Source organism: Orcinus orca, chromosome 5 (genome assembly GCF_937001465.1).
Source record: "Orcinus orca chromosome 5, mOrcOrc1.1, whole genome shotgun sequence".
Lineage (NCBI taxonomy): Eukaryota > Metazoa > Chordata > Mammalia > Artiodactyla > Delphinidae > Orcinus > Orcinus orca.
In genome coordinates this window covers 75,207,587-75,351,765 of record NC_064563.1, presented here as the reverse complement: position 1 = coordinate 75,351,765, position 144,179 = coordinate 75,207,587, and the positions used below count along the sequence as shown (strand labels likewise).

The 144,179-nt window shown below is 39.3% G+C and overlaps 2 protein-coding genes across 7 annotated transcripts; both read left to right on the top strand.

Annotated features, from left to right (window-relative positions):
• Positions 1-52,732: 52,732 nt before the first annotated feature.
• ATP13A3 (ATPase 13A3) lies at positions 52,733-133,798 on the top strand. 6 transcript variants are annotated; one of them, XM_033403729.2, is made up of 34 exons: positions 52,733-52,812; positions 53,588-53,631; positions 76,697-76,795; positions 77,237-77,410; positions 78,059-78,241; positions 78,544-78,614; positions 80,576-80,656; positions 81,811-81,880; positions 83,859-83,993; positions 84,471-84,543; positions 86,872-87,003; positions 88,302-88,481; positions 88,627-88,784; positions 89,519-89,707; positions 91,303-91,364; positions 94,875-95,025; positions 97,638-97,754; positions 98,364-98,381; positions 98,527-98,680; positions 98,777-98,897; positions 102,483-102,607; positions 104,296-104,471; positions 104,991-105,113; positions 105,192-105,271; positions 106,019-106,061; positions 106,150-106,259; positions 106,569-106,665; positions 107,545-107,617; positions 109,255-109,432; positions 110,082-110,278; positions 115,989-116,077; positions 121,878-121,958; positions 123,567-123,656; positions 130,335-133,798. In XM_033403729.2, the coding sequence occupies exons 3-34, from the start codon at positions 76,745-76,747 to the stop codon at positions 130,527-130,529; spliced, it is 3,777 nt and encodes a 1,258-aa protein (XP_033259620.2). In that variant the 5' UTR covers positions 52,733-52,812; positions 53,588-53,631; positions 76,697-76,744; the 3' UTR covers positions 130,530-133,798. The 6 variants fall into 6 exon arrangements, with proteins under 6 accessions (XP_033259620.2, XP_049566418.1, XP_049566413.1 ...); XM_049710456.1 differs by lacking the exon at positions 52,733-52,812 and adding an exon at positions 70,318-70,380 and having other exon boundaries at positions 53,611-53,631; XM_049710458.1 differs by lacking the exons at positions 52,733-52,812; positions 80,576-80,656 and adding an exon at positions 70,318-70,380 and having other exon boundaries at positions 53,611-53,631.
• A 4,902-nt stretch (positions 133,799-138,700) lies between these two features.
• GP5 (glycoprotein V platelet) lies at positions 138,701-141,359 on the top strand. The gene has a single exon (XM_033403700.2). It carries the CDS (start codon positions 138,723-138,725, stop codon positions 140,430-140,432), a length of 1,710 nt encoding a protein of 569 aa, XP_033259591.1. The 5' UTR covers positions 138,701-138,722; the 3' UTR covers positions 140,433-141,359.
• Positions 141,360-144,179: the final 2,820 nt, after the last annotated feature.

Below are 144,179 nucleotides of genomic sequence, written 5' to 3'. Positions count from 1 at the left end.
TGTTGGGTGTGAACGTAGGCTGCACTCTTTGCCGTGGACCGCGGTGTGTACAGTTGGCTGGGTATCGGGGCACTTGGGCACTTGTTTCAGCACAGCTTTTAATCTTCCAAGTGGCCTCCTCTAGGCAGTTGTCCTCTCTGGTGTTGGTATCCTTATGTGTAAAGTGATACATTTGGACAGAATGAACCCTAAGGGCCTTTCCATCCCCCAGTTTAACACGTATCTATTGAATACCTACTAAGTGCCAAGCACTGGGTATTTAGCAGCAAAAAGCTTGCGCTCACTGAGTTTATATTTTGGTGGGGGGTTGCCCAGTAATAAACAAACAAATGAACAGATAAAACACTAGTGAGTGGTGATAAGTGCAATAAAGAAAAACAAAGCAAGATAAGGGAGCTTATAGAACAATGAAGGGAGGGGATGCCATGTGGGCAGGTGAGGCCTCTCTGATAAGGTGATATTTCAGTTGAGACATTAAGAAAGAAAGTGAACGAATCAAATCACACAGATATATGGGAGAAGAGTAGATCCTGCCAAGACTGAAAAGTGCTTTTGCCTTGTTGGAGGAAGAGGCCAGAGTGGCTGGAACAGAGCGAGCCAGGGATCGGGGCAGCGGAGCATCACAGGGAGGGGGACCGGACCAGTGGAAACGAAGCCTGGAGAGGGTTGACCTGATCGGACTCATATTGTAAAAGGTTCCCTGTAAATTGTAAGAGGCTTCTAGAATACTCCAGAAGCAAGATAATAATGTTTTGCTCTAGGGTGGTAGAGAGAAGAGGTGAGAGGGATTCTGAATATATTTTGGAGGTAAAGTGAGTAAGATTTGCTGATGGTTTACATATGATGTGAGGGATAAAGAGGAATACAGGATGAATTCAAGGTTTGAGGCCTGAGCGGCTGGAGTTTTGATTTACAGAGATAAGGATGAGCATGAGAGAAGAGGCTTTGGGGAAGGGAGGGTGAGGTAGGAGATGCTTATGGGATGTTGGAAATCTAAATCTGGAGAGAGGCATTCATCAGCACGTGGTGATACAGAAAGCCATAGGTGACCCCTGGGAGGACGGACACAGAGATTAGAAGAGGGCCAATCCCTGGCCCCTCCCACATAGAGACCCAGTGGATGAGAAAGAACCAGCAAACATGATTTGACTCTGTGACTCTTTCCAGAAGAGGCTGCTGAATGAGAAAAGGAAAACTTGGAAAATGTAGGTTTTGTTTTGAAATCATGAGCATGACTTTCCTATCAATCATTGCTAAACCCATCATTCCTGACCGCAAGGATCACATCTTGCACCAAACTAAGTAGAGGTTTGCTGGCAGGGTAAATAGAAAAACATATATTGATTGACTCAGGGTTTCCTCCGGCTTGTTGGTGTTGTGAAAAAATGGGGTGAATTAGAGCTTATTTACTTTCAGCACATGATTCCAACTGAAAGAAATTGATTTCCAGGGTTTCCCCAGAAGCCCCTGAGCTCTAAAGGGAGGCTGCAGAGTGGATCTCTCCAAATTTGCCCCCGTCAATGCCATCTCCATGTCAAAATATAATTGCAGTGCCAAGTCCTGAGCTCTCCGGGGAATTTCTCTCTCTCAGCAAAGGCAAGAGAGACCAGCCTTGTGAGGAAGTCCTCAGCACATGCTTTGCTGGTGCTTTCTCAGGCTTCAGGACTAACTCTCCCACAGGAGCAGAAAAAATTTGAAGTTGCGGGGAATTCAATGTACGCTTCACCTCATGAAGACATGTCCTCTTGAAAAAGGATTCCAAACTGCCGTGTTCATCAAACTGTGTGGAGCTGCCGGGTGTGTCTTTCTGTTAGTGCTGGATTTCGACGGCCATTTGGATGCAGCCACAGTTGGAAGGTCGTGGTGGCCACACTGAGATTAGAGGGGAGAGCAGAGGACTGCTATATTAGGAGCAGCCGCAAAAGGAACTAGCAATTTTTGCCCCCCAGGAAAACTTCCGAAACTGCCCCTCCTACCCACCCCACCATTGTCCTCTGCCTCTTGGTCCTCCTTCCCTCCCGTAGCAACAAATTCTCTGATTCTATTGTGACTTCTCTGGACACCCAAGCCGTGCATCCCAGAAACTGTACCCTGGGCCTTCACCCTCCCTCTCTTCACCCTCTTTGCCCTTAGAGCCCTGAACTCCTAAAATAACTATGTCTGGCCTGCGAGACAGGTTGACAGATTTGGAGGCTCAGCATGGTTAGATACTGCCTGAATCAAAAGTGAAGGCCCGCTGAACGTTCTCCAACCTTCTGGGAGTGTACTTGTCAGGCTGAGGGAATGGACTGGCAGCTCTGCCCCCTGATCAGCAGCAGGGACAGAGAACAATGTTGGGACCAATCTATAGCCCAACAGAGAGTCTGTTTTTGGTCTTGGCTGTCCTTCTCTGCCCAGGCTGCGCATTATTTTTTAAAGCCCTTCCCTAGTTTCCTGTCGCCTGTTGTACAGAGGCTAACCTTAGTGGACTCTCATTCAAAAGCTCACACCATTTAGGCTTCCCACAATAGTAAACCATATCCTCTCAAATACCCTCCCCAAGCACGCGCGCGCGCGCACACACTCACACACACTCTCTAACATTCTATTCACGACAGACACAAGGTCTTTACCCACAATGTCTTCCCACATTTCTGGACCTTGGTCCAAGTCTTTTCCTTGTGCCTTGGCTCTCAAATCCACCTTCTCAGACCCGAAATTACCCTGTTCGTGGTTAGGGCACTTTATACTATGGCTTGCGGCAGTCTGCATGGCACTCAAGCTAGCTGTGTGGGCTCCCGCCCACACTTGCCCCCTCCCCAATGTCCAAGCACACAGGAGACTCTGAGCTCTAATTGAGGACAAATTAGCAGTGGCGACAGTCACATGTCAGGGGCTATGGCACTGTCACAGAATCAAAGTAAAGAAGACTTTGCTAATTCAAAATGGTACCAGGCGAACAGCTCCCATCTAATTTCTGTTAATTTCCTGTTTAAAGACTCCAAAAAAAAAGAAACTTGACATCTTCAAAAACAAAGAAAACCTGGCGCATGACTTGGGACTTGGGCACATTAAACGCCCTCCAACTGTGGTTCCAAACAGATTGTGGTCAGACACTTGATCAAGGCAGCTACCTGAGCACAGGCTTAGAAAGGTAGCCGCTCCTCCCCGCTTTGACTCAGCAGTTCTCTTGCTAGGAATTTATCCTAAGGAATAATTATGTATGTCGATAAAGACTTAACCACAAGGGAAAATCAAAACAAATTACATGCCTAACAGAAAGGATAGGCTCAAAAATCGGGGTATATCTGTGTGAAAGTGTACTGTACATCCAATAAAAATTATGTTCTAAAGATATGTTTACTGACATGGAAAATTGTCCATGATTTATTGTTGGTGAAAAAAATGCAGGTTACAAAACAGAATATATCATTCAATTTTTATAATAAAAACCTACCATAGGTATATGCAGAGGATAAAGCCTGGAAGAATATACTTCAGAATGTGGACAGTTGTAATCTCTGGATAATGGAATTATGGCTAATGTTTACTTGCTTCTTTTATATAGCCTGTTTATTTTGGCAATGGATAAGTGTTTCTCCATTAATATATAGAGAGTATTCAGACAAAACCATAATTCAAAAAGACACATGCACCCCAGTGTTCACTGCAGCACTATTTACAATAGCAAGGTCATGGAAGCAACCTAAATATCCATCGACAGATGAATGGATAAAGAAGATGTGGTACATGTGCTCAGTGGAATATTACTCAGCCATAAAAAAGGAACGAATTTGGGTCATTTATAGAGACGTGGATGGACCTACAGACTGTCACACACAGTGAAGTAAGTCAGAAAGAGAAAAACAAATATCATATATTAATGCATGTATGTGGAATCTAGAAAAATGGTACAGATGAACTGGTTTGCAAGGCAGAAATAGAGACACAGGCATAGAGAACAAACGTATGGACACCAAGGAGGGAAAGTGGGTGGGATGAATTGGAAGACTGGGATTGACATATATACACTAATATGTATAAAATAGATAACTAATTAGAACCTGCTGTATAGCACAGGGAACTCTACTTCACTTTGCTGTACAGTAGAAACTAACACAACATTGTAAAACAAGTATACCCCGATTAAAAAATGTATATATTTAGAGAGAGGGTATTAATAATAAATAGAGAAGCAACAGAGAGCCATGGATCAGAGCATAAGTTCATCAGCAGACAACCTGAGTTGGATTTCATCTGCCAATAACTTGCTTTTGGATCCTGGAGAAAGTTCCTTAACTTTTCTTCTTCTGTAAAGTGTGCATAAAAATAATGTGTAAGGCGATTCTATGGAGAAAAGAGAGACTTTTAAACACAGGGCGTTGGAACCACTGGACACCCACAAACAAAAATATGAACCTAGACAGAGACCTTACAACCTTCACAAAAATTAACTCAAAATGGATCACAGACCTAAATGTAAAATACAAAACTATAACTCCTAGAAGATAACATAAGAGAAAATCTAGATAAGCTTGGGTGTGGCCATAACTTTTCAGATACAACACCAAAAGCCCAATCCATGAAAGAAAGAATTGATAAGCTATATTTCATTAAAATTAAAAACTCCTGCTCTGTGAAAGACACTGTCAACAGAATAAGACAAGCCACAGAGTAGAAGAAAATATTTGCAAAAGACACATCTGATAAAGGACTATTAACCAAAATAAATAAAGAACTCCCCAAACTCAACAATAAGAAAACAACCTGATTAAGAAATAAACACCTCACTGAATAAGATAGGCACATATGGAGGAGGCTGCGAGCATGTGGGTCAAGGAGGTTATGGGTACTCTCTTCATTTTCCTCTCATCATTGTTGTGAACCCCAAACTGCTCTAAAAAAATAAAGTCTATTAAAAAAAAATAGTTTCTATCTCATTGGGGTTGTCGTGAGAGTTAAATACGTCACTCCTGCAGAGCTGTTAGAATAGCTCTTTGGCAAAGAGTAAGCACTCAATACATTTTAGCTAAAATGAAGTAAAATCAACACATACACATAAACAAGAAGAGATTTTTTTAATGCAAATGAGAAAAACATTTCCTATCTGACTGGAAAAGTCCAGGGACTTCATACGCCAAACTCACAGAACCTGGCATATTCTAGATGCTCAATAAATGCTTGTGAACAGGTAAGTAAGGGACTAATCTCTGATTTAAACCCGAGAATAAATGAGATTGCTTAGGGTGAGATGAGCATGGGCCCAGGATTAGGTCTTATGCCCTCTAAATTTAATGATCAGCTAGAGCGGAAGAAACAGGTAAAGGAAACTAAGAAATGGCCAGATAGGAATCAGGAGTGTTTGGTGTCTGAAAACCAAGAAAACTGAGCGTTTCAGGAAAGAGGAAGTGCCCGGCTGGGCTGGGTGCTCTGCCGAGAGGCCAAGACCAAGGAAGTATGAGCATGTCGCTCAGGTAACAAAGGTCCTGTTGATGGTGGTAAATGCAGCTGCACTGGAAGGGGGTGGGGGGGAGCTAGACAGGAGAGGGGCTGAAGAATGACTGACAAGTAAGGAAATAAGACAGGGAGTGGAGACACCTTTCAGGAACCTTGAGAAGGGAGCAAAGAAAGACATTAGCAACCAGAGGGGAATTTGGGACAGAAGAGAGTTTATATTTGTTTGTTCTGCTTCTAGGCTGGAATGACTGGAGCAGGTTTAATAAAATACTGATGAGAAAGGATGCTTCATCCATGTCCATGAGGGATGACGGGAAAAGCATGATGCAGATGCAGTGGTGGGAAGGTGAAACAGTCCCCATCAGAGATTTCTCTTTTCTTTGTGCAGTAGGGAGCCAGGTCATTTGCAAAGAGTGAGGAGAATCGGAAGATATGGGTAGATCTGAGCAGAGAGGAAGGTCTGACACGGTCTCTGTAGGGAGCAGCGCAGTCATAGATGGCAAACTCTGGAGGGATTGTGGGGTCCTTATCCATGCCCTGTTCCTTCTGCAAGTTCTTCCCACCTCTAATTCCATAGTCACAGATACCAAGACCCAGAGGGAGGAAGCCATTTGCTCAAAGTCACGTAGCACGTTAGGGGCAAAGCTTTGATTGGAGTCAGGTGTTTGGGTCTCCAGTTGAGGGCACGTCCAGCCCATGGCAGCAGTCACCTTCTCATGGGTCTGCTCTTCACCATGTGCCGTTGTGTCAGGCTCTGCAAAGGATAGACTCCTTGGTCTTACGAGATGTTGTGTCGCCCCTTCCCCCTCATGCAAAGCCTTGCACATAGAGGGGACGGAAGGAATATTTTCTCAGCTAATGAATGATTAGAAATCAGGCTGCCCTTCTGTCTCACTCCTCGTTTTTAAAAAATTAAATTAAATTTTATTTATTTATTTTTTTAGCCGCGTCTCTTGGCTTGCGGGATCTTAGTTCCCCAACCAGGGATCCACCCGGGCCTCTGGCAGTGAGAGCACGAAGTCCTAACCACTGGACTACCAGGGAATTCCCTGTTTCACTTTTCTTAAAGGGAAGCCCTCCCTTATGTATAATAATTCCCTTCTTGCTCACTCACCCCCATTTCAGAAAAAGCCAAGGGGAGAACAGAACGAGCATCTCTTTGTCATTTAGGGTAACAGACACCAAAACAGACACCAATATCTGCTTTCCTACACTGGGACATGGATAACGTATTTACTTATGTACACTTCACCTTGTTCTGGAAAAGATTTGATGCTCCTAGGGTGTATCGGTTGCTAAAAAAATAATAAGTCCTTCTTTTTATTGTGGATGTCCCAAATCCCAATGTGGATTTGGCTATTAACAGATTCTACTAATTAATTCATGGTATTTCCCTGGGGGCTTAGGAACTCATTTATGTAAATGAATGCAAAAGAGATGACACATTAGAATTCCCACCCCAAAATACTTGTCACGTTATAAAGATAGAATCAGGAAGGAGTAATTACTATTTACCCACTCAACAGGCTAGTTGAGCTTTTTTTTTTTTTTTTCAGTTACGTAGAGGTAACCCTATACAAATGTCAATAGAAGACTCATACCCTGGCTCTGGTGGGTGGCAGGCCCCTGACCGTGGAACACTCAGATGATGGAATCAGAGGTTCAGAGAGAGTAATAGAGAGAACGGTAAGCACGCAGCCGTTAGGAGACCTCTGCTCTAGGCTTGGTTCCATCATTTATTCTGGGCCTCCGTTTCTTGATGGACCAGATAAAGTGAAGCATTATTGCTGCCCTGACACAGTGAGAACTTTTGGAATGTAAACTATTTCTGGCTGTGGTCCAGGCCTCACAGGGCTTTGATGTCCCCTCAGGCACAGCAACCTGCCGCTTGTCTCCATGCAGTCCGTATTAGTGAATAGGAGCTTGGTCCCAGTGGTTAAATAGCTCCCCTGCAACTTGCAGGGGCTCTGGGTCTGGTCCTGGCTACGTGTTCCAGGGCCTGAAGCTCTGCAGCGTTGTAATGCAGGGTAAACTGATAAGTGTATTTAGCTCAGTGGCGGTAAATATTCCCTATCACTTTTTTTTTTATTGGAGTATAATTGCTTTACAATGGTGTGTTACTTTCTGCTTTATAACAAGGTGAATCAGTTATACATATACATATGTTCCCATATCTCTTCCCTCTTGCGTCTCCCTCCCTCCCACCCTCCCTAACCCACCCCTCTAGGTGGTCACAAAGCACCGAGCTGATCTCCCTGTGCTATGCGGCTGCTTCCCACTAGTTATCTACCTTATGTTTGGTAGTGTATATATGTCCATGCCTCTCTCTCGCTTTGTCACAGCTCACCCTTCCCCCTCCCCTTATCCACAAGTCCGTTCTCTAGTAGGTCTGTGTCTTTATTCCTGTCTTACCCCTAGGTTCTTCATGACATTTTTTTTTCTTAAATTCCATATATATGTGTTAGCATAAGAGAAAGACAAATCCCTATCACTTTTTAACAGCTGAGCAGGTATGACTGAACAATGTTTCTAAGAAACTTCACATTTGAACCTCTTTATAGGTTCGGCTAGGGGATTATATATGTGAAGATATGGCAAATATCAAAAAGTAACCTGACTGGGAAAAAAAGTCTTGTCTGTGCATCTGTTTGCATTTCCTGAGCCCCTGAGCCTTTACCATGAGCAAGGGACTATACCAGGGCTGGGAAGGCAGGCCCAGGCCAGGGTGGATGAGAGCGCGAGGAGCTTGCAGAAAGGTGGGTGATTTCTATCCTCAGCTGAGGGGCCCCCAGTCTCCAGGCTAACCCACAGGGTCAGGCTACCAGATCCAGGGAAGGGAGCTATTCTTCCAGAGTAGGAATGAGTATTCTATCTGGAACACACGAGTATCTAGGTTGCTAGTGCTGACTGAAAAAAAAAAAGCACAACCTAAAAGTTGAGAGTTACGTTTTATTAGGCGTACATTCTTAGGACTTCAAGCCGGGAGACAGCCTCTCAGATAAACGCTGAGAAAACTGTTCCGTAGAGGAAGGGGGGGAAGCCAGGAGATATAGGAGTTTTTGCAACACCACCAGGTAGTCAGAACAAAAGGCTACTGTTAATAAAAGAAAACCAAATATCTCAAGTTAAGGAATTTAGCGCTTTCCTATATATGGGAAGATGCAAGAGTCTGGGCTCACTGAAATCCTTCTTTTGATATGCACCTCAGCTATCTGGGGCCAGCATCGTGTGTTTTCTCATCCTGAGTTTCCTCAGGATGCACCGTTGCAGGTAGCTGCAGTCTGATGGCTGCTAGATGGCAGGCATTCCTTTTTTCCATCCTGAACTCCCTTAGGGCTCACCGTTGGGACATCCATTGTTTGCTGATATGTCAGGCGATTTTTTATTTCTCACCAGGAAAGTCTATCAGTTCTGCTGTTGAAGGCAGGAGTTTGCCAGGCACAGGGAATTTAGAGGTGGATAAAACATGATCCATGTCCACAAGGAGCTCACAGGTGTCTGGTCCTTAACAGAAGCTCTCTCTAAGCCTGGGAAGCCCCAAGAGAGCATCCAAAATCACGTTTCTGGATATGCAAAACTGAGGACCAGATCCTTAACACACTTGGCCCCAGCTAGATGCTGTTGTGCCAGAAAGGCCTGGAAAGCCAGCTGGATTTAGCCCCTTCTCTGCGCAGTCAGTGGATTTTACTGCAAGAACCACTTTCCTCTCTAACCAGGCACAGATATATTAGAATGTTAGAAATGTATTGTTTCCTTTTGTCTTTAACTTGCTATTGACGATGACTCTGTACGTATTCACTCATTGTCTCTGGTTTCCAATGAAGGAAGGAAACAATGTCCTTTAGGCACCTCCCCTGCCACCTCCCCTGCCCTTTAAAATTATGAAATGTTCCACATTCACAGACGAGTGTATGTACAGTTTAAAGATAAATAATAAGAGAAACACCTGTTACCCAGCTGGGCCTGAATCCCAGCTGTGTGGCTCTGTCCAGTCCCTGCTTCCCCTGACTGCTCCCACCGCCCTACGTAACCAATGTACTGACTTTTATGTTAATCATTCCAGTTTTCTTTACAGTTTTACTCCCCATATTACATGTCCCTAAGAAATCTACTGCTTGGATTTGAATAACACAAATTAAAAAACAAACAAACAAAAAGCTGTGTAAAGAAAGAGCACTATTGCCATCATCAGACGGGATTTCCCAGAAAAACAAGCTGACTTGTTTTCAAGGGGTACAGTATGGTTTCAGCTTTCCCGAGTTTTCAAAAGCCTCTTCTGGGGAAGTCAGAGGGCAAAACCGTAAGTAGAGGCACATCTAGGATTTGTGGGGCCTGAAGATTATATAATTTGGGGGACTCTTTAAGAAGAGTGTGAGTTCAAAATTACAAATGTTGAGTTAGCTGCAGGGCTTTGCGAGGGACAAGTATGAGTAAGAGGCTTAAGTTTCATTGGCTTCAGGTAAATAAGTCTCTAGCCATGAGGGCTCACCTGCATCCAGGCATCTGGTAGATCTGCAGTATGGGTGAGGCACTGAACACCCTGTAAAAATAGGGTCAGAGGGAAAGGGCTGCTTTGTATTTTCTGCTTCTAAGCTCATCATAGCCTATCTCCGTCTCTCAAGAACAGGTCAAAGAAGAACACTTCAGAAATGGAGATGTTTTGTGACATGAGGGTTCTCAGCTGATTCTAGAAGCGGGGCATAGAGAGATGAGCAGGAAATTCCTTAATAGATGAGGAAGCCATGACAGACACAGATAAACCTGTCCTCAAAATTAAATGAGGGTATAATGTCAGTGGGGATTTTGGTGATGACAGTTTTCATCATATCTGTTTCTCTTTTTTTTTTTTGCCTCACCATGTGGCTTATGGGATCTTAGTTCCCAGAACAGGGATTGAACCTGTGCCCTCGGCAGTGAAAGTGTGGAGTCCTAACCACTGGAAGGCCAAGGAATTCCCTCATATCTGTTTCTTGAGTCCCACTTTTCCAAGTGGAGCTGGTTAATCTCTACGTCTGGTACACGGCTATTATTATGGGATTTCCCTTCACCATCCTCCTAGGGAATCTTTGTCTCTCTCCTGTTTTAGATCCTCCTCCTTGATTTACTCTATCTTTGAGTGAGGTATATTCTTCAGTAGCTTTCTAAAGATGCATGATACTTGCATACTTGAAAAAAAATTTTATTCCACTTTCATACTCAGTTGGTAGTATGGCTGGGTATAGAATTCTAGATTGGAAATGACAATCTTCAGAATTTTAAAAGCTTCATGGTATTTTAGCTTCTAGTGTTGCTGATGGGAAGTCAGAAGCCCTTCTGATCCCTAAACTTTGTATTTGACTCACTTTATTTTTCCTTAATGGAAGCAGTAAAATCTCCTGGTCCCTCAAATCGTACCAGCCACTTATTGGCTCTTCAATCTGGCAGTTCATTCTGTTCTTGAATTACACCGTTGATTGTTCCTCCCCTTTTTTTCTCTTGCTCTCTTTCTGGAAACACTGCTATTCAGATGTAAGGCCTCCTGAACTTGTACTCTAATTTCTTACTTCTTCTCTCTTATTTTCTATCGCTTTGCCTTTTTGCTCTATTTGCTGGGGAATTGACCCAATGTTATATTCCAACTACTGTGTTGAATTTTTTATTTTTACGTAGGCAGATAATTTTCCTTTCATATATTCTTATCATATTTCCTAACTACAAAATATTATATGTACATCATTTAACAATTATTACAAAAATACTTTACATAGAAAATAAAAGGTTGCTATGGTTCCATCTAGTAGATCATGAAACAGAATAGAGTCCAGAAGTAGACTCATGCATAATAGCCTAAACCTTTGTAGATGAACCACATTTTATATTTATTTTCAACCAAGATGCTGTATAGTAAGAAATGTGGCCTCCAAAGAGAGGTCTGGGTTTGTGTCAGCACCTGGGAAGCAACCTCTAAACCTTAGGAATTTCCTGAGCAATAGGAATGTCTTTCTTTTTTATGGTGGGCCCCTGGGACTACACCTGGTATTGTATGCTGATGAGATGACTTAGGCTGGGGGCTGGTCATGTAAGAAAGACCAAGCACGAGATTAGAGGTTTGGGGCTTTGGGTCAGATGGTATCAGTCCAACTTCCAGGGAGGAGAGGGCTAGAGATTGAATTCAACCATGTGGACAGTGTTTCAATCAATCATGCCTATGTAATGAAATCTCAGTAAAATCTCTGGACGCTAAAGCTCAGGTGAGTTTCCCTGGTTGGCAATACTCTGTGCATATTACCACACATCAATGTCAGTAGGGTAACACATCACTGATGATGAGAGAAGCATTGTATTTAAACACTCCCAGACTTTGCCCATACATTTTTTTCCTTTGGCTGGTTTTAGTTTGTATGCTTTTGTTATAATAAAACTGTAATTGTAAGTATAGGGCTTTCCTGAGTTCTGTGAGTCATTCTAGCAAAGTATCGAATCTGAAGGTGGTTTTGGGAAAACCCCAAACTTGCAGCTGTTGTCTGAAGTAAGGGCAGTCGTATAGGGACTGTTCCCTCTGAGTGTTCAGTTTGGAAAACCCCTTAGAGATGCCAAGGCAATTCAGTGAGAAAATGGAACTCTTTCCACAAGTGGTACTGTAATCATTGATATCCATATGTAAACAAGTGAACCTCAATAACTTACCTCAGGGAATTCCCTGGCAGTCCAGTGGTTAGGACACTGTACTCTCACTACTGAGTGCCCAGGTTCAATCCCTGGTTGGAAAACTAATATCCCGCAAGCTATGCAGCATGGCCAAAAAAAGAAAAAAAAAAAGGTAAAAAGAAAGAGGTTGAAATAAATTAAAACAAAATTTTTACCACATACTATATACAAAAATTAACTTGGAATGGATCATAGGTATAAATGTAAGAACTAGAAATATAACATTTTTAAAATAAAAAATAAGTGAAAATCTTTGTGACTTTGGGTTGGGATATATTAATATATTAAATAGACCACAAAAAGCAGGAAAAAATGATGAACTGGACTTCATCAAAATTAAAACATTTTGCTCTTCAAAAGACACTGTTAAGAAGATGAAAATACAAACCACAAGCTGGGATAAAATACAGCTTACCCTTGAGCAATATGGAGGTTAAGGACACCAATCCCTGTGCAGTTGAAAATCCACATAAAACTTAGTATTTGTATCCAAACTTAACTGCTAATAGCCTACTGTTGACTGGAAACCTTAATAATAACATAAACAATTGATTAACACCTATTTTGTATGTATTGTATTCTTACATTAAAGTAAGTTAGAGAAAAGAAAATGTTGTTAAGAAAATCATAAAGAAGAGAAAGTACATTTACAGTATTGTACTGTATTTATTGATACCATAAGTTTACATTGTCTGTTTACAAGATGAATCGTCTGTCTGTCAGTACCTACATCAGTATCGTCTTATGTGATGCAAAACACTGTAGATGTTACACATATTACTAATATTCGACATAAAAAATGAAAGACAATGTGAAAAAGAATTTCATATTTATTTACAGGTGTAACAACTGATGCATTGATAATGAAGAAACAGCAATATAATTGCTTCATGGTAGCCTAGCCTACACACTAACAAATGAATCGTTATAAAATTTTTTTAAAGTTATTTTTATTTATTTAATTTTTGGCTGCATTGGGTCTTCATTGCTGTGGCTTTCTCTAGTTGCAGCCAGTGGGGGCTACTCTTCATTGCGGTGAGCGGGGGCTACTCTTTGTTGTGGTGTGTGCACTTCTCATTGTGGTGGCTTCTCCTGTTGCAGAGCACGGGCTCTAGAGTGCAGGCTCAGTAGTTATGGCTCATGGGCTTAGTTGCTCTGAGGCATGTGGGATCTTCCCAGACCAGGACTCAAACCCATGTCCTCTGCATTGGCAGGCAGATTCTTAACCACTGTGACACCAGGGAAGTCCCTCGTTATAAAATTTTTATGGCATACAGTATTACTGTCATATTCATAATACAGTATTGGAACTTTGTTACATTTTGTGAAAAAAAATACTTTCCTGTGATGATAGGCTGAAGCACAGTTTCTCCAAGTAGGGGAGAGAGAGAGGCGTACTTTACAGTAATGTAATTCATTGAAAGCAAAGCTATAAAATAGTAAGAAACGAACACATTCTTAATTTCATATTAAGTATCACTCACCTTATGCCAACGTAAGGATAGGCTTCCACTTCAATACAAGTCTTGTACATGGTGTTCTACATGATGAATACTTAGGTAACGGTGATGACGCTGACACAAAAATGTCTCATACAGTTTTTGCCATGCACTTACTAGATTTTCAATATTTACTATTCATTAGGTAAAGTAGATCGTCATAAAAGTCTTCACCCTCATCGTCTTCACATCGAGTCGGCTGAGGAGGAGGAAGAGGAGGGGTGGGTCTTGCTCGCTCAGGGGTGGCAGAGGCAGAAGAGGCGGAGGTGGAAGGAGAGGCAGGCACACTCAGTCTAATTTTACAGAAATACCTTGTAAATTCTGACTTTTTTGTGTTTTCATTTCTCTAAAAAGGCTTCTATGTGGTACCAATCCTCCTTCTACCTTTTGCTTTAGTTTCAGTGCCTGAATGATAGAAGTGTCTATGTTGTAAAAGTCAACAGCAGTCTTGAATAAGCAGAACCCGTCTGCCAGATTGTCTAATGTCCGCTTGTTTCCTAGCACTGCTTCTTCTACATCGTCTTCCGCATCGTCTGGCAGTGGTTTAGAAGCACTCCTCTCTGTCAAGTCCTCTTCAGTTAACTACTCTGGTGTGGTGTCTATTAGCTCTTGAATTTCTCCAAGATCCATATCTTTTATATGTGTGTGTGTGTGTGTGTGTGTGTGTGTGTGTGTATATATATATACATATATATATATTTATTTATTTATTTATTTGGTTGTCCAGCTCCTTAGTTGTGGCACATGGGCTCCTTAGTTGTCACATGTGAACTGTTAGTGGCAGCATGCGTGTGGGATCTATTTCCCTGACCAGGATTGAACCCGGGCCCCCTGCATTGGAGTGTGAAGTCTCAAGATCCATATCTTGAAACCCTTCACCACCACCACCCACCTTTTTTTCATATCCACAATCTCTTTCATGATTTCCTTGATTGGCTCTGTCATAAATCCTGTGAAGTCATGCACAACATCTGGATAGTTTTCTCCTGCAGGAATTTATTGTTTTGGGCTTGATGGCTTTCACAGCTTTTTCTATAACAATGATGGCATCTTCAATGGTGTAATCTTTCCAGACTTTCACGATGTTCTGTCTGTCGGGGTTCTCTTCCGTCACACTGACAGTCTTTTCCAGAGAGTACCACGTGTAATGAGCCCTAAAGATCCTTATGACCCCCTGGTGTAGAGGCTAAATTAGAGACATTGTGTATGGGGGCAAGTAGACCACTTTGCCAGCTTCAGTGTTGAACTCATGGGGTTCTGCGGGGACCAGAGGAATTGTCCAATATTAAAAGAACTTTAAAAGGCAGTCGCTTACTGGCAGGGTACTTCCTGACTTCAGGGACAAAGCATTGATGGAACCAATCCAAAAAGAGGGTTTTGTTGTCCGGACCTTCTCGTTGTACAGCCAAAAGACTGGCAGCTGGTGTTTATCTTTTCCCTTCAAAGCTCGGGTGTTAGCAGCTTTGTAGATTAGGGCAATCCAGATCATAGACCTGACTGCATTTACACAAAACAGAAGAGTTAGACTATCCTCTCTTGCCTTAAATCCCAGTACTCATTGCTCTTCCATACTAATAAATGTCCTTCGTGACATTTTTTTTTTCCCCCAGAATAAGACACTTTCATCTGCATTAAAAACCTGTTCAGGCAGGTATCCTTTCCCCTCAGTGATTTTCTTAATGGCACCTAGTAACTCATCTGCTGCCTCTGGGTCAGCAGAAGCTGCTTCTCCTATTATCTTGATACTTTTTAAGTCAAATCTGTTTCTAAAATGATCAAACCATCCTTTACTGACATTGATTTCTCCAGCTTCATATCCTTCACCTTCATTTTGCTTTAGGCTGTCGTATAATGACTTTGTTTTCTCTTAAATCGTATTGAAGTCTATGGGTATGCCTTCCCTATAGCAATTCTGCACCCACATAAAAGCTGCATTTTCAATACAAGATAAAAAGTTATTTCACAAAAAGTGCAATGTTTTCACACCTGCTGGTGTAGCTGCAGTTAAGCTTTCATGAAATTCTTTTTCTTTTTTCATAGTGGTCCTTACATTGGGACAACACAATAAATGAAATTACAAATGCTCTAGAAGGAATCAAGAGCAGAATAACTGAAGCAGAAAAACAGATAAGTGACCTGGAAGGTAAAATAGTGGAAATAACTACCACAGAGCAAGATAAAGAAAAAAGAATGAAAAGAATTGAGGACAGTCTCAGCGACCTCCGGGACAACATAAAACACACCAACATTTGAATTAAAGGGGTTCCAGAAGAAGAAGAGAAAAAGAAAGGGACTGAGAAAATATTTGGAGAGATTATAGTTGAAAACTTCCTTAACATGGGAAAGGAAATAGTCAATCAAGTCCAGGAAGCACAGAGAGGCCCATACAGGATAAATCCAAGGAGAAACATGCCAAGACACATATTAATCAAACTATCAAAAATTAAATACAAAGAAAAAATATTAAAAGCAGCAAGACAAAAGCAACAAATAACATACAAGGGAATCCCCATAAGGTTAACAGCTGATCTTTCAGCAAAAACTCTACAAGCCAGGAGGGAGTGGCAGGACATACTTAAAGTGATGAAAGGAAAAAACCTGCAAATAAGATTACTCTACCCAGCAAGGATCTCATTCAGATTCGAGGGAGAAACTAAAACCTTTACAGACAAGCAAAAGTTAAGAGAATTCAGCACCACCAAACCAGCTTTACAACAACTGCTAAAGGAACTTCTCTAGGCAGAATACACAAGAGAAGGAAAAGACCTACACAAGTAAACCCAAAACAATTAAGAAAATGGTAACAGGAACATACGTATCGATAATTACCTTAAATGTAAATGGATTAAATGTTTCAACCAAAAGGCATAGGCTGGCTGAATGGATACAAAAACAAGACCAATATATTGCTGTCTACAAGAGACCCACTTCAGACCTAGGGACACATACAGAAAAAGTGAGGGGAATGGAAAAAGATATTCAATGCAAATGGAAATCAAAAGAAAGGTGGAGTAGCAATTCTCATATCAGACAAAATATACTTTAAAATAAAGACTATTACAAGAGACAAAGAAGGACACTACATAAGAATCAAGGGATCAATCCAAGAAGAAGATATAACAATTGTAAATATGTATGAACCCAACATAGGAGCACCTCAGTACATAAGGTAAATGCTAACAGCCATAAAAGGGGAAATCAACAGTAACACAGTCATACTAGAGGACTTTAACACCCCACTTTCACCAATGGATAGATCATCCAAAATGAAAATAAATAAGGAAACACAAGCTTTAAATGACATACTAAACAAGATGGACTTAATTGTTATTTATAGGACAATCCATCCAAAAAGAACAGAATACACTTTCTTCTCAAGTGCTCATGGAATATTCTCCAGGATAGGTCATATCTTGGGTCACAAATCAAGACTTGGTAATTTAAGAAAATTGAAATCAAGTATCTTTTCTGACAACAACACTATGAGCCTAGATACCAATTACAGGAACAATACTGTAAAAAATACAAATACATGGAGGCTACACAATACACTACTAAGTAACCAAGAAATCACTGAAGAAATCAAAGAGGAAATTTAAAAATACCTAGAAACAAATGACAATGGAAACACAACGATCCAAAACCTATGGGATGCAGCAAAAGCAATTCTAAGCAGGAATTATACAGCAATACAATCCTACCTCAAGAAACAAGAAAAATCTCAAATAAACAACCTAAACTTACACCTAAAGCAATTAAAGAAAGAAGAACCAAAAAACCCCAAAGTTAGCAGAAGGAAAGAAATCATAAAGATCAGATCAGAAATAAATGAAAAAGAAGTGAAGGAAATGATAGCAAAGATCAATAAAACTAAAAGCTGGTTCTTTGAGAAGATAAACAAAATTGATTAACCATTAGCTAGACTTATCAAGAAAAAAAGGGAGAAGACTCAAATCAACAGAATTAGAAATGAAAAAGGAGAAGTAACAACTGACACTGAAGAAATATAAAAGATCATGAGAGATTACTACAAGCAACTCTATGCCAATAAAATGGACAACCTGGAAGAAATGGACAAATTCTTAGAAAAGCACAACCTTCCGAGACTGAACCAGGAAGAAACAGAAAATATAAACAGACCAATCACAAGCGCTGAAACTGAAACTGTGATTAAAAATCTTCCAACAAACAAAAGCCCAGAACCAGATGCCTTCACAGGAGAATTCTATCAAACATTTAGAGAAGAGCTAACACCTATCCTTCTCAAACTCTTCCAAAATATAGCAGAGGGAGGAACACTCCCATACTCATTCTACGAGGCCACCATCACCCTGATACCAAAACCAGACAAAGATGTCACAAAAAAAGAAAACTACAGGCCAATATCACTGATGAACATAGATGCAAAAATCCTCAACAAAATACTAGCAAACAGAATCCAACAGCACATTAAAAGGATCATACACCATGATCAAGTGGGGTTTATCCCAGGAATGCAAGGATTCTTCAATATATGCAAATCAAGCAATGTGACAAGCCATATTAACAAATTGAAGGATAAAAACCATATGATAGTCTCAATAGATGCAGAAAAAGCTTTCAACAAAATTCAACATCCATTAATGACAAAAACTTTCCAGAAAGTAGGCATAGTGGAAACTTACCTCAACATAATAAACAGCATATATGACAAACCCACAGCCAGCATCATTCTCAATGGTGAAAAACTGAAACCATTTCCACTAAGATCAGGAACAAGACAAGGTTGCCCACTCTCACCACTATTATTCAACATAGTTTTGGAAGTTTTAGCCACAGCAATCAGAGAAGGAAAAAAAATAAAAGGAACCCAAATTGGAAGAAAAGAAGTAAAACTGTCATTGTTTGCAGATGACAGGATACTATACATAGAGAATCCTAAAGATGCTACCAGGAAACTGCTAGAGCTAATCAATGAATTTGGTAAAGGAGCAGGATACAGAATTAATGCACAGAAATCACTTGCATTCCTATACACTGATGATGAAAAATCTGAAAGAGAAATTAAGGAAACACTCTCATTTACCATTGCAACAAAAAGAATAAAATACCTAGGAATAAACCTGCCTAAGGAAAAAAAAGACCTGTATGCAGAAAACTATAAGACACTGATGAAAGAGATTGAAGATGATACAAATAGATGGAGAGATATACCATGTTCTTGGATTGGAAGAATCAACATTGTGAAAATGACTATACCCAAAGCAATCTACAGGTTCAATGCAATCCTTACCAAACTACCAATGGCATTTTTCACAGAACTAGAACAATAAATTTCACAACTTGTATGGAAACACAAAAGACCCCAAATAGCCAAAGCAACCTTGAGAAAGAAATACGGAGCTGGAGGAATCAGACTTCCTGACTTCAGACTATACTACAAAGCTACAGTAATCAAGACAGTATAGTACTGGCACAAAAACAGAAATATAGATCAATGGAACAGGATAGAATGCCCAGAGATAAACTCACACATATATGGGCACCTAATTTACGACAAAGGAGGCAATACAGTGGAGAAAAGACAGTGGTGCTGTCAATAAGTGGTGCTCGGAAACCTGGATAGCTACATGTAAAAGAATGAAATTAGAACACTCCCTAACACCATACACAAAAATAAACTCAAAATGGATTAAAGACCTAAATGTAAGGCCAGACACTGTAAAACTCTTAGAGGAAAACATAGGCAGAACACTCTATGACATAAATCACAGCAAGATCCTTTTTGACCCACCTCCTCGAGAATGGAGATAAAAACAAAAATGAACAAATGGGACCTAATGAAACTTAAAAGCTTTTGCACAGTAAAGGAAACCATAAACAATACGAAAAGACAACCCTCAGAATGGGAGAAAATATTTGCAAATGAAGCAACTGACAAAGGATTAATCTCCAAAATGTACAAGCAGCTCATGCAGTTCAATATCTGAAAAACAAACAACCCAATCCAAAAATGGGCAGAAGACATAAGTAGACATTTATCCAAAAAAGGCATACAGATTGCCAACAAACACATGAAGGATGCTCAACATCATTAATCATTAGAGAAATGCAAATCAAAACTACAATGAGGTGTCATCTCACACCGGTCAGAATGGCCATCACCAAAAAATCTACAAACAATAAATGCCGGCGAGGGTGTGGAGAAAAGGGAACCCTCTTGCACTGTTGGTGGGAATGTAAATTGTTACAGCCACTATGGAGAACAGTATGGAGTGTCCTTAAAAAGCTAAATATAGAACTACCATATGCCCCAGCAATCCCACTACTGGGCATATACCCTGAGAAAACCATAATTCAAAAAGAGTCATGTACCACAATGTTCATTGCAGCACTATTTATGATAGCCAGGACATGGAAGCAACCTAAGTGTTCATCGACAGATGAATGGATAAAGAAGATGTGGCACATATATACAATGGAATATTACTCAGCCATAAAAAGAAACGAAATTGAGTTATTTGTAGTAAAGTGGATGGACCTAGAGTCTGTCATACAGAGTGAAGTAAGTCAGAAAGAGAAAAACAAATACTGTATGCTAACACATATATATGGAATCTAAAAAAAAAAAAAAAAAGGTTCTGATGAACCTAGGGGCAGGACAGGAATAAAGACGCAGGCGTAGAGAATGGACTTGAGGACACAGGGAGGGGGAAGGGTAAGCTGGGACAAGGTGAGAGTGTGGCATGGACATACATACACTACCAAATGTAAAATGGATAGCTAGTGGGAAGCAGCCACATAGCACAGGGAGATCAGCTCGGTGCTTTGTGACCACCTAGAGGGGTGGGATAGGGAGGTTGGGAGGGAGACGCAAGAGGGAGGAGATATGGGGATATATGTATATGTATAGCTGACTCACTTTGTTATACAGAAGAAACTAATACAACATTGTAAAACATTTATAGTCCAATAAAGGTGTTAAAAAAATAAAGGAACAAAACCAAGACTCCACTGGCAAATGAACTAAAGCTGAATTAGAAAAATCCAATTAGAAAATGGGCAAAGGACATGAGCAGACGTTCTGAAGAGGATATACAAATGGTAAATAAGCACATGAAAAAAAGTTCACTATCTGTGGCCACGAGGGAAATATAATTAAAGCAAATGAGCTATCACTACACACCTAGCAAATTGCTACAATAAAAAAATGGCAACACCCAATGCTCACTAGAGTGCAGAGAAACTGGATCACTTACAAACTGCTGGTGAGAACGTAAAGTGGAACAGCCACTGTGGAAACCAATTTGTCTGTTTCTTAAAAAACTAAACATGTAGCTACCATACAACTCAGCAATTGCTCTGCTGGGCATTTATCCCAGATAAAAGAAAACACATGCTCCCGCTAAAGAACTGTAGAGAAATGTTCAAAGAAACTTTATTCAAAATAGCCAAAGACTGAAGACAAAACAGATGTCTTTCCACCAGTGAATGGTTAAGCAAACTGTGTACATCCACACCGTGGTACACTACTCAGCAATAAAAAGGAGCAAACTGTTGATATATTCAATGACTTAGATGAATCTCCAGGGAAGTATGTTTCATGAAAAAGTCAATTCCCCCCAAATTACATATTGTATGATTCCATTATAATAAATCCTTTAAATGGCAAAACTATGGATACAGAGAAGAGATTAGTGGTTGCCAGGGTCTGGGGAGGGGAAAACAGAGGTGAATGGGGCTATAAGAGGGCAGCATAAGAGGCCCCTTTGATGATAAGACTCTTCTGTATCTTGACCATATCATTGTCAATACCCTGGTTGTGATATTCTATTATACTTCTATAAAGTTTTACCATTGGGGGAAATTGGATAGAAGGATCTCTGTGTTATTTCTAACAACTGCATGTCAATCTACAACTATCTCAAAATAAAGAGTTTAATTAAATGAAACTGCACATGAATGTTTATAGTGTATTTATTCATAATCATCAAAAACTGGAAACAAACTAAATGTCCATCAATTGTTAAATAGTAAATAAATTGTGGTACCACCTTACAATGGAATACTAATCAGCATAAGAAAGAATGTTCTATTGATAGGCAGCAATATGAATAAATGTCAAAAGCATTATGCTAAGTGGAAGGAGCCAGACTTAGGAGTATATACTTTACGATTCCATTTATATGAAATTCTAGAAAAGTAAGAAACCATAATGATAAAGAGCAGATCAGTGGTTGCCAGGGCCCAGAGGGTGAAGATACAGAATGACTGAATATGGTTTCCAGCTAACTTTTGGGGGTGATGGAGTTGTTCTATCAATATAATGACTGCAGTAGTGGTTTTATGACATTATATATTTGTTAAAACTCATCTAATTGTGCACTTAATATTGATGAATTTTATTGTATTTAAATTATACCTTCATAAAGCCGACCCCCAAAATGGGGCTAATACATTTAGATGAATTTACAAATTTTTCACTTACCTGTGTATTATGGACTCTAGCTTCAGGACATATAACCTTACCTTCTTTCCACAACAGTTGCATAGTATTCCAGTGTATGGAGCCCCATAATACCAGAGTTAATTTAGTTAATTTAATTGTCCCCTTTTGATGAGCATTTGGGATGTTTCCAATATTTTACTTTACAAATAAAGTTGTAATAGTCAACTTTATCATATATCTTTGCATACTTGAGTGTTTTTATTGAATGGATTCCTAAAAGTGATTTCTTGGTCAAAGGTTATATACAATTAAAAGTTTAGTAGTAAGTATCAGATTGCCCTACAGAATAGGGTGGTGTCAAGTTGCATTCTTGTCAGTGGTGAGTAAGAGTCCTGTGGTTGTTTCTAAGGGATTATTTTTTTTTAACTCATGCTTTCAGAGTTTATTTCATCTATTTACGTTCCATCTAAGGGATTCTTTTTAAGCTCATTTACTTGTTCCTTTTCCCACAGCTTTTTCATGCAGTTAATATTTTCCTTTTCACAGCTCCCATAGGATTTCTCTAGCTCTGAGTTTTGACTGTTTTTTTTTTGTTTGTTTGTTTGTTTTTGTATAAATTTATTTATTTATTTATTTTTGGCATGTTGGTTCTTTGTTGCTATGCACGGGCTTTCTCTAGTTACAGCGAGCAGGGGCTACTCTTCGTTGTGGTGTGCGGGCTCCTCATTGCGGTGGCTTCTCTGTGTTGTGGAGCACAGGCTCTAGGCGTGCAGGCTTCAGTAGTTGTGGCTCGGGGGCTCAGTAGCTCTGGCGCATGGGCTTAGTTGTTCTGCAGCATGTGGTGTCTTCCTGGACCAGGGCTCGAACCTGTGTCCCCTGCATTGGTAGGCAGATTCTTAACCACTGCACCACCAGGGAAGTCCTCTGAGTTTTGACTGTTGATGCTTTGCTAGGGCTTGTAGAATGACCTAGTTATTTGTTGACCAATCAACAAGGAGCTCATATGATAGTGGGGAGATAGACACAAAAAGCAATACTATATAGCATGTTAAATAACATGATACTTGTGTATGTGTCATACACTGATAATAATGATGAGAGAGAAGATGATGATAATGGTAATAATAATAGCTAAAAATTATTGAGCCCTTACTATGTACCAGGAAGTAATCTAAGATATATATATATATACTTATTAAATCCTCCCAACAGTGCTCTGAGGTAGAAACTATTTCTACTGTTCCCATTTTATAGACTCCTTTGCTGGGCGTTGAATGATGAATTAACTAGGTTAACTAGGTGAAGAAAGGTTGTGGATTAAATGGAATCAGTCAGAATGAAAAGTGTGTATAAAGGTACCGGGGAAGAAAGAAAAGTCAGTTCATCAGTCCTGTGAGTAATTTCAGGTGGCTGGCACCCAAAGGGCACAGGAAAAGAAGAAGCTGGAGAGAGTTCATGAGAGGGTGGATGGAAATGTTTCTCATTCCCTCTTGCTAAACACACACACACACCCTACATTTGGCTGCCCCCACCTTATTAACCTATGGTTTCTAGTGGAGGCTGGGGGAAGACTTCTCATTAGCAAGTAATGCCTGGGGACTTCTCTGGTGGTCCAGTGGTTGAGAATCCGCCTTCCAATGCAGGGGATGCAGGTTCAATCCCTGGTTGGGAAACTGAGATCCCACATGCCGGGAGGCAACTAAGCCCATGCACCGCAACTAGAGAGAAGGCTTTGTGCCGTAGCAAAGAGCCTGCACGCTGCAAAGAAAGATCCTGTGTGCCACAAGGAAAGACCCGACACAGCCAAAAATTAATTAATTAGTTAATTTAAAAAGGAAGCAATGCCTGGAATTAGACCCAAAGGTTGAGTAAGAGTCAACCAAACAAAGAAGAGGAACTGAGTGTTCAGGCAGAGAATGTGACACAAGGTATCATGACTGGAGCACTTAAGAAACTGACTGGAACTGGAGATGGCTAGTTATGAAGTGTTAAGGGAGAAGAGCCATTAGCGAGGCCAAAGAGGGTGGCAGAGCCCAACTCATGCAGAGGCTGTAGGTTGCATTAAGGAGTTCTCAAAACTCATGGTGACTCCAAAATCAATCAATGAAAAAGAAATGATCCAATATCTACTCTAGGTAGGCCCTGTCCTGGGGGCCAAGGGAGATGCAATGATGTGGACTGCCTTTAAGAAGCTCCCAGACTAGCTAAGAAGGTAAGACATGAGCAAATATAAGGGAGCCAATCAAAGATAAAGAGCCACATATAACAAGGAATAAATGTGAAATGTTGGGATTTATGGGAGGGAAAGACGATTGGCTGGGGAGGTGGGATAGTGAGGCGTCAGGGGACGGAATGGAGTCTTGAAGGGTGGGTGCCATTTGGAAGGGGATAGGGAGTTAGCCTTCTGTATAGGACATTCCAAGAATAAACAAATGGAATATATCCTATATATATATATATTTGGAAGAGACTGAGTAAGGCTGCTGGGCCAAAGGGTGGGTGTGTGCAGGGAACATGAGAGAACCTTAGAAAAGGTGCATAAGGTCAAATTAGGAAGGGTCCTACATGCAAGGCTAAGGAATTTGAATTTAAATCTTTGTGGACAAAAAAGGGCCATTCTGTCTTTTTCAGTGTTGAGCAACTTGAATAAGGTGATTTTGTTTGATGATTAATCTGGAACAAAAGAGATAACCAAGTCAGGGAGACAACTTAGGAGGTTAGCGCTTACGTCACAGTTCTGTACAAGGTTCGCCAAAATAAGGCAGAAACGAGAAACCAGAGGGAAGAATGTGCCTCGTTATTTATGCCTTTTTGCAGAAAAGTTATTTTCTTCCTTACCATGACATACATTCTCTTTTCATGGTAATCTGCCTTCAGAACCTTGAAGATGGATGTATTTAGAGTTCTAGAAGCCAAGTCGATGGCATAGTATGATGTCTTTTAGGAATATGTACTCAAGTTTCTTCACTGGCGTCTATCACTATGTTTCATGCTCACTCTCCTGTCTGCTGGGTCTCCTTTTTCCACAGGAGGTTCATTATTGAAGCATTCTTGATACAATAATAAAAAACATTAAAATTATTTTAAAAGATGTTTCCTTCTCTTGGGGTGTTTTTACTCACAACACTTCTGTGGGTTTTCCCATGCCAACAACCAGTTCTCCAACTCTCCAGACACCAACTGGGTGTCCTACAATTCAATTCTATTCTGACACTAACTACCCTGAGTTAGCACAGGCTCCACAGTTTTTAAGGGTTCAGTCCCACAAGACTGTCCCACTTCTGATGCCAGCTGAAAGTATTGGGTCCCCCAGGTACCCACGCTTTTGTCCAATTTGGCTGCAGAGTCAGAGTTCCCAAACTCCCCCACCAACTTCACGTTCCATCATTTGCTAGAATGGCTCACAGAATTAAGGAAAACACTTTACTTTCTACCATTGGTTTATTATAGAGGATACAAATGAACAGCCAGATGAAGAGGTATATAGGGTGAGGTCCAGAAGGGTCCTGAGCACAGAGCTTCTGTCCCTGTCGAGTTAAGTTGTGCCACCTTCCCAGAACAGAGCTGTGTTTGCCAACATGGAAGCTCTTCCAGCCCTAGGTTTTTATGGAAGTTTCACTACACATGTGTGATTGAGTAAATCACTGGCCAGCAGTGATTAACTCAATCTTCAGCACCTCTCCTCTCCCCAGAGTTGGGAGTTCTGAAATTCCAAACCTCAAATCACAGGGTTGGTTCCCATTGCAACCAGCCCCCACGAAGTTACCTAGGGGCCCACCAACCACCTCATTAGCATAAACTCAGGTAAGGTTGAAAGGGGCTTATTATGAATAACAAAAGACACTTCTATCACTCAGGAAATTTCAGGGGTTTTAGAAGCTCTTATACCAAGGAACCAGAGATGAAGACCAAATATAAATGTATTTATTATATCATAATATCACACCTTCCTCTTATTTGCTGAACAGAAGTGAATATGGCCTGTGCCATCTTTTAAAAATAGAGCATTTTCAGGGGCTTCCCTGGTGGCTCAGTGGTTGAGAGTCCGCCTGCCGATGCAGGGGACACGGGTTCGTGCCCCAGTCTGGGAAGATCCCACATGCCGCGGAGCGGCTGGGCCCGTGAGCCATGGCCGCTGAGCCTGCGCGTCTGGAGCCTGTGCTTCGCAATGGGAGAGGCCACAGCAGTGAGAAGCCCGCGTACCACAAAAAAACAAACAAACAAACAAAAATAGAGAGTTTTCAGTGAACACTTAGCATTTTTCATTATTTTGCTCTCCATTGTAAAGTCAGGGACCCATATGAGAACCCGCTTAAAAACCAGGGGGCATCACCCCACCCAAAAATGCACTATGTACACACACACACACACACACACACACACACATGCACACGTGTAAAATTTTGCCTGCAATCTGAGGGGTTCACTGACAGCTGAAAATTGTAGCCTCCAGGTTAAGAATCCCTGTCCCTCTGTATCCAGGAGACAAGTGCTGTCTGAAGGCCACAGAGAATTGAGACAAAATTCTATTACCTCTACAGTATTAAGGAAAAGGGAGAGAAGGTATGGAATGCATTCCAATGAGGAATTTTATTGGATTCTTGAAAGGTTTAAATGGTAAGATTAATAATAACAACTAAAAGGCTTTGTATATATACACCATAAAATGCTATACCTGTATAAATTTAAGGGATTCAGTCTCCATTTGTGTATACAATATGGTAGAGAGCTTAAAGTGGAGGAGAAACGTAAGCTCTCCTCATTCTCCCCTCCACCCCCCCCCATATAACTGGCCCTTGTTGGACTTGTTTTCAAAGCAGTAAGCAGTTTTCGAGGGCCCTGCAATGTGCCAGAGGCTATGCTCAGCACCTAGGAGGGAAAAGAAAGACTGTGAAGACTCTTGCCTTCTAGGGAAGTTTATAGCCCAGCGGGAAGAAACAGATGTATATTAAAACAACACACTAATAAAAGGAATCAATGATGTGTTAAAATAGACTTGTGGAAATGCTGTGGAGAAAGGAGGCGGTACTAATTTTGCCTGGAGGTGAATTTGAAAGCTCTGCAGAATGGGAAGGATGTTCAGGTGAAGTTTTGTTTTGTTTTTTTCCCTTTTAGCACAGGAAGAGAGAATTCCAGGGTCCCTGTACCCTGGACTTATCACCTGGACTCTGTGTACCAGCTACTCCAAAAAGAGAAATGGCCAAGGGCATTCACCCTGCTCTTCAGTAATGAATGAAGTAGCTAATGTGTGCCAGGAACGCTGCCCGGCATTCTCCAGCTGTTATCTCTAATTCTGATAACAACAAAATGGTGGAGTGTTAGCCCCGTTTTCCTGAGGAAACTGGGTTCTGAGCTAGGACTCATCATGGTCACACCGCTAGAAAGTGGCTGAGCCAGGTCTGGAGCTGACTCTAACTTCAAAATCACTATCTTTCTTCTATGCTACATGGCTGCTTTGGGCCTGTGTGTTAAGGCCTTGTGATGCTGTGGTGTACCCAAGCACACACATAGCAGACATTTGATACTTGTGTGGTCAATACATGGATAAATGAAGAAAAGAATGAAGGACTAAACTTCCCAGTAGGGGCAGCTCCTAGGAAGCCTGTTCCTGCATCCTGCAGAATGAATTTATCTTTCTTGCTATTGCCATATCATCAGTCAGACCCTGTTGTGCAGAGGGACTCCCCTCAGCAGGGTGTGCTGACCTCTGCTGCAGGCACTGTCTGGGGAGGTGTAGATTTGCCCAGCCAGAAGCCATGCTTGTGCCTGAAAAGTCATAGCACCACTTCTCATCCACTCTGCCAGATTTTGCCACCATCTGCCCTGGATTGTAACCACATGTGCAGAGACCTTGCTTTGCCTGCGAGGCTGAGAGTCCCATCTGCCTCACCGTTAGCAAAATGAACTCGGGTTTGCTGGTCTGATATGCAGCAAAGCCAGTCTCCTGACACCAGGTGGTGGTGAAGGAAAGTGCAGCTTTTATTGCAAGGCACCAAGCAAGGAGAATGGACAGCTCATGCGTAAAAGACCTGAAATCCCCAATGGCTTTCAGGGAAGTGTCTTTAAAGGTAACCTTTAGGGGTGAGGGTCACAGGGTGTGTGATCAGCTCCTGGACATTCTTCTGATTGGTTGGTGGTGAGGTAACAGGGTGGTATTTTGGGATCTTAATCATCAACCTTCTGGTTCTAATCAGTCTGGGGTCTATATGCTTGCAGTCAGCATGTAGTCACCATCCTAGTGGTGGTGACCCTGGGGGGGGGGTGGTCAGTTTCTGCAGAACAATATAAAATTATGCATCAGATTGTAATCTGTATCCCTTCAGGAAGAGCTAGGAGTTTTGTGACTCTATCATTCTAATCATAAACTGCTTCAGTTTGTTCTTTGGAAACTTGGGGAAGGCCAAACAAGAAGTAGGGGACACAGAGGAGCTTTTGTACCCCAGAGGCTCTCTTTTTCTTTAAGACTCCTCAATCCTGAGGGGGAACAGGGGCAGGACAAGATAAGGAATACAGTTTTGGATAGAGAGGTTAATTATCAACTTAGCAGGGGAACTCAGTTTTAGGGGGACTTGGTTTCATCACCACCCTGCTCCCCGTGGTCCCTGAGACTGACACGCAACAGCTGGGGAAACCAGAGCAGCTCTGAAATGGGAACCACCATCCACCAATTTTGTAAAGATTACAGAGGCATAGTTGTCACTTGAAGACCTTTAAATTATACTGTCAAATACAATTTTTGTTATTATTAGAGTTAGCACTTGACAAAAGTTTAGCAAATGATTAGACAAATGATGATGTGAAAAAAAGTATGATGGGAAAAAGTGTTCTAGGAATTCAGATTACTGTAGGGTGGGGGGGGTGCACTGAGGAAGGGAGACTGGAGGAAGGGAAGATTTGGCTATTTTGGAAAATGGAAATGACAGTGGCCGTGGGGAAAATAACCAGAAGGGGAAAACTGCACCAGCATTCAGTTCAGCAACAAGCACTATTTATTTGCAGCAACATTCTGGTCCGAGGAGTCCTCTAAGGAAGTTGTATGTAAAGGTAACTCAGCAATAGCTAGCATTGATCAAGAGTCACTTCGTGTTGGGCACTCAGCTAAGTGCTTTACATGGGTGACCTCCTTTAATCCTCACAACAGCCCAATGAGGTGATTACTGTTATAATCATCCTCAACTAATAGATCAGGACTTTGAGATGCAGAGAAGTTAATTAACTTACCTGAAGTCTAGTGCAAGCCAAACCATGCAGTGATTTGAATGCCAAACTAGGACTTTGAACTCCCACAGTGGCAGAGGAGAGTTGCTGAAGCAGTAAAATGGGTGCTTCAGGAAAAAAGCAGTATGGTGCAATACTTAGGAGTTGGGACTTTGGCACCAAACTACCTGTTTTTCTAAAATCCCAGCTCTGCCACTTGCTAGCTGTGCCATCTTAGATGTATTATTTAACTGCTCTGTGCCTCAGTTTCCTCATCTATAAAATGGGGGTAACAAAAGCATCCCACTTTTAGGGTCTTATGAGGAGTAAATGAGATAATAAATGTAGAGCACTTAGAAACAGTGATGGCACATACCTGTATGACAACTGTTAGCTACTATCAATATGTTAGCTATTTGCTAGATGCACTGGAGAGAAGTCAGAGGCAGGGGGCCAGCAGGAGGCAAGGACTGAAGCAGCACTGCCTAGGGTGATGGCAACTGGAATAAAGAGTAAGATATTTTAAAGTAAGATTCAATAAGGTTCATTAACTAGAAATGTGGGATAAAGAAGAATAGTCAATAATGATTCCTGGTGTCATTAACTGGGAGGAAAAGGGTTTCTAATAGCAACAGGAACACTAGGAGAGGAGGTAGTTCTTGGGGGCCAAGACCACACTTAGGGAAGGCATGGGGGGCACGTCAAGAAGACTCTGGGTTCTATCGCTAGCTCTGCCACCAGCTTGGCAAAAGCCTCCTTCCTCCTCTGGGTTTTCCCATCAGCAAAATGAAGCTTTTACACTTGAGATCTCAAACTTCTCTCCCAGCTCAGGTATTTTCCTATCTCACCTGGGAGTGCCCTAAAGGGAGACTGATGCCAATGGCCTGGCTCAGGCTTTTCGAAGTTCAAGGGTAGGTGATAAGAGGAAGGCAATAACAGAAGAAGGGGACTCCCCCCTTCTTCTTTTTTTTCAAATTGAATTATAATTGACATGTAACACTATATTAGTTTCAGCTGTATGACATAACGATTTGATATTTCTGTATATTATGAAATGATCACCACGATAAGTCTAGTTATCATCTGTCACCATACAAAGTTGAGACAATATTATTGACTATATTCTCTATGCTGTACATTTCATCCCCGTGACTCACTTATTTTGTTACTGGAAGTTTGTGCCTCTTAATCCCCATCACTTATTTTACTTCTCCCCTCTGGCAACCACATTTTTGTTCTCTGTATCTATGAGTCTGCTTCTGTTTTGTTTTGTTTTTTAAATTCCACATATAAGTGAAATCAAACAGTATTTGTCTTTCTCTGTCTAGTTACTTTACTGAGCATAATACCTCTACATCCATCTATGTCACTGCAAATGGCAAGGTTTCATTCTTTTTATGGCTGAGTAATATTCCATATATATATATCACCTCTTCTTTATCCATTCATCTATCAGTGGGCACTTAGGTTGCTTCCATATCTTGGCAATTGTAAATAATGCTGCAGTGAATATAGGGGTGCATATGTCTTTTCAAATTAGTGTTTTTGGTTTCTTTGGAAAAATACCCAGAAGTGGAATTGTTGGATCATATGGTAGTTCTATTTCTAATTTTTTTGAAAAACCTTCACACCATTTTCCATAGTGGCTGCACCAATTTACAATCTCAGCAGCAGTGTATGAGGGTTCCCTTCTCTCCACATATTTGCTGTCTTTCTGATAATAGCCATCCATTCTGACAGGTGTGAGGTGGTGCTCCCTTATTTTTCTTCATTCCCCCTTAAATATTGCACCTCCGATCCTGCAAAGGCCCCCTCTCTTGAGATCCCAGGGATCTCTGGGACAGGCTCTCCAAAACAGCCTGTCCCAGAGATCCCTGCACCTCTCAAGAGATTCTGGGGAGCAGTGTTGGAGAAAGTCAAGGTCAGTGTTTGATTTAGATGCACCGTCTTCCACTTGACTGGTTCCTGACTCAGGCTTTGTTTTGCTACCAGATTAGAGAAGAAAGGAGAGGTTGTTTTTAAAAGTTCACTGTCCTTAGCACTGACATCAGAAACACAGCGACAGTGAAAATGGAACCCTTGGTGGTGGCAGCAGCCCAGGAGAGCTTGTGTTTACCCACATGGCACACCTGAGGGGGAGGAGCGTTACCTGCCCAGGTGCACCCGGAACCGGCCCTAGGCTGGTGCGTGCAGCGGGCCTTCCATTCAGAAGGGTTGTGGGAGAATGGGCAGGTGCTTTTCTGAGAAGAGCTGCAGTTTGAAACGGAGTTTCACATAAAGTAAAATAGAATGACAAAACCTAGGCTGAATAATGAACATGTTGAACGCATGCCAATCAACTTAGAAACAAACACCGGGAGAAAAATGTTTTTTCAAATAAAGTACTACTTCCTCAACGTAGTGGCATAGTACTACACAGAGGAGGTGTCTTCTCCTTTTTTAGAGTTGACAACTGTGCTTAGACCATTTTCCTCAGATTGGACAATATTTAGGAATTAAAATTAATTCTTACATATAGTGATTGGGAGTCATTTACAAAACCTTAATTGGCTCTCAGAGTTAATGATTAGAGGGAACTTTGACATTAAGTAGGCTCTTTTCAGTTCACACAGAGTCATCACTGTTACTCATGTCAGCAAATGTTTATTGGGCATTTTTGTATTAAATAAAATCCTACTTGGCAAAAGTATTTTAAACACTTTAAAGCACTGTGCAAAAATGTTCATGTGCTTAGCAGATTCATAGATTTCAAAAACCTTATGCCCCACATTTTACAGATAGAGAAACTGAGGTTCTGGGAAGCAAAAAGTCTTACCGATGATCATTCCCTATTTTAAATATAGTGCCAGGCTGTGAGGATTTAAGGAGATGAGACATGCAAGTAATTGATAATCTAGCTCAAGAGAGATAGCACTAAGAAATGGAACCCATGGTGTTTAATTCCTTGCTTGTGCCCAATAGAATGCCCAATGCTTCTGAGGGTGAACTGGAGACCTAGGAGGCTGCATCTTCCATGCAAGTTTGGAGAGACCATAGTGAAACCTAAAAGAGAAGAGGACACAGAAGTGACTAGAAGTATATCCATGGCCCCCTGGAGAGATGGCAGGCTGCTGAAGACTGCTGGTGACCACCCTGAGACAAGTGCCTGATCTCTAGGGAGAGGCCTGGCAGGGGGGTGGGTGGGGGGGCACTCTGTTTTTAAGCAGCACCCGCAGGAGACTTCAATTATTGGCTAAGTATCAACAGAGAAACCATGGGGAAAGTAGGGCATGGTGTGGCGAGAACCCATCCTTTGGCTAAGTCATTCCACTTGAGTCAATCTCAGTGAAATAATCACTGTTAAATAGTCTCAGTGAAATATGGACAAAGCTTTATACACTCCAGAATTATTTATAATTGCCTCTGTTCTCCTTATTTCTCTCTCCACTCCCTGCACCAGTCATACTGAAATACTTGTAGTTCCTCTGAACTTGCTGCATTTTTTTTCACATCCCTACTTTATATATATAAAATATTTCTATCTCCTTTCACTTTTTATTCTTTATCATGCTTCTAGAATGAGCTAAGGGTCACCTCCTTCCAGCATTTTCTTGTTGCTAAATTTTTGGGGCTAAATTGTGTCTCTTTAAAATTCCTGGGTTAAGGCCCTGACCCCACTCAAAGCCTCAGTCTGTGACTGTGTTTGGAGATAGGGCCTTTAAAAAGGTGATTCAGTTAAAACGAGACTGTATGGGTATGATGACTCAATCTGACCGGTGTCCTTATAAGAAGAGGAAATTTGGACATACAGACACCAGGGGTGCACACACACAGAGGAAAGGTCACATGAGGACACAGTGAGAAGGCCACCAAATGCAAGGTAAGGAGAGGCCGCAGAAGGAACCAAAGCTACTGACACCTTCATCTTGGATATTTAGCCTCCAGAACTGTGAGAAAATACATTTCTGTTGTTTGAGCCACCCAGTCTGTTGTACTTGTAGGTCCTTTCCCCTTTGGGTTAATGGCACTCCTCGTGCCTCCTCTTGTCATCTTATTTTAATTGTATATGTCTGCTTCCCAGTCATTTTTCTTCCACATTTTGAGTTCCTGGAAGTCTAGACTTACTCACTTTTATATCTTCAAACCAAGCCCAGTGCTTGACTCCTGAATGCCAAGGGTTCAATAAATGCAGAATGAATTAATTACTCTGAATGAAAGCAATATGCAATGTAAATGAGGAACAATGAGGAACAGGATACGCAAATGATATTCATACGACTAAAACAATGCTTACAACCAATTTTTAATAATGTGGGAGAAATGCTTATGTTCTTATAGTAAGTGAAAAAAAGGTAGGATAAGAGATTCTACCTTCAGGATGGGCACAACTATATTAAAATGAATCAAAGGCAACTCAAAGGAATTATGCAAAATATTCCTAGTGCCTCACCCGGGTAGTGGCGTTATGGATATTTGCCTTAGTTCTTGCTTCCTATTTTGGAAATTTGCACTCCTGGTATTTCCTATTGAAAGTCAATCTGTACTTACCTCCTTTGTTGCAACTCTCCTGTATTTCAGTTTTCTGGTTTCTTATTCCACCGTTTTACTAGTCAAGATTATATACTCCTTGCAACCGGAGCAGCGTTTTTGTACTAAGGTTTCTCTGGTGTTTGGCATATCGTATTAAACACTAAACATTTAGTCATTCACTAAATAATTCTTCAATGCATGATGGCAGTAACAACCACAAAAATGAAAGTTTTTTGTTGTTGTTTTTAAGGAAACTCTCATTAAACTTCTTTTTCTTATGTCTGGCAATCCAGAAATATGTGAGCAGAGATGACAGTTTTCACTATGAATGGAGGCCAGTAATGATTCAAGTAACCTTGCATCCAAAAAAGGGATAAAATGGGTCCACAGAGCAGAGAAGGGTTTTGTGATTTGGGAAAACTTTCTGAAAGGCCCAGATGTGCGACATGCTGAGGGTGGAGAAAGAAAACCTGACTATATTTTGTCAGATTTCTTCAAAATCCCTTACCAGTCAGTCACTTTGTTCATCTAAAACTTGAAGTCATGGTAAGATAACACAGGAGTGTTTACAATGAAAAGTTACTAGCAAAACACATGGAGTGTCTAGTTGCCACAGCTAACACTTTTTGCTCTCTGAAGTTTAGCCTCAGTTTCTGGTGAAATTTAATAATGAATATCTACATCCACACTTGTAGATGGGAGTGGACCTCTCTCATAAATACTAGGTCAAGGTTTCCTTCTGAAGCTTAAAAACAGCAGAGTGACTATTTGTGGCACTTACCGTAGAGCCCCACTGTGAGCTCAGCACTCTGGGTTCATCTTAGCTTCACTCACACACTCAAAACAGGAGAAAACTCAGTGGGCCCGAAGCAAAGGTGGGATCTTAGAAAAACACAGCTGCCAGTGTTAGCATGTGTGTAAATGTTTCTCTCTGTCGTGCCCATGCTGCTTTCTTATTTGCTTGGCTCTGAAAGCTAAGCTTTGGGGCTTTAAACTTAATCCCGTCAGACCTGAATTGATGCTTCTTAATTATGCCTGTGATGTAGTAAATCAACACCCTATTAGGAAGTCATTCAAGCATTAAATATTTAGGAACTTATTACAAGAGAATTGCAACATGTAAACCCTCAGGCAGGAAAAGATGTTGCTAATCTGTTCCACGTACGGAGCAGTGCTAACTGACATTGTGCAAACCAGGACAGGGCTTCTGGTCATATGTCCGTTCATATATTTCATCAAATCTCACCTTTCAAATAACAAAAACATCCGGTATAACCTCCCTCCTTCACCTTTCCTACTTATTTCCTTCTTTGTGGTTCCCTTTAAGCTGAAATTAAGTCCTAGTTGTGGCACATGAGCCTAGTTGCTCTGTGGCATGTGGGATCTTCCCCAATCAGGGCTTGAACCCATGTCCCCTGCATTGGTAGGCAGATTCTTAACCGCTGAGCCACCAGGGAAGCCCATGTTGGAAGATTTTTAATCACAGTTCTATTTCAGTGCTTGTGATTGGTCTGTTTATGTTTTCTACTTCTTCCTGATTCAGTCTCGGAAGGTCGTGCTTTTCTAAGAATTTGTCCGTTTCTTCCAGGTTGTCCATTTTATTGGCATATAGTTTCCTGTAGTAATCTCTCACGATCCTTTGTATTTCTGCATGTCAGTTGTTACTTCTCCTTTTTCATTTCTAATTCTGTTGATTTGAGTCTTCTCCCTTTTTTTCTTGATGAGTCTGGCTAAGGGTTTATCAATTTTGTTTCTCTTCTCAAAGAACCAGCTTTTAGTTTTATTGATCTTTGCTACTGTTTTCTTCGTTTCTATTTCATTCATTTCTGCTTGATCTTTATGATTTCTTTCCTTCTACTGACTTTGGGTTTTCTTTGTTCTTCTTTCTCTAGTTGCTTTAGGCGTAGGGTTAGATTGTTTATTTGAGATTTTTCTTGTTTCTTGAGGTGAGATTGAATTGCTGTAAACTTCCCTCTTAGAACTGCTTTTGCTGTGTCCCATAGGTTTTGGGTCATGTTTTCATTGTCATTTGTTTCTATGTATGTTTTGATTTCTTCTTTGATTTCTTCAGTGACCTCTTGGTTATTTAGTAGCGCACTATTTAGCCTCCATGTACTTGTGTTTTTTACAGGTTTTTTTTCCTGTAATTGATTTCCAATCTCATAGCATTGTGGTCAGAAAAGATGCTTGATATGATTTCAATGTTGTTAAATTTTCTGAGGCTTGATTTGTGACCCATGATGTGATCTATCCTGGAGAATGTTCTGTGTGCAGTTGAGAAGAAAGTGTATTCTGCCACTTTTGGGTGGAATGTTCTATAAATACCAATTAAATCTATCTGGTCTATTGTGTCATTTAAAGCTTGTGTTTCCTTATTTATTTTCTGTTTGGATGATCTGTCCATTGGTGTAAGTGGGGTGTTAAAGTCTCCTACTATTATTGTGTTACTGTCAATTTCCCCTTTCATGTTTGTTAGCATTTGCCTTATGTATTAAGGTGCTCCTATGTTGGGTGCATAAACATTTATAATTGTTATATCTTCTTCTTGGATTGATCCCTTGATCATTATGTTGTGTCCTTCCTTAGCTCTTGTAACAGTATTTATTTTAAAGTTTATTTTATCTGATATGAGTATTGCTACTCCAGCTTTCTTTTTTTTTTTTTTTTGCGGTACGCGGGCCTCTCACTGCTGTGGCCTCTCCCGTTGTGGAGCACAGGCTCCAGATGTGCAGGCTCAGTGGCCATGGCTCACGGGCCCAGCCGCTCCACGGCATGTGGGATGCTCCCGGACTGGGGCACGAACCCGTATCCCCTGCATTGGCAGGCGGACTCTCAACCACTGCACCACCAGGGAAGCCCTCCAGCTTTCTTTTGATTTCCATTTGCATGGAATATCTTTTTCCACCTCTTCAATTTCAGTCTGTATGTGTCCCTAGTCTGAAGTGGGTCTCTTGTAGACAGCATATATATGGGTCCTGTTTTTGTATCCATTCAGCCAGTCTGTGTCTTTTGGTTGGGGCATTTATCTATACATATTATTGATATGTATGTTCCTATTAACATTTTCTTAATTGTTTTGGGCTTGTTTTTTTTTTTTTCCTTTTTTTGCGGTACATGGGCCTTTCAATGCTGTGGCCTCTTCTGTTGCGGAGCACAGGCTCTGGAGGCGCAGGCTCAGCAGCCATGGCTCACGGGGCCCAGCCGCTCCGCGGCATGTGAGATCTTCCCGGACCAGGGCACGAACCCGTGTCCCCTGCATCGGCAGGCGGACTCTCAACCACTGCGCCACCAGGGAAGCCCCTGGGCTTGTTTTCGTGAGTCTTTTTCTTCTCTTGTGTTTCCCGCCTGGAGAAGTTTCTTTAGCATTTGTTGTAAAGCTGGTTTGGTGGTGCTGAATTCTCTTAACTTTTGCTTGTCTGAAAAGCTTTTGATTTCTCCATTGAATCTGAATGAGATCCTTGCTGGGTAGAGTAATCTTGGTTTTAGGTTTTTCCCTTTCATCACTTTAAGTATATCCTGCTACTCCCTTCTGGCCTGCAGAGTTTCTGCTGAAAAATCAGCTGATAACCTCATGGGGTTCCTTTGTATTTTATTTTTTGTTTTTCGCTTGCTGCTTTTAATATTTTTTCTTTGACTTTAATTTTTGTTAGTTTGATTAATATGTGTCTTGGTGTGTTTCTCCTTGGATTTATCCTGTTTGGGACTCTCTGTGCTTCCTGGACTTGATTGACTATTTCCTTTCCCATGTTAGGGAAGTTTTCCACTATAATCTCTTCAAATATTGTCTCAGCCCCTTTCTTTTTCTCTTCTCCTTCTGGGACCCCTATAATTCAAATGTTGGTACATTTAGTGTAGTTCCAGAGGTCTCCAAGATTGTCTTCAATTCTTTTCATTCCTTTTCTTTGTTCTGCTCCTCAGCAGTTTATTTCCACCATTCTGTCTTCCAGCTCACTTATTCGTCCTTCTGCCTCAGTTATTATGTTATTGATTCCTTCTAGTGTATTTTTCATTTCAGTTATTGTGTTGTTCATCTCTGTTTGTTTGTTCTTTAGTTCTTCTAGATCTTTTTTAAACATTTCTTGTATTTTCTCTATCCATGCCTCCATTCTATTTCCGAGATTCTGGGTCATCTTTACTATCATTACTCTGAATTCTTTTTCAGGTAGCTTGCCTATTCCCTCTTCATTTGTTTGGTCTTGTAGGATTTTACCTTGCTCCTTCTTCTGTGACATATTTTTTTGCTGTCTCATTATTATTATTTATTTTTTGGTGAGTGGTATTGTGTTCCTGTCTTACTGGTTGTTTGGCCTGAGGCTTCCAATGCTGGGGTTTGTAGGCAGTTTGCTTGGGGGTTCCTTCCATCTTCTTGGGCATCAAGGGTCCCCACCAGCATCTGGCATGTGCCCTAGTTGTGGGGAGACATGAACGTTGCGTCTTCCCACACTGCCATCTTGACTCCACCTTCTAAACTTTTAAAAATGTTAATATTTTACTATATTTATTTTATCTATCTATCTGTATATATATTTATCTTTGTTGTTTTGTTGTTGTCAACCCATTTGAAAGATGCAGACATCATGGCACTTTATCCTCAAAAATAATCTCCTATTATATCACATCTCAGAAAACTAAAACTGATGAAATCTAAATTCAAAATTCCCTTCTTTCTAAGAATCCTTTTACATACTACCAGGATTCCAATCAAGGTTCATACATTGCATTTGATTGTTATGATGTGCTGGTCTGTTTTATTCTAAAATAGTCTATCCATGGTTTTGTTTTCTGATTGTTTATTTTCAAGACATTGACATTTTGGAAGAGTTCAGACCAGTTGTCTTACAGAATGTTCCCACTTTTGGATTTGATTGATTGTTTCCTACTAGTGTCTAACTCATTCCTCTATCCCCTGCATTCCCTGTAAACTAGAAGTTAGATCTAATGGAAATTTGTGAGTTTTAATTAGATGAAAGTACAGTGTAATCTGGGAAGTGGTGATCCATTTTCTGGGTATTGACTGGATTAAACACCATTTGGGGGACTTCCCTCATAGTCCAGTGGTAAAGAGTCCGCCTTCCAATGAAGGGGATGTGGGTTCGGTCCCTGGTGGGAGAACTAAGAGCCCACATGCTGCGGGTCAACTAAGCCCCTGAGCCACAATTAAGACCCAATGCAGCCAAAAATGATAAACATTAAACACCATTTTAAGTTGCTGGTACTTTAAAAGATCATCTTTAGCCTTATAGGACTCATTCCTATCCTTTACCCACCTAGGGAGGGATGCATGGTTATATACGGACAGAGAGGGAGAGAGAGAGGAAGATTTCCCTGGCAGTAAGAGGAAGAGCACTGAATTTGGAGTTTAGCCCTGAAGTTGATCATATCCCTTTCTCAGTTTTCTCATCTAAAATTTAGAATAAGTTTCTTTTTAATGGATTGTTGGTTTCAAATGAAAGATCAGAAAAGTCTTTTTTTAGTGAAATAAGAAGATCTATGTGGAAGCAGCTCTGCTTCAGGGACTGACATCCAGTTCACAGACATCCTTGATTCATCTCAAGTAAGTGAGCAAAGTATGAATCAATCAATCTATCATCTATCTATTATCTATCTATATCTATCTATCTATCTATCTATCTCTATCTGTCTATCATCATCTATCTACCTACCTACCTACCTACCTACCCACCTATCCATCTAGAGTAATAAATTTTTGATATTTCTCAAGAGTGACTAGAAAGTGTGGTGGGGGTCAGTTTTTCAAGATGATTTAAGACAGTGGTTCTTAATCAGGGGAAATGTTGCCCTCCAGGGGATATTTGGCAATGTCTGAATACACTTTTGGTTGTTTAACTGGGGAGCAGTTACTGGTGTTTAGTGGGTGGAGGCCAAGATGCTGCTGAATATCCTACAATAAACAGGACTGTCCCCCTCACCCCCCAGCCAAAGAATTATCCTGCTCAAAATGTCAATAGTGCCAATATAGAGAAACCTTGATTTCATATAAGGCACAATTAAATATTGAACCTTAGTCCAAAATCCTAGACCAATCCTTCAAATAAGTATTGGGAATTTGAAATTCCATGCCATGAAATAGCGAATTATGAACAGAAGAAGAAAAACAGAAAGAAAAAAATGGAGATGCAAATATGTTAATCATTTCAGTTAACATAATTGCTACAGTTCAACTGAGCTTCCTCCAAGACTAAAAAGAAATCACAATCAGTTGTATAATTTTGATTATTAAAAAGGGTAACTCCTAAAGGACATTGATTTTCCTAAAATAAATTATAAAATATAATTTTCAAAAAGTGTTTTATAATACAGGGAGCAATGAGTGACCTGATGATGGGATGGGCAATAGTCTCAGTACTCATGCAAAAAATGCAGAAGTAAGTTCCATATGGCTATTTATTTTAACGACTTAGATAAAAGCTATAGGGAAAATATTCAGATGAAATGCCTTTAGGGCGATTCTGTGAGGCACTGGATTAATATGATTCCATTTGGAGCCTTCTGATGGTCTAATTTGATTAAAGAATTGGATTATGGTACCTGGAGGAATATAAGGTTTAAGTAAAGGCACAACTGAACCATGGCCTGGAGCCCTTATTATGTTTTTAAAAACACTTTGTAAATATACTATTTTAAAAAATAACTTTATTGAGATATTATTCACGTACCATAAAAATCACCTTTTTAAAGCATAGAAGTCAGTGTCTTATGGCATTTTCACTGAGTTGTACAACCATCACTGCTGTCTAATTTCAGAATATTTTCATTAGCCCAAAAGGAAACACTGTACTCATTAGCAGTTACTCCCTCTTCATCCCCCTGAACCTCCTTCCCCCATCCCTGGCAAACACTAGTCTACTTTCTGTCTCTGTGGATTTGCTTATTCTGGACATTTCATATAAATGGAATCATACAAGATGTGGCCTTTTGTGACTGCCTTCTTTTACTTAGCATAATGTTTTCAAGGTTCATCCATGTTGTCACATGTGTTGATATTTCATTCTTTGTATTGCCAATCAATATTCCATGATATGGATACACTTATTCACTTTTTGGTTATTATGAATAATGCTGCTATGAACTTTGGCATGAATGTTTTTTATCCTGAAAAGATATTGAATTTTGTCAAATACTTCTGCATCTATTGAGACGATCATGTGGTTTTTGTTCTTTATTCTTTTAACATAGTGTATTGCATTTATTGATTTTCATATGTGAGATCAACCTTTACATTCCTGGGATAAATCCCACTTGGTTATGGTATAAAACACTTTTTACATGTTACTGGACTTGGTTTTCTAGTTTGTTAAGGATACTTGTGTCTATAGTTATAAGGGATATTGGTCTGTAGTTTTTTTGCATTGTCTTTGTCTAGTTTTGATTATCAGGTTCATACTGGCCTCATAGACTGAGTTGGGAAATATTCCCTTCTATTTTATTTTTTGGAAGAATTTGTGAAGAATTGGTACTCTTCTTTAAATGTTTGTAGAGTTCATCGGTGAAGTCATCTATCTGGTCCTAGGCTTTTCTTTGAGGGAACTTTTAAAAATTACTAACTCAATTTCTTTACTTGTTATAGGTCTATATAGATTTCTATTTCTGCTTGAGTCAGTTTTGATACTTTGCATCTTTCTGGAAATGTATCCATTTTGTCTAGGTATCTAATGTGTTGGCATACAATTATTCATAGTATTCCTTTATAAATCTTTTAATTTCTGTAATGTAGGTAATGGTGTCCTCTCTTTTATTCTTGACTTTGGTAATTTGAGTCTTCCCTCTTTTATTCTTGATTATCTGGATAAAGATTTGTCAACGTTGTCAAAATTTTCCAAGAATCAAGTTTTGGGACATCAGTTTTCTGTAATGCTTTCTTATTCTCTTTTCAATTTATTGTCACTCTAATCTTTATTATTTTCTCCTTGGTAAATATACTATTAAATGTTTGCATAATGTGTTATAAACTACATTCTCATTTTGCTGACCATCTTTGGGCTTTAAGTTTTTTCTTCCTCCCTTTTCCCCCATTATAAATGATATCTGAGTGACCATTTCTGTGTAAGCATTTTCTCTGTTTCAAATACTTATATACATTAATAGAGGAGAAATGGCTTTGGAGGGGCATGCTGGTCCTTTAATTTACCCAGCTATTTGACATTGAACAATTTACTCAAGTTTAGGTTTCTTTAGAGATTAACATCCCTTTAGGATGTTAATCCTTTCTTGGCACCTAGGTAATGTTATTAGGTTTCTATGATTGAGATATCTTGGGCAGAGGATGTGAACATTTCTTAAAAAACTTGATACATAAAGGAATACTTTTTTGTTGTTCTTTCTTATATGAAATAAGAAAAGGAAATAAATATAGATATGGAAGGAGCCACTTCCAAAGTTCCAAGATAGGTATCTGAGGGATGTGATGGTCTTTTCTATGTGTCAACTTGGCTAGACCAGTTATTCAGTCAAACACTGATCTAGCTGTTGCTGTGAAGGTATTTTGTAGATATGATTAAAGTCCTTAATCAGTTGACTTTAAATAAGGGAGATTATCCTAGACAATCAATTGGTTCAATCAGCTGACAGGTCTTAAGAGCAGGGCTGACTCTTTCCTGGAGAAGAAGAAACCCACCTGAGTGTTCCAGCCGACCTTTCCTGATGGTCTGCCCTATGGATTTCAGCCTTGCCTAGTCAGCCTCCACAATCGTGTAGGCCAGTTCTTTGAACTAAACCTCTTAATAGATATATCCTGCTGATCCTGCTTCTCTGATTGATCACTGACTCTTACAAGGAGGACCAAATTTAATGGAAAAAAGTTAAAAATTCTAAACCTCCTTATACTACATTTATTAAGGCTGTAGACTAATTTATTCAAAATTTATTGAGTGGTTACTACCTAATGTTTATTGTTCTAGTTGCTGGGACTATAGGAATGAATAAAATAGAGAAAATGCCTGTCTTCGTGGAGGTTACATAGCAACTGTAACAATATTGACCACCTGCTACAGCATCCACATGTGGAGGATAAAAAGGTGAACTATACCTTCTCTCTTGGACCTTGTAATTAGTCCATGAATATTTGAATTGGTATGAAGGAGCGTGGCACTGAGCATGAATTTTAATTGTAGGAACGCATAATTTCTAATGAAGAGATAAAATCAGGTATTTCAGAGGAGCTATGAGGTACCTCTTGAAGGGATATTTGAGATCTTTAGGGTCCTGAGACTTCTTTAACAAATAAAATTATATTTTAAAAATGAAACTAAGTTCATAAGTGTATTTAGATGTACCCTAAAAAAATCACATAAGCTTAAAAAAATTATAAAGGGAATTTTTAGTAAAGCCCCAAGAGGTTTCACTTTGGCTTTCTTTGTGAGCAATATGAACTATTTAAGTGTATTTGAAGAGTCCAGTGACAAAGAACAATGTGCAAATAGTGAGACGTTTCTGTTGTTCTCCACTTGAACACCTGGTTCTATTTCATTTTGTGCCTGCAGCTGTTGTGGAATTTGCAGAACCTTGAGCTGTTTGGACTCTGCTTTCTAGACTGGATTAGATTACAGGTAACCTCATGGTGGAGGTGTATTTTGGATCAACTTACTTTTGAAACGTTTCTGAAAGAAATTCTTTGGTAATGGGACTTCCATACAGTAGCTCAATCAGTATTGCCTTAATTTGCCAATTTTGGTGAGGCATTTTTTCCTTTGACAAAAACAAAACAAGAAGAACAAATGGGTTCTTTTTCTTTATTACTATAAAGAAGCAACAGCCTTCAGCAAACAGACGATAACAAACAACCTTCTGGAGATCTTGAGATATGGACCTGTAGTTTATAGTGGGATGAACATCTGTCGACTTGAATGAGACAATCATACCCACCTACTGGCCTGCAATCCTTTCACCATTACCGAGCAATTCTTTTTTGTTGCCGGGAGCCTAAAGGAAACAATCACCTATAGCTGGGCTTGTTCCTTGTTTGCTCTAGAAGCCAGAACTGCCAGCACTGAAAATAGGTCACAAGTGACTAGCAGTCCCTGAGAGGCTCACAGGAAGTAGCTGCAAAGGTCAGGGGAGGTTTTTAAAGATTATCTAAGAGGCCAGTGAATGACAGGCCTACAGGTGTTTCTCTGCTTGGCATCTGGAACAGCCACGTGGAGGAGCTGCCTCGGAGACAGACTGACAGGTGTGGAGATGTGAGCCTGGTGCCTAAGCCCCATGAAGGAGGTGCCTTTGCTCTGTTGTACAAAAAGCCTATGACTATATACAGTATAGGGAAATCATCTTTCAGGACTCAAAGGATGATCAGGAAGGATTTACGGCATTAACTGCTGAAACCCAACACAATAGCCCCAAGTGGAGAGTCAAGGTTGCGATGAACAATCTCTGAATTAATTCCAACCCTGAGATGTTGGGATCCCATGACATCAGGTATATGTTTCTACTAATACTTGTTTTCATGGATCATTTGTTACTGAAGTTTATACCTTAATGCTGTTTCACTGAGAAAATTGTTATAGTACAAATGTCAGGGTACAGTTACAATCTTGACATTACTTTTCACTTGTCTTATTGGCCAAGAACACAATTTCAGAACCAGCTTGACCCTGGGAACTACTAGGCTCAATAATAACCATTGCCTCTCCCCGAATAAAGAGGCAGGATACCATAGAGCAGGGATCAGCCAACTTTTTCTGTAAAGGGCCAGATATTATAAATATCTGGGGCTTTGTGGGTCATATGGTCTCTGTCACAACTACTCAACTCTGCTGTTGTAACACAAAAGCAGCCATAGACAATATGTAAATGAATGAGTATGGCTGTGTTCCAATAAAACTCTATTTTTAAAATCAGGCAGCTGGCTTTGACTTGGGGCCCTAAAGGGTAAAAGTACAGACTTTGGAGTCAGGTTCAAATCCTGGCACTATTACTTGCTAGCTGTGTGACCTTAAAGAACTTAATTAACCTCTCTGTGCTTTGCTCTTTTCGCATCTCTAAATTGATAATAGTACTTACACCACAGTGTTGTTATAAAGATTAAATAAGTAAATGTGTAAAGTACTTAAACAGTGCCTAGCAGATAGTAAGTGTTATACAAGTGTTTGTTAGATAATTAACCATCCTGTGAAGTAGGTAATATTATTCCTATTAAAACTGAAACTTGAAGAAATAAGTATGTTACTTGTAAGAAGGCTAAGACTGGAACCTCGTTTTCCCATCTCCAGTATAATTGTTCTTTTCTCATCAGAGGTGAAATCATTACCTCTAAACACAGAGAAATCCTGGGAACAGCCTAAGGGGGCAGGCTTTGTCCCTAAAACCGTCATTTAAAGAGCTGCTTGTATTTCTCCTCTCCCTGTCCACAGGAGGAGGCCCTATAAGCAGTAGTGTGCTGGAGCTGATTTGTGTTGGCTCATTAGAGCAGATTGCTAAATTTTCAGGAATCTGTGAGCTGTGTAAACTGTTGGTAGCTTGAAAATGGCCGTGGTGGGAGTATTTACACCATGAAACTGGCAGGTGCTCCAAATCAGGGCTTTTTTCCTCCAGGAGGCCTGGATCACTAGCACATGAGTGGCTACATGCCAGCAGTGAGCACCCCTCCAAGCAGGGGTCCTATGATCTAAGCGAGTTTGTAAACAATATTCAGCGACATGTGACCCACCATATCCTAGTGTACCATGGCCTGAGAAGAATGCGCATCCCTGGCTTTCTGTCTCGTGGCAGAGACAGAAAAGATTACATGCTTTGTTTAGCAACAGAAACGAGTCAGTGGTGGCCCGTGGACTCTGATTTCTATACATCTGATTCACAGCTCTCTTCTTATTCCTGTTCCAACACACTCGTGTGCATGCACGCACACACACACACACACACACACACACACACACACACAGGCCTGTGTGGTTCAAGCTAAATAGGGACAAAACGACTTAAGAGGGGCTAAGGGAAAGAGAGAGCTTGTTAGGCAAACATCATAAAGTACTTTTAATGGTCACTTTTTATAGGAAAGTCAGTGAGTGCTGTGGCATTTTGTTTTTAGTCTTCTAAATTTTTTGTTTTACTTTTTATTTTTGGCTGTGTTGGGTCTTTGTTGCTGTGCACGGGTTTTCTTCTAGTTGTGGTGAGCGGGGGCTGCTCTTCATTGCGGTGTGCAGGTGTCTCATCGTGGCGGCTTCTCTTGCTGCAGAGCACAGGCTCTAGGCGCGCAGGCTTCAGTAGTTGCAGCGCATGGGCTCGGTAGTTACGGTTTGCGGGCTCTAGAGCCCAGGCTCAGTAGCTCCGCGGCATGTGGGATATTCCCAGACCAGAGCTCGAACCCGTGTCCCCTGCATTGGCAGGCAGATTCTTAACCACTGCGTCACCAGGGAAGCCCCTTTTCTAGTCTTTTCCAAGGTGAAGTCTTCCTGAACACTGTCCTCTAAACTGTGGGAGCAGCGGAAGAAATACAAAAGAGGGCTGGAGTCAGTCAGGAGGACAGTAAGACAAATCACTTCCTCTTATGAAGTTGTGAATCTCATTTTTCTTCTCTATAAAATGGGAAGCTTAATCATGCCATTGTTAGTTTGACATGGTGGTTGTGAAAATCAATGACAGTTTGTTATTCATTTAGTCGACATACTTGTTACTGAGGACCATCATTAGCCAGGTCCTCCACTAAGTGGTAAGGATCTAGAGATGGGTGAGTTGGGTCCCTGTTCATGAGAAAGTCAGAATCTGGGTGTTTAAACAGATAATCCAAAGACTTTGGATCCCAGAGGCTGGATCCCTGTGGCTTCATTTGGTCGTACTGATGAAGAGTTTGACCCTGGAGCCAAGTTGCCTGTGTTGAATCCTGGCTGTGTGTTGTTTATTAGCTCTGTGACTTTGAGTGAGTTATTTAGTATCTTTTCCTATTCTGTAAAGGGGAATTTTAAGCTCTCCTCAGTTTCATCTTTAAACATTGAGATGATAATAGTACCTACTTCCCGGATTATTCCAAAGATTAAATGAGATAATACATGTAAAGCTTCCTCAGTTTAAAAAATACAGATAATAAAATCTATTAAAAAATACAGATAATACAAATAAAAATCTCTTTAAAAATACAGATAATAGTAACTACTGCTGCTTTTAGTATTGGCATTGTTGTAATGATCAAATAACACACAAAAGTACTTAGAACTGTAGAAACAAAAACACAAATTCAATATAGACTAATGGAAGACACAGACGCTAAACAGGTACTTGTTCAAGGTTGCAAATGCAGTAAAAAGATGCACAGAATAGGGATGCTTAGCCTGACAGTCAGGAAAGGCATTTAACAGAGATGATGTTTGGGAATGTAAGTTCATTCATTCATTCATTCATTTGACAACAAACATTTGAGAGTCTACCATATGCCAGGCTTCATCTAGTGCTTGATATATAGTGATAAACCAAACCGATTCAGTCTTTGCCAGTAGCTGCACCAAAAGATGGCTTCTGGGGAAGGCAGGGGAAGTGCTTCCTGTGTCCCTTCCCCTTAATTCCAAAACTCCTTTCCCCATTTACAAACATGGACAACTGATCCTTTTTCAGTTTTACATAAAGTGTCATGGAAGCATAGCCGCAAGACAAACCCTCATTTCTTCGTCCAAAAAGACCACTACTTTTAAGCCCCTTCTAGAAAAATTCTTGAGTTGTAATCAGTCCTCATCTTCACAGAATTGAAATCAGGTGGGAGAGACAGGTGTTAAATACGTACATAAACTCACAGGTAATTAAAATTGTGGTAATGGTTATAAAGAAAATAAATGGAGGTCATCAGAAAATAAAGGAAAGAATAAATAGCCAGGGAAGGCCTTTTTCAAGAACTGAGGTACACATATTTAAGGCATGAGCTGAACTTGTACGAGTTAGCCAGGCAAGGAAACAAGGGAAAGAGAGAAAGAAAAGGTTGTGCAAAGGCCCTGGGGCAGGAAAGAGTGTGGCATGTTTGAAGAGCCAAAAGAAGGCTTACTGTGGTTGGAATGAGGTGATGTAGGAAAGGATCTAGGGTGGGGGGAAGGTGAGGGTGCAGGAATGCCACTGAAGAGGGAGTGATGGGCAGGCCGCGTCTAACCCTGGACTTTGTAGGTCAAAGAAGTTCACATTTTATTCTCAGTGAAATGGGAAGCAATTGAAAACTTTTATCAGAAGCTATGCTCGGAGTCACACACAGGAATACACTTTGGCTGCTGTGTAAGAATTTATTGGAGGGTGGTAAGTGTGAAAGCGGGGAAATCAGTTTGGGGCTGAGGTAGTAGTTCCAGGTGAGAGAGAAACTTGAGAGGTGGCTTGGATTATTCTAGTGGAAGTAGAGATGGAGAGAGGTGGAAGGATTTGAAGTGGATTTGATATTGGAATGGAAAGAATGACACCCAGGTTTCTGGCTTGAGCAGCTGGGTGGGGGACAGTGTCTTTTGCTGACGAGAAAGTCTGAGAACGTAGCTGGTTTGGAGAAGAAGGGGAAGAGCTGGGTTTTGGATAAGTGAATTTATGAGGTACCAGTGAGACATCATGTGAAGATGATATGGACGTATGGCCCAGAGACTCTGAAGTGAGACCTGGGCTGCAGGTATATATATACGGTTGTGAGTTATTAATGTACATGCAGACAATAGCTACAGCCATGGTATTTGAGGTCATCAGGGGGAGTGAATGTGGATCAGGGCTCTCATCCTTTTTTGAGGTTCCAGATGTCTTTGAAAAGCTGATAGACACTATACTTCTTCGTTTAAAGTATTTTCATTCAAGTTTAAGGAATTTATAGACCCCCTGAAGCCCATCCACAACTCCTGTAAGGTCCATAGATGACAAATGGAAAAAAAAAAAAAAAAAAGACCCAAGCAATAAGACTTGTATATACAGAAAAACAGGCCCTGGATTGAGCCCTGGAGAGCAGCACCATTTAGAGGTGAGACAGAGGAAGTATCCACAAGAGTCTGAGATGGCGTAGACAAATATGGAGGAGCAATTCCAGAAGAGACTTATTGAAACTGAGAGAAAAGCCTTTCAAGAATGGGAGATAAGTGTTGCTGAGAGGTCTGAGAGATAAAGACTGAGAAGTGTCCACTGAGGTTGGCAACAGCAGTGACCTTTGGGAGGCCCAGGACTGTACTTATGAAGGGTTAGAGCTCTCGGAAGGAGGCATTGCCTGCTCCTCTGCAAGAACTGGAGTGAGGGAGAGATACTGGATGCAGAGGTGGGTTGATGTGTAGACTTGCAGGTGTTCCCTCTTGATGGCCTGCATTTTTTTCAGTGAACTAGAAGGTAAGGTGACGGTGAGAGAGGAAGACAATTGAGAACAAGGGTGGAAAGTGAAGTTAGAGCTTAGTAAGAGGACTGTTACCTATTTGGGGTTGTGATCAGGGGTTGGGTCTTAAAGAGTGAGTAGGATCAGAGGAGGGAAGGGCTGGGCTCAGTATGAACAGAAGTGTGGGCACGGAATCATCGTGGGCCAAGAGCCAGCCAGGCTTCCAGAACTTCTCAAGGCTTGCTGCACTCCCTTTCTCTTCATCCTGGGCTTCTCTTTTTTCTGGCTTGTCTTTCCCCTCAGCCTATAAACATGCTCAAGCTTTACCCAGTGACTCAGCAACTCCTCTCATCAGTGTCCAAATTCTCTTCTTTCCATACCCAAAACATCTGTAACAGGAAACCTTATGAAATCTTCAATTGCTCTTGTTCTTCCTATAGTTTTCCCTTGCTTGGTTGTGTGTTGACTTATTTTGGGGATGTTGGCTGCTTTTTGAAGTCTGGAGCTTTGCGTGGTCTTTTAAAAGCCTGAGTGCATTGATAAGTTCATGCTGGGTTCCTTGGAGATACAAGCAACAGCCAGAAGCCGGGGGAACCCCTGCAGGATTTTAGATAGGTATGTGTTTTAGACAGTTCACTCTGGAGGCTGCGTGGAGGATGAATTTGTCTGAAGGAGACTGTTAGGAGGCTGCTGTAATAGTTCAGGCTGGAAAGGATGGCTGGAACTTTTGCCAGTGGGAATGGAGGTAGAGATTTGAGGGTTACTGAGGTGAAATAGAAATGACTGGATGATTGGATAACACAAGAGGCTGAATCTAGAATGACTCACACTCATTCCCAACTTTCTAATTCTGATGGCTGTGGATGGTGGTGCCAACAGCTGAGGGAGGAGCTGCTATGAAGGCAGAGGATGAGTTCGGTTTTGGACAAGCTGAGTTCGGGGCACCCCTGTGATATCTAGATAGAGCTGCCTGGTAGGCATTTGGATATTTGGGTCTAACTTTTGTGGAAGAGGTCTGGGCTGGTGATCACTGATTTGGTAATTGAAACTGTGAGGATGGAGGTGATTTCCTAAGAGTGGAATGAGAGGAGCTGTGGGCTTGCAGTGGAGTCTTCCATATAAGGTGCAGACTCACAACTGGTGGTAAAACAGGATAGAAAGGGGCAGGGCACAACTTTTTAAAAAAATGACATAGCCATAGTACATGACAAAAACTACTGAGAAGCAAGTAGGTCCAAGATGGTGGAGAATTCGACTTCCAGTAGACCTTGAGCCTCGTTATACGCTCATTGTAATACCATGCTAAATGACACACCCACAGGCCCATGACAGTTTTGAGGCCAACCATAAAAGGTCAAAAAGTGGAAATCCCCACCCCTTCCCCGAAACAGTTGAAATAATCTTCCCACTCATTCACTTACGAAATCCATGCCATATTTCAAGGACTCTTGCTTCTTGCCTTCCGAGATGGCCCACACTCTGTCTGTGGAGTGCGTTTCTCTCTAAATAAATCTGATTTTTACCTACCACACCGTCTCCAAATTCTTTCACAATGAAGAAAGAACCTTAAATTCACGGGCAACAGTGGCACTTAAGGTGCCACCCAAGGAGGAAGAGGCTTTATTTACTGAGATGTGAGAACTGGAAGAGTTCTCACATCTTCTGAAAACCAAGACAGTATTGAGATTCCAGAGGTGGAAGTCATCTGAGCTGTCAAATGTAGCAGAGAGATTCAGAAAGATAAGGGTCTGCAGGATGCCTGCTAGATTTGGGAAAATGAAGGTCATGGGTTACTCTTGCCCTAACAGGGTGAGGAAAGGTGTTGGGGTGGGGGGAGAAGAGGGGAAGCTTGAGTGCCTAGTGCTGAGAAGGGAGGAAGTGGAGTCAGCAGGATAGACCACCGTTTAAGAGGTCTGTATGAGAGGAAGAGAGATAGTTTTGTTTTTAGAACCTAAGCTTGTTAAAGGCTGAGGGAAAACAGCGACGAGCCAAGGAGCCCAGAGAGGTGAGGAAGGAGGCTTTAAGGGCTCCACGCCGCCAAGACAGCTTCTTAGAGTTTGCCTAACGCTTCCACGCTCCTTATCTCATTTAATCATTTGAGGGGGAAAACAAACGGTGAGACTGAGCCCAGGAATCGGGGAGTAGAGCTGTAGATCCATCCTGGTCCAGTGCGCAGTCCATGCCACGTGGTACCAGGAAGTGCGCGGAAACCGTCCAGCTCCACACAACCTACGGGCCAGGAGCAGCGTGTTCCTGGCTCCCGGTGAGGTGACATCGGTGCCGCGGACTTGGGGATGTGTGCTGCCCCCAGATGAGGTGTCAATACGTGTCACGGACCAAGGGTGGCAGCCCCCCGCCTAGTGTTATCATGTGCTATGAACCGGAGCATGAACGCTCCCTGCCCTCGGCAAATATGCCCAAGTGCTGTGCACCAGAGGTCGTTGAGTCTCCTCCTTTCTTACGCTCCAGCAGCTGGGAGTTCTGTTAGCCGTAAGGTGAATGACAGTAACAGTGATAGCCGGGCCTTAAGGGCGCGGGCAAGGTAGTCTCACGGCCGACAGATGGCGGGAGCCCGAGGAGGCAGATGGCTGAGCGCGCTCCTCGCGCCAGTCACCGAAGGGACGTCGCGAAAACCAAACTCGCGATTTGTGCATCCGGCCGGGGCCCTTCTCCGAGATAAATCTTCTGCGGAGGGAAGTATTTAATTTGCATCCAGCGCTGTCGGAAGAAACTCCTTACCGCTGGAGGCGGTGTAGTGGGTACGTGGGAGCTTTCTCTTGGTTACGTCTTCCAGTCCTCAGCCCAAGGTCGGGCGAGCCTAGCAGGTTGTTAAATGCAATTTATAGTTTTTGGTTTGTTTTTGGAGGGGGGAGTCTGCTGTTAAGGAATGAAAGGTACCTGGATTGCGAGCCAGGATCTGACCTCCTCTCCATCATTCTAGTACAAGCTACCTCTGTGACCTTGACTCGGCGCAAGTTAAGCTAGGCCCTTCACTGCGACTCAGTTTCCCTGTTCATAAAATGGGGATTTGGACTATGATCTGGTCTGCAGGGCCAGGATGGCAAATTCCACCTCCTCCCGCCAAAAAAATGAAGTCCTCCATTAGGAACATCCCCTCCCCAAGAGCCGGCTCCTCCGTAGTGCCCTCCCTCACCCTTTTTTTTCTCCTCCTGCCTGGGGGGACGGGACCAAACGGGAGGAGGTGGGCGGGGCCGCCCCTCGCCCCGCCCACAACGCCCCTCCCCTCCCGACTTCCCCTCTGCGCCCCTCCGCCTTCGGCGCTGGATGAGGCAATCACGTGACCTCACATCCGGCTCGGGAGTCCCGAGCTCGCCGCGCGCGCTCCCCCGCAGCCCGCCGGCTCTCCCCGCAGCGTGATCCAGGCGCCACCGCGGAGGGGAGGGGGGGTTCGCTACGTCGGTGGCGGCGGAAGGCCGTTTCGGAGTGCAGAACGCCCCCCTCCCCTGCCTACCTCCCCCTGCTGCCCGCCCTTGTTCTCGCCCTGCTCCGGCTACACGCCGCCGCCGCGGGCGCAGAGGAGGAGAGCGCGGACGCTCCTGCGCCCGCCTCGGCCCGGGCCCCGCCGCGGCTCCTCCCTCCCCTCACCCGAGCCGCAGCGTGCGGCGGCGGCGGCGCCTCGAGCTCGAGCGACCCGCGGCCGCCAGCGCCGGCCGAGGGCGATGGGGCTGGGCTGAGGCGAGGCGGCGGCGGCGGCGGCGGCGACAGCGGTGGGCCCCGGCCCTGCGCGGCCCCTCGGCTGCTCCGGCCGGGAGGCCGCCGAGGAGACGGCGCGGCGGTGCCGGGTGAGTGGCCCCAGCTTCCCCGAGGCGTCGGAGGGCTGGGTGAGCAGGGCGTGGAGCCGGTGGGAGGTTGGAGGAGGTGAATGGTATTGTCGGGGGTGGCGGGTACCAGGTGAGCTCGTGGTCGGCCTCCTCGAGCCGGAATTGGGCATCACTTCTCGGGGAAGGTGTGTGTGGGGTGGGGAGAGGAGCGTTAAGACTGCGGAATGTCTGTCTGGGACAGGTGAGGCGCGGAGGAGGGCACCACGTTGTGGGTGTGAAGGCCTGGTTGGGACACGCCGCTTGGGGGGAAGGCGAGTGTGTTGGGTTTGAGAGTGAGATGGTGGTCCAGCCCTTTCAGAAAGTACGGGAGATGGTGAGATCGAAGGTAGGGGTATTGGCAGGGCGCTTGATGGGTTTGTGCGGGTGCTGACTGAGGAATCTTCATTTCGTCCTTAGCCACGGAGTAGTGGAGCTCCTGGCCAGTCACCGCATTAAGCTAAGTGAGGCCCAGAGAGGAAAAGTGACTTATGACTTGCTTAAGGCCTCTCACTTTGACTCTAGAAAAACCCGGGGCCCTTTCTCCAGTACCTCCATGGCCGCTCTCTTTAGAGCCTTTCCTTCTCCCCACATCATTCGCAAAGTTAGGTTCTGGTGGATATGTGACCTCTTTTTTTTTTGCGGGGGGCGGGGGGAGGGGGAGCGGAGGGAATCTGACTGGGGATTGACAGTAGTAATTCAGAGCTTCACAGTTTGGAAAGCTTTTGTGACAGGTGTTTATCATTTCCTCTTCCCACAGATCTGACAGAAACATCCTTGGATCTTGGTGTCTGGACATAGGAGGTATGAATCACTCAGATAATTAACTACTTTTTCATCAGTGTTTTAGAGCTATATTGAATGGTTACATTAGTGCAAAATGAATGCGTATGGAGTTGTAAACCTAGAAACAGAAACCTATGTTTCCTACATGATTCGAAACGAAATGAGTAGAACGTTTATGTATGTAATGACTGTTTTAGATCTATGAATCAGGAAGTTAGAATTTTTTAAAAATCTAAGAAATGCAGGGACGTTTAAGATAATTGCAAAATGAATACTTTTCTAAAGACTTTGTTGCTAAAGTGAAGGTGTTCTGATTTGATTGTCTTTTGAAGGGCAATTACTTAGTTAAAAATGCTCTACCGGGCTTCCCTGGTGGCGCAGTGGTTGAGAGTACGCCTGCCGATGCAGGGGACACGGGTTCGTGCCCTGGTCCGGGAAGATCCCACATGCTGTGGAGCAGCTGGGCCCGTGAGCTGTGGCCGCTGAGCCTGCGCGTCTGGAGCCTGTGCTCCTCAACAGGAGAGGCCACAACAGTGAGAGGCCCGCGTACCACAGGAAAAAAAAAAAAAAAAAAGCTCTACCTTTGCTTAGAATTCAGCCTTTTAGTACCAAGGCACATTTATTAATTTTGTTTCACTGGAATATATGTGGTATTCTTTTCTTAGGAGGATTGTTGCTTTGCTGAATAGGCTACAGTTGCCAAAATAAATGTATGCGGGCATCCCATTCTGGTTTAGCGACCCTTTTTAAAGGCAAGTCAGTTCCTGGAAGTTGCTTGAAATAGTAAGCCTATTATTAATAATTGTTAAGAAAGTTTACTTTTGCTGCTCTCCTTGTTTTTGCATTATCCACCATTAAAGCAGATGAGGATGAGACGGCTAAGTGAGATTTTTGAACATTATTAGAACAGCAAACCCTGTTTTTGGTCAGGGAATTGGATAGGAAGAACGTTGACATTGGTTGGTTGCGTTACTTCCTAAGTAGTACAATTACAAAAAAATAAAAATATTAAGTAGCAATAAAGTTGACAGGCTTCACTTTGACTCTGTGTTCAAATTATGTAGTAAGAGGGCAGAGTTCTTCGTCCAGGCTGACCAGGAAGCTTTATTTGGGGTAGCTTTGGTTGTTAAAGTTTTAATTTACAACTGGTTTGAGATAAATAGGATAAATTCCTATATGGATAGGAAAATAGTTTCACAGTAGTTAAAACAAAACTCTATAACCTGAATGTCTAAACAGTATTTTCTGATGAGTTTTCTACTTGGTTTTGCTTATTAGTTATTGGAGCTAAAATCCTTCTGTTGGTTTAGTTAGCCCTAAATAGTTATTTCATTTAGGTAACATCAGTTTCCCATCTGTTGTATTTCGAGTATGGATTCTTATGTGGATAATAATGTGTGTTTGCTGCTACAGAATATTGTAGTAGAAGAAGCATGAACTTGGGAATCAGACCTGAGTTTGATCTGACTTTCTTAACTAGCTATTGACTTTGACCAGTGCTGATAGTTATTGAGTAAGCTTACTGTATACTATGCTTTGAATTAAACATGATGTGAATTGTCTCATTTAAACCCCATTTTACAGATGGGGAAACTGAGGTTCAGAGATGTTAAGTTGCTGAAAGTCACATGCAGCTAATCCGGTAAACCTAGAAATAGAAACCTCTATGTCACATACAGTAACAGAGCTAGGATTCTGGCTGTGTTGAAAGTCCCTTATACTGTTGCTTAACTTCCCTGTTCTGCTTTTTCTTTCTTTTTTTTTTTTTAATTAACAAAGGAGAATACTAGTACTTACGTCAGAGAGTTTTGAGGATTAGCTGAGAGCATATGTAAAGAAAGGAGCACTCTTCCTGGCACATAGTAAATATTCCTTTCCCCCTTCCATTCCATATACTGAATCAGGGCTGTGCTTGTTTAGCATGGTGGTTTTGTAACCACTGTGAATATAAGGTTTTAAATGTGAATATACTTTATTGCTGAAATGGATAGCAGTCCTAGGAAGTGGGCAATGATGAATGATAATGGGGCATGCTGTGGAGTTTTGTCTTTAGTTTTTGTATTTTTTCCCACTGGTCTAGGTGATGGTGGAAATAGGAACTTCATGCTTGTGAATGACAATGAGGTGGTGGTTGTAGTTTCTAAAATCTTAGAAGACAGAAGTAGAATTTCAAAATGATATTGATTACTTGGTTCATCTAAAGCTGGCTTTTGTTCACTGGTATACTGGGTAACCTAAGCAGGGGACCTTGTGAACAGACCCTAAGTTGAATAGGAGTTAGCAGCTTATCACTAACTGGACAACATTCTTAAAACAACTCACAGTGGTATGCTAAAGGAAGATAATCTAGTGTCTGATGTCTACCTGGTACATAACCAGAAGGTTTGTTCCAGTGATGGAATGTGTTCTGAATGTGCTGTATAGCTCATCTGGTTAAATCTGGATCTAAGAGTTAGCTGATGGGATTTAGTCTTTGGTTTTAGAACATAGTTTTTCTGTGTGAAATGAAGCCAACTGGCCTGTTGGAGAGAGTAAATCTGTAGTCATCAAAACCGTATTCTAATTAACCCACTTAACTAGTCCAGGTAACAAGCAAGAAGCAAGGAAATTATCATTACAGTCTTACTTTAATGTTGTTGATCTTCATATTTTGAGAGTAGAGAAATGAGAGAGGATCAGGATTGGGCTACATATTTTAAGATTTAGGTTAAAAAGTAAAAGGTTCTAGGCTTATTTAATCTGGAGAAAAGTATGTATCAATTACAAGGTAGAATGTCCTGAAGTTAATGGTAACTAGTAATTATAAAAATTGAGTTAAAAACATTAAAAACATATTAGATTAAAAATAGAGGTAATGTGAAATGTTATGAATAAATGGTAACTGGAAAAAACGATCACTGTTATAATGGTGAGTTGAAAATGATTTTTTGGTCCTCAGTAAGAAGGGAGAAAAGTGGAATGAAGGAAAGGGAGAGTTGTCCAAATAATCAAATATCTGAGACAGAGGAAAGTTGAGGATGAGGATTGCTGAAGAGTTTCCAGAGAGCTATCCCAACACCAGGCCTCATAATATCTTCAACCCACAGGCTTGTATTGGGACCTTTGCTAGGTCTGAGATTGTAAAATATTAACTCAAATAGCAAACTTTGAGACTGTCCAAATTAAAAAAGGACTTATGTACCTTATGTATGTGTCTCCCCAAGGGAAGGGTCCACATTGATTTATGAAAATGGAGCTTCTCAGAGGCACGTATCTTTGAAGTTACAGGTGAAAATGCATCTTTTATCTTATCTATCACCAAAGGCCACTAATGCTAGTATGAGCTGGGAATGCAGGAAGAAATTAGTACCCTGTGTTTGAAGTCTGTTTTTTTGTATGTAAGATGGGGTGAATGAAGTGAGTTGTAATTAATCTTTTTTATTTTTGTAATTAATCTCTTAATCAAAATTTCTCTCTTGTTGACTCTTTCACTTACTCGCTGTGGATCTTGCTTTTAAATAACCCGTTGAGGGAATTCCCTGGAGGTCCAGTGGTTAGGACTCTGAGCTTCCACTGCCCGGGGTCCGGGTTCGATCCCTGGTCGGGGAACTAAGATCCCACAAGCAGCACAGCGTGGCCAAAAAAATATATATATATCCAATGACACTCAGATACTAGTTAGATTAGAAGCATAATTTCCAGGAAAGGTGAGTTAACTATAAAGTAGAATTTCTTGATTACATGATGTGGAACACGCTGATATCTATATAATCTTTCTCAGAAATTATTAATAAAATTTATTTATATCTGTTGTTGGGTGATGAGGTGAAAGACAGGTCTGCCTCAGTGATAGCAAGCTAGATTAATTGACTGCTATTTTTTGTTTGTTTTTTAATTTTTTCACAAAGGAGTTTATGAGTTGGACATTGAAATAAGGAGGTATGAGATTGGAAAATAATAATGCTGAGTGGTTGTAGGTTATTTAGACTAGCCCCTTCTTTTTATAGAAAAGGAACCTGATGTCTGGAGAGGTAAGTGACAGCATGTTGGTAAAGGAGAAGCTTTCTATTAGTTGGGTGTTCTTTTCACCCTTGTCTTTAGTTTGTACTCTGTAGTAATGGCACATCTCAAAACTCAATGTATGTTTTGTGGGGTGTTTTTTTTTTTTCTTATTGAGAACCAACTTTAAAGGATTGATTTTGATCACTTGACAGACTTCTATTACATTTTTAGTTTATTTTAAAATAAGTCATGGAACAGCTCCCACATGTGTCTAGCATGGCTTCTTTACAGCATCCCTATTGCTCTCTTTTTCCTATTTGTAAAGTAGGATGAAAAATATGTTAGTAACTTACTTTGATATATAAAAGACAAGTATTTTGGTTCCTAATTCTTTCTGATCTAAACAGCTGAGTAAAATGAAATCCCCTTTTATGTAGGGGCTTTGGGCCTACATTCTCATTTAAGATAAAAATCCTGTGAAGTCAAAATTACCCATGAAAAAGTCATTTAGGAAGGCACCAGTTTGAAAACTGGTTAACTGACATATGGTTTTTCAATTCTCACAGCTAGTTTTTTCTTCAGCTATTAGTATAGGTTACTTTTTTCTGGAATCATAATCGGTTATGTGCTTTGGATTGACCAAGGAACACCAGATTTAGTCTCCGTTGCATGCTCACTCTGGGACAAGGATGTGAGCGCAAGCGTCCTGCCGCCATTATTTAGAGTATTTTTCTCTCTTGTTTTTCTTTTTTCTTGCAGCACAGATAGTTGAATTGTAATTAAATCCATATGTGATGTGATTCCACAGTGTGAATAATGGAGAAAGAAATTAGGTGTTTAGGAAAATCTGCTATTTCCCTAGGGTTATACTGGGTGTTTTATACCACACAAAAAACCTAGCATAATTAAAGGGCTAAGTAATAAAGTTGGGATTATTGGGGCACTGTTGGTACTTTTTATAATTCTAGATGGATATTCAGCTACTATCAGTGTTTTTTGTTTTTGTTTTTTTTGTTTTGGCTGTGTTGTGTCTTTGTTGCTGCTCGCCGACTCTCTCTAGTTGCCGCAAGTGGGGGCTATTCTTTGTTGCGGTGCGCAGGCTTCTCATTGCGGTGGCTTCTCTTGTTGTGGAGCACGGGCTCTAGGCGCGCAGGCTTCAGTAGTTGTGGCACATGGGCTTAGTTGCTTCGTGACATGTGGGATCTTCCTGGACCAGGGCTCGAACCCGTGTCCCCTGTATTGGCAGGTGGATTCTTAACCACTACGCCACCAGGGAAGCCCTGACTATCAGTGTTTTTAAGAGTTAATGTCTCCTTACTGCTAGCAAGATTTGCCTTATTTAAAAACAACTCTGTAAGTTGTTAATGTTTTCCATGAAATTTAAAGTATTTGAACTTAAATATCGCTCTGGGGATAGCACAGTAAGAAAACACCAGTCGTTAAAGAAATGTTATGGTGACTAAAGATTTAACAGTCCTATGCCCTGGGAGAGGGCATGTGTATTGGTTAAAATGTGGCCTCAGAGCCATATACAAGTGATTTTGAATTCTAGCCTCATCACTTACTAGCTCTGTAGTCCCTTAACCCTATTTAGCTTCTTCATTGGCTGAATGGAGGTAATAAAACATAGAGAATTGTGAGGATAAGAGGCTCAGTAATTGGTAAATTACTATTATTTATTAGTTTAATAACATTTAACATATTCAAAACAAGTCACACTCCTGTGTGTATCTGTGTGTCGTGAGAGAGTGTGTGTGTGGGTTGTGATTGAGGATTGCTTTTTCTCAACTGGAGCAGCAGGCAATAATGACATACTGTTTAATTCCGGCTTTTATAGCAAAAATACCATGATTTTGCATCTTTGGTAGTGACATCCTATAAAGCTCAAGATGTTAATTTCATGGGTCTCTAATGTACATTTGATGTATATTTTTATCTTGATGTTTCTGGGTGTGTTTGCAGTCTCTTTTTCCCCCATCCTCTGTGTTAATGTTACCTGTTGTCTCTCTCCCTGGCTGCATTATAAAATTTAAAAATATGTTTATTTAATAGGATTTTATGTTTCCTTTTTTTTTTTTTTTTTTTTTTTTGCGGTATGCGGGCCTCTCACTGTTGTTGCCTCTCCCGTTGCGGAGCATGGGCTCCGGATGCGCAGGCTCAGCGGCCATGGCTCACGGGCCCAGCCGCTCCGCGGCATGTGGGATCTTCCCAGACCGGGGCACAAACCCGTGTCCCCTGCATTGGCAGGTGGACTCTCAACCACTGCGCCACCAGGGAAGCCCTATTTTCCCTTATTTTCATTTAGAAATTCTGGTTAGTGAAATGTGTCTACATCTTTTCTTTAAAAAGAAGTCTTGAAATTTTGTTTTACTTCTCTGGCCTTTGGATTGATTAGATGTAGTCACGGGTTCTTTGTAGACCAAATATTTTTTCCTTATTGTTTTCCCAAGCACCTGAGATGGAGTTCTTACTTACATGCTAATTATCATAATATAATTCAGTTTACTAAGTGAAATGTAAAGTACTGCAGGCAAGTAACCTGAGTAGCACTTAATTATTTGAAACACTAGTCTAGCAAATTGTTAGTTAAAATAGATTTTTATTCCATGGGTCCTATATAAAAATATACTTTTTATAGTTATCACCACTGTCTTAGAGTTAGTTGTTGAATAATTTTGAGCTAATCTACAGTTGTTTTCTGTTCAGTTTTTGGTGAGAAGAGTAGAAAAACTGCTTAATTTTGTCAGGTTCAAAAGCATCTTAATGTGTGTTTTCTCAAAATCCTTTCTAATCTCTGGTGCAGCCCATACCTTTCCCCATGTTACTTTAAAAGTTGTGCCAATTACCAATTGTTGTAGTGCGTAAGAGTTGTGAGTTTTATAGGCAGTAAGGAAGGAGGCTGGGTTAGGGCCACTTAGTTGAGCCCTAAGATTGTGTTGGCACATCTAACTATTGGATACTTTTTTAGTTCCTGTCTGTGCCAAGCACAGGGCTAGATGCTGGGTATATGTTGATGAGTGAGTTCTGCCTTCTTGGAGGTAAACAGTCTAGCAAGGGAACACAGAACTGCTGCTTTGCACACCATTCACATTGTATTCTTTGGGAATGTGGCCTCTTGGCACGTCCTTGGGTCTCTTTCAGTTGAGAAAAGTTCAGAATCTCCATCACGTACAAGTTAATCCATATCTTTATCAAACAAGGTCTTTCATCATAACTTGATTCTGTTCCATCTTTTTCAGCTCCATTTTCAGCCATTCCCCAGAGGCCATCCTGTGCTCCAGCTAGTTCAAGTAACTTGTATTCCTAACATTTTCTGGGATTTCTCACCTTAGCACTTCTGCATATGGTAATTCCTCTACTTGGATTCCATCTCTCTCTTATTTCCCCTTTTTACTGCTTGTTTGCTTGATGAACTTCACACCCGTCAGGTCTTAGATCAAGGGAGAGTTCTTCTCTGAAGACTCTTTTGTCCCTTGCCTGCCTCTTCCTCCCTCCCTGTGCCTCTCCGTGCTCCCAATGCTCGCATGATACTTACTTTACTGCAGTGTGCAACCGCTTTGATAGGTTTGTTTACATGTCTAGCCTAGGTTTGGCTTCTTGAGGTTAGAAATATAATCTTTGTAATCTCCAACATTTAGCACGTACTTGGCACGTGTAGACAATGACATTGTAACAAATGATTTTTTATGAAATAGGAAGTAGTGATAAACCATACTGATTCTTTCTAGAATGCTAATTTAATAATTACAGATTTATTTTGAAATATTAAGGGTACTTGGGCAACATCTTAGTTTTCTCAATTAATTTGCCTTTTCCTAAATCAAACAATGGTCTAGGGTTGGATTTTAAGATATTACTTGGTTAGAATAGAGGCATTGTTTTTTTTTGTTTTGTTTTTTTGTTTGTTTGTTTTTGCGGTACGCGGGCCTCTCACTGTTGTGGCTTCTCCCGTTGCGGAGGCTCCGGACGCGCAGGCTCAGCAGCCATGGCTCACGGGCCCAGCCGCTCCGCGGGACGTGGGATCTTCCCGGACCGGGGCAGGAACCTCCGTCCCTGGCATCGGCAGGTGGACTCTCAACCACTGCGCCACCAGGGAAGCCCTAGAGGCACTGTTTTAAGTTCATCGGTGACCGTGTTGGTGAGACTTTCTGTCCATAATAATGAAAAACTGACCGTCACTGGTCTCTAAAGCAAATAAAACTTTTCAACCCAAAAAGAATGGGTGATCCGTAGGATTGCCATAGCACCAGCTCCATCTGTCTCTGCTAGTAGTGCCCACTGCTGCTCCTGGGAAGCAGGGAGACTCAGTCAGGAGGACTCCCAGATTTTTATGGGCCAGCCTCTCTGAGTGGTAGAACTGTAATGCCCACTCCCTGTATCTCCTTCATGCTTAAAGAAAAAATATTTTGGGGACTTCCCTGGCTGTCCAGTGGTTAGGACTCCACGCTTCCACTGCAGGGGGGCACGGGTTCAACCCCTGGTCAGGGAACTAAGATCCTGCATGCTTCATGGTGCAGCCCAAAATAAATAAGTAACGAAATAAATTGTTGCCTAGAGATTCATCTTGGATTTGCCAGCTTTGAGAAGCTGTAACCCATTTATGTATTAACTTCTGAACAGAATAACTCTTGATGAACTGGACGAGGAAGTAGTTGATACTGATGAGCATAGTCTTGTGACGGCGGTTGTATAGAGTTAGGTGAGGTCACTAAGGACCTGGGGAGAGGGTATTGGGAGAGTCAGGAAAGCGAAAGGGGCATAAGGATGAGATGTGGGAGTGGGGCAAAAACAAAATTTACTTTGTTGTGAAATTTTGCCCAGAAAAAGGAAAGATTTTACCCCTTCCTCACACTCACCTCCTGTCTTGCCCTGTCTGATTCAGTCAGCTATGTTGCTGGGTGCTGGCCTGCTTCCCAACTTTAAGTCTGTTTTTAGTCTGTAAGCCCAATATTGTGAGACAAGTGCTGACTGCTCTGACACGTGTAGAGGAGGGACAGAGGTGGGACAAGTCTGCTGCGGGGTGGAAGGGACAATCAAAGCTTAGTAGAGAAAATAACTGACCAGGGGCTGGAAGGACTCACAGGAGCTCTTCAGCCAGCCTAAATTAGGGAACGGCATTCTTAGCAGAAGGAACGATGTATGTAAAAGAATGGAATCAGGAATCAGTAGGACTCTTTGAGGAACTGCAAGTTGTGTTCTGTATAGATGGGATGTAAGGTTTGTAGGAGGTGAATAATAACCTTTGATGAATGGAAGGTGGTGTTGACAACTAGGCAGGGCCAGGTTCTGAAGGATTTTATGTCTCCCAGTTAGTTGTGACTTTGTCCTTGGAGCCCAGTTGGGTCTGTCTTTTGCACCAGTTTCCCATGGTAGGCAAACACATAATAGTATCGTGTGTTGTAAGACTTTCCAAAGTCTTCCTGGTAAGAGGGCTACTTAACTTTGTTTAATGCAGTACTTTTCTTCAATTTATATGAGCAGTCAATGCCTTTAAAATTTTTTTATTTTGGGGCTTCCCTGGTGGCGCAGTGGTTGGGAGTCCGCCTGCTGATGCAGGGGACGCGGGTTCGTGCCCCGGTCCGGGAGAATCCCACGTGCTGCGAAGCGGCTGGGCTCGTGAGCCATGGCTGCTGGGCCTGCACGTCTGGGGCCTGTGCTCCGCGGCGGGAGAGGCCACGGCGGTGAGAGGCCCACGTACCGCCAAAAAAAAAAATTATTTTGGAGGGACTTGTACCAGTTGGGAAATGATGCTGCAGACAATAGGAAGCCCTTGAAATTTTAAGCAGAGAGAAACGATCACATCAGGTTCGTATATTGATTAGAATGAGGGAGACTGGAGAGGGGATCAGGACCCAAGGTGAGGCATGCCAGAGCAGGTAGGGTGGGGTGAGGTGGGTTTGAGAAAGGTAGGAATGATAAGACTTAGTGCCCAGATGGATGTAGAAGGTGTGGGATAGGAAGGAGTCTAGGATGACTTCCAATTTCCTAGCATGGCTTTTTAGGCAAGTCCTATTCGTTAAAGGAGTAGAGGGAATTGGTAGTGGCAGCAGCAGGTGAGAGGGCAGGTTTTTGGAAGAAAGTTGAAACAAGCCATTTGAATTAGCTGTCTGCAAACATGGACTGTAGATGTTTGAATCCGTGGGTCTGGAACTCCTGAGAGAGCAGTGCTGACAATACTGATTGGTGGTTGCCACTGTAGATGGGCCAGTGGTGCCACCCTTTGCCCATGATATTGTTACAGAGAGAGGAGCATGGAGGATTTAATAGTTAAGAAGTAGGCAGAGGAAGTTGAGGCTTGGGGAATATTAATAATTAAGAAGTGGACAGAGGAGGTAGAGGCTTGGTAACCTGGCTACCTGCCTCAACACCCAGGCTAGTGTAATAAGAAGTAGATCAGCAGCATTGTGAGAGGTAAAAAGGTCATTTGCGGGCTGTCTTAGGAACCTACGCTGTTTTCCGTATGAAAGCGTGTATTTCAAGTACACGCTGCTTTCAAATGAAGTTGTGGAAAATGGATGGTGCTGTCTACATTAATTTGTTGGCAAGGCTTTTCGGTATAAAGTCACCCCGTGCTTGACTTTCTAGGGAAGGTGAAAAATGCTGATCTTAGTTAAGTGAAGATTATTTTTTTTCCTGTTTTTAAAAGACAGTATTGATTGAAAACTGGTAAATGATAATATTTTGTAAACTAAAAATCCCTTTTCAAATGTCAGTCACTATTATTACGGTTGACATAGTACCCAAATACATTGATTTTTTTTTTAATCCTGAATAGTGGATTATAGAATGACCATAGGAAATGAGGAAGTTTAGATTTCTGTGATGGTTGTACCATGAGTAAGGCCATTATCCTTTTCAGTAGTAACTTAAAGTTCTGTATTATTGAAATATTTGCTGAATGAAAATGTTAAGGCCTTTATACTTCCTTTCTATGCTGAATCAGCATGAGTAGGTTTCAAATTGGGGAAAAGGAGTAAAGTGGAAAAAAATTCACGTAACTGAAAAAAGTTGATCCAAGTGCCTATCAGTTGTAAGTGGAAATTTGCAGGATTGTACTTTTTGTACAGAATGGTTTCTTGGTGATTTTGTGCTTCTTTGAGGTTGAGCCTTTATAATGTTTGGAAAAATGAAATGTGAACCATACTGTAGTATAGATCATGAGTAAAACTAATTTTGTTTTTTTGTAAGCATAATACAATAATCCTGAAGTGACATATGCTGAGTTAGTGAAGAAAAATTATTTTGGAGTTTGTTGTTATAAGAAAAATGAACATATCTGTAGTCTATGTGTGACTCCTTAACATACTGAAGATTTAGAAGTATAATTCTCCGGAAAGTTCTTCTGTTCTTCCTTTTTCCTTCTCTACCTTTCCCTATCCCCCCACCCCTTCTGATCCTAGTTCTTCCTTTCCACTCTGCTGCTCTATTTTGATACTTTTCTGTGCAAATGATTACTTCTTGTTTCAGTATGCAACTACAGTGTAATCTTTTTGAATATTTTTAATAATCAATTTAAACTCAGCATTGTACTGCCAATAATGCACTTTACTCAACTGAAATGACAATGCTATAACCAGTTGACACCAACTTTGAGTGTGTGCATGCATTGATCACTGCGTCACCATGGTTACCTGTCAACTGCAGCAGTAAGATTTCATCTATAAGTTATATCCCAATTTTAACTATGCTAAAATGTGGAAAATACGAGTCTTAGAATTAATGAATGTTTAAATTTCAAAGACCATCTTTTAAATTGCTGATTGAAATGTCAAACAAGTTATTAGGGATTGGATTAATAGCATTACATTTTAGAAGAAATAGTCACTAATTTGCATTAAAATGGAAGAAACATTCATGTATATATTGCTTAACAAAAACCCTTACCTTACCTCTGAAAAGTGTAACTTTTTTTTAGTTGAAGTATAGTTGATGTACAATATTATATGTTACAGATGTACAATATGGTGATTCAATATAGTGATTATACTTCATTTATAGTTATTATAAAACATTGGCTATATTCCCCATGTTATACAATATACCCTTGTAACTTACTTTATACGTAATAATTTGTACCTCTTAATCCCTTACCCCTAAACGTGTAACTTGTAGTTTGGGGACTTAGGCACAAACAGACAATTTGGTTTATTTATACAGTTGTTATTAGAACTCTTTTTTAAAATAAATAAATAAATTAATTAATTAGGCTGCGTTGGGTCTTAGTTGCGGCACATGGGATCTTCGTTGCGGTGCACGGGCTTTTTGTTGTGGCACGTGGGTTGCACAGCGCACAGCCTCAGTAGTTGTGGCACATGGGCTCTCTAGTTGTGGCTCGTGGGCTTAGTTGCCCTGCGGCATGTGGGATCTTAGTTCCCCGACCAGGGTTGACCAGGGATCGAAACCCGTGTCCCCTGCATTGGAAGGTGAATTCTTAACCACTGGACCCTGTTACTAGAACTCTTGATTTGTCAATTCTTATTGTATTAAATGCCCATGGCACACAATTTCTTTTGTGCGTGTTTTAAAATACTCTTATTTGTTTCAGCTAGGCTTGTTTGTTTGTAGGTACCCACTTTCACCCCTAAAGAAAAAAAAAAGCACAAAACATTTATAGTCTATTTCATAAGTCTAACAATGCAGAGAGGAATTTGAAGAAACTGTTAGTAGTAACATACATGTATAGGTACATGTGACAGGGATTTCTAATTGGGATTGTTGGATCAAAGTATGTAGGAAGTTTAAATTTTTGTATACTGTCAGTTGGTTTTCCAAAAAGCTAGTACAGATGCACTCTTAACAGCAGTGTATAAAGGTGCTCTTTTTTGTGTGTGTGTGCCAATTTAATAGGCAAATAATGTTTTATCACGTAATTTCATACTTTACCTCATCTTGTTTTCTAATAGGATCATGTGCTCTTTAATTGTTACTGTTTTCCCCCTCCCTGGTTCTACAGCATTGTAAGATCCCTAAATTCTAGTTTCAGATGATTGTGAATTTGGCAGTAATCTTTATAAAAGGAATAATATACCTGCCTTTCCCTCCCATTATCATGTTTATGTTTATTGCCATGTCTTATTTTTCCATTGAGACACATGAAATAGAAGTTCTATTATAGGCAACTCCTACTTTCTCTTATTAGTATTTCCATTGGTACTAAAAAAACTATATAAAATTTCTTACCTTTAATCATTCTTGATCAGTGATTGCCTTGCTAAGGCTTGTGAAAACTGTCAGCCTCTTTTCTTACCAATGTTGGAACGTCACCTAGTGGTGAAAGAGTGCAAGAGAAGGCTATATACACAGGCGATACTTGTGTAGCTCAGAAGCTTTCATGGTTGGAGTAAATCATGAGTTATTGGGTTGGCCAAAAAGTTCGTACGGGTTTTCTGTAAAATGTTACAGAAAAACCCAAACAAACTTTTTGGCCAACCCAGTATTACAACCGTCTCATTTTAGTGGAGAAGTTGAAACCAAGATGGGTGAAGGAACTTGCAAAATAGCTCGTGTTGAATTAATTGACATTTAAGAACAAATTGAAGCTGATTCTTGAGTTGTGTACTCTTTTCATTTGTTTTTGTTTTGTTTTTTTGTATTTTGGGATAAAGTTGTATATCTCCTACTGTTCCTAATATAGTAGTGAATATGTCATATATGCTCACTTAATACTTATAGTTGAATTAGTTTGATAAAATAATTTGGAATTTGCTGTTGCTTATGCTGTATCACTGGCTAGTACTTTTCCTCAGTGGAGCCAAAATATGGAGGAGACAGAAAAATAAAAATAGCTAACTGTAGCTTTCTTGAAATATGCTTGTTAAAGGAGCCTTCAAAATGGTACTTTACCTTGTCTGGGGTAAAATAACAATAAGAGTGCATCCAGGCAAAGAGAGTGGAATGGTCTGATAGAGACCATCTGGAGGGTCCTACAAGTTCAGGCCCACAGTTGGCCACGTGTGGTAGAATTAGAATTCTGTACATATGCTCAGTCTTCTTCCTTTCCTTTCTTCTTTAACTATTTAAAAATATTATTGCACCTAGATGGTGAAAGCATTCAAAGAGCACGAAAGTCTCCCTCATTCCCATCCTGACACACTGTTACCCCTGATAGTTACGTCACCAATTTACAGCTATATTCATCCTTTGGTTGTCTTAGGGGTGGGTGCCAGTTTTCTTTTGAGGCCTTTTTGGTTCTGCCAGTTTTGAATATTCACTCTTTAGGACTGGTCTTATCATAGTGAGCCTTTCTACTGCTTTCAGTTGTCTGCTGTAGCATTTTTCATAATAGATGGTAAGATTTTGAAATCAATCTAGCAATTATAATACTTTCATAACTCTCAGTCCTTGAGTATGGAGTTTTAGAAAGTCACATACATGAGGAAGGTTTAAGGGGAAGTATAAAAGTTTTAAGTTCAAAGTAACTTGAATAAATGAAAAAAATCTCTCATTCATATTAAGTAGACAAACTTAATTATGCTGTATATAAATTATATATTTTACTCATTTCCTTTTTTTAATAATAAGAATAAAGCATAGATACCATTTGTCAGTCCAAAGGTACCTTCTCCCAGTTTTTACTGATTAAATACTATACAATTGACTGTAATACTCAAAGCCATTATTTTGTCTAATGATAGTCTTACCACATGGGGTTTCTCTGAATAAATGGGTTGATTTCTTTCTTTAAATAGCATATATAATAAAAGTGATAAAAATGTATGCATGTATGTTATAGTGTAGGTTAGGTTATGACTCTTAATGTTCTTGAATTGACCCTAAGACAGAAAATTGCATTATCTTTCCTAATTATAACTTATTTTGTTACAGCTATCACATTGTTTTATAACTTACAAAAAAAATAATTTTACAAAGACTGCATTTTACAAATGTAAATACAGTTTTAGTTTGGTGTATATTGGATACAATGGTCTTCCTTAAGCCTAAACACAGAAACAAAAGCATGTATTATAAGAGAAAGTTCAAGATGGGAAGTGATAAAATGGGTATTGAGTAGAGCTTTGTTAAGATTTAGCTGGTATCCTCGTAAAATTTCCATGTATTCATTAAATTATATTATGTCATTCTTATTGTTAGGAGCTGACTTGAAGTGTTAAGTTTTGCCCTCATAAAGTTGTCACAATTTGGTTACTGTTGTTGGGAGATTGAGATTTTGTCATTCTTTTTACACAAATATTTGTATAGATACTAAAATTAAGGTTGGACAGTGAGTAGAGTTAGGATTTTATATTAATAGGGCATATTTCAGTTGTAAAGGTAGAACGCTTTTGAATTGCAGAAAGTTATCTTAATTGCTGTGGATGCTACAAATTTGACAGTGAAATAATATTGATTGAAATATTGATGAAATAATACAGAATGCTGGCTTTGCTGTTTATACTTCAGAATCTTTGAAACACCCTTTGTTTTGTGGTTCTGAAAGGTGTGTTTATCAAATCTTTATTTAACATGTATAGGTATGTTTAATTCTCAGGAAAAAACCTAGAACTACAAAATAAAGTGGGATGATTCATTTTGTTTTTCAACAATACAAGGTGGCCCAAAAGTTTTAGTGCAGTTTTAATTTTTAAAACTTAAGAAGTACATGTTCCAAACTTACAAAAAATATCATTTGAGAATTTTTAATACTTAGTTTTGCAAATATTGAATAGTACATTTTTAATTTAATTTTGTGTGTGTGTGTGTGTGGTACGCGGGCCTCTCACTGCTGTGGCCTCTCCCGTTGCGGAGCACAGGCTCCGGACGCGCAGGCTCAGCGGCCACGGCTCACGGGCCCAGCCGCTCCGCGGCATGTGGGATCTTCCCGGACCAGGGCATGAACCCGTGTCCCCTGCATTGGCAGGCGGACTCTCAACCACTGCGCCACCAGGGAAGCCCTAATTTTATTTTTTTAACTTCAGTTTCCCTGAAGTTGGCAAATACCAACAGAAGTAAAAAATTAAATTAAAAATATTTATTCAGAATTTGCTTGAGGTTTTACTTGAGTGGCAGATCATTCATTCCCTAATTCACCTCATAAAATTACCTACTTTGGAAATCTAAGCACATACATTGAGTATCCTCAAAGAAAACCCTCCACATATAATACTATAATATTGTTACAGCTCGTGCGAAACTCAGGTTTGAAGCAAAGATGCCTTAGGTGTGGGGATTCTATGCTTGTTAAGGCCAGCTCATCTTGTTTTAGGAAATGAGATCTGACTCTTAACCCTAGGTTTAAGACTGTACCTTAAATGGTTCTTAGTAATTACATAATATGAAAAAATGAGTTAACTTTCACAAAAATTAGCATTAGATTTTGTGTGATTTATTCCTGATAGCTTCACTTTGTCCTGTGCTGCTGTTTTTACTCACACAAAAAAATCAGGTTCATTGTAAATGCAAGGAAGGGTTTGGTTAAGCACAATAGCCTATAAGCTGCTTGCTATTTAGATAACATCAAGGCTCAGTCATGCACCGTGGAATTGGGACTTCAGTATGCTAGCTAGATATGATTTATTCAAGTAATAGGAGCTCTGCAGTGACAGTCAGATGGCAGAAGGTATGTCTTCTGAAAACCCATTTAAAATTGGAGCATTAAAAAATCCTAAATTTTAATGTCTTAGTCATTTTGAAAACAGTTCAAAAAGAACCCAAACAAGTATGTGGCAGAAAATTGTCATTTGAATGGATTTTTATGCTTAGTTTCATTTTATTTTTGTTATTAAGAGCCGGCTTTTGAAAGCTCTGCTAATATCAACAGTTGGAAGGAATGATGATACAGTGCTATTGGTAAGAAAAATTTCTTTGTTTTTTATGATCTAGAAATTGACTTGATTAAAAAGCACATGCCCTCAAGCAAACCACCGGAAGTTATACTTCTGTAAGTTAAATGGATTTTAGAAGTTCGATATTAATGTTTTAAATATCTAATTGGGTAAATGGTAGGATAGTATTTAATATGTATTTTCATCTTGATAAGTAATATATTTTGAAATATGTTATATAGATTTTTATCTTCATGATGTCATAAAAATGTTAAGGGCTTTCTATGTATGTACATGTTTTTAAAATTTATACATTTATGATATGTATATGTTTTAAATGTAAGCTGTTGCAGTTGTCTCACTGGGTTTTACTAAAAGCTTATGTGACGAGTGAATTCTTAGTAATTTCCTATGAAGTATAATATGTTTATAGAGAACAATAATTGGTGACTTTTAGAGCAACTTTTAATTTGAATTACTTAAATTATTTTTAACATTTCATCTTTGGTAAAGTTTGGTAAGACTTAAGAACTTTGCCTTAAAAAGTAGAACTTTGCCTCAAAAAGTAAGTTAAATTTCAGAGAAATAACACTTATAAAAAGAGTAATGAGATAATACGGTCAAGAATTGTATTTAGAAAAGTATGAACATAGATTGTTGTAGGCAGTGCACCATGTGTAATGGCTCATTTAAAAATAATTTGAGTATTTTTTTTGTTGTGGTCAGTTTTTACCTGTAGAAGATGAGATGAAAATATAGTTATCTTGGACTAATTTGAACTCTGTCAAGAGGTATTTGGGGAAAGGATTTTAAATAGTTATGAGCATATGGAATTAAGGAAAACATTGAATTTCAATGATAGTTCTTTTTCTAAAATTATGAAAAGCATGCTTATTTATCTGCAAATATATTCTACATTGAAAACTTAGAATTTACAGAAGTGGGGAAGTACATCTATATTTCTAGGCAATGGATGAAAGACAAGAGTGAAGAAGAGTTAGATTCAAAACCCAGGGGTAAGAGTTTATGGATAATACCTGAACATAATAGGTTGAGTCAGTAGATTTGGGACTCAGAGTCCTCAAGATTCATATCCCTTTGTGCCAGGAATGACTATCCTCTGAAAATTTTCTTTTATTTTCACTTCAGATGAGTGAATTTTTTTTTTTAATTCAAGTATATTGATTTACAGTGTTGGGTTAATTTCTGCTGTATAACAAAGTGATTCAATTGTGTGTGTGTATATATATATATATATATGTGTATATATATATATATATACACACACATTCTTTTTCATATTTTTTCCATTTTGGTTTATCACAGGGTATTGAATATAGTTCCCTGTGCTATACAGTAGGACCTTGTTTATCCATTCTATATATGATAGTTTGCATCTGCTAATCCCAAACTCCCAATCCATCCCTCCCACATACCGTCTCCCCCTTGGCAACCACAAGTCCATTCACTGTGTCTCTGAATCTGTTTCATAGATACGTTCATTTGTGCCATAATTTAGCAAATGGATGGCTTTTATTTATTTAAGAAAACTTTTCCATTATGGACAATTTATACATATTAAAGAGTAGAAAGATGAGTATAATGAACTCTCACGGACCATCACTCAGCTTTTTTTTTCTTTTTTTCATTTTAATTTTTTTTTCATCACTCAGCTTTTAAGTCAGCTTTAGCAGTTATCAACTCACAGCCATCCCCTGACTGATAAAGATTTTTTTTTTAAGTTTTTTTATTGGGAAGTAAGTTCAAACGTGCAGAAAAGTTGGTTTGTTTGTATAAAGTTGCTTGTTGGTTCCTTGATTATCCTTCTGATATCTGCATAATCTATAGCGATGTCTCCTGTTCTATTCCTGATATTGATAATTTGTGCCCCCCCGCCCTTTGAGTTTAACTAGAAATGATCAATTTTATTAATGTCAAAGAACCAGATTTTGGTTTCATTGATTTTTTCATCATTTTTCTGTTTTTTAAAATTTCATTTATTTCTTCTCTGAGTTTTAGTCTTTCCCTTAAGTGCCTACACTGGGTATAACTTGCTGTCCTTTTTCTACTTTCTTAAGAGCATTGTAAGAGTGTACTTTAATTTCTCCATGTTCTTTGTGCTTTTGCTGTGTATAGTTACCCACTTAGTTACCATTTCTGGTGCTCATCAATCCTTTGTGGAGATCCTTATTACCATTGGTTATCTTTTTTTCCCCCATCTGAGGAATTCTCTTAACAATTTTTTTTTTTTTAAATAGTGTAGGTTCACTGCTGGTGAATTTTTCCCAGCTTTTGTATGTGAAAAAGACTTTTATTTCACCTTTGATTTGGGAAGATATTTTTGCTGGGTATAGAATTCTCAGAATAGTTTCTTTTTCTCAGTACTTCAGAGATGTTGCCCTGCTGTCTTTTCGCCTGCATTGTTCTTAAGCAAGAAATTTAATGTCATTTTTATTTATTTTCCTTTGTATGTGACATGTCTTTTTTCTCTGGCTTCTTTCAAGATATATATATATATACACACACACACATATATATACACACACATATATATACATATACACACATATATATACATGTATATATATACGTGTATGTGTGTGTGTGTGTGTGTGTGTGTGTGTGTATATATATATATATATATAACCCATTTTTCATCATGGGTTTTGATGATGGTATGCCTTGGTTTAATTTCTTATGTTCTTTGGTTAGTGTTAGTTGGACTTCTTGGATCCGTGGGTTTATAGTTTTTCATCTAATCTGGAAATTTTGGGGCCATTATAGAATTACAGATTTTTTATTCCCTCCTGCCTTACATGTATATCAGGGTGCTTGAGATTGTCACACAGCTTACTGATGCTGTTATGTTAGCTTTTTTTCCCCTCTCGTCTTTTTTCTCTCCATTTTTCATTTTGGATATTTCTATTACTATGTCTTCAAGTTCATTGATTATTTTTGTGTAATATCGAATCTGCTGTTAATCCCATCTAGTGTGTTTTTCATGTCAGACATTGTACTTTTTATTTTATGTTTGATTTGGTTCTTTTTTATGTTTTTCATGTCTCTGCTTCACATGATCAGTCTTTCCTCTTGCTTTTTGAACATATGAACTATAGTGGGGACAGTGTCAGGGCAGAGTTCCTTTGCAGTCATTTTAATGTCCTTGTCTACCAGTTCTATTATCTCTGTCAGTTCTAGGTCCTCTTCTGTCCTTTGATTTTTCTCATTGTGGGTCATATTTTCTTGCTTCTTTGCAAGCCTGTTAAGTTTTTTTGTTTTTATTTATTTATTTATTTATTGCGGTACGTGGGCCTCTCAACTGTTGTTGCCTCTCCCGTTGCGGAGCACAGGCTCTGGACGCGCAGGCTCAGCAGCCATGGCTCACAGGCCCAACTGCTCCGCGGCATGTGGGATCTTCCCGGACCGGGGCACGAACCCGTGTCCCCTGCATCAGCAGGCGGACTCTCAACCACTGCGCCACCAGGGAAGCCCAAGCCTGTTAAGTTTTAATTGGATATCAGACATTGTAACTGGATATTTTGTATTCCTGTAAATCTCCTTGGACTGTGTTCTGTGAAGCAGTTAAGTTACTTGGAAACAATTTTATTCTTTCAAGTCTTAAAAGTTTTGTTAGGCAGGAACAGAGTAGCTTTTAGTTTCAGGTTAATTTGAACCCACTACTGAAGCAAAACCCTCTGAGTACTCCGCCTGATTTCATGCAGCTAATGAGGTTTTCCCACTGATTGGTGGGAACAGGTACTCTGCCCAGCCCTGTGTGAGCCCTGATGCATTTTTCCCCTTAAACCTTTTGGGTGGATTTTCCCCTGGTCTTGGTAGTTTCCTCACACACAAGTGCTGATCAGTATTCAGCTGAAGATTTGAGAAGGGACCACTTTGCAGATTTTCAGTGTTCCTTCTCTGTACATACCTCTTCTCTGGTAATCTGCCCTGCAAACCCAGTCACTTTGGTGCCTCCCCAGACTCCCAGCTTCATCTCTTCAACTCAGGAAGATTGCTGGGCTCCCCCTGGGTTTCCTGTCCTACATTTTTTTTTTTTTTTTTTTTTTTGCATCCTGTAAATTATTCAGTTTGTAAACTGGGACAATTGTAGAGCTCACCCATTTTTGTATCAGTTTCTTTCATTGACGTCCAGCTCCTTGAAGGCTATATAGTTTTATATATTTTATTCATTTTGTTGTTTTAGTTAGGAGGGCTAGTCTTGGTTGGAAGCAGAAGTCTCTCCACTTAAGAATTTGAAGAGGTTCTTCCCCTCGAGAAACATATTTTAGGTGGTGGTGGGAAATGGGGATCAGAATTATATGTTTTGGTTGTTAAAAATGAGTGGTAGGGCTTCCCTGGTGGCGCAGTGGTTGAGAGTCCGCCTGCCGATGCAGGGGACACGGGTTCGTGCCCCGGTCTGGGAAGATCCCACATGCCGCGGAGCGGCTGGGCCCGTGAGCCATGGCCGCTGAGCTTGCGCATCCGGAGCCTGTGCTCCACAACGGGAGAGGCCACAACAGTGAGAGGCCCGCGTACCGCAAAAAAAAAAAAAAAAAAAAAAAAAAAAAAATGAGTGGTAAATCCTGAGTGATGATCCTGAGACACAGTCCAGAGCTTAAGGAAGAACCACGGATTAAAGGTTAAGAACCCCAGACTGGATTCTTTAGTGGGGACAGTGTCAGGGCAGAGTTCCTTTGCCTTATTACCCTTTGAAGGTAGGCATGTGCACATTTGAAACCTTGCAGGATTGGACTAAACCTTACAGGTTCAGGCAACAACAGCTGATCTTTTCTACAGGGAAAGAGGTTGGACTTGCTAATTCTCCCCCAAAGTCTGTAGCAGCAGGTGTATAGCCCTTGAGAATAACTGCTGCCTCAAGTTGTATTGGTTTGATGGAACAGTCTTACAATGGTGGGATGACTCTAGTACTATACTTTTCAGGGCTCTAACAGTACCCTAGACTGAGAAGAAATTGTTACTAAATTGCCTAAAAGGTTTTGTATGATAATGTGTCTTGTTTTCCTCTGAGAAACAAGATATCTCTGAGTCTTCTTTTCCAAGATGGCACTGAGTCCAATATATTGTGTGTGTATGTGTGTGTTTGTAATCAAACTCTTGCATTTTATTTCTGTGGAAAGCCCTGACTCTACCTAGCCCTAACCCCGTCTTCAGGGCTACCAGAAAGTAGAGAAACTTTGCCCATTCAGGAGGCATCAATATTTTTTATTGGTCATTTTGTTGATGACATAAATCAGGAGATTTCAGTAGTCTTATGGGGGGGGATTAACTTGAAATCCTGCAGTTGGTTTTACTTTGCTATTAATTCATATCATGTAAACATTACATGTGGCTATTGCTGTCTTAGCACAAATTCTTTATCAGGTCATTCATTCAGCAAGTATTTTTTGAGTGCCTACCGTGTGTCAGACTTGTGCTATACACCATATAGATGAGTGGAGGTATGGCGTCTGGAATGAGGGAGGTAATATTCCCACTGTGTTCTGCAGAGATCAGCCTAGTCTAAAGCAGTGGCTCTCAAACTCTTTGGGCTCAGGGCTCAGACCCTTTTACATTCTTGAAAACTGTTGTGAACCCTAAGGAGCTTTTGTTTATGTGTTATACCTGTTATCGCCACATTAGTTTTTATAGATCTTTAAGAATATTAATTTAATAGAACAGTTATAGATACTACATGTTAAGTAACATATTTTCCAAAAATATATATATTTTCCAGAAGCAAAAAAAACCCGAGAAAACTGGCATTGTTTTACATTTTGCAACTCTCTTTAATGTGTGGCTGAATGTCTAATATTTGAATTTAATCTGTTTTTTAATACAGGAAAAAGATTTTTGTCAGTGGGCTCAATGAATTTTTTCCTACACAGGCATTATGGGTAGTCAGGAACAATAAGATTGCTCAGTGGACTTGGCATCAGAATGACATAGTCAGTTGAGTGGTCTCCAATAGAGGTACACATGCCTTAGAGATTAACCCAGCAATTGCCATACATGTGATAGGTGCTCAGTAGATGAGTCTGGGGAATGAAAAAGGAAGAGTCTGTAGAAATGGTTTCTCTCAGAATTTAAATGGCTTTGTAGCAAGGCTAGTGCTAGTATAAATTAATTAATGAAATATGCCAAGCTTTGTGATAGTAGTAAGCCAGGCAGTTTCAAGAACTGGCACACCATTGAAAATGTCACGAGAATCAGCACTTTAATGACTGCTTAAATATCAGTTAAACTTGTATCAAAACAAGAAATCTGGTAGTATGAAGTTAGTATCAGATATAGTCTACCAAGATACAAGATAATGTTCTAATATTTGTTCCTCTTTCCCTCAGTTATCTTCAGTTGTTCTGAAGCACAAGACCTTTCCAACCACTGTAGATATGGACAAAGAAGAAAGAAAGACTATCAACCAGGGTCAAGAAGATGAAATGGTAACCAGCTTTTATAATATACTTATAAAGTGTGAAGAATTTATATTTCTAGGGAAGTAGAAAAGTATATTTAAAAAACTGCTAAACTAAAATACAATAAAACAACAGCTAAATCAGTGTGCTGTCGTCTTTCTGACTGTGTTTTTGAGTTGTGATTATGTAACACCTCTGGTTCCAGTATAGTTCCTGTTTCACTTGTGAACTGTTAAAACTTAGAGGAAAGAGATATGTTTTTTCATTTGATAATTTAAGAAGTTACATTAGCTAATGCTTAAATATATCCCAAATGCAAAATTTCTAATTTTCCATTTATAAAAAATGTTTAAAGTCAGCTTAATAAAACTCAAGTCTTTGTTGGTGGTATGTGGGGGGAAAGATAGGGTTCTCACTTTGAAATTTACCTCTCATGTCACTTGATGTGTAATCACTATGTCCATGCAGGAGATTTATGGCTATAATTTGTGTCGCTGGAAGCTTGCCATAGTTTCTCTCGGAGTGGTGTGTACTGGCGGCTTTCTTCTCCTGCTCCTCTATTGGATGCCCGAGTGGCGGGTAAAGGCAACCTGCATTAGAGCTGCAGTTAAAGACTGTGAAGTGGTGCTGCTGAGGACTACTGTAAGTCCACGTGTTTACTTGTAGCTGATTATTTGAGGAGTAAAATGTCTTTGTGTGTATTCAAAATAAAATATGAAGAGAGCATCACTGCTAGGATACAATGAGGAATACTAATCCTAGTATTTCTAAAGCATCTGTGTTTGAAGTGACTATTATCCCAGTGATTAGACTTTAAAGGAATCTTAAAAATGATCACATCTACCCTTTTTTATAGTTCTTGATGCACTGAGAGATTGGATCAGTGGTTGGTCTATCAAGGTCTCTTGACAGGACTGTATCCCAGATCTCTTCTACTGTGCGATGCTGTTGTACCCTAGGATTTGTTTTAAAATCCTAATTGGAAGCATTTTATAAGAGGCTTTAATATCTAGTCTCAGTATATAGTTGGATAAATTAAGAAATTATGATCTTTTATGAGATCCTCTCAGTGAAGTATGACATATAAAATGGTGAGCAGTTGAAAGCACTTCATGTTTGAATTTATGCATCTTCGTATTTCGAAATGGTTTAACATTTAGTGAGTGGAAAGTGAGACTTTCTCAATTAGAGATAAGTAAATAATATATCGTGTAAAGAATGGAAACCAAATATATATGGTTATGTAATATGCATAATTGACTCTTTATCCTTATTCCTTTCTCTTCTAAGGATGAATTCAGAATGTGGTTTTGTGCAAAAATTCGCTTTCTTTCTCTGGAAACTCCCCCATTTTCAAGCCCCAAATCTATGGCTAATAAGGTTTCAAATGGCCATGCAGTTCACTTAACTGAAAATCTGGCTGAAGAGAATAGGCTTGAGATGAATAAATATTCACAGCCTCAATCACAACAGGTATTGTGATCATAGTCTCAAAGTTCCTTTAAGAACCAGAATTGTTACATTTTATACTATTACGGATAGTCTATAATTTTGTACTTGCAGTTTTTTTGTTTGAGATTATATGCATATAAAATGCCTATTTATCATTGTATATAACAGTTTAGTTATTTACTAGAAGAAATAGATTACATGTCACATGTGATTGCTTTAATTTTAATAGTTGTTACATTATATGCTAAATTTGTGTTAGTAAACTTAATTGTTAACAAGTGATAATAATGCTTTTTGATATAACCTTTATGTATGTTCTACAGATTCGTTATTTCACCCACCATAGTGTAAAATACTTCTGGAATGATACCCTTCACAATTTTGTTTTCTTAAAGTACGTATTTTTCTTTTGTTTGGATTATGAGTATCTTGATAATGTTTTAGCTAGAGAAGAATTCATTTTAGTGTTACATAAAATTGAAGAGGTTTTTGTTACATAACTTTCATTCACTTGTTCATTAATAACTCCTTGGTGTTATTTGAATACTTACTAACCATTTTAGAATAAATCCTATCTGCAGCTTGTACCTTGGCAAAACTTACATAAAAGTTAGAAGCAGTATGCTCCCAAAATCCAGTCTGAGTCCTTTTTGAGGATTCATCTAAAGTGAATTTTGAGTATACCTTTATTTATTTATTTATTTATTTATTTATTTATTTATATTTTTGTGGTATGCGGGCCTCTCACTGTTGTGGCCTCTCCCGTTGCGGAGCACAGGCTCCGGACGCGCAGGCTCCGCGGCCATGGCTCATGGGCCCAGCCACTCCGCGGCATGTGGGATCTTCCTGGACCGAGGCACGAACCCGTGTCCCCTGCATTGGCAGGTGGACTCTCAACCACTGCGCCACCGGGGAAGCCCTGAGTATACCTTTTAGTCTTTCAGTTCTTTTTCTTTTTGAGGGTTCACCTCAAAGTGAATTTCGAGTGTACCTTTTAGCCTGTCAGAGTATCTGAATTATCACCTCTCAATTTCCTGACAGTTGCATCCACTTGTACTTGAGGGATGGAGTGATAGACAAACATAAATTTCACTTTAATATGTGGATAAAGATGGGACATCATCAAACAAGTTAAGCCTTGGGTAGGACATATTGGAATAATCCTTTAAAATTTATTTTTTGTGGAGGCTTCAAATGATATAAGTACTAAATTACCTAGGATTCTATTTTTATTGCTGTTAAAGTGATTATTATAAACACTCGTTAAGTATCGTTGCTTGAGAGTGGCAAAGGAATTCTTAATATTAGCAATAAAAAAAGAATCACCTTGTGAACATTTAAAATGTTCATGCCTGGATTTTGTTCCTCAGACACTAAAGAATTGGTATATTCTGGAATGGAGCAGGGCAATTCCACATGCCTACTTCTGAAGACCATTCCTAGTTAAGAACCATTGATTTCTTTATAGAACACTGCCTATAAACTGTCATTTTGTTTTTTAAAAAAATTTTGACTTGGAGCTGATCCCTGCTACCTTTGGAGAAGTAATCAATCTCAGTGGGAAAAAAGAGTCAAACATATTTGCTGTGTAGCCTTTGCCAACCATACCAACTTGTAGAATTTAAACTTATCCCAGTGATAGCAGCTAATCATGGGGCTTGGTTTTTCTATCCGAAAAAAGTAGAAAAGGATTGGAGTTAAATGATGTGTTATATTCTCTTTAGAGTTTTTCTGAATAGCATCTCAGTTAAAATAAGCATAATTAAGACATTTGTGGTGGAAAGTAGATATGCTAGTTGAATCCCAGTTTTAATTGTTACAGATTTTAGACATTGCTGTGACTCATACAGATTCAGCACTTCTCTTCTCAGTATGTATTAGATGAGGGAAGGATTTAGATTGATGCTTTTGTAGAAAGAAAAATGAGTAGGACTTCTTAGAGTGAAGCTTAAAAATTGAAGAGGGAAAACTAGATAAAAAGTAAAACCTTTTTCATCTTTAGTTTGGAATTCTTGAGTTAGTCATACTTTAATTTTATTAATTATTAGCTCTTAAAACTTTGGCACAGACTTAAAGGATAATAATATTGTTACATAAGCTTGAGTATTGAGAGTCATCTTATATGTGACACATTGGATAATTTAGAAGTTGCCATATTTGAGACTTAGACCTTTCATTATTGTTTTATCTTAGGAATTGGAGATTTAAAAATTGTCATCCATATCTCAGTTTTTGTTAGGGGTTTCTATTTGTAAGGAAGTCACACTTTAAAAACCAGGAATATAGAAAAATGAGGCATTGAGAAATATGGATATTTTAAACTTTGTTTAAAGTAAAAACTTTGGATTTATTTAGGGGACTGGATGAAGGTGTTTCTTGTACGTCAATTTATGAAAAGCATAGTGCAGGACTGACAAAGGGGATGCATGCCTACAGGTAATTTTTATCCAACTAAAGTTAGACCTATTATCAAAATTCCTAAATAAAGTAGTATATATAGTCTACCCTTTTACCATATAGTTGTAATATTAACAGGTATTTAAGTATTATAGTAGATGACAACTTATTGATATTTTATTTGGGTAACATTGTCTCTCAGTTTAAGAATTATAAAAATGTTGAAGCTGATTTTGAAGTGAATATCCCTGATAATATACTGTATTTCATCAGTTCTAAGGTGCACACTTCCCTGCATTTTAACATCTCTATAAGGAGGGTGTGTCATACAGTAGGTGGAGTGTCATCCTTTACTTGACAGCATTTTTGTCTTTCTTGATAGTACATAAAATCATGGAATGTCTTACAATTCAAATCTTAGATTTACTGAAATGTTGGGAATTGTAAGCATGAGCTCAAATTTACCACAATGAAAATTTGTAAATTGGGAGACATAATCCTTCTTATAGTGTTATTCTTTGCTAAAGTATAAAAGTATACCAGTGTATTACATATCGTAGAGATAAATGCCTTTTTCAACTACACTAGAAATTTTCTTGTACTCCTATAGCATGTTCTTTCAAAGGGTTGGAATATAAATTCATTCATTCAGGCTTCTGCTTCATAAAAGGCAAGAATTAATGTATCATATAGGAAGTACTATTATAAGGAATTTAAGTGGAAGGTTTTAAGCAACTTAAGCATTAAAAAAAGCCAAATGTATAATGTTCTGAAATAAACATTTTTAATACAGTATTCTTATTAGAAAAATAGTACAGGACCCCTCAAATTTACTTACGTAGTCTCTTGCAAAAATTAATTGCAATTCAAAATTGTTGAGATGTATTTTGTTCATGGGTGGAAAAGAAAGTCTTTTGTTGATACGGTTATTATAGACTAGTGGGAAAGGTACTTGTCACACAAAAAGATAAAGTGATAACAGTATAGTTATCCAGTATGGACTACATTGATTTAAATACTGTAGATAGAGAGTTTAAATTGTAGAAGACAACTGTTTAGAAACATGAACGTTTAAGTTCTGGATTTAAGGAGCAGTCGGTGGTTTGAGCCTTATCTAATGCAATGCCTTCCCTAAATTGTTATTATGATATAATATAATGTAATATTATTATTATTGTATTTTCCTGTTACAGAAAATTGCTTTATGGAGTAAATGAAATTGCTGTGAAAGTGCCTTCAGTTTTTAAGCTTCTAATTAAGGAGGTAAGACAATTGTACTTGTCTCAACATTTGTGATCAATAGGTTTGCCATTTGAAAAGAGCCAGGATTTAAGTAATGATATCCTTGGTGTTTTGTTTCCTAACTTCTCTTTGCTTATTTTTTTACTTGGAAGGGCAGAAAGATATTCCTCTGATAGATCAGTAATTTGGGAGCATGATTACTCTTTTATTTTGTCTAATCTTTTTCTTTTTGAAGTCTGTTGTTTTTTGTTTTTTTACTCTCAGGAAGTTGCACATCTAAACCTTGCCCTATTTTACAGATGTATACACCTGTCTTTTCTTTTTTCCCGCTAATTTTTTTGGCCGCGCTGTGTGGCATGTGGGATCTTAGTTCCCTGACCAGGGATCAAACCTGTGCCCTCTGCAGTGGAAGCGTGGAATCTTAACCACTGGACGACCAGGGAAGTCCCTCCTTCTAATTTTAAAAGCGATTAATCATGTTTTCTTCAGGTGGTACACTCTTAGGAACTAGGCATTGTGCCAGAAGTTTGGAATTAAAAACATGACATGATGAGTAACAATGAGGAGCTTGCACTTTAGCCCAGGAGTAATACATGTCAGTAGTTACTGTGGTGACCCTTCAGTTGTAAGAGCCGTAGAAGCGGTGGGGAATGAGGGATTGCAGGCATGTAAAGGAAGGAGTAAGTGGTTTTGCCGAGGAGAGTGGGTTCTCCAGTCTTTCTGGTTTGGGGCTAAAGTATAGAATTAGCTGTATTGAGTGAATACTTTTAGTAGAAGGTACAGATTGTTTTCCGTCAGTTCCTGAGAGTGGCCATATAATGCTGCTTTAGAGCATAGCAAAGTGTAATAATGATTAGGAATTAGAAACACTGGTTTATAATGTGACTTCATCAGTAACTAGCTTTGGTCATTAGAAGACCTTTCTCCCTGCTGTTCCTTTATTGGTAAAATTGTAGGAAATCCTTTAATGATCTCATTTGATTTTTTTTTTAAGGGAACTTTTATTTATTTATTTATTTGATTTATTTATTTATGGCTGCTTTGGGTCTTTCGTTGCTGCGCGGGCTTTCTTTAGTTGCAGTGAGCGGGGGCTACTCTTCATTGCGTTGTGTGGGTTTCTCATTGCAATGGATTCTTTTGTTGCGGAGCACGGGCTCTAGACACATGGGCTTCAGTAGTTGTGGCTCATGGGCTCTAGAGTGCAGGCTGAGTAGTTGTGGCGCACGGGCTTAGTTGCTCCGCGGCATGTGGGGTCTTCCCGGACCAGGGCTCGAACCCGTGTCCCCCTGCATTGGCAGGCGGATTCTTAGCCACTGGGCCACCAGGGAAGCCCATCTCGTTTGATATTGAAGTAAAATGGGACTATATATGTGAAAGTGCTTTAAAAAGTACAGAAGCATCAATTTTAAAACATTGGGGGGTTATTAATGAAATTGGTAAAATACTATAAAATTTGGGTAAACAAAGTCCATTGCCAGGACTCCTTATCTTTTTTTTAATTCAGATTTTAATACTTAATTATTTCCTTAGAGAAAGCAAAACTGTAACTTATTTCATGTTTGTCTTCTCTTTGGACTCCAGTGAACCTTTGACTTATAAGTAAATTAGTGCTTCGAGTTCATAATAAGTAAACGTTTGTTCCAGTTGGTTAAAAGTTTTTGTATCCTTTAGCAGCACAGTAATTATTGAAAGTAAATGTATTTTATTGCTAAAGCAGAATGAAGAACAGCTAAATTCACACGTGTTAGCTGTTTCTAGCTGAATCTGTATTTGGGTTTGGTATGAACCTAAATGGATGCAAATAAATTAAGCTTATTTAGTCAAACTCTAGTAGTTTGATGGTAAAAAAAAAGGTAACATCTTGCCCTGCTCTTTGGGTAGTTACTTGTTACCGTAGGATACTACAGAGCTTATCCTGTAAGTATCCTGTTGGTTATTTCTTAAATCTGTATGCTTATAAATATCTCATTCAATTTGACTTAAAAATCTTGTTTTTTAGGTTCTCAACCCATTTTACATTTTCCAGCTGTTCAGTGTTATACTGTGGAGCACAGATGAATACTATTACTATGCTATAGCCATTGTGATTATGTCTGTAGTATCAATTATAAGCTCCCTATATGCCATTAGAAAGGTAAGTCCAATTTATTATGGGTTTCACAAATGTGTTTGTATTTTGTAATAACACGTAAGGTGTGTAGAATGATGCTTGGTATAACGTAAGTACTCCATACAGTTATTCTTTAGTTATGTGAATATGTACTCCCTTTCCCTCTTTTTTGAGGTGGGGGAAGGCAGCTGCTTTTTAAGAGTCAATGTATCGCTTGACTGCTTTGAGGCTGTAGGATCTATAGTTGCTTATCTAAGACTGGAATATTGGAGGGCTGATTCTGCTGTTTTCAGGGCTGTCTCATTAAAGTGCTTCTTATTTTGTCTAATGTTTTGAGCTAAAATATTGAATGATCTTTGAATCTTTTGGTCTTGACCTTTTCAAAGGCAGAGTGATATGAATTTATTATTTTAGCTTACCTTATTTTATATTACCCTTGCTTTCTAATAGCTTGAAGAGTTAGTTTATATTAACAAGTTAAATTTTTTTTCCCTGATTCAGCAATACATTATGTTGCATGACATGGTGGCAGCTCACAGTACTGTGAGAGTTTCAGTTTGCAGAGTAAATGAAGGTAAGTAAGTACTTCAGTTTACTCTTGGAAAAGTAAATTTAAAAAGATTTCCACTAAACCCTAATGTGTGAAGCAAGCCCAATATATTATACATATACACTTATTTCCATAAGAAATAAAAATGTGTGTTTGGATTTGTACTCATGTTTCTGTATCAAATTCTTTCATTTATGTGAAATTGTATTTTTCTATAATGTGACACATACTATACTAGGCTCTTGGGATACAGTGGATGGACATAGTCCTTGCCATCATTGAACTTCAGTCCAGTTGGAAAGACATGATAAACAGAAACAGTAACGTGTGATAAATGCTATGATAGGGAGAAGTCAGGGTTAGATATTAGAGCTCATTTACTGTAGGTGTCAGGGATGCCTTCTTTGAAAAGGTATTCTTAAGTGATTGAATTAGACAGATAAAAAGTAGGTGAGAAAGTGGTAAGGTGGGGGTGAGAGAGGGATAGAGGAGGGTTCTAAGTGCCCAGAGGCCTGGGTATTAGAGAGAGTTTTGTCATTGTAATAACTGAAAGCAATTCAGTGGCAGCAACTAGATAGTGGACAGCCTTTTAAGGCTTGTTAAGGGATTTGGACTCTCCCAAAAGGCAGTGGAAAGCCATTGAAGAGTTTGAAGTAGGAGAGTGATATGATCATATTTGCCTATTTGAAAAAATCATTCTGGCTGCCATGTTCGAACTTATTTAGAGGGGATTAATATTAAAGGCATGAAATGAATCAGGGTGAGGGTTGTGGAGATGGAGAGTGGTGAGATGGGTTTGAAAGATACTTAAATGTGGGCATTGAAGAAGATTTGATGATTCATTGGATGCAAGGTGATACAGTGGTGTCAGGCTGGGGGCATGGATATTGGTGTCATTTAATTAAATAGGGAACACTGGAGGAGAAGCAGGATTGTAGGGAAGGATAATCTTTTGGACACGTTAGTTTGGTGAGATATTGAAGAGGTAAAGGAGATAAAGGGGAGGCAGCACAGCATCATGGGCCTTGGAGACAGTAGCCGCTTTGATTGATCAGGAAAACCAAATCAGTCTGCATTCTCTTGGCTCAGTATACTACATCCAGGTGTAAACCCAAGTTGGCCTGGCAGGTTGCTTTCTTCCTTGCGCTTCCTGGTCACTTGCTAGAGTACTAGCTGATAGTTTCTGCCTCCCTAGCTGCAGTCTTAGATGTGTAGCTTATTGGTGCTCCTCCTCTCCCCACTCTGCTGCTGCTGAAGATCCTGGGGATGCTAGGACAGATGCACTGCTCAGTGTTTAGCTTCCTTATCCCCTTTGTATAGTCCAACAGATCATTGATATTTAGTTTCTCAGTGCACCTAAGAGGGTTAGAATTTCACGTGGCATTAAGGCATTGAGTCACGTTTTTAAAATAAGGGATCTTATTAAGAAATGAAGATTATTATACTTACTACATGCAAAATAGCATCAGAATTCTTTAAAAGTTGTTTCCTCATAGCTTAGTAAACTACTTCTACCTTTTTTTAGAAAGGGAAGAGTATTTGTCCTGCAGACTGACATCACAAACAGTAGTTTTCTCCTCACCCATCTTTGCTTAGAAACTAGTGTAAGTCTCTTCTAAGCATAGTTTAATAAAATCTAGGGGTAGGGGAAGAGAGAGAGAATGCCCAAATATAAGGCCACCTTTTACTTGGGAAGATCATTAAAGAAATGTTTAACTAACTTGAATATAATACATAAATTTCTAAGGAAATAATGAACTAGGTATGACAAAGTTTAATTTATTTTATAAATTTATTTAAAATAATATCTAAGATATTTTGGGACTATTTTAGGAATATTGAGAAAACAATGAGACATTATGGATTATAAATAGTAGCAACAAGAAAAAGAATGCTGTTAAAAAAGAAAGTGCTAAAATTTCAATGCTTTTATCTGTTTCCAAGGGATTACAGAAATCTGAGTTTATTTACCTGTTGCAGGGGGTCTCCTGTGTGGATTCATCATCTGTTTACTCATAGGGCTGATAGCTAAGATTGAGCATCCACCGTTGTAATGAGTGTTGAAGCCCACCTACCTGTTAGCTTAGAGGGGACTTGGCATCAACTCTGTGCAGTTGGTGTCCTATCCAGGGACAAACTAGCTGACACATTTAGACACCATGCTTTGTTAGCTTAAGGAATAATAATCTTATTTGTCAAAACTCTTCATCTATTGGGATTTTTCTATTTAACTCCATTATATTTTTAATGTATTTTTGAGATCAGGTGACCTTTGGATAGATCTTTTGTTTGCTGTATTCTTATTCCAAGTTAAAGAATATTCTTTTCAGACTTTTCTTTCTTTCAATTCAGAAATCGAAGAGATCTTTTCTACAGATCTTGTGCCAGGAGATGTCATGGTCATTCCATTAAATGGGACAGTCATGCCTTGTGATGCAGTACTTATTAATGGTACTTGTATTGTAAATGAAAGCATGTTAACAGGTAAACTAAATTAAATGAGTAAAACCCAGATGAGTTGTTTATAATGATACTAGGATTAAGTAGTTGTTGATTAAGCTATGTCACAATTAACTGTGCTGTTTGTGTCCTTTACTCATGAATGTCATGAATGTGATAGATATTTGTGAAAAGATTTTCTTTTTTTTTATTTTGAGGGAACCAAATTCTGCATTATACTCAGCTGTGATACTAAAGCACAATGCTGTTGTTCACGATATCTCGTCCTTCTTCTGTCCATTCTTTTGACATGAGGAAATGCTTTATAGTAAGGGAAGAGGAAAGAAATCCTTTGCCCACAGCATATTTACTTCTCACTTTGATATGCAAAAAGTGGGACTAGAAGAGTTGATATTTTTATTAAATTGGGGAGAAATAGACTTTAAAATAGCTTCCCTTTGGAAACTCACAATCTGGAGGTAGAGCTTTATATCTTTTTTTAAATTTAATTTAATTTAATTAAAAAATTTTTTTTCTTTGAACATTTTTTTAACATCTTTATTGGAGTATAATTGCTTTACATTGTTGTGTTAGTTGCTGCATAACAAAGTGAATCAGCTTTGTGTATATATCTTTTTATCATGACTATTTTTTAATTGTCATAGTCAACCTGGCAAGAAAGTGATTCCTATATAATACATTTTTGAACTGTTAAGAGTCTTAAAACACACTCATACACATAAATATCCCCACACACCTGTCACCTTTGACATAAGAAGTGTGAATGCTACAGAGCACTACATTTTAATGTTAAAAGAATTTGGCTCTTTTTTACTGTTAGAGAATTACCATACTCCTCTGCCTTGCTCGGATGCTTGTTCTCTTCTTACTCGTGTGTGTGTGGTGTGTGTGTGTGCGCGTGTGTGTGCGCGCGCGCGCGCTTGTGGTCTGGGAGTGGGTGGGATTAGGAGTGGATCTTCACATGTTGTGTGTGCTTGGGGTTGCAGAGTGCTTCCTAGGTTAGTTCTCAGGGATACCAGAACAGGTGCTGAGGCGACGGTAGCAACCTCGTCTTCTTATTTGAAACTTGGCACAGTTATTTCCAACTGATTACCTTTGAGTCACAGATCACTTTCAGGAATTATTGTGGAAGACAAAATTTGATATTTCTGGGTAAGGAAATTGATAGACCAAAAGCTAATTGATTAAGCTATGTTATTCACATGTGAGAACTGTTAATAACTGTTGTCAACAGTATGATAACATTTAGGATATTTAACAACTCAAGATTTGTGTGTTTGATACTGATTTCTATGCTTTAACTTACGGATTTTTTTTTTAAGGAGAGAGTGTTCCAGTGACAAAGACTAATTTGCCAAATCCTTCAGTGGACGTAAAAGGAATGGGAGATGAATTATATAGTCCAGAAACACATAGACGACACACTTTGTTTTGTGGGACAACTGTTATTCAAACTCGTTTCTACACTGGAGAGCTTGTCAAAGCCATAGTAGTTAGAACAGGTAGAAAATATTTAATCTTGTCTTGCATGGTTTAGCACATTTGAAGCCTATCGAATGCTTAATAAGAGATTCTGTTTTGAGAGATAATTCTCATTTTCTTATAAAAATACTATATAATCATTTTATTCTTTAATTTTTTTGAAAGGATTTAGTACTTCCAAAGGACAGCTTGTCCGCTCCATATTGTATCCCAAACCAACTGATTTTAAACTCTACAGAGATGCCTACTTATTTCTACTGTGTCTTGTGGCGGTGGCTGGCATTGGGTTTATCTACACTATTATCAATAGCATTTTAAATGAGGTATGTACATGGGACCCTTAATAGAGTTTGATTCTTAGTTTGATTCACATGTGGCTCTTGAAGATTTGAAATGTAGCTAGTGAGACTGAAAAATTAAAATTTTAATTTAATTTAAATGAATTTAACTTAAAAAAAAAGCCATATGAGACTTGTAGCTATTATGTTAGAAGGTACAGATCTAGAGCATCACCATCAAAGCAGAAAGTTTTGACCAGCTCTGGTTTAGATGATCTTTTATTTGCTCTCTGGTTACTTTAAAAAAGGGAGGAGTGATCCCATACTCACCAAAAGCTTTATTTTTTCTTTTTTTAACCTCTGGTATATACAGCATTAAAATTATTTGTGATTACTGAATTGAAGGTATTTCTAAGGGACCTTGTCAAATTTCTTTTTTCTATCCCCTATAGAGACTAGCATAGTAGTAAGAGTCAATATCTGATAATATTTGTTGACTTTGAAGTATGTAGTGTATGAAGTATATGGGGCTATTAAAGTAAGAATTAGCTTTAAAAATAGCTCATTCCCACAGTCCACTGACAATTCATTGAGCTTTCCATTTTGCAGAATGTCTAAAGGGAAAAAAATTATAGATAGTTAATACATGAATATACATACACACTTATTATATATAAGATTAAAAATGGTTTATAGACTTTTCACTAAAGAAATACCCCCATTGGGTTAATAAATATTTAACATTGGGGGTCTGACATTTATTTTTATGTTAACTGTAGGTAGAAGTTGGGGATATAATTATCGAGTCTCTTGATATCATTACAATTACTGTGCCGCCTGCACTTCCTGCCGCAATGACTGCTGGCATTGTGTATGCCCAAAGAAGACTGAAAAAAGTGGGCATTTTCTGTATCAGTCCCCAAAGGATAAACATCTGTGGACAACTGAATCTTGTTTGCTTTGACAAGGTTGGTTCAATGTCAATAATCATTGTCAAAGGTCACTTTGTAGCTTTGTAAGTCTAAAGTATTTAGATTAATGGTTTCTGTATTCTTTATCATCTAATTTGCACGCGTTTTAAAAGAAATGTTCTTCTCATTTTTCTCTTTTAACTTATTTGGCACATGCATCATTTTCGTATTATTTCTTCTCATTATTTTTTCAATTTTTAATACTTTGGATATTGCTTATTTGCCCAGATCTACCATTCATATCCAGAATTATGCCTTATAGTAGTAGTAGTAAAATTTATCTGCTCTTTCACCTTTTTTAACAGAATAGGCTCTATACAGATATAGTTACTGGAATGTTATTGCTGTAAAGTATATACATTTAGTGTTTGCTCTATGATTTCATTGAATGTGTTACAAAATTATGAAAGACACTGATTATATGATTTTATGTGAAAATGACAAATTTTGTACCTGTGTGAAATATACCTTGCCTCTTACAAAGGGTTCTTCTTTCCTCACCTGAAATTAGTTTTCCTAAAAGTTTAGAGAATTAAACCTTGGTCAGAAAACTTTCCATCTGTCTCTTCTGGGTGACTAACATGATAAGAATTTGATTTTTGTGCATCTTCATTATTAAAGAAAAAAATATGAGATGTATTTTATTAAGAGAAAAAAAAAGTCATATCCCATGACTGTGTTTTATATGAATCTGTTCAGAAAATTTTACTTAAAATTTTGCTTAATCTTTTTTGGAAATGTTTTTAAAATTTTTAAGCAGACACAGAAGTGGAGAAAAAGATGCAAGTATAATAAATCCTCGTTTGCCCATTATCCAACTTAAACAGTTACCAACATTTTGTCAGTCTTATTTCACTATCCCCTCATTTTGAAGGTGGCAGCATCAGATATGTTATTTCATCCATATACTTCGGTATATAGCTCTAGAAGATAATGTTTTAACAGAACTTACCACAGTACCATTATCACTGCTTACTACACTTAAGAAAATTAACAGTTCCTTAGTATTACCTAATATCCAATTCATATTCAGGTTGCTCTGCCTTTCTCAAAAATATCTCAAATTTTTACAATTTGTGTTTTCAGCCAGAATCCAAATAAGGATTTCATTAGTTATAATTAATCTGTGACCATTGCTTTTCTTGCCTCTCTTTCCCAGTCATCTTATTGAGGAAACCAGGTTATTTATATCCTGAATTTGCCTAATTGCACCTCTTGATGTCATTTAACTTGTTCCTCTTCCCTTTTTTGGCTCCCTATGCCCTAATCTCCCCATCTTGTGTTGGCATCCTTCATTGATTGATAGGTCGATTGGTGCATTGTTCCACCATTTAATACTATAAGTACATAAGTATACTATTCTACACATATCTCCCCCTACCCCGCCCCACCCACAAAGAGGAATCACACCATAGGGAGTGTTCTGCACACTTTTCCTCACTTTTTGTCCTGCAAGTTACTCTGTTAGTACACGCACAGAGATCTTACTTATCCCCCTCCCCATCTTATAACTGTATTGTACTCCATTATGTAGTTGCAGCATAGCTTTTCATGATTTTGTAAATGTGTGCTTTTTTTTTTTTTTTTTTAAGACTGGAACTCTTACTGAAGATGGTTTAGATCTTTGGGGGATTCAACGAGTGGAAAATACACGGTAATTATTAGCTAGACTTGATCATTTATTTTAGTTAATTTTAATAAATATTTTAACATATGAAACATTCAAACATATAGAAAGTAATATTATAGCTATGTACCCACCACTAAGATTATACAGTTGACATTTTGCCATATTTGCTTCAGATCTCCTAAAAGATTTAAAACATTACAGATATTGCTAAAGTCTTAACCTATCCCTTTTTCTATCCCTACCACCATTTTGAAGTTGTATTGTTATCTTTGCATGTTTTTATATTTTTACTTCATATATATCTACCCATAAACAAGATCTGTTTATAAATAAATATACACAACTGTTATGTACTGTATGTGTTTTGCTGCTTTTTTGCCTTATAACATTGTTTTCAAGATTCATCCATGTTGATATGTATAGATCCAATTTATTAATCTTAACTGTTGTTTAGTATGCTGTTATGTGATTAAACCGTAATATTTGTTCTTCAGCTAAGGGACAGTTTCATTTTTTCTCCCTTTTTCCTTCCACTTTCACAGTGTCGCAATTAAAATTCTTAGGCATACAACTTCTGTGAGCATGTGGTTGAGTTTCAGTAAACCAGCTTCTTAAAAGTTTCACTGCTGGGTCATACCGCACATGCATGGCCACAGCTCTAGTAGGTACCGTCTACTTGCTCTCTAAGTGATGGTGCTAACCTACACTCTCTCCCTCAGTGGGTAAGAGACCCTGCTGCTCCATATCCTTGCTAAACTTGCCATTGTCAGACTTCTAATTTTCCCAAATGGATAGATATGAAATGGTATTTCATTGTGGCTTTGTTCAGAGTTTCTTTGTTTGGAGTTTAAGCGTATTTTCACATTTTTGGAAGGAGGGTCATTTAGCATTCTCTGTATTGTCAGTTTATATCGTAATTTTTTTAATGGTGTTGTTTGTCTTTATCTTATTCACTTGGTAGAAGTCCTTTGTATTTTCTGGGTGATCATCTTTTTCAGTGCTATACATTAAAAATATTTCACCAGTCTCTGTTTCATCTTTTTACTTTGTTTTTGCTGTCTTTGATGCTTAAAAATTTTACTACTATAGCTGTGTCTATGCCACTTTTTATTTTTTCTCTCTCAAAAGTCTGTGGGATTTTGGTTTATACAGTCTGAGAGACTATTGTTTGGTTCATGTCATGTCAGAGCTGTCACATCTTCTTGGTAAATAGCGTGTCACATTGTGACCTTACTTATCTCTAGTGATGCATCTTGCCTTAAATTCTGTTTCATCTAATATTTGTATAGTTTTACACCAGCTTGCTCTTGCCTGATGTTTGCCTCCTATATCTTTTTTTCTATCTCTTTACTTTTCAGTCTTTACGTTCACATTTATTGCCATCGTGTTCACATTTATTGTGATTTCAGATATATTTGAAATTATTTCTACCATCCCTCACCCCAATTCCCAAACACATTTTCTCATATTTCTCTCATTTTCTCAGAATTTATACATCCTAATCTTTTACTACTTGTCCTTAAGTTATTAATATTCATATTTAGAGTCTAAAGTCCATGAGTGTCTTTATTAGTTTCTAAACCCCCAAAACCCATGCACTGTACACTACTTTTACTTTCACCTCCCTTTTTACATGTATTTGTTGCATAACATTTTATGATTATGATTTTGGTTTTATACAGTCTGCATGCAAGGATTTACCTAGGTTTACGGATACCTTTGCTAACCGTTGCTTCATGTATCCCATTCCTCTGGATTAAATTGCCATCTTCCGTAACCACATTCATTAGTAGTTCTTTGTTTCGTTCTCTCTCGTGAATGATGGTGTAACTGTATAGATTCCTAGGTTGACAGCTGTGTTCCCTCAGCACCTTGGAGGTGTTATTCCATTTCTCCTAACTGCTTTTGTTATTGCTACTGAGAAGTCTTAGTCTTCTTTAGTAATTTTTTTTTCTACTTTGTTTAAAAAAATACTTCTTTATGCTTGATTTCTGCAGTTTTACCATGATCTTTTTCTTTGTGCGGTACTCATTTTGCTTCTAGATTCCAAAGATTCATGCTTTTCCTAAATTCTGGAAAATTTGCAGCCTTTTTCTGTTCCATTATGGCTTTTCCCCCATTCTTTGTTTTCTCTCCATCTGGGAATCCTAACCATACCCTGGACAAGAAATTTCATTTGGTTCTTTCCAAATCTGCCTCTCCCCTTTTCCCCGCCATGGTGTCTTGTTCTTTTTCTAAGTCTGTAATTTTAAAATGCCTTCTTTGCATTCTTTCAGATTGCCATTCTATTATCTCAAGTTTATGGGATTCTAATTCGGTCTTTGTTTTGTCTGTTGAGTCGTGAGAATTGTTTCCTGGTTCATTTTTAAATTATGGACTCATCCTTAGCAGGATTTTTCTGTGAGTCTCCTTTGTGGCTGTGTTGTGGGAGCTCCTCTCTAGAGAGTTTAGACTTTGGCCAAAAGTAGTGTCAGTGGTGCCAGACAAGCTGTAATGTTACTTTCATAACTTGGGGTTTTCTAGGCCAGGCAGTAACATACATTCAAGCCCAAATGCCATCCTGAGTAGCGTAATGGTTTAGAGTTTAGGTACTGACACCAGACCTCTTGTGTTTGAATCCTTGCTTTGCCACTTATATGCTGTGACTTGGCAAGTCACTTAAGCACTCTGCTTTGGTTTTCTCATCTGTAAAATGGGGATAATAAAACACCTTCCTGTGGTATAAGGATGAGAGGAGTCAAATAAATTTAAAGTTCTCAGAACAGTGCCTAATGCATAGTAAATATGTTATATAGATATTAACTGTTTTCTTGAATTTTGGGTGGGGGAAAAGAGGTAACCTTATTCTTAGTTATGCCTTTGTCTGTGGATAAATTTTTTCTAGTATACTCTTTTTCCAAGGGTGTAGCTCTTCAAGAGCACTGGCTGTCTTACGTGAGAGGGATATTCTCCATTCCAACTCCCACTTTGTATGTGGCCACAACTTTGTCTCCTGTTCCCCGTGTGGTTATTAAAACCCAAGGCCTTAAGGGTACTGAGATGGCTCTCCTCCCTCTTCCTTCTCCCCCAGACAGTCACAGCATCTGTTTAAGGTCACACCCCTCTGGTTTTCCTTTCTCTGTTTCTGGCACTTGAAATTTTCCTTTTCTTTCTTATGAGCCCAGTTTTGCATTTGAAAGGTAATGCGTTACACATTCATTTTATGTTTTTACAAGAGAGTTTTTATGTGTTCTAATTTGCCACGTGTCCATAGGCAGGAGTTTTAATTATTGTTTAGTATGTAGCATTTTCTATACTGTTAATGTCTGGTCTAGTTATTCAGAATCTAAGGTAATAGTGTATTTTAGTCATGTATAATGATTTTTATGGAAGAAAATGTTTTTGAATGTCAAAATCTATAGTGAAAATTAATACATGCATAAATGCGAACATTTTATTTCTACTTTTTAAAATAATAAAACCTGAAAAGTCCTGTTAGACTATTGTCTTCAGTCTTGGGCTTTATGAATCTAATTCAGTGAATTTTCTATATAGTTTTCTTTTGCCAGAAGAAAAGGTTTGCAATGAGATGTTGGTAAAGTCTCAGTTTGTCGCTTGTATGGCTACTTGTCATTCACTTACAAAAATTGAAGGAGTGCTTTCTGGCGATCCACTTGATTTGAAGATGTTTGAAGCCATTGGATGGGTAAGTTCAGTGTTTTAAAGTACAATTAATTAACTTTAGGAAAATAGTAAAAATTAACTTGCAAAGAATTGTTTCTTCACATTGTTTTGACAGTGGTCTGTCTTGTACCATAAAAGGAACTATGTAATTTCTTTTTTTTTAATTAATTTATTTATTTTTAAAAATTTATTTATTTTGGCTGCATTGGGTCTTCGTTGCTGCGCATGGGCTTTCTCCAGCTGCGGCGAGTGGGGGCCACTCTTCATTGCGGTGTGCGGGCTTCTCATTGCGGCGGCTTCTCTTGTTGCAGAGCACAGGCTCCAGGCACATGGGCTTCAGTAGTTGTGGCTCGCGGGCTCCACAGCGCAGGCTCAGTAGTTGTGGCTCACAGGCTTAGTTGCTCCATGGCATGTGGGATCTTCCCGGACCAGGGATAGAACCCGTGTGCCCTGCATTGGCAGGCAGATTCCCATCCACTGCGCCACCAGGGAAGCCCTGTAATTTCTAAAGTTACATCACTGGAGAGATATTTATAATTGTCTAAAAAGTCTGTTTTAGTTAAATTGACTCATTCAAACGACCTTTAATAGAGGATGACCTGCTCAGGGCCCCGCTTCATGTTTACAAGAGAAAGCAGGTATCAGTATCTTGAGGCAGTAGGTCTAAGTCAGTAAGAAGATCTCAGTGACACAGTTCGTTGGGCATAGGGCAGAAGTATAGAGTGGGCATGTGTCTTCAGTGCTCTTTTGTCCCCATCCATGTACTACTTCCTGTGTCCTTACTCTCACACACGCACACACACGCCTGCGCAGAGGTTTCTGTCTGTTCACTTCTTTCTGTTTGTTTTGTCCTTGATTATTTTAATTGCTGAGTGCTCGCTTGTGTTCTCTGGTTTGTTTTCTCTGTTCTTCTTTTATAGATGTAATAATAGTTTGTTTTTAAAGTTCCTTTCTTGCTTCTGAATTTTTAATTTTCTCTGGGTCAGGTTTTCTTCCCCCGCTTCCTATATTAATCTTCTCCTTTATGTTTTTAGAAAAAATTGAGGTGTCATTGACATCTCCTTCATGCTTTTGGTTTTCATTATGCATCTTGATGGTACTTTTATATTTAAGAATGAAGGTCTGATTTGATAGTTCTGGGTAGCTGCAACAAGGTTTTCATCCTTGTTCATATGTATGTTGGTCTGTTTGCCTGAGAAGTGTCTCCCCTGAATGGGAAGGCTGACTGGGGGAGCCTGTTGTATACCGAGGGTGGGACCCCTTCAGCAGGCATTCTTCAGTTTCAGGGGAGCAGAAGTAGTCTTTAGGTTGCTTTCCCCGCCCACTCCCCCAATGCTTGCACACACAGTACTCTGGAATGCTGCCCCTCATATTAGCAGCCCTTCCTCCTCTCAGGTAGGTAGTTCGTATCTGTAGAGCATGACTCCTGGGTTTTTTTGGGGGGTTTTTTTGGTTTCTTTTTGCTTTGCTCAGCTATTCTGGCTGATAAGAAATGTTCCCACCTCTCCTGTATGTCCTTTTGTGTTTATTCTGGGCTACTGTTTCCTTCATTGCTGTATCCATCAATATGTTTCAGGCTCCTTGCTTTGCTTTCTGTTTACTTTTACAGGGTTATTTCTTTTTGTGTGTTTTGTTAGTATTTTGAAAGGGAGGGAGATGAGTGAAGAAGTACTCTGCCACTTTCTGAAAGTCCACAATAAATACTCATTAAATTTAATTCCTTAAAGGAGACCCACTTCATTTATAAGGAGTAGAACAAAGTACAGCTGATTCATCTCTGATATTCTCTAAAGCTGTTCTCCAACTGAATAGATTTTCAGTAGATTTTTTGTTCTGTATGTGAATCTTTTAAAAAGTGGGGTTAAATAAGTAAGTTTGTATAATAGCATGCTTTTTTGACTCTGAGATGCTTTGATGCTTGATCTTACCACAGAGTATCTATGGAATGTTTTTACATAACTGGGCACTACTGTTATTTTATGTGATTAATACCATGTAAGGTGTTAAAATGTTTCTTAAGAACTGTGTAAATTGGACACAGCTCTCTTCCCCTTCGTTTTCCCGTTGATGATTCCTTCACTTATAGAGCCAAATTAGTTGTATTGTCATGTGCGTGTATTTAATACAAGTTTTTGATAGAATTTTTCACCAGAAATATTTTAAAATTAAATTTCAAGGAGTTAGGATAGTAGTACTTTAATTAGACATATTCAAGGTGGGAAACTAAATTCACATCTTTGTTCCTCAGAGTGCTCTTGACCCAGTGGTTCTGCTAACCGTATCTGAGTTCCACATATTTTTGAATCCTCTTCTGTTGGCAGAAAGGAATCCCTGGATGATAGACTGACAATTTTTGGAACTGCAAGGACCTTCTTTATCTTGCAGAAGTAGTCTTTAAACTCAACTGGTTGTAGGAGCAAAATTAGAGAAGTTTTTCTCTATTTCTTTACTAATCTCTGTCTCCCCTCTGCCATGAGTTGCTAGGACTTTAACTAACTAGCTTTGTTTATATATTGTTTTACTTTTTTTTTTTTAACTTAACTGAAGATAGCCGTAATGTTTCATTTTAAAATGGAACCAGTGAATTGAATTTATGAATTTCATGGATCAATACTTTGAATATTTTCCTTTCAGATTCTGGAAGAAGCAACTGAAGAGGAAACAGCACTTCATAATCGAATTATGCCCACTGTGGTTCGTCCCCCAAAACAGCTGCTTCCTGAATCTACACCTGCAGGAAACCAAGAAATGGTGCAGAATTGTTTTAAGCTAGATAATACTGTTGGTGCTCACATTTTGTCCTCATTTTAAAATACTGCTGGAAGATGAAGTCACATGTCCTTTTTCTAACTCTCATAGAGATATGAATATGTTTACTGCATTTATCAGAAACTACACCTGGTGTGTTGCAGGCCTTCTGTGTAAAACATTGAGATTCAATTCTCAGTACTATTACTTTTTTCCTATATACTGAGTGGCTTAGTGCCTTGTGATTTAGATGCATGGTGGTTAAGACTTTTAAATTGCATCTGTATTCCTGGGACTTAATAAAAATAATATGTGAAAGGCTTTATTTTTAGGGTAATTTTTAAATATGTTCCTATTAGTTTATGTTAGAACTTAATATTTTAATATTTCTAGGATAGCAGAATGTTTTAAAATACTCAAGAATATACTTTTTTAAGAAATGGGAGGTGGTAAAGAAGCAATCTTAAAACCTGACTTTGAAATATTCCGAATTCCTTACTGTTTTCCAAATAATGTTTTGTGGATGTGTAGTTAAAATTTTTTTAGCTTGAGTGTGTTAATGGACTTAATTTATACTATTACTTTATTCTTTTCGTCTTGTTTTATTTTTAGGAGCTGTTTGAACTTCCAGTAAGTGAAGAATGTTTACTTGTTACCTAAGTATATCTTTAAAAAAAAATTTTTTTTTAAATTGAGGTATAGTAGATATACTTGTGTATCTGTTTTAATTCTTAAAAAATAATAAATGGTTTGTGCATCTTTTGAAATTACATAGGCTATTTATGAGATAGGAATTGTTCGCCAGTTCCCATTTTCTTCTGCTTTGCAACGTATGAGTGTGGTTGCGAGGGTGCTAGGGGACAGGAAGATGGACGCCTACGTGAAAGGGGCGCCGGAGGTCATTGCCGGTCTTTGTAAACCTGAAACAGGTAAGGAAGCAGCTAGGCTTTGAGTGAGATTCTGTTATTTGTGTAAGCTTGTAGTCACAATCCTAATAATGACCTTTATTTTCTCCTTCTTAAAAGTTCCTGTTGATTTTGAAAAAGTTTTAGAAAATTACACCAAACAGGGCTTCCGTGTGATTGCTCTTGCACACAGAAAATTGGAGTCAAAACTGACATGGCATAAGGTGCAGAATATTAGCAGGTAAGGTTGGTGAATGGTTTTTCTACAGTTTTTCCAATAAAGCATCACTTATGTTTATAAAAGTCTTGTACAATAATTTATATTCAATTACTATTTATTTATTAAATATTTATTGGATATATGCAAATATGTAACAGTTCAATGTTTGTTTTAGGCAGTTGAGATAAAAGTACAACTCTCTGGAACTACTTTTGTTTTTTTAAAGCTACCTTACCTTTAAAATATTTATTTATTTATTTTTTGGCCGTGTTGGGTCTTCGTTGCTGCGCGCGGGCTTTCTCTAGTCGTGGCGAACGGGGGCTACTCTTCGTTGTGGTGTGCAGGCTTCTCATCATGGTGGCTTCTCTTGTTGGGGAGCACAGGCTCTAGGCACACGGGCTCAGTAGTTGTGGCTTGCGGGCTCTAGAGCGCAGGCTCAGTAGTTGTGAGAACGGGCTTTGTTACTCTGTGGCATGTGGGATCTTCCCAGACCAGGGCTTGAACCTGTGTCTCCTGCATTGGCAGGCGGGTTCTTAACCACTGCGCTACCAGGGAAGTCCCTCTGGAACTACTTTTAGTTTATTTGTTAGATATTTATTGAGTGCCTGCTATGTGTCAGGCATGTTTTAGGAACATAATTATGTTTTTGGTAAACATAATTCTACAGAAGTTTATTTTACCCCAGTGATCTACAGTTACTCCTTGGTATTTGTAGGGGATTGGCTCCAGGACCTGCCTCACGGATTCAACTGTGAATTTTGTAGTACTGTAGTATTTATTGAAAAAAATCTGTGTGTAAGTGGACCCACACAGTTCAAACTTGTGTTGTTCAAGGGTCACCTGTACTTGCTTTTGCCCAGTAGCTGAAACCAAGTATCATGAGTCACAATAACCACACCCTCCCACCCTCACCCGCAAAGGTCAGATGGCCATTACCAGTGTCACGTTTACTTCCAGTTATAGCTATGGGTTTCACATTCAAGGATTGTCACTTTTACTATAACTGATAACAGAACGACCTTTTGAAGATAACACTTTTGTTTAGGAATATTTCACGGGGTACCTAGCATTTTGTAAGCAGAAAGAAATATTTATTGGCTATCCTGCTAATTCTGCCTATCAAACAGACTTTTCTTCTCACATCCCTGCCCTGCTGCCATTGTCTCTAATTCAGGGACTCAGCTCTTTAGTCCAGTCTTTCCTATATCTAATCTGTGTACCACACTATATCTACAGAGAGCTCTTTAACATTCAAATCTAATACTAGTCTTCTACCTGGAATTCTTATAAATAGCTCCCCATCATCTACTGGCGGAGTTCACAAGCAAGAATATGAATCAGGAAATAAACAACAGAATACATACTTAGTTAAAAAAAAAAAGTAAATGATTCAAACAGATAATTATCAGAAAAAGACATGCAAATGGCCACTGAACACATGAAAGTGATAAGACACTTCAGTCTTGGGGAACTACAGAATTAAACCACAGCAAGACATGACTTCTTTCTTAAGGTTTACAGAATTGAAAAGATTGATGATATCAAGTGTTAGAGAAGGCTTGAGAAAATTTTAACAACATACTGCTACTGCACTATTGTAAATAACATGCATAGTACCGATCAAAATCTCAACTTGCTTATACAATTTGACCCAGCAAGTGCAGTTCTAGGAATCCAGCCTAAAGAAATATTTCTATGTGAGCATAAGGTTCAAATTTAAATAGTATAAATAACATGATATGATAGTGGTTAAATCCTGAAGTATTAATACTTCTGTTAATTATTCTAAGCGCATTATGTGAAAAGGGTAGGACAGTGTTTATAGTACAATCCTGTTTTTCTGGATGAGGACTAAAGGAGTGGAGTGGATAGCCAAATAATAACTAAAAGTAAAAACAACTTTAGGAATTCTACCTATTAAAACAGAATACTGGGGGAATTTGGTCTAAGCAGGGACGTTAAAAAAAAAAAAAAAAAAGACAGCGGCAACCAAATGATCTGATGCATGCATACGTGTGATTGGGAGCCACACGTGTAAAATATTATACCCTAATACCTACGAAGGGAACATGAAGGGTTGTCTTTCTCTACGGTTTTGCCTTTTACCACCTCTCCTCCCCCACCTTAAAGACTGAGAACTGAGTTGCCTATGGTTCTTGAGCCTGTCTTTCAGGCATCCTTCTGTGCCTTGGACAGGCTGTTCCGTCTGTGCAGAATACCCTACCCTCCCTATCAACCCTTCTCTCTCTCTACTCCCCTTCCTCATCTTTCAACCAGCATCTTCTCTGTGTTTCCATTCTACCTGTAGGAACAGGTTTTGGCATTTCTCTTACAGCTTGAACCTGTATATCTTGAATGAATATTGTACTGTTCATTAACTAGAGGGCAAGATTTCCATGACCTGTATCATTCCTAGGAGAGTTAGGAAACCAGCTGCAGCCAGAAACTAGAACCTCACAGGAAAATGGTTACAGAGCTTTGACCCAGTAGTTTCACATCGGTACAGCTTTGTGCTTTGAATTGCATTTTCAGGCTTCAAGGCTTATTTCTCCTGTTACCACCAGCAGGATAATTCATATTAAGTTTTCTAACTATTCTTTTAATATCTTTACCACTCATTGTGTAATTATATAATTTCAAAGATGTTTAGATTTTGTCGCTGTTTACTTAAGCACCCTTATTTTGAATTTTGTGTCGAAAAACCATTTGGTTATTGCAAGTCTGAAATTTTGGCCCCTATCTTCAAACCCCATTTTCACTATTGAAAAGAATATTTCTGTGATATAATTTTGATAGCTTTAGCTTTTTTAAGAATGCAGCTGTCACTGAACAGACTTCATCTCCATTGTAGTGCTGAAGCACATATTATTTTTGCATAATCCCTTTGCTTGCATGTCTGTTTCCCCACAAAAGGGTCTTGAGAGTAGAGATCATGCCTTTTCATCTTTGACCTCCCAGTGATGAGTGTACTACTTGGTGCACAGTAGATGATCAACTATTTGAAGAAATAGCATCTTGATAACTATTGAATATTAATATTCTAAAAGACCCATCTCTGGATCCTGAGTAGATCTCATTGTTGGACTACTAATAGTTTTTGTATCACGCTTCCAGCATCAAGAATTTGATCAAGAGTTTTATAAAATTCCTCAAAGACTTGATAATGAATCCAGTATAACTATTGAATGTGCCTGTGTACAGTTTTTCCTTTTCTCTTAACATTTAAATTAGAGTATATTCGATGGGGAACGGTAAAAAATAGATATATTTTATGGTCATTCATTTTGTAGGTAGGATACAAGATGAATATTCCTTAGTACTAGAAGTATTTAGTGTCTTAGACAAAGGTATACATTTCCTAAGGATCTTTATATGCCCATGTTTCAAGGGTAAAATTTAATTTCAAAATGTATTTCTTGGGAATTGTTTTTTCAGATTTAAGTTCATTGAGATTGAACTCATAAACTTATACATTTATGGTTTATTCAGCATATAAAATGTTTTAATTTATAATTTTTGGCTATTTTAAATTGCCTTATCAACATAAAATGAACAAATACTTGTTCTCTTGACTAAATCATTATGTTAAAATTTCTTTTTCTGCAGAGATGCCATTGAGAACAACATGGATTTTATGGGATTAATTATAATGCAGAACAAATTAAAGCGAGAAACCCCTGCAGTACTTGAAGATTTGCATAAAGCCAACATTCGCACTGTCATGGTCACAGGTTAGACTTTATAAAAGGACACAGAAAAAAAATCGAGTATGACTCTTAGAGTTCAGGTTATCTAATATTGAGGAATGAGGAGTTAGTTATAAAAGCATACTTATTACTGTTGATATATAGCTCCATCTAATACCACACTATTATCCTATAACTCAGGTAATTAAATTTATTATATAGTTGCTCCATCTTACATTGCCCTATTTCAGCTCTGAATACTTTTCCAAGATAGAGGACAACTTTACAATACACTTTGGAGGTCTAGCAAATCTGTATATAATGAGTATAATACAGTAGTGAAAGGCACACTGTAAATATTTAACTGCTCTTTTTTGTTATCTCTCTTTAATCATATATTTCTTATAGCAGTTGTTTTACTCTGCCTTGTGTTAGTTATTTGTAGATTTGTTTTCTCTATTAGAATATAAGATTCTTGAGGGTTAAGAATATGATTTACTTATTTTGAGACTGTCTGTAATTTTTAGAACTGTGCCACATACATGGAAAATGATTAATAGATATTTGTTATAATTATATTTTTATATATAAGATAGTACATTTATCATTGTTTGTGTGTAACAGTGAAAAGAGCCATTTTTTGGTTTCTTTCTTGACTGCTACATCTAAATGATTCTCTTGGTGTTTATCATACTGTTATGATCAACAGTTTATCATACTGTGGATAATATTAGATAATTCCTTTCTTAGTCATATGAAATTGTGGCAGCTCTTAAAGTGTTTTTTTCTTAGCAAATAATCACATTTAAGATATTCACTTTATGGCATTTACGTGTACAGTAAGACATATGGAAAAAGCTTGTGTACATTTTTATGTTTTAGACTCTGAGATCCATCTAATACCATACTTATTACCAGATAGCTCAAGTAACCAAGTTTATTAGCATCCCAGCAGTTCTTGGTTCTCATGATCCTGCTTCAGAGCACTTTGTCTGTATCACTGGCCCTTGTTTTCCTGCCCCGGACAGAATATGGCATTGTGTCTCAAGGATCTGTCAGGTCATAGGAAGACACGCTTGGAAATAGTGTGTGGGAATTGAAGGAAGAGACAATCGTGCCCTTCCATTCTGGTAGCAGTGGGCTCCCCAGACCTTTGCCTGCTTCTCCTGTACATCTGCATTTTCCTCTCTTGATCTTGTCTTTACAGTGTCTTTAGTTCTTTCCTTTCGTGACTGAGAAGTTGTCTATCTTGCTTCTCTTTATATCTTATAAAGATTGTATTCTTGTTACTTTGCTTATCTTTTTGTTTTGTGTAATCTTACTTTTGTAACTCAGTTTTTTCTGTGATGCTACTCTCATATTCTTGAACAGATTACCAGTCACTCCCAGGTTATTTCAACAATATTTATTGAGCACTGTGCCAGGCGTTGAATGGGTACCACTAGTCCATGACTCAGAAAGATTAAGACTGTATTTGTCTTTAAAAATTGTGGGTGAGAATGTTCTGAATATTTAGTATCTATGTGCTTTTGAATTATTTGAGGCTTCTTTTGATATATATATATATCCTGATTTTACTATTTTTAAACTCCAAGAGTAAGGACCATACATTGACTTCATTTTGCCCAGCCCAGTAATGGGGACTGTAGTAGATTCTCAGTAAGATTCTTGTTGTTTAATGCATTCATGTTTCTGTTGTAATGTTAATGTATTTTCAATATTTTGAAAATTAGGTGACAACATGTTGACTGCTGTCTCTGTGGCCAGAGACTGTGGAATGATACTACCTCAGGATAAAGTTATTATTGCTGAAGCATTACCTCCAAAGGATGGGAAAGTTGCCAAGATAAATTGGCATTATGCAGACACCCTAACACAGAGTAGTGATTCATCAGCAATTGACTCAGAGGTAATATCAAGTAGAATTTTCTTTTACAAAACTTGCTTGTTTTAATTTATTCTGAAAAAATGTGCATTAAAAACACAACAAAAACTCAACAAAAACAGAAGCCTGGGCCATCTCCTCAGAGACTGATTCATTAGGACTGGGGCAGATGTAGGTCTCTCAGTGTTTAAATTTTGATATTTAGCCAAAGTTGAGAAGCACAGTTTTAAAGTATAAGAATCCCAGATACTTATCCTATTTTAAAAGTAGTGGTAAATGATGCAAGTGATCCATAATGTTTAGCTCATGGATCATTTCAAACCGAAGCTGATACTTAGCCTTCCTTAAGTTTTATTTTTTAAATAAACAATATAGACAGATTACCTTAAAACTGAATTTTCTTTTACTTTCAATAAATGTTAAACATTCAGTTGTCTTGTGTAAAACATCAAATGAAAGAATTTAGTTTTGGATCAAATATATTTAAAATAGGATTGTGTTACTTGGTTTGGCTAAATATTGTTCTGAATGTCTTATACACAGGCTATTCCAGTTAAATTGGTCCATGATAACTTAGAGGATCTTCAGGTGACTCGTTATCACTTTGCAATGAATGGAAAATCATTTTCGGTGATACTGGAACATTTTCAAGACCTTGTTCCTAAGGTTAGTGATTTGGGTTATGTATGTGTTCATACAAACACACTGTGAACAGTATTTTAAAGAAATTTATATCTTTTCCAGTTGATGCTACATGGCACTGTGTTTGCTCGTATGGCACCCGATCAGAAGACACAGTTAGTAGAAGCATTGCAAAATGTAGAGTAAGTATTGGTGGATTTTGTTTTTGTTTTGGTTTTTTTGGGGGCCCTGCTGCGAGGCATGCAGGATCTCAGTTCCCTGACCACGGATCGAACCCGTGCCCCCTGCAGTGGAAGCACAGTGTCCTAACCACTGGATCGCCAGGGAATTCCCTGTTTTTTTAATTTTTTATGAATTGTAGTTTTGTTTTCAAAACAAGAAAAGTAACTAATATTTCATGTATATAAACTTGTCACCTGTAAGATAGGTAAGTGCCTCTTTAAAAGAGGCTCATCTGCTTATTTATTTAGGTAAAGTACAATATCCACCATTCCTTTTCTAGGTGATATCCATGAGGATATCATTCACTCTTGAATGATAGAAGTGATGTTATACTTTTAGTAACTAATTATGTTTCAAGTTTTTACGGGAGAAATCTTTACTGATAGCCTTAAAAGTAAGTGTACTAAAGACTAGGCAGGCCCAATCTTTGCTCTAAACATTAGGAAACTGAGATGCCAAAATGATAAACTAATGGTTGCCCATCTTGTGACAGTACTGGAGCAGTGACCCAGGTCATTTGACTTGCAGGCTGGTGCTGTTCGCAAAGCAGCATGCCTGTGGTCATTGTAATGAAAAAATTCATTAGTCCCACTGGGGGAATCGGGGTCTGTCAGCTCTTCAAAATACTGTGTTGGAGGAAATCTTAAGTTAAAAGTTGTATGTTTTTAGAAATTAATCAAAATCTTAACATAATTTTTGTTTCTTAGTTACTTTGTTGGGATGTGCGGTGATGGGGCAAATGATTGTGGTGTAAGTATAGATTTTGTGATTTGTAGTTCTTTCTGTGGCCTAAATCACATGCACAAAACGCAAGTAATTTTATTCTTCAAACCATTAGGCTCTGAAGAGGGCACATGGAGGCATTTCCTTATCAGAGCTCGAGGCTTCGGTGGCATCTCCCTTTACCTCCAAAACTCCTAGTATTTCCTGTGTGCCAAACCTTATCAGGTAGTATACATTGAAAAACTTCCCATTATCTTTTTGTAGCTTGCTCTAAGAATATAGAAAAAAAAAAAGTCATAGAAAGTAATTTGAATTTGTTTTAATGGTATGTTAGTGTATTTGATCTATAACTCTTTAGCAACAGATTGATTGCTACTGCTCATTTCTTCCAGTTCTGCTTTGGCTAAGTTCTTTTGGTAGAAAAGTGCTTTGTTGTAACGGTTGAATGTTGATGTTCATCTGTCAAGATATAATTGTGGTTTGGAGGAGGCATTTAGAAAACTTCTGTTCACATGCCAACATTTGTTTTCACAGGGAAGGCCGTGCTGCTTTAATGACTTCCTTCTGTGTGTTTAAATTTATGGCTTTGTACAGCATTATACAGTACTTCAGTGTTACTCTACTGTATTCTGTGAGTACTGACATTGCTAACAGAGATGGTATTTAAATTAAGATATTGAGCATATATATTTCAGTTTGAATGCATCCATTAATTGTGGAACTTAAATAACTAGCATCTGTAAATATTCCTTTAGTTTACTATATTTTGAGTAGCAAATTGAAAATCTCATTAATCTGGAATAGCATTTTCCTTAACTGTGGATTCGGCCTTGTGAATGAAAGATGATTGTATTCTTTTTTTGCCTTTAGTGCAGATTGGACATCTTTTTAAGAACTCTTCAAAATGTCAAGCTGTGACATACTTTAGAATTGCAGTTAACTTTGCTATCCATTTATAAGGAAAGGCCAGAATGAGAAAAGAGGTTTCAGCTGTAGTTTTAGGACTTGTATAAACAAGTGATATCCCTAGGTACTCCATAGGTTTTGTAGTTGAAGTAATCTCACTTTAGATTTTTCTCTAAATGAACATTGGTGAGATCCCAAGGAGTCTTTGTGAAACTATCCCCTTTTACCATTTGTGGAAAGTATCAGGCGGGGTGGTGTTAGATATTAAGGAAGCTTCAGGATACTAATTTTCAAGAATGTCTAAATTTTGTGAGTAGAAGTTTGTGTTTTCTTTTTGCCAAAAAACTTTTAAAGTTTTTATTGAATGAATTTTTTGGAGCTACTTTTTATACTAATATATTAAATTGAATTTTGCAAATATGTTATATTTCACTAATTTAAAGGCAAATCTGTTCAATTTTTAAGCATGTCCAAGTGTCATTTTGAAGTTGTCATTTAAAACCAGGGAGGAAAAATCTAATAAAACCAGGGGGAAATGGTATAAAAGTGGTGCTATAAAAATAGTTCCTGAACACTAACTATTTTAAAAAAATCCCTTCTCTAGATCTTAAGTAATCTAGGAGACTTCCAGTTTCTCTTCATTGATCTGGCAATCATTTTGGTAGTGGTATTTACAAGTGAGTATTTTGCTTTGTTATTGTTTTTAAAGCATATGAAATTCTGATGTGGCTTATTAAACTTTGGTAAATTTACATGAACAGTTGTAACACAGTTCATATCTCTCCATTTTCCCTGTAAGTATGTTCTTTTATTAGTGGTTATTTATATTTTGCCCCGTTTGTTTTATTCTTTCTCCATTTTTTTCTGAAATATTTGAGAATATGTTTATGTTATCATGACCCTTGCCTCTGAATGTTTTAGTATATATTGCCCTAAACAAAGTCATTTTCTTACACAGCTAAACACAGTTATAATGATCAAGAAATTTAACACTGATAGAATTTTACCTAATCCATACCCATATTCAGGTTTTGTTATGTGTTCCAGTAAGGTCCCTTATACCTATTTCGCCCCCCTAGTCCAGGATCTAGTCTAGGCTCATAAATTTCATTTAGTTATCATATCTCTTTTGTCATCTTTAATCCAGAATAGTATGTCAGCCTTTTGTGGGGGGAGCTTCTTGACGTTGACATTTATGAAAGAAGATAATCCAGTTACCCGAGCTTGTCTGATGTATTCTCATTAGACTCAGGCTATGCATTCTTGGCAGGAATACCAAAGAAGTGATGCTGTGTCCTCCTGAGTACATCATATAAGAGACAAGATGTTGATTTGTTTCAGTATTGGTGATGTTAACATCAAAATAAATAATAATGGTAATGAGATATGATCTATTTAATCAAATGAAAATTCATAAGTCCATAGTGGAAATAAATATGTGATTGGGAGAGAAGGGAAAGCTCTTCCTTACAGTAAAATGCTAACTAATAATACAGAAGGAATGATTGGCTTATACTATGGAAAGACCCTTGTCTTACTGACATCTTAGGCCGGCTGCGTCTTCACTGTGGGGGACTATTGTGTGTGTCATAGGATGCTTACCAGTATCTCTGGCCTCTACCCACTGGATGCCAGTAACACTCCCCCATTTGTGACACCCAGAAATATCTCCAGACATTCCCATATGTTCTCTGGGGGCCAAAATCACTTTGGTTGAGAACCACTGAGTTTGACAGTCTTTAGTGGATGCTACAACTAGTGAATGAAAGTTGATAAGGAACAGGATTTTTACACAGTCTTAGTATCTTTCTACAAATTACTTATTAATTACAAAGAGAAAAATTAGAAACACTACAGTGGAGAAACTTGGTGGAACACCTTAATAAGCGATCAGAGCCTTTTTTTTTATGTTACTGTTATGTTTATATAGCTTCAAACCTTTGTTAATATCTTCTTAAGAGGAGAAAATATATATTATTTTAGCTGTAGCTTTGCAATTAAAGATTCAGAAATAAACATACAAGGGTGGTGATGATATATGCTAATATTTACTATTCTTTTTACTTGTACTAGTGTTTCCTTTGAATTTCAATAGACTAATGTAAAAAGTACTCCTGAGCCATTTTTGAAAAAGCCTAAATTGTTTACTTTTACAGATTATTTAGATATGTATAGCATCTGGCTTGTTTTTTGGACATTTTTCATGCTAAATATTTGTTAGAGAAAAACAGGTTTTTTTTTCCCTAAATGTTCCTAAATGAATCTGACAGATGAATTTAGATATAAACCTTTCCTCTCTTTCTTCTCAATGTAGTGAGTTTAAATCCTGCCTGGAAGGAACTTGTGGCACAAAGACCACCTTCAGGTCTTATATCTGGGGCCCTTCTCTTCTCCGTCTTGTCTCAGATTATCATCTGCATTGGATTTCAATCTTTGGGGTTTTTTTGGGTCAAGCAGCAGACGTGGTATAAGGAATCGCATCCACATTCAGAGTAAGTTGGTCAATCCATTAAAAAGTATGTGTAAAATGTATGTAATATATATGCATGCAAAAATAAGTTTAAAATTTATGTAAAAATTGCATGCAGCTTGACTAAGCACTTAGATAATTTGGCCTGTATTTGACTTTATCTGTAGGAAGGTGGTCAGGCCAGGTCCTAATCACTACCAAGATGGGGACATTGGACCAGTTTCTTAATTTGCCGCTGAGCCTTGCTTTCCTTATCTGTAAAATAAGAAAGTTGAAATTAATCACTAGGGTCTGTTTTAAACCCAGAATGTTTGTGTTCCTAACTTCTCTATCCCCAGTTTGGGAAATGACATTTAAAACCTAAAAAAATTTAAGTAAAGCTATTAAGTGGGTCTTTTATTTGTTTATGGGCAGAGTGTTTTCCAGTTCACAAATTATGATAATATTATTTTAATCAATTACACAAGGTCTGTTTACCTTTACTATGCTAATATTACTCCCCAAATTTAAAGAATGGGGAAAGGGTTAAGTAAGAGAGGCTTATTAATTAATGAAGTTTCTTACTTTCTTGTAATTTTTTAATTGATTGGAATGTGACTAGAAAGAAAAACTGGTTTCCTTTGGGAAACATATTGTGTTTACTAATATAAAATCTTTTGTGTGTGTTTTAGTACACAGGAAGCTTTTAATACAACAGGAAGCCTATATGGGAATTCTTCACATTTGTACAATGAAACCAATCCTGATAGACATAATATAGAAAATTATGAAAATACCACAGTGTTTTTTATCTCCAGTTTTCAGTACCTCATAGTGGCAATTGCCTTTTCAAAAGGAAAACCCTTCAGGCAACCTTGCTACAAGAATTGTAAGTTTGGCATTTATTGTGATTCCCATCCTGCTTCCCTTCTTTAAAAGTAATGCAAGAGTAGAGTTAAAACTGTCCTTTCAAAGTAAAATAGATCTTCACAAATAGAATGAACCTAGTGATTTAGATGTTTACTGTCTTGTTTTATTCTCATGGTAGCTGCCACCCTAAGTTTAAAATTAAAGCCAGCAGTTCTAAACATTCCTGGTTTTCACATCCTATTACTTCTGGCTCCAACTTTTATTTTTACAGCCCATTGTAAGGAGAGTTAGAATTAGAAGCAGGAACAGAGGTTCCTCAGTTGGAACAGTGGGTATTATACTTTCCTTCTGGGTGGTCTGCATAGCACCAGCTGTCTTTTCTCATTTTTGACACTGTTCCAGCCAGTATTCACCTGGAATTCTTCATTTCTGTCACCTTTGCATCCACCACACTTAAGGGGCCAGTAGAATGGAGGCTTGTGCCTATGTAAGCTTGTCTGCCTGTGGCAATAGGAGATAGCATATTTTGATTGATTACAATTAGGGTTTTGGGGGGAAAAATTATTCACTATATGTAAATTGCTAGTTTTAAAAATTTGAGACTGTACTAATTAATATATGGAATAACTTAAATTTTTTTTCACATAAAACTGTAGACTTTTGCAGTATCTTGGGATGAGTAGTAGTTATTCTTTTGCTGTAAAGAAATGCCAGTGTTCTAGTTGGCAGAATGTCAGGCCACAGGTTTTGGTGTGTTACAGGGGTGATAACTACTCACATCTCTCTCTCATGTTAGAGTTAACAAAGCATATTCACATATGTTTTCTTATTTAGTCTTTACTTCTACCCTCTGATTTGTAGGGAAGGTTTTATTACTTTATATTTTGGACAGGTAAGACTGTTTAAAAATATAAGTGCTGATAATAATTGAAATCTGATTTTTCTCTTTTTTAAAAAGAACTGATATTTCTTATCTAATAAATGGAGGCTGTATGACTGAGAGTCATATTAAAACCATGGGGGACAAAAAGCCTTGCATAGAAGGTTTATCACTGTACTTTTTTTTTTTAATGTTGTATCTATTTTATTTATTTATTTTTGGCTGCATTGGGTTTTTGTTGCTGTGCGCAGGCTTTTCTCTAGTTGTGGCGAGTGGAGGCTACTCTTTGTTGCGGTGCGCGGGCTTCTCATTGAGGTGGCTTCTCTTGTTGCGGAGCACGGGCTCTAGGCACGCGGGCTCAGTAGTTGTGGCTCACAGGCTGTAGAGCACAGGTTCAGTAGTTGTGGTGCACGGGCTTAGTTGCTCCATGGCATGTGGGATCTTCCCGGACAAGGGCTTGAACCCGTGTCCTCTGCATTGGCAGGCAGATTCTTAGCCACTGCACCACCAGGGAAGCCCTATCACTGTACTTTTAAGAGAACTTCATAACTTAAGTTACCTTATTATAAGGTGAACTTAAAACATGTATATCAACCTTAATTATTATTTTTAGTTCCATATTTTTAAATTTTAAGGAAATATTGAGCATGCCCAGAGGTAGCTAAAACATCTATCAAAGAACAAAACTTTCTTTACATGAAGAAAACTGGTGTTCAGACTGGTTGATAATAAGTAAGACAAGCTGCACCAGGAAAGTTAATTTAGAGGTCTAAGTAAATCCACCCTATCCATACTTCTCCAATTAAGAAAGAGAAAGAGAATATTAGTTGCCTATTTTTTAAACACATCTTTTATATTATTTTGGGAAACTTCCAAAAAAATTAAAGGCTCAAATATTTTGATTTCCTATTTAATTTCAAATTGATTTAAATAAGCTCAGTTGTTGATGGCTGGACTTTTTTTTTTTTAAACATGTTAAAACTTATATTTTAGTAGAAATGTAGCCACGAAACCTTTGTCTTTACTATAAGCAGCTTGTGCATGTCTGTCAGTGCATACAGAAGTGCATGCTGTCATTAAAACATGCCTCCCGGAAAATACAATAGGAACAGGAAAGTCAACATATACATACTTTGTGATCTTCACATCCTGTCTGTCTGTCTGTCTTTCTGTCATTGAAGTCCCCTGATCTTGGAATGTAGTAAAGAAGGAAAAGTAGAGAAGAAAGTAAGAAATGACAGAAATAAAGTATTACTGTATAAAGTGATATACAATGTAAAGTATAAATATAGATGGAAAAGAGTGGGGAAAAGGTTAAGGCTTTCCTAGAGCGGACATTAATTAGCCTTTCCTTTTGTCCTGCACAATAGACAGTTAACAGGTCTTCACTGGGACCTGCTAGTTGCTCTTCTCGATATCTAAACAGTGTAATGTATTCAGTCTATCTTGAGGTGATTATTTTTAAGAATTAACCTCAATCTTAGGCATTTAAGGCATTATAGAGTTTTTTGCTGTCTTCTAGTGGTTCAGTTTAATCTAAGTAAAACCTTATTTCAGCCTGTGGTTACCCATTTTTAACTTTAGCTTAGCCCAGTTATATTTTCTTGTTTGACTATGCTATCATTTCAGGGGCCATGATCTTACGGACTTAGTTCTAACACTCTTTCTTAACTAGATGTGATTTCTTGAGATCTGGCTTCAATTTTTGCTACAGTTTTTTTACTTGATCCCTATAATTTACTGCTTGTGAAATCCAGGTTCTTTCTCAGTTTATGAAGGCATTATTACTGACATGCCAGTATCCTTCCTGTTCAGACCTATGTATCTTTTTTTTTTTTTTTTTTTTTTTTTGTGGTACACGGGCCTCTCACTGCTGTGGCCTCTCCCGTTGCGGAGCACAGGCTCCGGACGCGCAGGCTCAGTGGCCATGGCTCACAGGCCCAGCCGCTGCGCGGCATGTGGGATCTTCCCAGACCGGGGCATGAACCTGTGTCCCCTGCATCGGCAGGCAGACTCCCAACCACTGCGCCACCAGGGAAGCCCAGGCCTATGTATCTTTTGCCTGTTCATCTGCCATGCCTGAATTGGTTGGAGCAGATACCTAGAGGCCCTGCAGAATAAGGTGGCCTTTGAAAGATAAGTAACTGAGTAAGGAAGGAGGGAATAGAAGTACGAAAGACTTGAAATCTGTGTTATAGATCAGGCAGTCCTGGTTAGTATTTTTGAGGAAGGAACAAGAGAGGTATATATCAGAGCCATGGACAAGTATTGCGGATTTATTTACTCCATGTAGGTTTTTATTTTTGAGTCACTTAGCTAAGGGGAATATGAAGGAAATCCTTTATGGTGCCTTATTTTGATGCCATATTCCATCAAAAGGAACTGGTATCATTAGAAAAACAATTTTGTGATGCCATAGCTGGGATGTATGTAATAATAACTTAAATCTACTGTTTCCTCCAGGATCATCACCATATCCCCATTTTATAGTTAAAATAATTTGACTCTGAATGACTCGATGTTCACATAGCTTTGTGGCAGCATCTGAAATAGAAGCTAATTCTTTAACTTGTGGAACATTCTCCCTCAGCCGCCAGTCACCACCAACACAGAATTTGTTTTGATAGCTAGCTGTCTTCTGGTGAAGAGCATTCCTTGCACTTCAGTACGATCACTAAGGAATCAGTGACCATGCCAGGAGAATCCCGGAGTTGAGAGCACAGTCTACTAGAAACTCATACCTCTCCAGAATGAATCCCTGAGTTTTCCATTCTTGGTTGAAATCCTTATTGATTTTTTTCATTTTGGTGGTTATCTAAATCTGCTAGCCATCCACCTCCCCTGTCAGATTCCTTTGAATAGTGCCTCTTTTTCTCCCCTAGCTAAACAAAGGAAAGATTCAATTATTTATTTTTTCCTTCAAATGGAAATCTTGGCAGATTTTTAGAGGTGTGATCAAACGGGGTGGTTATAGGAGAAGGACAGATGAAGAGTTGAGAAATATTGTTGAGGTAGATGTAAGAAGTTTTTGAGCTTGAGTAAAAAAAAAATTTTTTTCTGGTAACGTGTCAGGACTAGATTGCAAGTCTGTTTTTGCTTATCATTATAAAAATGCAATAGGAGTTGAAAAACATTCAATACGGGCTATTACTTTATTGAAACAAAACCTTTCTGTCTTTCTTTGGGATTTATATTCTGACTTTTTTTTTTTTTTTTTGGTCCTTTTTCTGATTTAGCCTTTGTGTGTGTGTGTTCACGTACTTCCAACTAGCACTTTCCGAACACTTTTTCTTTAACTGACTATATAGATATTTGAATGGCTATATAACATGTATTACTTTCATTGCTGCATTTATTGAATAGAATGTTGTATCCCCTGTTTGAAATTTATTTTTTTTTATTTGGTGAAATTTTTATTTTTATTTTTTGGCCACCCCGCGCAGCATGTGGGATCTTAGTTCCCTGACCAGGGATCAAACCCGCGCCCCCTGCATTGGAAGCGCAGTCTTAACCACTGGACCGCCAGGGAAGTCCCATCCTGTTTGCAATTTAGTAGAATGTTGGAAAAGATAAAAATCTAGAAAAAAATTTCTTTTTTATCTAAGTGGGTTCCAAATTTTTCATCCTGTTGGTCAGTGGCTCATAGTAAAAGAGTTTCCCCACTTTTGGCATGAATGTTAGTATAACTTTCAGTCTAAGCTTCTAGAACAATAAATATATATATAAAACAATAAACATATATATATATATATATATATATATAACACAGTATTGTTTCTATAGAATAATAACTGTTGGCCTATAGTTTTCAACTGATGGATTAACAAATTTCATATTTACAGATGACTCCCACATTTAAAAATATTGAGACCCCTTCCTTCATTTACAATCTGTAAATAGTATATTAAACTTCTTTACTCAGTCTGAAGGCTTCATGATAAAGTTTTGGTTATATGTGGTCATAGTAAAGTTTGAGTTTTGAAGCCATCCTCAAATAGGAACTTAGAAATAAATATCCAGACCAAAGAAAAAAGGGGGGAAAAGTTGGGGTCTGTCAATATAATTGAGACTATTTCTGAGCCCCTCCACCCCCATGGCTTGTTACATAAGGGTGTGCTTGTATACGTGCATGTGAATGCATGTATGTACACAGTTAACAAAATGTACACAGTTAACAAAATGAGCAGGGAGTTTTATTTTTGAGTTAGGAAAGTGATACAAAGTGCTGATGGATGGAATTTACCATCCCTACCTACCACAGCAAGCCACAGGGTTAGCCCACATTTAAAGTAGCAGATCAACTCAGTTTCTGGGTTTTAGCTAGCGTTTTCTGTGGAAATATTTTCACGGAGGAAATTAATGAAAAAGTGGGATTCACTGAACAGAAATATACTTACGTTCAGCTTAGAGTGCCTCTGTTTAGGATTATAACATAACTAATACTGAGAATAAATGTTATCAGCATTTTTACAATCAGTTGTCTTTGCATGTATGTTTTAAATGATAATCTAATTTTGCCATACGTAGTCTAGTCTCCTATTTATGAATTATAGATTGGCTTGGTTGTCTTATAAAGTAGCTATCTATCTGTGAGATACACAAATAAATATTCGTAAAGGTCTGTCTCTTTATTTTTTATAAATGCTGATTATTTTCACATTACATAAATAAATCCTTTGGGCCTGCATGATGTATCATACTCTAGGAAATATCATAGAGCACACATTTTATATACTTCATCAACCTAAATAGAAGTATTTAAAACCAAATTTAAGATCGACAGTATACCAGTATGTGCCTTTTTATTTAAAGGAACTCCCTAATTTAATTGTTTTACTTTCTGTTTCAGATTTTTTTGTTGTGTCTCTGATTATTTTGTATGTTTTCATATTATTCATCATGTTGCATCCAGTTGCCTCTATTGACCAGATTCTTCAGGTAAGGCTTAAGCACATCAATTATTACTGATTGTCTGAGGAGTAATAGGATCTGGGATAGCAGTGGTAAATAAGACAGTAGTGGAAAATGACACATTAGTATCACATAGCCAAATGAGACTTCTGGATGATTGCTAGGGCTTAAGATCTGTCCCCCTCCTCTGCTCTTATGTTACTGGGGAAAGAAACTAAACTGTCTTTGTTTCTTTTTTCCAGGATCTCTTCTTTCCTAATTTTCGAAGATCCAGTTATATTAACCCAAAGGGAGCATAATTAAAACAGCAGCCTTTATTGACTACCTGATATTTTTCTTTCCTGTTTCTTCATTCTTTGCTTCTAGTTCCATTTCCCTTTGTCCACAAACAAATTAAATGTCCCTTGGTCTTTAAAAATAAAAGAACATTGATTCCATTATTTGACCCGTCCCTTACCAACCTACTTCTTGAGTAGTCTGCCTGTGCTGCCTCATCACGTGCTGTCCATTGAGTTCTTATTCTCGTTCTCATTAAAAACTTTATGAAAGATGAAATACTTGTTTTATACAAACGAATATGCATACACGTTTAAGTTGTTAATCATAATAGCAATAAAATAATACCTAGGAGTCCAACATGTAACCTAAAAAAAAGGTAGCATTACCAACACCAGTAAGGCTCTATTGTGCACCTTTCTCCAGACACCCAGAGGGAACCACTACCTCATTGTCTTACTTTTCACTATACCATATACGTATGAAGTCTTAAAAGATAGTTTTGCTTACTTTTGAACTTTATGAAAATGGTATCTGGTGATTGCTGTTTTACTCTGACTTGCTTTTTCCCAGAAACCTTATTATGATGCTGCATGCATTTCATTTTCATTCTGTATAGTATTCCGTTATAGGAATATACCATAATTCACTTCTCAGTTCTCCACTGGTAAATAACTGGATTGTTCATAGACTTTTCCTGAATTAATGGTCCTGATGTAAACATTCTTATACACGTCCCTTAGTGTAAGGGAGTGAGTAACATCAAAGAGTTCATCCCAGGTACAAGCAGCAAGGGGGTGGTACAATGCTGTTGAGAATTTAAAACCAGCAATAAAGCCCACTAAACGTCCATCTGCTAGAAATACCACCTTGTCGTGGGAATTCTAAACAATGTCAGTGGTAAAATACTCCTTCCATTACCACCTGCCCTACCTTGGCATACCACTAGGGCAGACCGTCTTCTGGTGTGTTCTAGTATAAGTTTGAGCATGTGCTCTTTAGCTTTCTGAGGTTCCAGTTGTTTTCCAAAGTGATTATACCAATTTATACTTCCATCAGTGTATGAGATCTTTTGTTCCACATCTTTGCCAATGTTTGTCTAGTGGGTGTAAAGTGTGATATGACTTTGTAAGTAATTTTGATATATGGTTGGATAGGACCCCTACCCCACCTCACATTGTTCATCATGATCTTTTTGGCTGTTCCTGAGCTTTTCCTCCTCCGTATACATTTTAAGTTTATACCAGGATAAGCCCTCTTGGAATTTTTATTAGAATTACACTGGGTTTATCAAAAAATCGAGGGGGAGAATATCTCTATTTCTTCAGAATATCTTTCTCCCTAAAGGTGTTTTTGTTTTTTTTTTTTTAAAGAAGATGTTGGGTGGTAGGAGATTATTAATTTATTTATTTTTGCTGTGTTGGGTCTTCGTTTCTGTGCCAGGGCTTTCTCTAGTTGTGGCTTGAGGGGGCCACTCTTCATCGCGGTGCGCGAGCCTCTCACTATCGCGGCCTCTCGTTGCGGAGCACAGGCTCCAGATGCGCAGGCTCAGTAGTTGTGGCTCACGGGCCTAGTTGCTCTGCAGCATGTGGGACCCTCCCAGACCAGGGCTCAAACCCGTGTCCCCTGCATTAGCAGGCAGATTCTCAACCACTGTGCCACCAGGGAAGCCCTCCCTAAAGGTTTTTATACACATTTTTGTTAGATTTATTCCTGTAGTATTATGGTTTTTGTTCCTCTGATAAGTATCTGTTTAAAATTGTATTTTATAGTCCTTTTATGCTGGTGGAAACAGTGCAGTTATTTTGGATATTCATCTCGTATCCATCAGCCTTGTCAAACTTTATTCTTAAAATTTTTAGATTCTCTAGGATTTTGTTTTAGACAGTTATCTATAAATAGTGACTTTTTTTTGTTTCTGACATTTCAGTCCTTATTCCTTCTATGTGTTTTGCATGTCTGTTAACCACACGAATGTTGGTGTGATAGTGATGTACTTGTCCTGTTCCTGACTCTACAGGGAGTGTTCCTAGTATTTCACCACTGGGTATATTGTGGGCTGTAGGTTTCTGGTATATACTCTTTATCGGGTTGAGGAAGCTTATTTCTATGGTGGTGTTAACATAAATAGACGTTTAATTTTATCTAATCCTCTTTCTACAGCTGTTGAAATGATCACATAGTGTTTCTTCCAGGAGAATGTGGTGAATTACAGTTGACTGATATTCAAATGTTGAACCAACACCATTCCTAGAATAAATCCAACTTGGTCATGATGCATTCTTTTTTATATCTGCTGGATTTGGTTGACTATGATTTTGTTTAGGATTTTTGCTTGTGGTTGCACGAGTGAGATCAAACTTGGTTTTCTTTTCTTGATGTACTGCCAGGTTTGGGCATCAAGCTTATAAGCACTTTATGGATGAGCATTCCGTTTCATGGACTTTTCCATATTTTAACTAATCCCTTTAATGGGTATTTAGGTTGCTTCCACTGTTTTGCTATTATAAACAATGCTGTATTTGCAGGTTCTTGCACACTTCATTAAGAAGGACAAATGCATATTTAGAGGTTAATGTCAGAAGTAGAATTGCTTGGCCCAAGGGTATCTAGAATTTGAATTTTTATAAATACTATGTTATTGAACTTTGAAAAGGTTGACAGTTTATAGTCCTACCAACAGTGTATGAGCATCTCTTTCCCGACACGCTTCATTCAGGGATTTAGATAAGCACTTTAGGCAAAAGAAAATAAAACACATTTATATAATATTTCTCTCTCACCACATGCCTTCTACTTCACAGCCAAATTATTTTTTGAAAGAATGCTACATGCAACTCACCTCTCACACACTCATCAACTAATCTAATCTGGCTACTACCCCTGCCAGTCTACTGAAACTGCCCTTGCCAAGGCAATGAACAACCTTTTTGTTAAGTCCAGTGGATTTGTACCCCTGACGTGTGTGTGGTTTTCTTTTTCCCCTCAGTCTTACTTGTCTCCTCAGCAGTATTTGACAAGTTAGCCATGCCATCGTTCTTGAGACATTCTCCCTGGAATTCTATGATGCTTTGCTTTCTTCTGACCTTTTCCTACTTCTTCTGTGACTCCTCATTCTCCACTGTGGTTCCAAACCCTGTGCCTGTGTCTTAAATGTTAGTGTTCCACACATTTGTGTTCTTGTCTTACTCTATCCATTCAGGTGACCTCATCCTTAATTGTGGCTTCCCCTGTAGTTGCCATCTATGTGTTGAAAACTCCTGACTTTTTTTTTTTTTTTTTTTTGCCGTACGCGGGCCTCTCACTGTTGTGGCCTCTCCCGTTGCGGAGCACAGGCTCCAGACGCGGAGGCTCAGCGGCCATGGCTTACGGGCCCAGCTGCTCCGCAGCATGTGGGATCTTCCCGGACCAGAGCACAAACCCGTGTCCCCTGCGTCGGCAGGCGGACTCTTAACCACTGCGCCACCAGGGAAGCCCGAAAACTCCTGACTTTATACCCTTAGCCTAGTCTCACAACTGAGCTTTAACCTGAATATCCACTAACATACTGAACATTATATGCGTGGTTCACCCATCAGTTCTCTCAGTCAACATTTAAAAAACTAAGCTCATCATGTTCTCCCTCAACCCTGCTTCGATTCGACTCTGTTTCTTTCTTTTTTTTTTTTTTTTTTTCGATTCTGTTTCTTGATACTCCCGTTTATCCAAGGTAGAAGTATGTTTGTATACTGGTCTTTTCCTTCTCTTTTCATGGCCAGTCTGGTCCTAGATTTTCTCAGGTTTCTTATTCTGTATCCCTGTCTCTCTCTTTACTCCAATCCCATCTGCCACCTAAAAGGAAACTATTGTTTCCTACTCAAAACACTTCTGACCCCAGATGTGTGGGGTTGTTTCACACCAGCCAGTTCTCTGGACACCAACTGGGTGTCTTGCAGTTCAGTTTTAACACTAACTACCTGGGGCGAGCACAGACCCTGTGAGTTAAGGGCATGGTCCCACAGATTGCCCCCACTCCAGGCACCAGATGCAAGTCGCAGTTTGTCACCTGTACTTCTTCTGACCAACCAGCTATAAGTCATGGTTCCCACAACCCTCTTCTCAGCTTTGGTAATTTGCTGTAACAGCTCAGTGAAACACTTACGTTTATTGGTTTATTATAAAGAATATAATAAAGGTACAGGATACAGCCAGATGAAGAGGTACATAAGCCAAGGTCTGGAAGGGTCCCGAGCGCAGGAGCTTCTGTCATATGCCATTGGGATGCTTCACCCTCCCAGCACACGGATGTGTTGACCAACCCAGAGGCTCTCCAAACTCTGTAGTTTAGGGATTTTTTTAAAATGGAGGTTTCGTCATATAGACATGATCAATTATTAACTCGATCTTTAGCCCCTCGCCTCTCCCTGATCTTTCTGGTGACCAGCCCACATCCTAAAGCCCATCAAGAGTAGCCTTATTAGGGCTTTCCTGGTGGCGCAGTGGTTGAGAGTCCGCCTGCCGATGCAGGGGACACGGGTTCGTGCCCCGGTCCGGGAAGATCCCACATGCCGCGGAGCGGCTAGGCCTGTGAGCCATGGCCGCTGAGCCTGCGCGTCCGGAGCCTGTGCTCCGCAACGGGAGAGGCCACAGCAGTGAGAGACCCGCGTACCGCAAAAAAAAAAAGAGTAGCCTTATTAGAACGAAAACATTCCTGATACCCAGGAAATTCCAGGGGATTTAGAAGCTCTGTTTAAGATATTCCTATCTCTCCCACCACTCAGGAAATTGAGTTTATATATAAACTCAATTTATATATAACTCAACTCAGATATAAATATATCTGAGACCAGATATATTTATTTCTCATTATGTCTGCCACCACTGTAGTTCAGGCTACCATCATCTCTTGCCTGGATCAGTATAGCAATCTCCTCCCCTCAAATCCTTGCTGAGCCGTAAGTGTCTTTCTAAAACATGCTTTATCATGCCACTCCTCGGCACTTGACACAGGTACTAGTGTGTACCTAGGTACTCAGTAAATATTTGCTGACTAAAGAGATGAATGCATGGAGGAGATTTATTTTCCTTCTTTCTTCTTCTCTTTTTTTTAGGCCTTAGAAATTAATCACAGGTTTTAAAGTGAAAACTTCCTTCTTAAATTGATCTGCACAGTTCTTTTTATGAATTTGTCTTTAAACAGTGTAGAGTTTTGAGTAGTACTTCATTATTAGATCAGTATCTACTTCATTGTTTAAAGATAGGACTTTATTTTTAAAATAGAGACTTGTTAGAAATTCATGATCTAGTAGAGCATGGGCTTTTGAGTTTGAATAGGATTTGTCTCTTAAGTTCCACCACTTTAATGTATCTTTCAAACCTTGAGTTACTTCACTTTGCGTTTTATCATCTTGAAAAGTGGGTATAGTATCTACCTTGTGGCATTGTTGAGGATTGAGTAGATAGTGTATGTGAAAGTGTTTGGTATATAATAGGAATTAAATAAATTTGGAAATTACGATATAATGCTATAATATCAACTACGTACTATATTAACATAATTTTTGTCTTACAGATAGTGTGTGTACCATATCAGTGGCGTGTAACTATGCTCATCATTGTTCTTGTCAATGCCTTTGTTTCAATCATGGTAGAGGTAAGCACTTTACATAATTAAGTGGCTGCCTTGCTGCTTTGCAATTCTTGGTGATTTAATGGTAATGGGGGAAATGGATAGGTAACATTATGGAAGCCCACAAAGAATTTGTTTCATTGCAGTTAAATTCATTTAGCCTTCTCTTCTCAACTTTTCCATGAGCTAATAATAGTCATATTAAGCGATAGGACGGAATTCCCTGATGGTCCAGTGGTTAGGACTCCGTGCCTTCACTTCCGAGGGCGTGGGTTCGATCCCTGGTTGGGGAGCTAAGATCCCACATGCCATGCGACGTGGCCAAAGAAAGAGAGAGATGATTTAGCTGAAGTCATAGGTGGGAGAAAATAAGCAGTTATAAATCAAAAATTAGTGACTGAGAGAAAGGAGAGAAGATTGGTGCTCAGGTGGCCCATAAACTGGTAAACCAGTGGCCATGAAATCAGAGCACCACCCAAGTCCTGTGATGTACAGTAAAATCTCCCATTTAAGGGAGGAAAGGGAGGGGGCTCTCTCCATGAAGTATAGTAAATCTTAATCATTAGAGAGTTTATTGAAATTGTAAAACAGTGACCATGATGAACTTACCCAGTCTCAGCCTGATTGCTGGAACTTCTTCCTTGGTATTTACTTCTAAGTTTTCCTTAGAGGGAAGAGGTCTTAAGTACTCTTTGATCCATTTTATACTGTATAGTTATTCTCCTACTAGGATTCCTTTAGGTCAGCTTCTCTAAAAGGAGATAGTAGGTTCTCACTTGCTGCTTATTAATAAAATTTGGTCTGTTCTCAGAGCTACTATTATTCACTCTTACAGTAGCAGTATGCCAAATGAAGAAGGAGATACAGTTGTGATTTTTAAGTTAAGGCTTTCATAGAGTAGGCTTTTGAATTAAAATTAGGTAATTTGTGGGAAACATGTATACTTTAAAGATAATGGCTGTAGACTTGGAAATTATGTTTAATTTGATATTTTTCTAAAAGATGACTTGGTATTTAAATTGGGGCCATAGTGGACAGCGTGGTTATTACGGTACTGATCTTTTTAGGTTGCCCATTTTAATGTATTTTTGCTGTTTTATGGACAGTAGAAAGCATGTCCAAGATACTGTACTTTAAAAGCTTTCCTTTTTCTATAGTATAAGTTCATCTTTTCACTCAAATGTTATTTAAGGTAAAATCTTTTTATAAAACAGAATTTCTAGGGAATCCTTTCTTAATCTCCCTTAATTTATTCTTGCTTACTATCAAAAGAATTATTTTTCATCATATGCATATAGATATAGTTGTATATAGATAGAGATAACTCAATTCGCTGTTAAGAAAAATACTTCAGATTATAAGCATTATTTTAATATGGGAAAGCCCTGAGGATTCATATAAAAGCTATACTTCGTAGAAAATTTATCAAGAATTTTATGATGATTTATATTTGTTACAAAAGTCCTGTTGTTATTCTTTGTCCTTTTGCAATATAAACTGAAATCCTCTATATGAAAGCCAAATCATGTTTTTCACGTATGTCTCAGCATTGTGTGAGCCTTTTTAAATGTACGCATTAATAAACAATGACATAGTCATTTTTAATTCTTAACTCGCTGGACTATCTCTCAGAACTTCTTCCTTGACATGGTCCTTTGGAAAGTTGTGTTCAATCGAGACAAACAAGGAGAATATCGCTTCACCACCACACAGCCACCACAGGTTGGAAATCAGCCCTTACTCTCAATTCTTCACGTCAGTTGTGTACTCTGCATTGTGTAGGGTGGTGTTCTGTTGTGTGTTGCTCAACCTTTTCCTCTATGCCTGGCATTTCATTTTTTTGTAAGGAGTCCTAGAAGATTCATGGCAAATATTTGTTACAGTCTTTTTAGGACTTCAGAAATTTCATAAGTCTCTTTTCCATTCCAATCCGTATCTTCTCCGTGTGTGAAGGTCTTGTTCTCAGTGGTAAATTTTTCCATTTCTGTCTGGCTTAAATTTTATGTTTTCGGTTTTTATGAGTCCCATTAGAGGCTAAATGAGATTCATGTAAATAAAGTTATGGAATGGGAATTGTTTCTTCATGGATCAGAGTCCAAAGGTCAAAATTCTGAGGAATTATTTCTGATTTCTTGTCAGTTACTGTGCCTTAATTTTGGGTGACTTTTTGGTTTTCCCCAGCATATGTCTCTCATCATTTAGAAACATTTTCGGAGAGATAGTGTTCATTTTTATACAAACCATGGTTTAAGGACTTTTGACTTTCTTTGTGGTGAAAAGAAAAGAGAAGCAGATGAATAAAACCCGTTTTTTGGTGTTAGGATGTTGAAATTCTTGATAGAAAATATAGGTTAGTCTTGTTTTTTAAACCAGTACCATTGAATCACAGCTCTGAGCAGCTTTTTGAGTATAGAGAACTTGACAGCATAAAGTTCCACTCCCTCATTATTGTGCCCATTGCTGTTTGTAGGTGGGCGATATGCTTTATACACATGAGTTCTAAACCTGTCACTCATCCCAAGCCAGAAAGCAGCTTTCCGAATTCAAGAGGATTCCCTGGCGTGGGTCACTCGCTTATTTTTAGCCTTCTTTTACCTGAGTAGCTATGTCCTGAGCTTTGCTTTGGTAATTCATCAGGCTTGATGCCTGGTGTAGTAGTGTCACAGGATCACTTTATAAGAAGTTCTGTAGAGCACCATTTCCTTTTCTAATGCTTGATGATGAGTAAGGATAGTTCTGTAATGATGTGATAAGTCTGGAATCTGCTTTAGTTTCTTTTTCTCAAAGCAGTGTAAGGCACAGTTGTCCCTAGTAAGTATGACCAGAGCTGTATTAGAGAGAGGCTCAAGTCCCTGAGCTACATCTCCTCTGTGTCTTGGTTACCTCACTACATTGCTTCAGAGGGTTAACTTTGGGTCCTATCATCAGTCCTCATATAAAATATTTGTACTGGCAAGGCCTTGGCCAAGGAAAACATTTCCTTTGTTTTTAGCTTTTCCAAAGAGATCTCCAACTATTGATCTAAACAGGAAACGCAGGTTCTGAAGAGGAACTGTACCCTAAGTCAAAAGTGGGTATCATAAAGCTCCTTTAAAACATTTGAATTGGAAAGCCTTCCTTACTTTTCAACCAAAATTAAATGGCAGAAGATTCTATAATTTGCTACATCTTTTTTCTAAAATTGTGTCCTCATTATTTTTAAGAGTTTGTGCCTCTTACGTGAGGTTGTACCTCTGAAGTGTTCTGGGGAGAGAGTGGTCTGAGCAGGGAGGCTCCCACCGGCCCCATGTGTTTACCAGTTCTGAGCACCACTGAGTAGACAAGAAGTTTGGCCTTCAGTTTCTAGGGTCATGTTTTAAGAAAGCATTTTTTAAATCATTGGCTTCAGAAAAGAGAGTTCTTATAACCTCTTAGCACAGAATGCTGTGCTTTCATCTTCCAGCGCTTCCGTTTGTAGTTTGCTCTCACTATTGATATTTGTGACCCTTGGAGAGCCCATCCGTTAGTCAGATTACTGTAAGGCTGTAGTTCTCAATTAGGGGTAATGCCCCCATCCTCCCAGGGACACGTGGCAGTATCTGGAGACATTTTTGTTTGTCACAGTTGGCAGGGGGTGGGGGGTGGGGGTGAGGTTGCTCCTAGCATGTGGTGGGTGGAGCCTGAAGATGCTGCTGCGTAAACATCCTACAGCAGCGCCCACGACAAAGACTGTCTGGGCCAACATGTCAGCAGTGCCGAGGCTGAAAAAGCCTGCCATAAGGTGAAAAAGCAAGTGAAGATGAGAGTGACCTGCTACACCTAGGAGCCCATTCTGTGCTCTTTCCTACCAAGAGTCCCATGGGGTCTTCTAAGCTCGCAGCTCTCAACCTTCTCTGTTAATGTCGGGGGAAGAACAGCCATATTTCTTCATTCCTTCCTTACCATATAAACCCAGACACCGTTGAGTAAGGTTCGAAATTTCACAGCTAAAGACCCTGGACTAGGCTCCAGGTCTTAATGCAGTTGAGTTATGAAGTCGAGAACCTCACCTAGAAATCTCAAGTAACCGCGTCCAAACTATCTGGTGATCTGCAAGACAGCTATGTAACACCTCCAGAATCCTTCCAATCTTAAGGTGTTTCTAACTTCGTTTTATACATAAAGAAACAGCATTCAGTCAACTTGCCGTGGTTATGCAGCTTATGAGTGGCAGAGCTGGGAGTTGAAGCCAAGGTTTCTAATTTCAAGAGGAGTGTTTTTTCCACTGTGCCACACTGTCTCACATTATGAGGCCACAGAGATGCAAACTAATAGAACAATCAAGTAACAAAATGGAGACAAAGAACAGCTACTGTTTTCAAAACCTACTTTTTATGGTAGATACTGTGAGGCATTTTGTATAAATTCTCTCTAGTTGTTACAACCACCTAAGAGGTTAGGGTAGAGAGACTGAAGATATCCCTGTCTTCACAGATGAGGAAACAGCGTTAGAACTGGAATTCAGGTTCAGTTTTATCTGGGCCCAGGACATAATATTTCTGTAACAGAAAGCCTCCATCTGTTCTTCAAAAACGAAATAAACCTTTAGGTGTCATTTTATTTAATAGTAGACATTTTAGATATTATGTTTATTTGGCCCACTGAACATACATACAGCTGATCTAATTTAGATACAGAAAGATTTTTATATAATAGTCACTTATTTCCTACAGTGGTTCTTTTTCTTATTAATGCACAGTGGCCTCAGTAAATGTCCATTGAATCAAATTGAAAACAGGTTAAATAAACCATTTGTAAATAATCAAAGTTAAAACTTTTATGTAACTATTTTTTTTTCTGTAGTGATCTTTAGCAGCTCCAGATGTTAATACTTATTCTCTGACAAAAAAAGAAAAGAAAAAAAAAAACATTCTTGAGATGCAGTGATTTTCAAGTAAGGATACTCATCACAAATGCCTTGAGCTCCACCTTTGATCTACTGAATGAGAAGTCTTCAGTGGAGGGGCCCATCACCTGTGTTTTTCTGTACAGCTTTACCCGTGTTTGAGATCTGTGCTTCATATTCTCTTTCGAAGAAGCATTTGTGCCTACCCTGTGTCTGGTAAACTGAGGCTGCTTAGTGGTTAGATGTGGAACTGGAGTCATACCGTCATGTATTTTGATAATGCCTGAGAATGTGTCCTGATTATGTTTCCCTTTTGGGGGAAAAATCCAGATGTTAGCTGTAGTCTTTATGCCACTTAGGATATTATTCGAGTTTATTTAGATAGAATGCTCATTCTGATTGTGTTTGTCTTATATTCAGGATTGGTATGGAAGAAGAGTTTTATGAAAACCACAGCACCATTACAACATTTTCCCCATAAGCATGGCTTTATATCTTACATACTGCCTATGAAAACATTTCCTAAAAGACACTGCTAGGAGTTAGCTGGCATTGGGGTTCTGGAATGAGCAGCTTGGACTGGTCTAAAAAGCAGGAGAATTTTAGCTGTAGATCTTTTTAAAAGTTCTTTGTGTTTTTTCTGCTGGGCTGTGGTAGCCACTTTGCCTTCTCTGAGGGATACACTTGGTTATTTAACCACTCCTTTCAGGAGCAAATCACAAGATCCAGTTGCTGGGGCTCCTGTGTTCTGCTTCAGAGACTTACCCTAGATGTTAGGCGAGGCCTTGGTGCTCATTCTAAGCCCCGTGACGCTTCATCTCTTCCCTTTCCTTGTGCAGTGCTTGCCTTTGTCCTGTTGCCACTGTCTTTTCTCCCTCGATTTAGTTCTATTCTAGCATGCCTGTAGCACTGTTTATTTTCTGTACCAGTGAATTATGTTGCTTAAGGATGTCTGTGGTATGCTTGTGTTTGTAAATGAACAAGCCTATGCTTGCTTATAGTGTATTTTTTGTGTATGCTGTTTGGGGGAGGTGAGGGTACAAGAACAAAATATGAGTCTAATTGTAGTGGAGGGGGGGATCCCTAGTGTTCCTTGTGACTGAATTTATTTTTAAAATTATAGCAGGTGTATGTTGCTTTTAATAGGGACATGAGGATTTTTGTTCAAAAAAGCATGCGCATTAATGTGAAAAGAATTGTGATTCAATTGTGATTCTGTTTGCAGTGGATTTCATTTTAATTTTATTGCTTGCCTCATTTTCCACAGGTGGGGAAATGATGGATTTTATTATTTTGTGTGTGTGTGTGTGTGTTTCTTACATTTGAATACACTTGGCTGTGACTTTCCTTAACTCAGCCTGTTTTGCATTGCTTTCAGCCCAGCTGGCTCATCTGGACAGACAAGGCTTATATGTTTCTGCCTTTTTTTTTTTTAAAGTCAGCATTCACCATTCGCCCTTTTCTGTGATCCTTTAACAATGCTACTTGCTGTAAAATAAAAAGTGACAGCTTTCACATTGATTTAGGAACAATGAATTTTTTTTCCCCTGCAATTAGACGGAAGAATTTAAACACATTGGGGAAGAGATAGGTCCAAGTAGTGAACTGTCGCCTCAGATTAAATATTAAGGTTTGTCATGTATACACCTGTACCGAAAAGGAATTCTTTGTTATTTGGATCACCTGAAGAGTCCTATAGCTAACCTCTTCTATATTCTAATGCTAAATGTTTTCTTGTGGACTTCCTTTGAGGTGATGGTAATAACTCTGCTTTTAGCTATGACAATAAAGAGGCTACTAGATGAATAATCCTCAAATCTGTATCCCCACTAACCCACCCCACCCCTAATCTGTATCCCCACTAACCCACCCCACCCCTGACAAACCACAGTTTTTGCCTTTAAATTCTTGGTAATGGTGCAGCTTACACTGTTTTGTCGACAGAGTAAACTAGAAGGCCTTCAAAAGCATGTCGTTATTGTGTATCACGCTCTCTGCCGCATGCCCACCCCCAGTTTTGAAGAAGGAGAGAGTAGTAGGTTCCTGGTGGTTGTCTCAGTACGATGAGACCTACCAAGTCAAAGTATGAAAAAGTTTTAAAGAGTTTTCATTTTAAAGTATTTTTGCTATTCTCCATTGGCCAATTTAGAAACCTGTGTTTCAGGGTCTGTGTTGTAGCAAATTTGCCTTTCTTGATCATGAAGATATTTTGAGAGTTAACATTAGAATGCTTCCGGAATTTTGTGAGATTACAGCTGACCCTTGAATAATGCCAGGGTTAGGGTTGCTGACCCTCCCCACAGCCAAGAATCTGCTATGATTTATATAGTTTATAGGCCTTCTGTATACAGGGTTCCTCCATATCTGCAGATTCAACCAACTGTGGATCATGTAGTACTGTAGTATTTGCTAAAAAAACCCACATGTAAGTGAACCTGCACAGTTCAAACCCGGTGTTGCTCAAGGGTCATCTTTACTTCAGTTGAGCTTAGACCTGGTTGTAGCCTAGGTTATATGTTGATGGCAAAACAAAACAACCTGGGATTTAAATTTTGCTTTGTAGAAGAAACATCCAAAATAGTTAAGAATTGACTGTTCTTCAGAGGTGAATATAACTACAGGTCTCAGTATAGTCATTTAGTTTTATTTCATTTATTTCCGGTTCCAATTAAGACAAATTCTGAGGGCCTGTATTGAATTTACATTTTTGTACAATAACCAGGGACTCTGCTTTCTTGTTCTTCAAGAACTATTTATCTAAGATCACATCCAGTAAAAACATTGGGATTGATCCGAAGGAATTCTGTGACAGCAGAGCTTTTTATAATGAAATAATACTAAGAATTAGTACTTGCTTTATAGTTTTGTATGTACCTCTTTCCAGTTGTGGAGCACCAAGGGGAAACCATCATTATAAAATAAAATTGTTTTTATGTTAATGAGAATGTGGTTTTAAAAGAAGTGATTGACATTAAGCATGATCTAAGTTCTGATTTTGACCTAACAGTATTTACATAATGCTTTGAAAGGTGATATTAACAGTAGCAGTGGTATCTTTACAGTGTTTTCTTTCAAAAATGATCAGGTGGTTAAGTTGCTAGAAGCAGTAGTACCAAAAGATAGTTTAGGATAGAACGAGGGTTTTCATATTAAATATTAAAAATTTTTTCTCTGAATAGTTCGAAGTTATTCTTAATACATCAGATGTTTTATGTTATGGAATCCCAGACTCCAGATATACAAGTTATTTTTAAAATGTATCTGCATACAGGAGGAAGTAGGAACATAGAACTAAATAAAATGAAGTATAAATTACATGGATACTTTAGAAATATAATCTTAAAAAAATAATGTTCCTAAATAATGGAAAGCTGTTTTTTAAGCGTGGATTTTTTTTTTCTTTCCTTCATGTATTTGTTGTGCCCAGAAGTAATTTCCTCTTATTTTTCTGTGCTGATGAACTGTGCTTTAACAAACTTGTTAAAAACAACAGCTCTTAATCTACTGGGTGTTCCTCTTTTTCCTTATTTTCTTAGGAGTCAGTGGATTGGTGGGGAAAATGCTTGTCCTGGGCCCTGAACTGTAGGAAGAAGATGCCAAAGGCCAAGTACATGTATCTGGCCCAGGAGCTCTTGGTTGACCCGGAATGGCCACCAAAACCTCAGACAACAACAGAAGCGAAAGCTTTAGTAAAGGAGAATGGATCATGTCAGATCATCACCATAACATAGCAGTGAAGCCGTCTCAGTGGCATTCTAGTAGCAGCATTGAGGAGAATGTAAATGTAGGACTTACTCTGATCCTGTGCGTCAGAATGGCACCCCTTCAATTTATGTCCCTTCCAATATAGTAGCTGATTTGAGGGTTTTTTAAAAACAAAACAAACAAAAAGAGATTAGCCTGTCAGTTAAATTAATAATCAAACTTCAAAGTCCTATACCTTCATTCAGTAACTCTAAATATTATATATATTTTCAGAACTGGCTTGATTGTTATCCTCAGTGATACTCTTTATAGGGTACAGAAGAAAGTTGGTATCTGGAAGGTGTTTAGATATTAGCTTCTAAGACTTTAGTTTATGCCTTTAAATTTATTTTCACAGCCCCCTTATTAGAAAAAGTCATCATTTATTTACAGGCCCTAAATTTGTGGTTGATAAATAAAATGGGTGTTAATTAGCCTCCAATGAAAATAGGTACAAAGCCTGTTTTTATTTGATTTCAGTATTTCTCCCAAAGAAGACTTAGTATGCATACCACCAGTTCCCTTTAATAGCATAGAGTTAGGAGTGAGTTTTATGGTGTTGCAACTCAGGTAATTTCCATTTATGGTTTTATATTTTCTGTACAAACTGCCTGGGTTTTATTTTTTCTAATCAGCAAGGTGCTTCACTGCCTTCTTGAGATGTCCCTCAAAGCTATTAAATGGATCTTGTGCTACGTCTGGTGTCAGTAGTATAATTTGCTTTAGTTAAATGTTGTTGAAGCCTTTTCAGTAGGAAAAAAGCTGATTTCTTTTGGCAGTAGATGTAGATCTCCCTTTCTAATATCTCTTCATACCTATTTTTTTCTCTCAGGCTTTATATTATTTTAAATGTCTTTTTATTTTCTCCTACGTCTTTAATTACCTAAAGACATAGGATAATAGTTTTTTGTTTTTTAGTTTTTTGAGTTAGAATTTTACCTCCTAAAATTTTAAAGGTTTGATGTATGTCTCTCCTGTTAATAATGAGGCTTAAAAAAATGAGTGGTTTTGAATGCTATTTTTTCAAAGCTGTATGAACCTGGCGAGTTTGCTCTATGCCATTAGGTGGCGCCAGAGGTCAGAGTTTACCTATTTTGGATTGGGTGTTTACGAATGAGCATATTTGGTTGTGGAAATTTCTGGGAGAAAAAAAAAAATGAAATAAAGTTTAAAAGAAAAGTCATTCATTGAGCCAAAAGAAATGTGGAAGATATTTTTCACCTTTCTGTTTTGCCTGGTTAATGTTTAAATTCTAAACAAAATTAAGGTAATTTAAAAATGCCTTTATAGGTAAGATCCAGCAGTTTGGCAAAGACCAAAGTTCTGATAAACAAGAAAACTGATACTGCTGTAAAGTGGACACTAAACTACTAAGACTGTGTGATCTTATCCTGTGCTCTTCCTTGACCGGTAGCATGCTTGTGCTTTCTACTTCTAGCTGATCATTATTTTCCTGATACATATTTACCAATTTGATCAAATGTTACCCAGAACCATAAAACCAAATGGTTCTCATTTTTTATGCTGCAGAGACCTGATGATTTTTGGTTAACTGTAGAAAAATGTATGTTACACTCAGGATCACTGTTAACTGCTGTGGCCACTGATGATTCTTACAAAAATATAATCAAAGTTTTCCATCAAAAAAGTATGATACTATATTAATACACATTAGATGATAAGAACAATTATTCCATGAATGATTCTATGAAGCTATGCATCTTAGACCTCTTGAGCTGTGATTAGCACTGTTTTTATAGTTACTTACTCTCTTTATCATTTTATAATTTCCACATTCAGTTCACTTCCAATACATACGAGTGATAGTCTTCAGTGATCTGCCACAATTGTAAGTTTTATTCTCTGATTTAAATACTGAAGCATATAATTAAAGTAATTGCTAAGTAGCAGCTTAAAAATCCAACTGTCAGATTGTATTTAACATCTTTAAGAGCATGATCATAAAGAGCTATATTTTTGACAACCTCCCCCCTTTTTTAACATTTAGATTTTATAAGGGTTTTATATCACATCTGTCCATATTGTTTTCAAAGGAATGAGGTTTTTAGGTAGGTGGACAAAGCATTTGTAGGAGGTTAGATTTGAACATAGACAAGGTGGGTTGTTCAGGTTGAAATGGATGGCTTCCAGAATGTGATTTGAAGAACGCCTGTGAGTCCAGGTGTGGGTCCTACTTAGTGCCATAGATAGATGAGTCCTCTCTCTGTAGGTCACCATTACATAGTAATCTTGATTCTGAATTTCACATTAAATTATTTGAGTGTATACAGATCTAAATTTTAAAATCTGTACATATGTTATTTTGACGTATTAAGATGAATAAATATTGCTGATTTAAATTTTATTTATGCACATACCTAAAGGACAGAAATGTCCAGGAAAGTAATTGTTAAATAATATGTAACTTTTTAACTTTTTAAATAAATAACAAGATTTTTAATGTGTGTCTCCCTCAGGGTTGTTTAAAGGTTTTTTTCCTCCCTCAGATATAAATAGTGGTAACTATATGTTTTGTATCTTCTAGCACCAACTGCTGTAAAGCAATGCTGCAAATAATGCTTGAATAAAAGTGGCTAAGCCAACAACAAAGTAAAACCTTTTTATATTAGTTTTATAATCCCTACATTCGAAAGCTTTCCAAATTGTACTTGCATTTAAATAAAACTGTTGCAGTTTTTACTATTCATTTTGTTTCCCATGTTTATGAAACTACTGCAGTTTCAAAGGCATGGAAAATTATATCAGTGTTTATGTACTCTGTTCCCCCAAACGGCTATGGATCCAATGTCCAGAGAAGAGCAAAATTCCAGCTTTAGAAAACATTCTAAGATTTCATGCATGCAGTTTTGACATATCTGAAAATAGGCTTTTTGTATATTTATGGTGGGAGGTGGTTGGGAACTTTTAACAAAATGTTAATTTTTGTACAGTCTGTAGGCATTTACACATTTTTAATGTATTAAGATTTGGTAATTATGTGCACATTAAATTAATAAAATAATTACTTCCTGTTATGATTTGTGAATTCCCTAAGACTTTGGATTTTTTTAAGTAACTTTATATCAGAAATGATACTGCATCTTTATATTTTTTAAATAGTATTGCTGCTCAAGAATGGTACCCTGATGTCAAAAAGGCATACATTCAGAATTGTACATTCAGCACTGTAAATAACCTTATGAAAAATTTTTGATTGAAGCTGTTCAAAATAAAGATTTGAATAATATATATAACATTTCTTTTTTCTGTGTCTTTATATACGTTTGTTTGCTCGTTAGTTGCATGAATACTGCCCAAATACTCTGGATTTATTTTCCTGCTTAATACTTCCCCCATTTCTCTCTTTTTTTTTTAACTTTGAATTTTTCAAGAAAATAATGCAACTTTCCACACACCACGTCATGTCTGTGACCGGCCCGTGGAAACCCATCAGTCAGATACAGTGTAGGTCTGAGGGAAATGGTGAAATAGAAGACTAGGGACTTGGAATTTATTAGTAGTTGGGAAGATCAGACGGAAAGCTAATGCCATGTAAGCCACGGTAAGTTTGAGGGGAAGCGGCATCCATGGGTGCAAAAAGAGCGCTCCATGGTACAGGAGACCTTGGAGCTAACTACTGGCCATAGGAATCCCAGAGAGGGCAGGATGTGCTGGGCCTTGTGCTTGGGTGGGAGGGCTTTCCTTGTGTCACAGGTTCTGCAGGAGCCATGTGGATGGTTGGCTGGTGTGAGACCTAGTTTGAGCCCAAGTTCCTTCCATTCTCTGTGGGTTGTGTAGCAAATGATCGTGTCCCTTGCACCACAGCCTGCAGGTGGCAATACAGTTCTGCATGTCTCTCCTTTCTTTTCCCCCTCTATCACTGCCAGGTGCTTTACTCTGGGTACATACTGCAGGGAAGGACAGAGGGAGTTCTAGGAGTTTGAAAGAGATTGTCCCCATACCAAGTTGGGGTTGTGGTTACTCTACAAGTACAGAGAGATTGCTGCTGTGCCCTGGCCTTGGAGTCTCTCCCACAGAGGAAGAAAAGCATATCTCATTCGGTAGATACCTGGTTTTGAATGGCCAAACCCTGTAAGCCAGGGTTCTGTGACTGATACAGAAGCTGCCACTTAGGACAGCAGATTCCTGACTTGTTTCATGGATCCAAAATCCAAAGGACTTGAAACACTGGTGCCGTCATTACTTCAGTGCTCAAAGTACTTCTCAGTACCTCATCAGTTTGCTCATTGGATCAACTCTGCTCCTCCACTGTCTGCAACTTCTGTGCCCAGTGTTCCCTTCTTGGCCCATCATAATGTCCTCTCTTCAAAATAAAACTTGGAGGTAATTCTCACAGGAGATCTTCCTGGGGAAATGGGCTAAAGAAGCTTCACCCAAACTTGAAGTCGTACTCTGATTATCCCACAGTGCCTTTTCCCAGGCCTCTGTCATGCTGGCTTCTGGCATCTGATGGGCAAGGGGCCTTTCACTTGGTCTGCCTCTGTGACTGGCTCACTGGTCACCAGGGGAGCTGTTCCAGGCTCTGGAGCTTCTTCCCTTGATGTAAGCGGAAAGACCGCTCAGTGGCTTTCCCTGTGTTTTAGGACTGCATATGCTTAGAAGATCATTTCAGTCCCTTCAGCATTTAATGGGCTTCGACTGCATTTGGCTACACTAAAGGCTGAATAGACTTCAGTTCCTTTTCTATAACACCTGACAATGTCGATTTGGGGGACTTTTTTCCCAACGATAAAATAATTTAAGAACCACTTCTGTTGTACCACTGCACTCAGATTCCAGAGGTTAATGTTTATTCTTTTGCAATTCAAGCATTGACTTTTCCCAGTATTTTAAAATACCTATATTCCTACCTTTTTTCTTAAATAATGCCATTTTCCCTTCCAAATCACTTTATATTTGCATTAAAAAAATTTTAAGTGACATTAGGCACATTTGATAAAATTTCAAAGCTCACAGAAAGGTATATAAGGAAGTCACCTTTTTCCTGGATTCTCCCCCGAAGGGGGAATACTAAAGTTTCTTGGGTGTATTGTTCTAGAAGAAATATATATGCACATATGTTTTTAAAAATCCTACACACATAGAACCCCATGTTATATGCTATGCTGCCCTTGATTTATGTCATTCAGTGTGTTTTAGAAAGTTATGTCAGGGACTTCCCTGGTGGTACAGTGGTTAAGAATCCGCCTGCCAATGCAGGGGACCCGGTTTCGAGCCCTGGTCCGGGAAGATCCCACATGCCGCGGAGCAAATAAGCCCGTGCACCACAACTACTGAGCCTGGGCTCTAGAGCCCACGAGCCACAACTACTGAGCCCGTGTGCCACAGCTACTGAAACCCGCGTGCCTAGAGCCCGTGCTCCACAACAAGAGAAGCCACCGCAATGAGAAGCCCGCGCACCGCAACGTAGTCCCCGCTCGCCGCAACTAAAGCCCACGCGCACCAACAAAGACCCAACGCAGCCAAAAATAATTTTTAAAAGTTATGTCAGTACTTGCAGCTCAAATCCATTCTTTTCAAAGTCTGCAAGGCATCCTATTGCATGGATATACTATAATTTAAACGACTACTTCCCTATTGATGGTCATTTAGATTTTCTTTTTTTTCTATTAAAATCCTGCAAATAAGTTTTTGTGTACATGTCTTAATGAGCATTCCCATAGGATATATTTTTAGCAGTGGAACTGCTGGACAAAGAATATGTATGTTTAAAATTTGGTTGATACTACTAAATTTTCCTCCCCAAAGTTTGCTACCATTTATATTCCCACCAATGTAGTATAAGAATATCTACTTCTTCACACTTCATAAAACACTGGATATTTTCAGACTTTATATTTCAGTGTGGTGTTGGTATAGGGATTATCAAATAGCCCAGAAACAGACCCACACAACACTCATCAGATGTTGATTTATGACAGTGCTGACATTGTAGCTCTGAGGGAAGAAGGGATATACATATATAGGAAAGCTGGTTATCCTAATGGAAAAAAATAAAATTGTACTTACATCATACACAAAAATCAATTCTAGACAGATTAAAGACCTAAATGCGAAGGACAAAATTCTAAAATATAATAATAAGGTGTTATAGGAGAATATTTTTTGGCTTGAGAGGAGAGGAGGAATTATTTTAATAGACATAAAAAAACAAATCTTAAAGATTAATAACTCTGCCTATATTAAGACTTCTGTCCATCGAAAGACAGAAAGCAGGTGGAAAGGCAAAGCGCAAACTAGATGAAATATCTGTAACACCTACAGTTGACAAAGGATTAGTATCCAGAATACATAAATAATGCCTACAATTCAGTTTTTTAAAGACACAATCATACATACTTTGCATATAGAAAAATGGTCAAAAGAACCCAAATTTCTCAGAAGATGAGGCACAACTGTCCCTTAGAAATATGAAAAGATGCTCAAGTTCATAATTCAATAGGGAAATGAAAAATTAAAACCATACCGAGACAATTATTTCACACGAATGGCAAAAATTAAATTTAAAAAATCAATTCCAAGGCGTGGGTGGAGATGTACGGGAACTGTCATACACAGTAGGTGGCAGCATACATTGGCACAACTACTTTGCAAAGCAGTTTGACATCCCTATGTTCAATTGAACATGTGGACACCCTTCCTTCAACCCAGCAAGGCCATTATGGAACATATTTGAGAATGTTTTTAGCTTTACTACTCCTAAAATGAAAAAAAAAAAAAATGAGTAGGGCACTTGAGAATGTCCTTAGCCTTATTCCTAAAAGGGGGAGAGGGGAACTGGAGTAGAACTGGAGCGAAACGGCAGAAAAAGGAACACCCAAAGGAAGTGTAGCCCAACCAGGGGGGCGGTTGCTGCAGTGGCCCAGCTGTGTCACTACTGGACACACATCACAGAGTCATATTGTGCCTCTGGGGAGAAACTGCTCTCCCTCCTGCTCTTATCATTCGGCTTTGGCCATAGGACTTGGGTGATATATGGTCTCTTTTTCAAAGTTTGAAGATATTCGTCATTAAAAACCAGAATATGCCCTCTGAGATAGGGTCCTTAACATGACTTTTATTCTGGGAAAGCCTTTATCCTCAGGATGCAAGGATACTTCCCTCTTCCTCTGGAAAGTGCCCGATCGGATGCAAAGCTCTAAGCCTTTCAGTTGCTTTGGGGTGCAGCAGCATTTCAGGTAAGGCCAAATATTTTAAAAATTAGTATGGGCAACTGGAGGGCTCGGTTAGTCTGTACGGATAAGAAATAAAATTTAGTACAAGAAGCAATTCGTTTAAAATTACGTGTAGGAAACATTGTTTTGGCCGATTAGTATTGCTGTATTTCACAGATAATTCAGTGCCACGAGTACTCATTTTTATTTAAGCATCTTAGAAGTGATAGCTCCTTATTTATGGCTCAATCAGAGATACTACTCTCAAATTCTAGCTCTGGGACCCTGGTTAAGTTACTTAACCTTTCTGTGCCTTAGTTGCGTCATCCTTTAATTGGGGATAATATTAGTACCTAACTCATAGGGTTATTGTAAGGATTAAGTGAATTAATTTAAATAAAGTGCTGAGAACAATGCGTGGTGTAAAGTGATAGGTACTATTACCTACTTTTCTCAGTGTGGTTCACTATGATGGGGTGGTCCTGTTTTAGAGTAAGTTGGCACTGAAGATACAGCATGACTGTGATAAAAGGAATCAGGTGATGGTCGCTGCTGTTTTAACAGACTTTGCTGTTCCCTTCAGGGCTGTAGGTCATAGCCACCCCAGGCTAAGTCATGAAGTCAGGAGCAGGGCTATGTTCACAATGCACACTGCTCTGTGATGTCTGTGAGCTTGACTGTGAGAAAGATTATTTTAATTAGTTCTCTCTATGTAAAGGTTTAAAGGTGTTGACTTTTCCATAGCTTGAAAACGCTTTCATTTCAACGATTTGAACTAAGAGTGGAAAATCAGTAAAACGAACGAGGCCTCGTAGTGTAGAATGAACGTCTTTTCACCACCCAGGAAAATCAGCACTCCTAAGAGGGAGACTTAACTTGTACCTGGGTAACATTCAAAGTCAGTGATAATCCTGGCGAAAGGATCATGCAGGGTTACAAGACTGAAATTCGAGCGTTTGTCCTTTGTGTGCTGCCCACAGATCTGCCGCGGTCGCCTTTCCAGACATGCTGAGGAGCGCTCTGCTGTGCGCCGCGCTCGGGCTCCTGCGCGCCCAGCCCTTCCCCTGCCCACCCACCTGCAGGTGCATTTTCCGCGACGCCGCGCAGTGCTCGCAGGGTAGCGTGGCGCGCATCGCGGCGCTCGGCTTGCCCACCAACCTTACGCACATCCTGCTTTTCCGAATGGGCCCCGGCGCCTTGCTGAACAGCAGCTTCAGTGGCATGACCGTCCTGCAGCGCCTAATGCTGTCCGACACCCACGTTTCGGCCATTGCTCCCGGCACTTTCAACGATCTGATAAAACTTAAAACCCTGAGGTTATCGTACAACAAGATCACTCATCTTCCAGGCGCGCTGTTGGATAAGCTGGTGCTCTTGGAACAGTTGTTTCTGGACGGCAATGAACTAAAGAGCCTTGACCAAAACATGTTTCAGAAACTGGTTAACCTGCAGGAGCTCTTTTTGAACCAAAACCAGCTCGCTTTCCTCCCTGCCAGCCTCTTCACACACCTGGGGAACCTGAAATTGTTGGATTTATCGGGAAATAATTTGACCCACCTGCCCGAGGGATTGTTTGGGGTCCAGGTTAAGCTTGAGAAGCTTCTGCTCCACTCGAACCAGCTCGTGTCTCTGGATTCGGGGCTGTTGGATAGCCTGCGCGCCCTGATGGAGCTGCAGCTCGACAGAAATCACATCCGTTCCGTCGCACCCGGCGCCTTCGACCGTCTGCGAAGCCTGAGCTCTTTGACTCTTTCCAGAAACCGCCTCGAGTTTCTGCCCTCTGCCCTCTTTCTTCATTCGCACAATTTGACCTACCTGACACTGTTCGAGAACCCGCTGGAGGAACTCCCCGAGGTGCTCTTCGGGGTGATGGGCGGCCTGCGGGAGCTGTGGCTGAACGCCACCCAGCTGCGCACCCTGCCTGCCGCCGCCTTTCGCAGCCTGAGCGGCCTGCGGGTCCTGGGGGTGACGCTGAGCCCGCGACTGAGCGCGCTCCCGGAGGACGCCTTTCGGGGCCTCGGCGAGCTGCGGGTGCTCGCCCTGCGCTCCACCGGCCTGGCTTCCCTCCCCGCCGGCTTGCTCCGCGGCCTCGGCGGGCTGCGCCACTTGTCGCTGCGCCGCAACCGGCTGCGGACCCTGCCCCGCGAGCTCTTCCGCAACCTCAGCAGCCTGGAGGAGGTCCAGCTTGACCACAACCAGCTGGAGACACTGCCCGGAGACGTTTTTGAGGCTCTGCCCCGGCTGGCGAAGGTCCTGCTGGGGCACAATCCCTGGCGCTGCGACTGTGGCCTGGGACCGTTCCTGGCGTGGCTGCGGCGGCACGCGGGCCTCGTAGGTCGAGCCGAGGCCCCGCTGTGTCACGGCCCCGGGCCGCACGCCGGCCTGTCGCTCTGGGCCCTGCCCCTCGGCGACCCCGGCTGCCCGCGCCCCGGGAGCACGCCTTCCCGCCGCCTTGCCCTCGGCTCTTCCGAAGGCCCCCAGCAGCCCACCCTGCCCGCCGCCCCTGCCCGCGCTTCCTTGGGACCCAAGCGCTCCGAGTCCTGGGCGTGGGCCCGGCCGGTGGCCGAAGGCAAAAGTCAGGACCAGAGCCTGTTCTGGGGTCTCTATTTTCTGCTTTTAGCTGCTCAGGCCATAATAACCGGGATCATAGTGTTTGCGATGATTCGACTCGGCAGGCTCTTTCGGAAATTAATCAGAGAGAGAGCTCTGGTTTGAGGCAATGGTAAAACCTTGCAATTAATTAAAACGTGACCAGGGTATTGTCAGACGTGGCTCTGGAAAGAGTCCCGACGGGCTGCCGCTGTCTTCCTCCTGCTTCCTCTTCCTCTTCTCCCACCTCCCTCCCTCCCTCCCTCCCTCTCTCCCTCTCTTCCTCTCTCCCTCTCTCCCTCTCTCTTCCCCTTTCAGTCTCACCTCCCATTCCCGCCCCCGCCCCATACCATTTACTGTCAGAAATTGTGGCTGCCTGCTGTGTCTTTGTCTCCTCCGTCGTTTGCATCAGGGCGCGCGGGCTGTGAAGGCCCCTCCCAGTGCCCGCCGTGCCGGCAGGAGGGAGGGTTCTCTCCACTGTTTTCGGAGGGAAGGTGCAAAGCAGGCAGCCACCTTCAGTCCAGGGCCCGCCTCCCGCACCTGGCAGGTGTCTGGTAAATGTTTGTGAAATGAATGAATAACATGAATACAGGGGAATCCAGTGATAATGGCTTTTCCTAGCGGAGAAGATGGAGTGCTCGCTTTATCTACTTTTATTTGAAAAGCAAAATTCTTCCAGTTCTTGGACTTCCCTGGTGGCGCGGTGGTTAAGAATCCGCCTGCCAATGCAGGGTACACGGGTTCAAGCCCTGGTCTGGGAAGATCCCACATGCCGCGGAGCACCTAAGCCCGTGAGTCACAACTACTGAGCCTGCGCTCTAGAGCCCGTGAGCCACAACTACTGTAGCCCGCGCGCCTAGAGCCTGTGCTCCACAACAAGAGAAGCCACCACAATGAGAAGCCTGCGCACGGCAAGGACGAGTAGCCCCCGCTCGCCACAATTAGAGAAAACCCGCACGCAGCAACGAAGACCAAACACAGCCAAAAATAAATAAATAAACAAATTTATCTTAAAAAACTTTTCAAAACAACAAAAAAGAATTTTTCCAGTTCTTTTTCTGTCCTGTTTCTTCTCACTTTATGTATGTCTGACCTGTGGGGTTTTGGGGAGAGCGCTCAACTCCATCCACACAAAAGCATATTTTCAGAGCAGGTCCGCTGTGTGATAGGCTGAGAGAGAGAAAACCCAGCCTTCCCTCTGGGAGCTCGGTGCCCAGCGCAGAGCCCTTACAGCAGGGTCCGGGCTGAGCGCCGAGGAGCGGGGGAGGGGCGGGCATGAGAGCAGGTGGGACGGGGGTTAGGGGAGGAGCGGGGGCGTTCGGGGGGTCTAAGTGTGGGGCTGGGAGCGCCCAGTGTCCACGGATGCGTGCCCGTGAAGGGCTGCTCTGCTTGTTCACGGGGCCTGTGAGTTACTACTTGCTTCCTACAGGGGTGAAGACTGTCATTTTGACACTGGGTTGGTTTTCATTTTCTGAAACTAAACGCTACCTCATTTCACAAGCATTTACGGAGCACCCGACAGTGACAGGTGTTCATGAATGTAATGATAAGCTTGGGTTTTAGTTTATTATGCTCGGATCACGTTCTCATTTATTACAATTGAAGGCAGTAAAACTCTTGTTGCTTTCATTGGGTGTCTGCTTGTGAGAAGCAGTGGTTAAAACGCAGCCTGGAGAGTCGGAAGGGTTCAGATCCCACCTCCACCTACTAACTCCATAGGACTGTGGGCAAGGCACCTGAATTCTCAAAGCCTTGGTTTCCTCATCCCTGGAAAAGTATAAATAGTACGTGCCTCTTAGAGTTGTTGTGAGAACTAAGGGCAATAAAGCATCTGATGACAGCCCAGTGCCCTGCATACAGTAAATGCTCAGTAAATGGTAGCTCTTATTATTAAAGGGCAAGCAATTATTACTGCTGTCATCATTTCAAAAGAAGAGCTTTGAGCTGTTCCCCCGCCCACCATGTATATAAAGATGAGAGCAAACATCCTCAAACTGGAGATAACATTCAAGTTAGTCTTCGCTTGTGGGTGGTCTCAGCCCTGTGTGGTCAGGCTCTGTGCTCAGGGTCCAGAGAAATAGGTCCTCCAACAACTACTGGATGTGGAGCAGAAAGAGCTGGGTTCCTGGCATTGTAGGTGCACTTCTCTTTCAAGGCCGAGTTCACATGTCTCCTCCTGGTGAAGTCTTCCCTGACTGTCCTAGCAGATTAAAGCATTCCCTTCTGTGTGCCCCCCTCTCAGGCTATCTGGCACTAGGCACCCTCCCGCTCCAACTGGTTCTGCTCACCCTTCACTCTAGGGGTTGTGTGTGTGTTTATGTGCCTCCTTGGCTTATTTATTTACATTGCTCCAAATTTTGAAACTGCATAAAACTCATCTTCTGCATATAGTATTCTTCAACTCTTCTTTCTGGGCTGACACATTTTTGAGATTTATCCACATGAAGCATTTGGCTCTAGTTCATTCATTTTAGTAGCTACATAATATTCTATTGAATGAATATACCACAGTTTATCTGTTCTCTTGTTGATGGACATTTACTCCCAGTGTTTTTTCTTTTCTTTTTATGGCCCATTACTCTACATCCTTACCACCTCTTGATAACGTCAGAATTTTTCATTTTTGTCAATCTGATAGGTAGGAAATTGTATTTCATTGTTGTTTTATCTTATATTTCCCTGATAACTAGTGAAGTTGAACTTATTTTTAAATGTCTATTGAACGTTCAGATTTATTCTTAGAATTATCTGTGCATATCTGTCAACCAACTTATAATGGGGCATTTTGTCTTTTTGGTATTGATTTCTAGGAACTCTTTACATATCCTGGACACTAATCTTCTGTAAATTATATGCTTTGCAGGTATCTTTTTTCTGTTCTTATTTCACTTTATTCATACTATCTTTTGGGGAGCAGAAACTTTAATTTTAATTTAGTCAAGTTTAACAATAAAACTTTATAGTTTGGGCTTTTGAAAAAAACCCCTTGTCTTAAGAAAATCTTCCTGGGGCTTCCCTGGTGGTGCAGTGGTTAAGAATCCTGCTGCTAATGCAGGGGACCCGGGTTCGAGCCCTTGTCTGGAAAGATCCCACGTGCCAAGGAGCAACTAAGCCCGGGTGCCAGAGCTACTGAGCCTGCACTCTAGAGCCTGCGAGCCACAACTACTGAAGCCTGCAAGACTAGAGCCCATGCTCCACAACAAGAGAAGCCACCGCAATGAGAATTGAGAAGCCTTCACACCTCAAGGAAAAGTAGCCCCTGCTTGCTGCAGCTAGAGAAAGCCTGTGCGCGGCAATGAAGACCCAACACAGCCAAAAATAAATAAATAAAATGGATCAATTTATATATAAAAAAAGAAAATCTTCCAACTCTCAAGCCATGAAACTACTCTCCTTTATTTTCTTCTAAAATTTGTAAAGTTTTTCGCATTTAGATCTTTAGTCCACATGGAATTTATTTTAGTATACGGTGAGATGTAGGGAGCCGACTGTATTTTTTGCAAACATACATCCCATTGTCCCAGAACATTAATCACACAGTCCATTCTCTCCCCGCTGGTTTGCAAAGCTGTCATTTATCAAGTTTCCTTATATGCATGGGTTGGTTTCCGGGTCCTGTAGCCTAAACCATTGGCCTATTTATCTAGTCTTATACTCACTGTCTTCATTATTGTAGCTCTGATAATTCTCGGTAGAGTCACCGCTCCACCTTGTTTATCTTCAGAAAAGTTTCATCTATTCTGGGCCCTTGGCAGTTCTATGCATATTTTAAGGTCAGCATGTCAAGCTCCACTGAGAAACCCTGCTGGAATTCTGATAGGCAACTGGCATCCCCCAGATCGAGTGTTCAAGAGAGAGATATCAAGACAGAAG

What these genes read in the sequence shown, in the direction of transcription:
- GP5 (XM_033403700.2), top strand. Translation starts at nt 138,723, where the DNA reads ATGCTGAGGAGCGCTCTGCTGTGCGCCGCGCTCGGGCTCCTGCGCGCC.
- ATP13A3 (XM_033403729.2), top strand. Translation starts at nt 76,745, where the DNA reads ATGGACAAAGAAGAAAGAAAGACTATCAACCAGGGTCAAGAAGATGAA. An exon ending in AAGGGGATGCATGCCTACAG is followed by an intron (nt 80,657 to 81,810) that starts GTAATTTTTATC and finishes TTCCTGTTACAG; the next exon opens with AAAATTGCTTTATGGAGTAA. An exon ending in AAATGAAAGCATGTTAACAG is followed by an intron (nt 87,004 to 88,301) that starts GTAAACTAAATT and finishes TTTTTTTTTAAG; the next exon opens with GAGAGAGTGTTCCAGTGACA.